Source organism: Arvicanthis niloticus, chromosome 12, assembly GCF_011762505.2.
Source record: "Arvicanthis niloticus isolate mArvNil1 chromosome 12, mArvNil1.pat.X, whole genome shotgun sequence".
NCBI classification, from domain to species: Eukaryota; Metazoa; Chordata; class Mammalia; order Rodentia; family Muridae; genus Arvicanthis; species Arvicanthis niloticus.
In genome coordinates, this window is record NC_047669.1 from 60795637 (window position 1) to 60939815 (window position 144179).

The 144179-nt window shown below is 41.4% G+C and overlaps 2 protein-coding genes and 1 long non-coding RNA gene across 4 annotated transcripts in view; 1 reads left to right on the forward strand and 2 right to left on the reverse strand.

Annotated features, from left to right (window-relative positions):
• The window catches only part of LOC143444079 (uncharacterized), a 12476-nt gene extending 766 nt beyond the window's left edge, over nt 1–11710 (reverse strand). The window contains exons 1-3 of the long non-coding RNA XR_013113623.1: nt 11437–11710; nt 2152–2358; nt 1–1328 (exon numbers count right to left, since the gene is read on the reverse strand). The exon at nt 1–1328 is cut by the window's left edge and continues 766 nt beyond it. This is a non-coding gene — a long non-coding RNA (uncharacterized LOC143444079). The remainder of the gene's footprint in view (nt 1329–2151; nt 2359–11436) is intronic.
• A 31319-nt stretch (nt 11711–43029) lies between these two features.
• Nucleotides 43030–91229, forward strand: Cxadr (CXADR cell adhesion molecule). Of its 2 annotated transcripts, XM_034515173.2 has the most exons (8): nt 43037–43215; nt 65602–65768; nt 69383–69587; nt 73744–73899; nt 74583–74705; nt 75412–75550; nt 76579–76762; nt 91043–91229. In XM_034515173.2, exons 1-8 carry the CDS (start codon nt 43173–43175, stop codon nt 91082–91084), a joined length of 1059 nt encoding a protein of 352 aa, XP_034371064.1. In that variant the 5' UTR covers nt 43037–43172; the 3' UTR covers nt 91085–91229. The 2 variants fall into 2 exon arrangements, with proteins under 2 accessions (XP_034371063.1, XP_034371064.1); XM_034515172.2 differs by lacking the exon at nt 91043–91229 and having other exon boundaries at nt 43030–43215; nt 76579–81170.
• A 436-nt stretch (nt 91230–91665) lies between these two features.
• Nucleotides 91666–107500, reverse strand: Btg3 (BTG anti-proliferation factor 3). Its single transcript, XM_034515862.3, has 5 exons — nt 107364–107500; nt 104069–104247; nt 100273–100410; nt 96305–96512; nt 91666–92341 (listed from the first exon to the last, which is right to left on the reverse strand). The coding sequence occupies exons 2-5, from the start codon at nt 104239–104241 to the stop codon at nt 92102–92104; spliced, it is 759 nt and encodes a 252-aa protein (XP_034371753.1). The 5' UTR covers nt 104242–104247; nt 107364–107500; the 3' UTR covers nt 91666–92101.
• Between the last annotated feature and the right edge of the window lie 36679 nt (nt 107501–144179).

The window sequence follows — 144179 nt, forward strand, 5'->3', positions numbered from 1 at the left end:
CCAGTACCAGGCTCAGCCATCTTGGACTTGAACTTCCAAAACTGTGAGCTAAACAAACCTCTCGTTACTCTCGTTACTTCACCTGTGGTAGTTCATTCTAGTGACCGCAAGCTGGCTACTACAGACATAGAAGTTGATCCAACAACAATAGGGCTGAGGAGAGCTCCTTCAGTAAGGTGTTCCTTGCAAGAATAAAGACTTCAGTTCTTCACATATCCAGAGCCCATTTTTAAAAAATGCATAGGGCGACATGAGCTTGAATCTTAGTGTTGCAAAGGCTGGAAAAAGTAGATCCCTTGCTCACTTGCAGGCTAGCCTAGGCTACTTAAGCAAGAAAGATCCCAGAAAGGGATCTTAATTACAAAAATAAGGTAGGCAGGGAAGAATACCCAGGTTGTCCTCTGGTTTCCATACATACTTGTGCCCCCCCACACAGACACACACACAAACACACTTGCACTGTTAAACATGCACAAAAACATACACAATGCAACAATGACAGGTAGGGAAATACAATAGTAGAGTAAGAGAGGCTGTGCCAGAATAGAAACTGGCCTTCCATGCCAGGAAACCGATACTTTCTGTGCAACAGTGGTTTCCAAGATGTAAACAAAGCACGCTCAGGGTTGTAAAAAAGTATTTCTTACTATTCATATTTTAACAATGGAATATTTTTCTACATATTTCTGCACATATACCATATTGATATTTATATTATTTAAGTATATAGACACAGATGTTCATATGTGTTCTATTAAAAAACAAACAATAGATGTGTTCTGTTAAACTTTAGGATGTGCCTGGAGTGGTAGCATATGCCTGCAATGCCAGTACTTGGGAGGTGGATACAGCATCATCATGAGTTTGCAGTCAGCTTGGACTATAGAGCAAGCCTGATCCACATAGTGAGACCTCATCTCAAAACTGGAGAATATACCGCAGACAGTAGGAGCATCAATCAGGTCTTCACAGAGGTCATCTTGTGAAGAAGAATATTGCGTACGTGTAGTGGTCACAGCAAAGGGTGTGTGAGGAAGTCGGAGGACAACCAGCAGGAGTCAGTTCTCTTCTTCCACACGTGAGCTCTAGGATCTCCATTCCTCAGGCTTGTAGGCAAGAGCCTTCAACCCACTGAGCCACCAACTGGTCCCAAGCCACCGGAGCAAGTCAAGTGGGAACTAATAGAGAATAGTGTTTACCAGGACACAGCCCAGACTAATCAGATCAACTCTGTGAGGTAAAAGGCAGGATCGATATTTTCCTCCTTTCCTGGCTGATTCTCACTTGCCAGGTGCAATTGAACTAGGGTTGTAATTGTTAAATCTGAGCTGGAAAACAAAATGGAATCATCTGTTAACTCAAACTAGTGAAGCTTTTCAAAAGCTACAGATGAATGAAGGCTAAAGATTTAAGGAATTTTTTTTTTTTTTTTTTGAACCTTCAGGATATGAGTAATAGTTGTCTCTTCACTTTTTGTTTTTACTTCCTTGTGAAGCCCAGCAGTCATGTGATCTGTGCCAGGCTCTCGCTGCGGGGGGGAAGTAATGAGTAACTCGCTCATTAAAAGACCTTTTACATAAACCACTTTCTTATCTGCTGGAATTTGAGTGAGCTCCCAGAGCCCGGCTCAGCTTGTATTCCCAAGTTTACACAATAATAAAACCCACACAATAACCCTCTTACTCTTCTTTTACCAGCCCATTATTCAACACTGATTAGCTTTGAAATGCAAATAGTCCTATCAAATAGCAAGCACTGGCCTTCCCAGTGCTGAAGCTGCACTGGAGTGAAAGTCAAAACCACTGCATGTGAAGACAAAGTAGCCTATCCAAAGGACCCTATGAGAGCTCCAATATTTCCAGGATTAGGGGCAGGATATGAAATCTTTGTACTGACTTACAGATAATCTCTGCTACATTCTTATGTTTCCAAACTCCCGGTCTGCTTTGACTTGTGGTTAACTCATTGTTGACCACTGGCTGAACTTTCAAACTCAACGTGTTTGTATCATGGTATGAGAAATACCACTATGAGTTGTTCTGTTTTTTTTTTTTTTTTTCAAACACCGTCTACCTTTGTGTATCTTGCCTGCAATATCACAAAAGTATTTGTGTTTCTTAAGCACAGAGTAGCAACATAGAGCACAAATACCTTTAATATTACCCAATGCACCGTCTTCGAAGTGTAGATAAGCAGGAAGCCCGCATTGACAGGCAGGAGGTGTTAGAACAGCTGGAAGCATAGGATGAAACCCGAGGCTTAAAAGGAGTCACAAGTTGAGCAAGGCCAGTTACCAAATCTTGGACAGATCGCTTAAAGCAACAAAATTCCATGGGGTTGCAGTCAGGTACTCCAGGCCTAAGGAACGTGAAACAAAAAGTCACCACTGGACACCAGTGGTAGAAACAGCATCTGTTTCCATTCTCATTAAAAACACCTTAAAGATGACTGAAAAATATCTGCCTTTAGAAAAGAGACTGGTAAGTACCAAGAGCTGGGAGAGAGGAAAACATAGGGCTTACCACCAAATGAACATAGTACAGTCTAGGGGTCTTGATTGGGTGTGTTTTCTCTGCCAGTTACAGAATCAAAAAAGCAGAAAAAATCTGTAGCAACAGGTAACAGCAGAGAAATATCAAACACAGCAGGCAGGCAGAATCAGCAGTTGAAGAAAAATCTTTACTGGGGGCAAGGAAAGACACACATGCCCATACTGAGAAAAAGACCGTCTGAAAATTAGAAGGGGGAAGTGGTATTGTGTTTTATAAAAAGATAAGGAGGGAAGGAATATGTTTGGTGGATATGTAATCAGGTGTGGGGGAAGGGGGTGCCTCCGCAGGCCCATGCTGAGGCATCCCTTCCCACTGAGGGACCAGTCACAAGACAGTATGGAATAGAGTTTATTCAAGGCATGGGGAGTTGAGAGGGTAGTAGAGATAGAGCAAGGGGGAGAGGGGAAAAGGAGAGGGGTAAAAAGGGAGAGGGGGAGGGGGTAAACAGAGAGGGGGAGGGGGAAAGGGGGGAGAGGGGAAAGGGGGGAGAGAGGGGGAGAGGGAGAGAGAGGGAGATAGAGAGAGGGGGAAAGGGGGAGAGGGGGAGAGAGGGGGAGAGAGGGAGAGGGAGAGAGGGGAGAGATTGAGTAGTAAAGGCTAGCCATGAGCACTTAGAGAAGGGGGGAGGAGGGGGGAATGGGAGAGAGGGGAGAAAGAACCAGAGGATGGAGCGGGAGCAAGAAGGCAAGAGCAAGAGACAGCGGAGGGGGCAAGCAGCCCCTTTTATAGTGAGACAAACATGCTTGGCGGTTGCCAGGTAACTATGGGGCAGAGCTTAGACAAAATGCTAACAGGGGAGGGGGCTTGGAAAATGGAAAAATCCTGTCTCTTCTCCAGGGCTAAGGGGGAAGGGTTGAAATTTCTGAGTGTTTTCGTCCCTATATTTATTTAGGGTTGGTCTGTTTGAATTAAAATAGAATGGTTGCTGGACCCAGAACTGCAGTGTGACATATCCGGATTCTACCTTGAGCTTATTGAACCAGCCCATCACAAAAATCAACAAGACCTTTGTTTTAAGCTGTTAGGCTTTTGTCTCAAGTCAGAAGAGCAAAGAAGTTGGCCATCTTGGGAATCTGCCCCCTTTGTTATCTAGCTGCACCTCTCTCCCTACCTACCGCTTTAGTCAGTCTAACTCCTAGACTCTCAGACACAGAATTCCAGTTTCAGAAGATAAAATGATTTCTGGATGCGGATTACGTGGAATGGCCATGATATTGCAGCGATAAAAACCCATTAAGGAAAAACTCCTGGTCAAGAAAATAGAATTTCTATTACAGTTGAACAGGTCAACACCTGTCCAACGAACCATGACTACGAGGGTCTTTCTTCATTTTTCTCCCATACGAAGGTTGTGCTACAGCAATAGGCTACCTGGGGTCTTTTCCTCAAGTACCAACAAGGTAGTAGCATTTTAGTAATGGGAAGTTAGGAAAGAAAAGCATTCATTGCTCTGCCTGTGGATGAAGAGGCAGGTAAACACAAAACTGGCAAAGTTTGGGGATTGAAATAGCTATAAGACCTACTTCATACATCTAAAGTAGTTGGGCTTAGTAGCCCGGCAATTTATGTGAGTTTGGGGGATTAAACTTGGGTCCTCACACTGACAAGACAAAGCACTTTACTAATGGAGCTACCTCCCCAGCCCCAGGAAGGTGGCTTTATAAATCTAACATGTAGTTTTTAGAACAGCCCCGTTCCCAGCATGGTGTGTATGAAGCTCTTTGGCAGAGACTAGGATGAAGACTGGTGAGTTTCAAAGGGTCTGAGCCAAGCATCAAAAAAGCAAATGGAGAGCTATTTATCTTACTGGTAGGCACAGGTTTTCCAAGGACTTCTGTGAACACAGCAGAGAGTTTATGCCTTCACGGTCATGTATGTCAGTGCCTTGGATTTCACGTGTATGTGAAACCGCTTGTGTGTACAAATTTACCTTAGGGAAGCCAAGTTGTCTTAGTTTCATTTCCTGCTGCTATGATAAAATACTCTGACAGAAGCAGCGTCAGAAAAAAAAGCTCACAGTTCAAGAATATAATCAACCATGGCAGGGAAGTCTGAGCAGGCGGGGCTTGAAAATGAGGCTCCAGTCACAGCCCAATCAGAAAGCAGGAAGCAATGCCAGCATGCCAATACTCAGCATGCCTTCTCTAGTTTACATATCCTGGATCTCTGGCCTAGGGGATGATGGGCCTGCCCACAATTAAGATGAGTCTTCCCACAGCAATTAACTAACCTACATAACCTCCCACAACCTGCCTGAGAGGCCCATTTCCTAGGTGATTCTACGTGTGATTAACATTAACCAGCACCTACATCTAAGATATAACTATGCCCAAAACTAAAAATCTGCATTTTCACAAATCTGCTCCTTGTATTCATTGGGAACTCTATTCTTCTCATAAGTTTTGTTGTTGTTTGTTTGGGTTTTTTTTGTTTGTTTGTTTGTTTTTCAAAATTATTTTGGGAAAGACTAACAAAATTTGTCCATGAACTTCGTGGTCTCATTCTTGAAGCTAAGCTACTTTCTTTTCTACCCACCTGACTGTAATTGTTATCAGACATGACTGGTCCCTTCCAACCTGCAAAGTAATAACCCTGAGGTCACTCTGGCTGAAAACACTCTTCCCGAGCATACACCCCTGCTGTTCTGTAATTAGCCTCTGGTGCAAAGGACAAAGTTCCTTAACTGATCGATGAAGTCAGATGGCAGAGGTTCCAATTCCAACCTTGCCTTTCTCTTGATATATTTACTCCTGACAGTCTCACACATAAATCAAATAAGAATTTTAATCTCAGAAGGCAGTGGTTATAATTGGATGAATTACACATGCTAATTTCATGGTGAAGATTATCCAGAGAGTACTTGTGAACTAAGCAAATAGGAGATCTGATAATATTGGAAGAAAGCACATAGTCGATGTCATTCTGGGCAGCCCCATGCAGTGAGTCACTATTCCATGTTTTAATCTATCGCTGTTGGCCTCTAGCTTTGTAACCTACAATCCAGAAAAAGATGAATGGCAGACACTGCTATGCTTGAAGAACTGTTCAGTAGAGGCCTGAATGTGAACAAACCAGGACATTTCACCCACCTTATTGGTTAAGTAATTCTGTCAAAATAATAATCTTTGCTTTCAAGTATCAATTAAAATTAACCCAAAAGCCAGATATGGTGTCAGAGACAGTAATCTAAACACTTTGTTAGTGGAAGCAGGAGACTTGCATATCTAAAGATAGCCTGGGCTACATAGTAAGACCGTCTCAGAAAAAGAGAAACAAACAAACGTCCTAGTTTTCAGGAAATTTTGTACACTGATAAGGAGGGCTTCAGACATGTCAAACCACTAAAATGTGAGATGCTTAGTCTCAAAGGTGTAAGCAGAGTAAAGCAGGTCTTGCAAAATACAGTCCTTAAAATGTCATTGCCAACCTACCTTTAGAAACTCATGAATTCTTCCTAGGAACTTACTCTACTAATACATGTGCATTATACAACATATGTATGTGAACAAAGATGCTTATTATAGTGAAAGGTGTGTGTGTGTATCTCTGATCATGTTTGTAAGGGTACAGGAAATAAAACTACTCCTATTTATTCATTCATTCATTCATTCATTCATTCTTAGACCAGATCTTATGTAATCCATGATGGCCCTCGATTCAATCCGGACCCAAGGATGGCCTTGAACTCCAAATACTTCTACCTCTGTCTCCTTATTGTGGGGATTACAGGTGTGTGACACCTGTTCCAGGCAGAGGAAATACTTATTTGTGTTGTCTCAAACCATGGAGAATTGAAACACGGAAAGCATTATTTAACGATATTGTGCATTTTCTCAATTGGGATTTTCTGATCTAATCTTACTAGACTATATAAGGGCCATGGCTTGCACAGAATAAAATAGAACACAGTGGCACACACCTATATTCCTAGTATGTAGGAAACAGATGCAAGAGACTGAGACTGGAAACATGCAAAAAAAAAAAGATGCAAGAAACAATGAGACTGAGGCAGGAGGACAATGACATAATAAACACTTGTTTGTTTGGTTTTTTTTTTTTTTTTTTTAAATGTTTTATAAGCTGGTAAAATGGTTCAGTGGGTAAAGGTGCTTACTACCAAGCTTGATGACCTGAGTTTGATCTCTGAAACCCACATGGCAAAAGGAGAGAACCAACTCCCTTAAGTCGCCTTCTGACTACATATGGTACACACACACACACACACACACACAAACACACACACACGAAAACTCAAAACAGCTTTTAAAAGCTGAAAGAGGTTTTGGTGGTTTAAACGGCCCCCATAGGCTCATATGTTTGGATGCTTGGTCTCTAGTCACTAATTGGTGGAACTGTTTCAGGAAGTATTGAAGGTATAATCTTAGACGAGTTGGTTCACTGGTGTTCAAAAGCCCATGCTAGGCCTAGTCTGTGGCTTTCTCAGCCTCCAACTGGTGGATTAGGATAAAAGCACTTATCTATGTCTGCCTGTCTGCCTGCCTGCCTGCCACCACACTCCTGGCCATGATGGTCATGGACCCACCCTCTGGAACTGTAAGTAAACCCCTCATTAAATGCTGTTTTGGTCAGGGTTATTATTGCTGTGATGAAACACCATGACCAAAGCAACTTGGGGAGAAAAGGGCTTATTTCACTCACAGTTCCATATAGCAGATCATCATCAAAATCAGTGAGGGTTGTGGAACTCACACATGGTAGGAACCCGGAGTCAGGAACTGATGTAGAGGCTGTGGAGGGGGCCGGCTTACTGGCTTGCTCTTCATGAATTGCTCAGCCTAGGGGGTGACACCACCCACAATGAGCTGGCTCTGAAACCCATCAATCACTAAGAAATGCTTTACAGGCTGACCCGCAGCCTGATCTTACGGAGGCGTTTCCTCCTCTCAGATGACTACAGTCTGTGTCAAGTTGATGTACATCTAGCCAGCACAAATGCTTTCTTTTGTAAATTGCCTTGGTCATGGTGTCTCTTCACAATCATCCAACGGTAACTAAGATGGAAATAATCACAATCAAAACAGAGAGAAAAATGATAGAAATTAATGTAATTAGAAGCCAGTCCTGGTTATAAGCAACTCTGTTCTGATACACCAGAGGTTGAAACAGGATGATCACATGTTCTGTGCAGTTTATCGTCTTTGACTGTTCTTGGATCATTCCACGGAAGTAAGCTAATAACAGTCGCTTCTGCACACATTCCCACACATGAGTGAGTTTCTTGGAGGGGAGCCTATGGCCCTGTAACTGCAGCCCTTGCCTGCAGCTGGAATCCAACATAAGAAAAAAAACCTTAGCGAGACTCTGAAGCCGAGCCACTCCCAGATTCCTGATTCTTAGAACTACGTCCAACAATAAAGGCTTGTTACATTAAGTGGCTGATATTTCCAGTAATTTGTTTCACCATGATAGATAAATAAAACCATCCTCCAAAAGGGAAATAGAATATGATCCAAAGATAATATATATCAGGACCCAGGAATAATACAGTCAGATGAAATGTTATTCAAAAATAAAAGCAGATATTTTCTTAGGTGAAGAATGTTAGGCACAGCTTGATCCATTAACAAGACCACTGAACTTGTTAAGGAAACCAGCCAATTAAGATAAACATCAATTTAAAAAAAATCATTCAAAAAGAAGACTTAGTGATAAACATTGACTCTTTACAGTTGGAAATCTGGTACTAAACTGCAATGTAAATTGTATTTATTTACTTATTTTTGGCCATGTAAATTTTAATACAGAGAAGAAGACAAGCACTAAAGGCAAGACAACGCATAAGCAACAATAATGTAAATAACAAGGTTAAGGTGTCCTGTAGGAGCACTAAGTCTCTAGATTGTTTCCCAGAGGTATTTTCGTTTATTTCAGCTAAGCTGCAAAGATCTCATTAGACATTAAACAGAAGTTTTATTATTCACTGTAGATGGGAACGTGAACTGGTACAACCAGTATGGAAACCAGTATGGAAATATCTCAAAAGAAAAAAAAAAAAAAAAAAAAAAAAAAAAAAAAAAAAAAACTAAAACCAGAATGTAGGGAAAAAGGATATAACCCTGGTACCCTGCTCTGGCCATATAACCAAGGGAATCTAAGCCAGTATTGTTAGCATTCTGTCTAAACTCCACCCCCACAGTTAAGTGGCAACAGTCAGATATGCTCCTCCCCACAATTGCCTGGCAACAACCAGGTAGGCCTGGCCCACTATAAAAAGGGCTGCTTGCCTCCTCCTGTCTCTCTTGCTCTCTTGATCCCTCTGCCCCCTTACCCCTTCTTTTCTCCCTCTCTCGACACGGGTCATGGCTGGCCTCTACTTCTCTACTCGCTCCCTCTCTCTCTCTGCCTTTCTCTGCCTCTACTACCCTCTTAACTCCCCTCCCCATGCCCTGAATAGTCTATTTTATACTGTATCATCTGTGGCTGGTCCCTCAGGGGGAAGGGATGCCTTGGCATGGGCCTGCTAAGACATCCCCTTCCCCCATACCTCACCACACACCCACAGAACATATTCTCTTTCTCTTTTTATAAACACATCAAATATACCATGGGCAAACTTGAGATTCATGATAGAGCCAGTCTACCTGTCCATCAAACAATAAACGGATAAAGACTTGTGGTACATACACAAAATTGAATTTTATACAGTCAAATATAAAAATAAAACTGTGAGATTTGCAGGAAATGAACGTAACTGAAAAGCATATTAAGTGAAATAAAACAAATTAAGAAAGGCCAAGACTAGAGCTAGAGAGACGGCTGCTGGGCAACTTTTTTTTTTTTTTTTTTTTTTTTTTTTTTTGGTTTTTTGAGACAGGGTTTCTCTGTGTAGCCCTGGCTGTCCTGGACCTCACTCTGTAGACCAGGCTGGCCTCGAACTCAGAAATCCGCCTGCCTCTGCCTCCCAAGTGCTGGGATTAAAGGCGTGCGCCACCACTGGGAGCAACTTTTTAATAAGAGTAACTAACATTTCTCACTTTCCTTCTGTACTCTCCTGTACTGAATGCACGTTTCCCTTAAGGATCCCAAGGTCAGGGTAAGCCTCTGAGGGAAAGGTAGGATAACTCAGTGCTACCCCAGATTTGAGCGTTTGCTCCTTGGGGAAATCCAGCTTCTTCTTCTTTCAAAGTCATTCTGGGGACAGTAAGAAATATTTCCCACCATCCACTCCGAGTTCACTTTTACCTATGCAGTTACTGTTTGCATAACAACAGTGATTTTAAACAATTAGAGAGAACACTGAAAGCACTCACTTCCGATTTCTCTAAAGTGAAGATAACAGTTAAGTTCCGCAAAAGAGTTAAAAGAAAGAAAGACAGCATGCATTAAGTCTGCAGGGCCAAAACAGACTAGAGGTCAGTGTGAGCCTGTTACACAATGGCCACCTGTGTTATTTGTAAAGCTCAGCATATAGCTGGCGTAGTTTCCATGATTCCCTTCCGAGGTACGCTCTTGTTAGGCGTCTTGTGGACAGATTTATGGAGCTGTGGATTATGATGGGTCTGGAGAGAGCTACGGAAGATGGCACAGCACAGAATGACCTGTGCATCAGCACGAGCCGCTTCCTGTTGTTCATGCCTTCTCTGTGGCCCCTGACACTGATATTTGGATTTGGCCCAATCAACTTCCTTTCTAACCTTTGCTATGACATTCGCTCTGGAAAGAGGAGAATTGACAGGATATTTTTGGTAAATCGAACTCTTACAAAATGCTGACATGAAAGACCCAATTAATGAAGGCAGAGCTCAGATGGTTTAAAAATCACATAGATAATCATATCATTACCTTGTGATGTTTTCCCTTTTCATGGGTGGGGGAGGAAGAAAAAGAGGATAAATAACTAGATATCCTCATTGCTGGTTAGCGCCTTGGACCACTCAGACACACTTCCACCTCACTGGTCTTCAGATCATTAAAAACATAGGGACTTAATTCATTACAAATAGCATTTTTTGTATCAAGGCATTCTTACTGTGACAAAGTCACAATACTGTTGTGGTGGCTTGAATGACAATGTTTGAAGGGTTCCCATAGGCTCATATATTTGAACGCCTGATTCCCAGTTAGTAGAACTGTTTGGGAAGAATTGGGAGGTGTGGCCTTGTTGAAGAAGGTGTGTCACTGGGAGGCAGGCTTTGAGATTTGTTTTGTTTTTTTGTTTTTTGTTTTTTGTTTTTTGTTTTTTGTTTTTTGTTTTTTGTTTTTTGTTTTTTGAGACAGGGTTTCTCTGTGTAGCCCTGGCTGTCCTGGAACTCACTCTGTAGACCAGGCTGGCCTGGAACTCAGAAATCCGCCTGCCTCTGCCTCCCAAGTGCTGGGATTAAAGGTGTGTGCGCCACCACTGCCTGGCCGGGCTTTGAGATTTAAAAAGCCCATGCCAAGCCCAAATATCTATCTCTCTGTCTCTCTCTGTCTCTCTCTGTCTCTCTCTGTCTCTGTCTCTCTCTTTTCCCACTTTTCTTCTTCCTTCACTTGCCCCCTTCTTTCTCCCCCTTCTCTGTCTGTCTCTCTTTCTCTCCTTGCCTTTCTTCCACCCCCACTTTCCTCCAGTTTCTACCTTTCAGATCAGATGTAAGCTCTTAGCTACCGCTCTAATACCAAGCCTGACTGCTTCCACAGTCATGACAACCATAGACTCACCCTATGGAACTATAAGTAAGCACCCAACTAAACGCTTTCTTCAATAAGTTGTCATAGTCATGGTGTCTCCTCACAGCAACAAGAATACAAAGTGAGCCCATTTAAAAAACTAAATAAATGTGTCAAAAATTACACACAGTAAAAAATTTAGAGCCAGCAGTTTCCTCAGTCGATAATCTCCTGTTTTCATAGTACCTAAAGGAAAGGATTTGACCACTTGACCTACCTCTCACATGGGCATTCCAGCCCCACACTCAAGGCATGGCATTTTTCTGCTCCTGACAGCAGTCTGTGCTCAGATCCTCACATTTGGTCATAGTGCCCTTTTGTTTCCAGGACACTGATCTCGAGAGCTATTCCCCACAGTCTGAATGTTAGCCCCAAGGGAAGGACCAGCACATTTAAAGTCACAGATCATTCTGTGCCAGCATACACATTACAAAGACAGAGGTACCCTGTTTTTTACTACTCTTTTTCTGACTGCTTTTGATCTGTGTAATGCACAGTGATGGCTGCTTTTGTGCAGCCCTGCAAGCAGAATCATGAGAACCCGCTGAGCACAGCTCCAATTTTCAGTGTTTATATCCGGAGCAGCTGTACAGACATTGCTATTATTAGCACTGTTGGCACCCAGCTCTTTAAACTGTGAAGCAGGGTTCATTCAGAAGGCTCAGTGGGTAAAGAAAGGCACTTGCCACCAAGCCTACTAGCCAGGACTCAGATGGTAGAGGAATTGACCCTGCACGATGTCCTCTGACTTACACATGTGCACTGTCAGGTACATGTCCCCATATACATACATGAAATAGATAAATTCATGTATAAACACATGTAAAAAAGAGTTAATAAAATAGAATTTGAGAAAGAGCCTTGAGTCCAGGTGTTTCTAGGTGGCCACTCTTAGAGGCTGACTTTCTTTTGATCCTCTAGCCACAATTTCCTGAGTGCTGGCATTACAGGTATGAGTTGGTCACCAAGGCATTTTATAAAGTGCTGGGAAGCATTTTATCATCTGAGTTGCATCCCTGGTCCTATGGATTCCTTTGATTATGATTTTTATTATTTTTGCAGTGTTGGGGATTAGTAGCAAGTATTCTACCACTGAAATGGTACACGAGCCACCTTCTGATTATTATTCTGTTGTTTTCAAAGTCTTCAATCCCTGTACTTATGCTGTTATAAAATGGATGAGCCAACCAAATACAGTTTTTCAAATTGCCAATGCATTTTAGCAAAAATGTGCATCTCTGAATAGGTTGCTAGTTTCACTGCTTCAACCTCAGCAACATTTGCGAAGTGAATAACATAGACTGATTGTTTATGATATGGTGTAGACATGAAATGTTCCCCAAAAGGTTAATAGTGTTGAAGATGTGATCTCTGGTTGGTGAACGTAATCGTTGAGAAGTGATTGAGTCATGTGGGGTCTGTCCTAATCAATGGATTCTACATTAATGGATTCAAAGTTTCATGGCATTTGGAGGTGGTGGTACTGGTAAACTTTCAAAGTAGGGTCTCACAGGCAAAACTGAGCCACAAGGTATATATGTGTGAGTTTTCTATCTTGTCCTGGGCCCCTCTGTCTTTATTTGTAATCATGCTCTTCATCACCACAGGGCCACAGAAATGAAGCTGGCCCACCATGGACAAAACCCTCTGAAACAGTGAGCCAACATAAAGCATTAACCCTTTAAGTTGCTTTTCAAGATATTTTGTCACAAAGACAAAACTACTGATAACAAATCTTGCCTCTTCTCTACGTCCCAGATTCTCTGATTTATTAATAAGATGACAAGAGAAGAAGACAGGCTGTCTTAGGGTTTGCATTGCTGTGAAGAGATACCATAATCAAGGCAACTCTTATAAAAAGCAACATTTAATAGGGGCCGACTTACAGGTTCTAAGATTCAGGCCATTATCCTCATGGTGGGAAGCTTGGTGGCATCCAGGCAGGACGATGCTGGAGGAGCTGAGAGTTCTGCATCTTTATCCAAAGGGAGCCAAGAGCAGATTGTGCTTCACACTGGCCAGATATGAGCATATATATATATGAGATCTCAAAGCCCTGTCTCCACAGTGACACACTTCCTCTAAGGTGACCTGTCCTCTGATAAGGTCATACCTAATAGTGCCATTTCCCATGGGTCAAGCATATTCAAACTACCACACAGCCAGTGGGGATATAAAGCCACACAGGGGAGGAAGTGCTAAACTGAATACATCAATGAGGCACTTTATCCAACAAATCCAATTAATGGTACCTGCTCAAATGGGTAGAGTCTACTAAAAAAAAAAAAAAAAAAAAAAAAAAAAAAAAAAAAAAAAAAAAAAAAAAAAAAAAACCAAGAAAACAGAAACAGGTTGGTTTCTTCACATAAATAGTTCAGAAAAAAAATGTTTCAGGGACAAAACTAGCCACATTAACAAAGGCTCATCTTCTGTGTCTGTGCTGACAGCATGGTGCTGTCCCCTCTCACCATTGGTTAAAAAAAAAAAAAAAACCCATCTATGGAGCACCCTGATTTATGTACATCCACGTATCTCTCTACCAGCTCCTGGTGTCTAGGAGCATGTAGACTGAACTTTATGCTGACATCACCAAATTCATAGACATCAACTATTCTTGGGCCCCATTCTCCTCTTGTGGTAGATAATGAACAATGGAATTAAAGTTATTAATCTCAGAAATTGGATTCAGCGGTATTTTTCAAAATGGTAAACAGAAAATAATCCCAGTCCTTCTCCATGAATCAGTACAGTATTGTTTATGGCTCTTCTCATGGTCTCCTAGAGAAGGATTACACATTAGCACAACCTGGCCAATCATAAACGTTCTGTGACATTTTCCCTGACAATGACCACCTACCCCTCCTGGAATGCTGAGATCTCTATAGTCAGTATAGCCTCTTGAAGGTTAATTCTGCTGGTCAACTTGATTGGATTAAAAGTATCTAGAAGATTAGGGAAGCAGATCTCTTGAGTGTGCTTTTGATGAGGGCTCTGACTGGAAGATGGGACTCATCCTCTGATGCTTCTTAGTATGAAGGGATCATTGGGAAGTGGTGAAAGGTAGGGTGTGTGGCCTTGTTGGAGGAAGTGGGTCACAGACATGTGCTATGACTGTATCTTCCTTCCATCAAGTCGTAAAGAACAGCACATTGCATCGCACACTCTTACCGCCAGTGTGTTTCCACTCAAGTGAATCTGTGATCCAAAGTAAATCCTTGATGCTAGAAATCCTGGGATCTTCCTCTCTATATTGGAGCCTAGTTAATGTGTTTTAGGGTTGGGGCAGCGGAAGTCTCTTTGTAATTTTTGTCTTCACCCTGGAAGCTGAGGACTGAACCCAGGGACCTTTGTTTGTCACACGAGAACTCTATCTCTGAGCGAATTCACCAGTTCCTTCACTGAAGTCTAAACCATCTCCTATTCCTCTCCCTGGGGGTCAGACAGAGCTATAGTTAGGATTGCTCTCAGCTTCCTCTGTTCCTGCCCCAGTTTCCCCAAGAGGCCTTTTCCCAAGAAAGTACTTTACTCGTACTTTGAGTTAACATCAATTTCTATTTTCTATTTACTTCTTAATAAAATATATTTTAACTAGCATATTAAAGACTTAAAATTATACACGGTCATGGAATAACATACAATCTTTTCATAGATGCATGCTATGTGTAACATTTCAGTCCATATCTAAGGAACAAAATATTAATGATTTATTTAAAAGGAAAACTTTCTAAATACTTTCTTCTGGCTTGTAGAAATGTACAGTACATTATTGTCCCCTTTATAATCACTTTATCCTACAGAGAAAACCAGAACTTTTTGTCTTTCTCATTACGACTTAATAGCCACCCATTGATCAATTCTCCTCTCTCCCCCCTCTCTCTCTCTCTCTCTCTCTCTCTCTCTCTCTCTCTCTCTCTCTCTCTCTCCTCTCCCCTCCTCCCTCTCTCCTTTGCTCCCTCTCTCCAGACTCAGACTCTGTTAACAAGCAATCTGCTCTCCATTTCTATGAGATCAACTTTCCCAGATGCCACCTATGAGTAAGATCACGAGGTCGTTGTCCTTTTATACCTGGATTGTTTCACTTAACATAATTAATGGTCTTTAGATACATCCACACTGCAAGAGATGATAGAATTTCATTCTTTTATTTTTTTTTTTCCTAGTGGAATAAGATCCCATTGTGTATATGTACCATATTTTCCTCATTTGTTAGTTGATGAATATTTAGATTGTTTCCATGACATCAACTCCTTTGAAGGACCTAAGCTACCACATGGTCACATGCCATTCCTGTGCGCACGTCTCTCCTCATATGACTAAGGTCTAGTCAAGATAGATATCACACACACACACACACACACACACACACACACACACACACACACCTTGTCCTCTAAACCAAAGGCTAAAACACCTTGGACATCAGGTCAGCTTTAAGGAAATGGTGTTAGAACTCGTTAGAGATTGGGCATGTTAAAGTAGTTGGAGAGAATCCACAAACACTGGCAGTTTATCAAGAATAGACATATGGACAAATCTTCCTACTTATCCTTGTTTGGTTTTTCTTTGCCATAATTTCTTTCTTTATTTAAACAAATCAAGAAGTAGAAACAATACCTATCATTTTCTAGTTGATCTGAAACATTCATACATCCCATGTCCAAAAGTGTAACTTTCACAGTCTTTATTTCCTGTTTGTCTATATGGTAACTCAGGCACCATACGAGAAGCATATAGATTATACACTTTACCATCAAAATTCTGCTTTGGCGCAGCAAGGCTTCGTGGAAAATAAAACCAGCTTTCTTGCATCTTTCAGCCTTGTGTTATGACATCTATCCTATCTTAAATGGTTCAAGAGAAAGATGCTATGTATTCAGTGAACACTGACTGCTGCCTATCTAGCCTGTCTGTGTATCTTTAACCCAAAACACTCTGTAAGTAGATCACTAAGGTTCTCTATATAAGTCATAATCCATACACAGAAGATATATAGTGATTCCTCCCCAATCACAAAAGAAGAACATCTGCCTGTTACAACATACAGTCTGTGCTAACCCAGAAATCTAACTCCTAAGCCAAAAAGTCTCCCTCTTCCCCAGCAGCAGGAGCGGTAAACTGTTTCTACTCATTTTATCCTGGTTTTATTTTTTTCAATGTTTTGGTAACATAGTAGCCATTGTGGATACTGTTTTGACAGTTTCTTTCCTTCCTCTTGCAGTCAGTCATCCATACTGCTATGCTAGAAACTGATAGCAGGAAGGAAGAATTCCAGATGCCTGACAAGAATTAGGGGGAAAAACAACTGCGGTATCGTTTTTTACATTGACTGAAGTTGGAGTCACATGATTGCTTTACCTATGTAACAAAAGAAATGTATAATAAAATAGGTTAATATGTTATCATGCTGTTCTTGTAGGAAAATTAGGTGCTTTAGCAGCAACAAATTGAAGCTCATAATTCACCTGATTACCTTTAAATCTGTCTGGACCTAAAGGTCACTTTCTGGGAGAACTCAGCTGAAGTCAAAGCACTATTCCATTGGTTCTGTTATAGATAATCCATTCTTGATATCAATTGGCTTGTCCACACGCAAACTGCCCAATATTAAAATCAGAATTCCTGCTACATAGGCCTAGGTCTATATACGTCTTTGGATATTTTTGTCACTGATTCCTTCTTGGATTGTAAATCAGAAAATACTTTGTATTTTAACTTCCTACTGTCCATAAAACATTAGAGAGAATTCTATTACTCATCCTAATTTAGCCTTTTGTGCTCAGCACAGCTACGTGGAGATGCTCAGACGCCTATGCATTGGAGATGAGAAATTAAACGATGAAAGTTAGCTAACCTGGGTTGCCATGGAGATTAAATCTTTTAACTGATCTTGTTTTATTGACGACCATGACCTACTTGGATAGTGTCTTTCTGTTGCCTAGTTGGTTTTGTCTTGAGAGCCTTTCTTCTTTCTCACTTTCGTGGGGCTTATCCTTCTTAGAACATTAAGAGGAACATTGGTTACCATTAAAGAAACCAGGCTCTGGAAACTGGACGAATGTTGTTTGACAGATGGTTTGTGCAGTTCTGCAGGCAAAACCTAATTGTCCACTTTGAGTTATCATCTGCGTTTCGGTTAGAGTCTCCAATATCTGTCAATTTGACTTTTACACTGTCCATTAAGCGATGTTACTGCATGATAGAGCATCTCTACAGGAAAAATCTCTGCACAGCGTCAGCCTTGTGTTGAGAGCAATGTGGAACATGTCAGTACTATTTGCCCAAGGTCCCTTTCTGTCCTTAAGCAAATAAGAAATGTGAAATGTTATACTAAATAGCTTCTTTAAAGATGTCGCTTAACATATCTAAAGGACATGGTCTGGGAAATGCTTATCATATTAAGAGTTCAGAATATGCCTGGAATGCATTGCCACTTACTCAAGTCAGAATGTTTAGCTTCTACTTGAATACACACAAAAATGCTAAACACTACAACATCCTGAATATTTTTAATTAATGCAATTAAGTCTGTTAAATATACTTTCTCAGTTTGGGGGAGTTTCTACTTTAAGGTTGTTTTCATTTTTAAGTTACTACTGCCTCATACACCATGCAACACTTCCAGTCAACTTTGAGGTTTGATTCACTACAGAGGTTTGATACAGTGCAGAGTCGGACTAATATAGTTTTAGTGATAGCCTGAACATTACTTCCCCATTTTTAGGGAAACAGAAAAATCAGATACCACAAAGAACAAAAGCAATCCCTTTACTTTTCTAAGCAATACTATTTAGATAAAGGTGAGTCTACACTGGACAGACACTGAAGTGTCTTTTACTGAGAGGAGACTTCTTAGTCTTTGTAATACTGTTTTTTTTTTAATGGAGGTTTCTCTGTGTTGCTCAGGTTTGCCTTGAGCAGAACACAAAGCATCCTCCTGTTTCAGTGTCCTGAAAGGAAGAGGGCATATATGTGCAGCCAGTACACTTAGCTTCAAGGGTTTCAGATTAAGCAATACTTAACTGACTGCTAAATCTATGAAGTAGAGACAGGCAAAATGGAGTCCACAGAAAGATGGCATGGGATGAGAGATCCACCTTTACCAGGTGTTTATGTGGTACCTAGTTCTTCAGAGCTTGTTTTACGAGTGGTTATTACTATTACCAACCCGAAATTAAACAAGCATTCATATGAATGGCCACGGTTGTTAGGAGCCGCGGCAAGCGGTGATAACACTCACCATTACAAGATGGTGCGGGCATCTGGTACTCCCACAAGTGAACAACTAAATTGTGCAGGTGCAAAAGGCAAAAGCGCGCCAAGCCACTGCCCATCCCGGGGCGTAATATGGGGTGATGAGTGAACAGCCAATCAGAAGTGAACATGCCACTCTAGGGTGCATATAAGCAGTGCCTTTTCCGGGCTTGGTGTCTTCTGCTTCTGCTGATACAAGAATAAAGCCTCGTTGTAGTAACTACCCGAACACTGCCTCACGTGTCTCTTTCACGGGCGAAGGGGACTCGAAAAGGGGCACGGAACAATCTGGTGCCGAAACCTGGGAATTTCAAGGCACCGCAGAGACCCCCGAGATTTGGGGCGGGTTAAAAGACTACAGGAACAAGGTACGTCTCTTAGAGGTATGTTTGGGGTGGAAGCCTTGGTTGCGAGCGGATTTTCACTCATTGCCACCGCTGTGCTAGTTGGTCTCTTGCTTGTGTTGCTTTCGTTTTTAGCTTATTTGTGTTGTGAGGATCCAGCTCGCAGCACAGCTATTAGGGCAAGTCAAGAGGTTTCAGGAGAGGTCCACCCCAGGGCATCAGAAACAGAGCATGTTAGCTGCCATCAGGCCAAGGAGCCTGGGGAAAAAGACAAGGCCAAGGAGCCTGGAAAGGAGAAGCAGGCAAAAAGGCCTGGGCAGCAGAGACAGGCCAAGGAGCCTGGTCAAAGAAAAGAGTACTCAAAAGGAACAGGGGCCACTGCAGGGCCTATTAAGGTTAAGGACCCTTCACCGGCTGGTGAAGAGAGAGTGGAGGTCAAAAGGACCCCCCTTTACCCCATTAAGGAGCTTGCCACCATAGACCTTAGCAGCTCTGAGGAAGACCTAACGCAAGGAGAGGAAGAGAGCCTAGAGCAGGAGGCAGCCACCTATGCAAAAAATAACCATCCTGAGATAAGACTAAGAAAGACCTTGAGTCCCTTGGCCCTGCCCTTGCCTCCAGCCTATGCCCCAGGCAGTGCCTCTAATTAATTTCTCAGCCCAGGAGATCGGAGACAACTACAGCTGGCATTTCCGGTCTTTGAAGCGGCAGAAGGAGCATGTGTTCATGCCCCAGTAGAGTATAGGCAGGTCAAAGAATTAGCTGAGGCAGTACATGCATATGGAATTGGGGCTAATTTTACTGTATCCCAAGTGGAGAGATTAAGTACAGCTGCTATGACGCCAGGAGACTGGCAGGACACAGTGAAGGCGGTACTTAACAATATGGGCCAATACCTAGAGTGGAAGGCCTTGTGGCACGAGGCACTGCAAGCACAATCCAGGATTAATGCAAACACTGAGGGACAGCAATTATGGACTTTTGACATGCTGGCTGGAGTTGGCGTACACGCGAACAACCAGACCACTCATCCCGGGCAGGTCTACACACAGATAGCATCAGCTGCAATAAAGGCATGGAAGTCTCTCCCTAGGAAGGAAGGCAGTAATTTTTATTTGTCCAAAATAACTCAGGGGGCCAGTGAGTCCTTCTCTGACTTTGTGGCCCACATGACTGAGGCAGCTGGCAGAATCTTTGGGGAACCAGAGCAAGCAATGCCATTAATTGAACAGATGATCTTTGAAAATGCCACAGCTGAATGCCGTGCAGCCATTGCTCCTCGGAGAGCCAAGGGGCTACAAGACTGGTTAAGAGTCTGTCGCGGCTTGGGAGGTCCCCTTACTAATGCCGGACTTGCAGCGGCAAACTTAGAAATGGCTGCAGTCCTCCTTAAAACAGGAGTGGGTGCCTATGTGGTTAATGATAAGGTTACATTCAAACAATACCATGAAACCTCACCTCAAATTGTGGAATGCTTAGTGGTGTCAGAGGTTCTGGAAATCTTTCCAGGTCCCTTAAATATTGTTTCAGATTCCTTCTATGTGGTTAATGCAGTAAAAGCATTAGAAGTTGCTGGGTTAATTAAGACATCTAGCAGACTTATAGAAGTTTTTCAAAAGATTCAGCTTACCCTGGCTAAGTGAAGATTCCCTGTCTTTATAACTCATATTAGGGCTCACTCAGGCTTACCGGGACCTATGTCCTGTGGAAATGACCTGGCAGATCGAGCCATAAAGTTGATTGCAATTGCCCTTTTGGCAAAATTGGATTTGGCTAAAGCCTTTCATAAAAGGTTTCATGTGACAGCTGAGACGCTATGATGCCGATTTAACATCACTAGAAAAGAGGCTAGAGATATCGTGACTCAATGCCAAAACTGCTGTCAATTCCTACCTGTTCCCCATACTGGAATTAACCCTCAGGGAATTAGGCCATTACAGATCTGGCAAATGGATGTTATTCACATCCCATCCTTTGGCAAATTACAATATTTGCATGTCTCCATTGATACCTGTTCTAGAGTTATGTTCGCCTCTCCATTGACCGGAGAAAAGGCAGCCCATGTTATTCAACATTGTCTCGAGGCTTGGAGTGCCTGGGGAAAGCCTAAAAATCCTTAAAACTGACAATGGACCAGCCTACACTTCTCAAAAATTTCAACAATTTTGTCGCCAAATGGAGGTGACACACCTGACGGGTCTTCCTTACAACCCTCAGGGACAGGGCATCATTGAGCATGCTCATCGTACCCTTAAAACTTATTTGATAAAACAAAAAGGAGAAGTTGAGGAAGCTCTGCCCACGGTGCCGCGGGTTACTGTTTCTCTGGCACTTTTTACTCTCAACTTTTTGAATTTGGACTGTCAGGGCAACAGGGCGGCTGATCGCCATTGCCTGGAACCAACTAGGCCAAAAGAAATGATAAAATGGAAAGATGTTTTGACTGGTCAATGGAAAGGCCCGGATCCTATTTTAATAAGATCCCGGGGACCAGTTTGTGTTTTTCCACAGGAAGAAGACATCCCATTTTGGCTGCCAGAGCGACTGACACGGCAACTCACGGTTCCTGAAAATGACCCCCGAAGGATTCATCTGCAGACGCTCTCAGTTCTCACTTGGACTCTCCTAAATTGGGTTCCTAGTATATATAGTGAATTTAGATGGCTATCTTATCTGCTTTTACAAAACCTATGCCCTTGCCTTCTTAAAAGGCGCCGCTTCTGCTAAACAGAATTTCTCCTATACCCTTAACTGTAGTGCCTCACTCCAGTTTGTGTGTATCCTCCATTTCTTTTCATCCTATACAACAACTCCTTTAATGCTTCTACCTATGTAACTTGCTTTATGTCACAGTGCCGGTCTGCTCTTGTCTATAAGCAGGCCCTAATAGCCAGTATACCACTTGGATCCCTATCCCCGTTCAGACATCTGGGACCTTGACTTTATTTTGACAGAAGAGAGATTTTGATATAACGGCAGCCATTGTCACTGCTATTACCATCTCTGCAGCTGCAGCTGCAGCTGCAGCTGTGACAGCCGGCCTAGCCTTGGCTAATCAAGTTACAGCAGCTACTGTTGTTAATCAAATTTCAGAAAAGACTTCTGAGGCTTTGACCACTCTACAGAAAGTGGATGCACACTTGGCATCAGACATTCTGTTGGTCAATCAGAGAGTTGATTTGCTCCAAGCCCATGTAGAACAACTCACAGATGTGGTTCAAATGAGCTGCGTGTCAGCAACCCCACATCTATGTATTATACCTCTGAGATTTATGAACAATACATTTATTCAAAGCCATAATCTTTCTGCTTATTTACAAGGGAATTGGACTGGGGAGCTGGACCAGATGCAGCAGCAATTGCAGATCCGGATCTTGAGCCTTGATGGAACACGAGTGGACCCTGTTGCCCTTGGCAATTTTACTTCTTGAATTTCTTCTGCCTTTTCTTTCTTTAAGGAATGGGTGGGGATAGGTCTGTTTGGTGCAGCCCTATGTTGTGGATTAGTGTTCATGTTATGGTTGGTCTGCAAGCTCAGAGCCCAACAAAAATGTGACAAGGTTGTTATCGCCCAAGCACTTGTAGCCTTGGAGCAAGGATCTTCCCCTGAAATTTGGCTATCTATGCTAAGAAAGTAACTGATGACTAAGACCCTCAGTCGATGCACCCCAAGGGTTCAGCCCCTTGCACTGGGTCGATGAGAGGTCTAAGTCTAGCCAGCCCTTGCCTGAATAACTGTGGTACCTAAATATTTAGAGGTGTTTGCGAGTGGGTACTCGACATGGAATGTTCCACGAGTGTGGATAGATTTCCCGAAAGTATGCCTGATTGCACAAAGGTTTGATGTCAAGAAACCTCCTCCCCTGGTGGCTCCCCAGGGCAGAGGCTCCCTTTCCCCGACAAAAGGCATTGAGGTGGGTATGGGAAGTATTACTCATTGCACGATGACAAGAGAAGAAACCCATTACAATATCTCATTTTGCACAGGGTATCAGGCCTCTGCTTTCCCTCACTGAGTTGGTTCTGCGCTTGATAGGCAAAAGGTTGTTCTATCTTATAAAATGGAAAGGGGGAGATGTTAGTAGCCTCGGCGAGTGGTGATAACATTCGCCATTACAAGATGGCGCGGGCATCTGGTGCTCCCACAAGTAAACAACTAAACTGCGCAGTGCAAAAGGCAAAAGCACACCAAGCCACTGCCCATCCCGGGGCGTAATATGGGGTGATGAGTGAATAGCCAATCAGAAGTGAACATGCCACTCTAGGGTGCATATAAGCAGTGCCTTTTCCGGGCTTGGTGTCTTCCACTTCTGCTGATACAAGAATAAAGCCTCGTTGTAGTAACTACTCGAACACTGCCTCACGTGTCTCTTTCGCGGGTGAAGGGGACTCGAAAAGGGGTGCGGAACACACGGTAGCCAGATACTCCCCTAATGTCCAAAGAAGAGCATTTTTCCAAGTACCCCCAGTGCTCTGTCTCTCTATATCCCCTTCTCTCTAATCTTTGTCACTGATTAGCAGAGCACATGGCTGACATCTTCCTAAGCTTAATAATACGCTCTCCTGAACTGCCTAGGATATGTGGCTCCTACATCTCCCAATCTTGCTCTCTCATCAGTCTTGCTACTGGTTCTTTTGTTCCCCATGAAGGTCCTTCATCTGCCTTTTCACCCCATTGCCAAGAGCGTCTGCCCATGCTCCATGATCACGTTCCTACAGGAAATGCCTGCCAATGTTCCCTGCACTGATTTTAGCTGAAAAGATGCAGTCCCTTTTCTCTAAAACTACAAACAGTGCTAGTTCCACAGGGCAGAGTCTGCAAAAGGCCCTTCAATGACTAATGCTCCATTGTTGCTAAGGAAAAAAAGAGAAAGTAGTCTGTCTGTTACCAGTTCTGTGTTGGAGCAAGAAAAGATGCTTTATTGGAGTTGGCCTAGTTAATGCAAGTCCCCAGGGAAAAGGAGCACTCTTATAAATGGCATTTTGCCATATTCTATATGGAAAAACATAGGCTAAATGGTGTTTGTGAGCTTCCGTAGAAAAGTAACCACATTTGCAGCATGGTTGCTATGGGATGGGGTTGAGATTTACCACTAATACAACATACAAACTAATTCCTCAAAGGAGCGTGATCTAGGTTCCCAAGCCTGGATCTCCAGCCAGTCTGGCTCTTTCTGGTATCTCCAGTTGGATGTCCCCCAGGCACTGAAAACCTAACATTTGCACCCCACGAAACCGGCTCTTCTTGCTCCTCCCTCTGTAGTTAACAGAACCCTTATCCACAGTTGCCTGAATCAAGAAACCTGAGACTGCTCAGATTGTTTCCTGTCCCCCATTGTCTTCATTCAACTGGGCTCAATTTTTTTCTGGTGCTTCCTCCAAAATCCCTCCCCCAACTCCATTTTCTGCCACAATTTCACCAGCTTTTATTGGGATCTTGGCAATAATTTCATTGAACTCTCTTGTTTCTTTGCTCTTTCTTCAGTTGCCTCCCTGGCACTCTCTGGAATGTTCTTTCCAAAACTCAGATAGGATTATGAAAGGCCCCTGTTCTCAAGGAAAGGAGATGTACACATAGGATGGTCCTTTGTACTAAACCAAAAAGCCTGACTTCAGAAGAAAAAGGAGTCTTGCACTTTATGTCACCCTTGAGCACCCAGGCTGCTGTACACCTGAGACTTTGCTGACAGCAATTTTCTGCAAGTGTCTTCAATAAGCCCAGGGAGCAGACAGCGCTAATACATCTCTTAGATGCCCCAGAAAAATCTACCATGAATCCCTTCTCCTTAGAATCCAAGTGACTACAGACAAGTTGTGGATTCAGTTGGGGTTTTGAGATCCTGTTCATTACTTTCCTAATTTGTCTCCTCTCATCTTACTAAATTTGAAATGGTTTTCAATATGTAGTTAAAGCACTTTATAATGCTTCTCTATTCAAATATATCAGAATAATAAATTAGAATACTTAGCATTCAGAACATAATTTTAAGTTGGAGTTTCAAGATTTACATTTAAATTTCCAAAGACTACTTTACTAAAAAAAAAAAAAAAAATCAAAATCGATTCACTTAATTTTCTCTTTGTGTTGAGCGCATATTTACAGCCAACCACTAAATGATGCTGAGGCTATAGCAGTAAGAGAAATCAAACATATTCCCTATACTCGTGGATCCTACATTTGAGAGCAATTATTAATAGATACCAAACAAACAAAGAATTTCCATATCCAGGCATGAAGCTCCAATGGTTGCAATGTTCTCTGACCAGGAAGCTTAATAAACACTTCAAACAATGCTATTTCAACCCATTGAATTCTGGATTCTTTGGAATAGTCTGTATGTCATTATCTATACTCTAAAAACTCTAATTGCAGAATCTGAACTGACCAGGATACTTGTCTTTGTCTCTTTGGGAAGAAATAATCGATCCCAAAATGTGGAGGATGACAGTGTCACTAGCACCCAGAAGGTCAAGTGTCCACAGAAGCCACAGATACAATAGTAAACTGGCTTGGTGACAAGGGAGCACTACACTTGTAAGAGTTAACAATTATGTATCACCACTCCTATCATAAATGCAAGGGAAATCGTTGGAGACCTTGGCAGAGAAGGAAGATGTACTTTTGGCAGCTGCATAATCAGAGGAAGGGGACCTGCTGCGGACTGCATCTCTGACTCCTGAAATGGGTGGTTGGTACTTAACATGACCTCCATTTCCATCCAGATAATATAAAGAAAAATGAGTCATAATTATTGAGTTTTTTGAATTCCTTGGATGAATGATGTTTTACTGTCTGTAAGTGTGAAGCGTTGTTATTATCTATCAGTCAGAAGGCTGCCTCCAGCCAATAAGAAACCAGTAAAATATAGACGAAGATATGTATATTGTTATGATTTTCACTTATTTAGCATTAACCATATTTACTTTATACTTGAATATAAATTTAAGTAAGTGAAAAATCTTTGATCTATTATGCTCAAACCACTAGGCAAACACGAAATCATCTTGATTCAAAATGTCTTGTGTACATGTTACACACTGGGCACTGCTCTGCCACTAAATTCTTTAGTTTTCCTTGTAAAGCTTACTATCGAATTTCTTTTCTCCTAAACAAGAGAATGAAAATCCTCTTGAGAGCCGAGTAGGCAGCTAGCGGCAGGAAGCTTGTCTATCATGAGCATGACCATCACCAGCCCTTCTTCCCTTTGTTTTCTTGATACTCATCCTGACTCAGTGAGGTGAAATCTCAAAGGGATTTTAAATTGCATTTAAAAGACTAAAGATGTTTGTGTTGGGAATCCATTCTAATGCTTTGAATTAATCCCACCCCCAAAATAGGGAATCTCCATGTCCAAAAGCTGGAGGTCCTTGTTCCCAATATTTTTGATTGATCAATAAACAGCCAACAACTAATGGCTAGGCCGGTAGACTGAGGCAGGACCTTTAGATTTGCACGGGCTATTGACTGGGAGAAAGGAAGGAGGAAATCGCCATGATTCTGGGAGAGAGAAGATCAGATATAGAGCTGAAAAATCATCCAAAATGTAGGTAAGAAGGAATGTGGCCCCCCCAAAAGCTGCCCAGAAGCATTTTGGGCAGCAAAGACTAGGGGGCTGCCCCAGAAGGAGCCAGGCCAACAAAGAAAAAATATAAAATTATAGGGCATTAAGTCAGGAGTGCTGGAGGGAAATGTGTGCTAGGCAAAAGGAGGATTAGAACCACCCAACCTTTGAGCTAGTCAAGGCATATTCAAAACTAACTGGTGTGTGTGTAGTACGTGTGTATATGTGTGTTTCATTCACTAATCCAGATAGTTCTTGGGTGGGTGTACAAGTGTGACTCGTTGAGAGCACAAAGTGGTTTGGCTAAACTCACTGCAACAAGTTTAATATTTTTTCAACTATTTATTGGCTGTTTCTTAATTGAAACTTTTTATACTCTATATTTTGGACATCTTTCCTCCTTCCTTCATTTCTTCCCAGATCTTCTCTCTATCTTCTGTCTTAGGGTTACTATTGCTGTGATAAAACACCAAGACCAAAGAAACTTGGGGAGGAAATAGTTCATTCAATCTATGCTTCTACATCACAGATCATCACCAAAAGAAGTCAGAACTGGAACTCAAGCAGGGCAGGAATCTGGAGGCAAGAGCAGATGCAGAGGCCATGAAGGAGTGCTGCTTACTGGCTTGCTCCTTCTGGCTTGCTCAGCCTACTTTCTTATAGAACCAAGGACCACCAGCCCAGGAATAGCACCACCCATAGTAGTCTGGGCCATTCCCCATCAATCACTAAGAAAATGCCCTATACCCCGACTTATAGAGGCATTTTCTCAATTGAGGCTCCCTCCTCTCTGATGACTTACTGATTGATGAGTTGCTGCAAAGAACCTTTCTAAACAGGTCCACCACTCCTCCATTCTTTCTTTTCTACTATCTCTGGTGTATGGTGGGCTACAAGGGAGGTTAAAACATTTAAGACCATCATTAAAAATAGGTTTTGAAAAAAATTAAAGTTACATGCATAAGACCTGCACAAGATCTAAGCAACCAACATTTCAACATGGAGCAGGGAGGAAATCATGTGGCCCTGCCCTGCTTCCTTGTATGGCCTCATGACTCTGTGTTTAGAGGCAGCACCAAATGGTGGAGTAGATTAAAAATTGATACGAAGGTGGGAAGAGATATGTTGGGTGTCTGGGAAGAATCAGGGCAAATATGATCAAGGTACAATGAATACATGTATAAAAATTTCAAAGAATAAATACAATGTTTTTAAAGTGTTTAAAACGAAATAGAATGATGACCAGCAGGGCTGGAAATGAGGGAAGAGGGGGCTGGGCTTGTTTAATAGGCACAGGATTTCAGTTTACAAAGAACTTAACCATCCTCAGGGCACTGAATCGTAAACTTGCAAGAGTAAAGAATCTGTGTTGTGCATATTTATCATCATTGAACAGTAAAGAAAAAAACAAAAAACCACTTAAACCCCTTAAATAATTCATACTAAGTTCCCCAAATGAGTTCAGAAATTTAAAAAAGCATGAAATACAGGTACTAAACATGATATACTCAGTCCCTCTTCACCGTATTTCCAGAACACAGGCACAGTGCCTTTAGACTGGAGACTGAAGATCAGTAATCTTTCAGCAGAATGCTAAAGTAAACAAAAAGTAGGAGAATTTTTTCCCCCCAACACATGGTTTTTCTGTGTAGCCCTGACTGTCTTGGAACTCATTCAGTACATCAGGCTGGCCTCGAACTCAAAATTCACCTGTCTCTGCATACTGAGTACTAGCATTAAAGGCATGTGCCACCACTGCCTGGCAAAAGTGGGTGATGCATATTTAACTTATTGGTTCAGATATTCAAGTTCATGTTTGACTCTATTTGCTTCTAGGGTTGTGGTGGGGTGCAACATCTCAATTATGGAACATGCCACAGAAGCTACTAATTGATGGACAGCAAGCCAAATGGCTGGTGACCATGTACATCCTTTGAAGGGATTCCTCCAGTGACTTGCTTTCTTTTGTAAGTGTCCTACCTCCTAAAGGTTCCACCGCCTATTAATTGTCAGAAACCAGTCATTCAACACATGAAGAGAATATTCCATGCATAAACCATAACAGCAATTATCTTGGGGTCTGTTTTAGTTAGGGTTTTATTGCTGTGAACAGACACCATGACCAAGGCAAGTCTTATAAAGGACTTGATTGGGGCTGGCTTACAGGTTCAGAGGTTCAGTTCATTATCATCAAGGTGGGAACATGACAGCACCCAGGCAGGCATGGTCCAGGAGGAACTGAGAGTTCTTCATCTTTATCTAAAGGCTGCTGCTGGAAGATTCACTTCCAGACAGCTAGTATGAGGATCTTAAAGCCCTCATCCACAGTGCCACACCTACTCCAACAAGGCCACACCTTCTAGTAGTACCCACTCACTGGGCCAAGCAAATACAAACCATCACAGGGTCATTCCTCAAACTTTCCTTTTTCCCTGTGTATCTCTGGCTTGGGACTGACTTGCTAGTATTGGCAATTCTTAGCCTCCAGAGTACTGATGTTATTACCATGGTGTGGTACCGTGTCTAACTAAGTGATTTCAATACACATTTTCTCCCCTCCCCCCACTACTCTGTTTAACCTTTGAGTCAAAAACTATGAAGTTCCCAGAACTTGGAATAATAAGAAAAAAATAGCATGAAATTCTCGAGATCTGAAGAAAAAAAAAGGAAGCAGATTCTTCCTTTTCTTTGAAAAGAAGCAGATTCTTTCTGGGTATGGATATTTTAAAATCCCATTAATAAATCCTGAATTTTGGTCTGTATAAACCTAGTAGTCATGCACATAAATTTTATTAGAAACCTAAGAAATGCTCAGGGTTACCAGTACTAAACTAATTTCTGTCATATACACACACATACACATTCATAAAATGCGTATGTGTATGTATATAGCTTAGGGTTTAATAGTGGTCTTTGAGTGATATTTACATATCAAACCAATGTGCTGGTAATATACAACATACTAGTGACAGGCCTTGATTTCTTGAGAGCAATATTGCATTTTCTAGAAACCATAAATGTCAGCAGTCATGTGTGGTAGAATGTATCTATTTAGATCCTCATATCTGAAACTGGAAAGAAAGGGAATCATTTCAATCAAGTATAAGTTAACCTTGGTTGTACAATTTTAATCACCTGTGGGTGTGTTGACACATCCATTATCACTGAGAAATCCGTGGAAGGATAGATGGTTTATTAACCGCAGAGTAATTTATATCTGTCTAATCACTACCTTCTCTTCATCTTTCTGCTAGCTTAGAGGCTACACAATACAGAATTTTGAGGTATACTCTGTGACAGGGAAACCCATATAATAATTGTGTATCATTTGCTTGTTTGGCTTGAGTATAGCAGACAATGAGTAAGTTGCACATTCCAGAATTAATGAGATTGTTACACTACAGTTTCCAGGAGGCATAATTTCTAAGCTGACAGGCAGAAAGGGAGGTTAAGGTGTCATTAGCAGGATCCACTTACCTGTATAATTTTATTTAATATTTATGTGAAAACCTAGTCACAACCCAGAGTCTAAAAGTAACTTTATATAACTTTCTGAAGAAGAATAATTTCCTAAATAAGATAAAATGCTCCTTTCTTAATTAAATTTAGGTTAGATTTTTTTAAAATGTCCTCAGATTTTTGTATTCTGTAATGTAAAGAAGTATACAACCGATTTCGTAAAATCTATTTTGAGATATTTTGAGGGATTGATACAAGGTCAAATGTAGTATGAGGGTGGCTTCGAACTTGCTATGTAGCTGAGGATAACCTTGAACTCTTGATTCATTGGCCTCCGCCTCCCATATATTGGGGTTATATGTTTGAACATGGGTAACATTTGCATGAAAAAAATTCCAAGGGTTGTCAAGAAGGCTCAGTAGTTAAACACTGGCCATGCGTTTAGAGGATCCAGGTTGATTTTCAGCACCTACACTGAGGCTCACAATCATTAGTAACTCCTGTCCCAGAGGAGCTGAAACTGGCTTCTGGCATTGGAGGGCACCAGGCTCACACGTGATGCAGATATACATGCAGACAGAACAGCCATACACATAAAAATACATAAAAAAATAAAATATACACTTAAAGATATATCAAGGAAAATGATTTGTTGGAATATGTAAAATATTTTATCAACACTACATAGAAAAGGTTCCATTCAAATGATAGGGAGCCTACTATGTACTCAGCTTATATAAATGACGTAAATATAAATTATGTACTCAGTTGATATAAATTAACTTCTAGAAATATTCAGAGTAGGAGACATAATTAAAAGGTATGTAAATACCCATCTCAGTAGTTAAACCATGAGGAATATTTTTTTTTTTAAGTATCAGGAAAGAGAATCAAAGAAGTAAGTGTCCCTTTGAATTAATTTCTAAGATTTACTGCAGTAAGAGACCAACATGCTTCCTACAGAGTAGGTTTAATTTTTACTGGAGGAGATAGACAAGACAACAACATTATAACAAATATGAGCTACTGTCTGAGTCTGAGTAGGGTTATCATTGGTGTGATGTAACACCATGACCAAAGAAACTTGAGGAGGAAAGGGTTTATTTGACTTTAGTTCTACATCATTGTTCATCACTGAAGGAAATCAGGACAGGAACTCAAACAAGACAGGAACCTAGAGGCAGGAGCTGATGCAGAGACCTTGGAGGGATGCTGCTTACTAGCTTGCTCAGTCTGCATTCTTATAGAGCCCAAAACCACCAGCCCAAGGATGGCACCATACACCATGGTCTGGGCTGTCCTCCATCCATCACTGATTAAGAAAATGTCCTACAGGCTGAGGCTTGCCTCTGGCTCAGTCTTATGGAGGCATTTTTCTCAATTGGAGTTCCCTCCTCTCAGATGACACTAGCCTGTGTTAAGCTGATATAAAATTAGTTGGCACAGCTATGGTTAAAGGTCAATCCTAAGAAAAGTTCTCACAGCTGTGAAATGGATTCAAACAGCTTCCACACTTACATATCGTGGCTTAATTTCACAAAATATAAGGTTGTGAGTAAAAATTTCAAATTCAAGTATTATGTATCTACATCTAATAGAAGGTCTGTGTCCTCAGCTAATAGTCGTCTGTAGATGCTTCACATTGTCTCATCATTATACGTGGCCACCTTTTAGGTAAGTTAGGATTCTATACAAATCAGGTTAAACTAGAATAATGGGTGGGAAACTCAGGCTTTGGAGAGACACACACTACTGGCTAACAAAATTTTCCCCAGGGGACCCACAAGGACCCAGGAAGTCACTCCTGGCCTGGAGCACTGAGCAGATTTTGGGCCCCAGCTCTTACCCCAGTAGTTACACCCACTGCACAAAGTTCTGATACAACCAAGATAATAGGAAAGAAGGGCTCCAGTCAGAGACAGTGCAGGTATCACTAAGTAGATCCAGATGGCAAAAGGCAAGCACAAGAACATAAGCATCAGCAACCCAGGAACTAGGCATTATTAGAACCTAGTTCTCCCACACAAGAAAGTCCTGAATTCCCCATATTACTAGGAAAGCAAGATTCAGATTTAAAATCACTTCTAATGATGATGGTAGAGGACTTTAAGAAGTACATAAATAACACTCTCAAAGAATTTGAGGCGAACACAGGTAAACAGGTAGAAACCCTTAAAGTGGAAACACAAAAATCCCTTAAAGAATTACAAGAGAACACAACTAAACAGGTGAAGGAATTGAACAAAAACATCCAGGACATAGAAATGGAAGTAGAAACAATAAAGAAATCACAAATGGAGACTATCCTGGAGATGGAAAACCTAGGAAAGAAATCAGGAGTCATAGACACAAACATCACCAACAGAATACAAGAGATAGAAGAGAATCTCAGGTGCAGAAGATACCATAAAAAATATTGACACAACTGTCAAAGAAAACGCAAAATGCAAAAAGTTCTTAATCAAAAACATCCAGGAAATCCAGGACACAATGAGGAGACCAAACCTAAGGCTAATAGGTATAGATGAGAGTGAAGATTCCAAACTTAAAGGGCCAATAAATATCTTCAACAAAATTATAGAAGAAAACTTCCCTAATCTAAAGAATGAGATGCCTATAAACATACAAGAAGCCTATAGAACACCAAACAGACTAGACCAGAAAATAAATACCTCTTGTCACATAATAATCAAAACACCAAGTGCACAAAACAAAGAAAGAATATTAAATGCAGTCAGGGAAAAAGACCAACTAACATATAAGGCAGACCTAACAGAATTACCCCAGACTTCTCACCAGACACTATAAAAGCTAGAAGATGCTAGACAAATGTCATACAGACCCTAAGAAAACACAAATGCTAGCCCAGGCTACTATACCCAGCAAAACTCTCAATCACCATAGATGGAGAAACCAAGATATTCCATGACAAAACCAAATTTATACAATATCTTTCCACAAACCCAGCATTACAAAGGATAATAGCAAGAAAGCTGCAATACAAGGAAGGAAATTATATCCTAGAAAGAGCAAGAAAGTAATCCTCTTCCAACAAATCCAAAAGAAGATAGCCACACAAAGATAATTTCACCTCTAATAACAAAAATAACAGGAAGCAACAATCACTGCTCCTTAATATCTCTTAACATCAATAGACTCAATTCCCCAATTAAAAGACATAGGCTAATGGACTGGATACATAAACAGGACCCAGCATTTTGCTGCATACAGGAACCCCGCCTCAGTGACAAAGACAGACTCTACCTTAGAGTAAAAGGTTGGAAAACAAATTTTCAATCAACTGGCCCTAAGAAACAAGCTGGAATAGCCATTCTAAAATCTCCAGCCCAAGGACACAAAGGGAGGGACTCAGGGCTCCACCTGTATAGGTAGTTGAGGGTGGCCTTGCCAGGCATCAGAAGAAGTGGACAGCCTTGGTACCTGAAAGTTTGGATTCCTTAGTCTTGGGGAATTTCAAGAGCAGGGAGGTGGGAATGAGAGGATGGTGGGAGCACACCCTCATAGTAACTGGAGGAGGGGGGATGGGGTAAGGAGTTAGGCATCAGTGGAAGTGGACGGCCTTGGTGCCTGAAAATTTTGATTCCCTAGTGTTGGGGAATTTGAGAGCAGGGAGGCAAAAATGGGAGGATGGTGGGAGCAAACCCTCATAGAAACTGCCAGAATATATGGATTAGACATGACAGAGGCAGGCCACCAGAAGACTAGATTCCAGAATTCAAACAAAAAATTATCTTGATACTAAAATTTGTTTTGAGAACTGTATATTGCAGAATACACAGCCTTGGTGTATCTACTCATCAAGTGAGCTGAGCAGACCTGCTTGAACCTCCGATGTCCTGGAATTCCAGCTGCATGCAGTAAAGACACACATGTCAGAGGATTATCAATTTACTCTTCCCCCTGGCCCTCTTCTAATATCTCAACACCCATAATCAGCTTGAAGAAGTTAATGAAGAGTTGGCACCCCTATTCCCTAGGCTTGGAGACTGAGGTGGTTAATATTGGGCTGTCTTTCTAGGGAAAAGTAGTGGTTTTGTTGGAACAGGGAGGATTAGTTAGGATTTATTGCATAGCCCTAACCTATTTGTAGAAATATGTATAATTGTTATTTTTTATGTATAATTGTTATTAAGATGAAGTTATAATTTCTTAAATGGTACAAATTTACTTTGATTTCAAATTTAAGGTTTTCATTGGTATGAGCTTCTTATTGATATAAAAGTGAGGTTAATATTGTTACTCTCATAGGCATTATGCCTATATACCAGATTTAGGAATACAAGGCTAGACCCAGGCCTTCTTTAACTTTTTTAACTGATTCAAGATAGTTAGCCTGTGAGTTAAGGGCCTATAGCAAATTAATGGCTCTGAGTTTATTGTTAGGGTGTTTTCTATATTTTATTTAGAAATAGCTGAGAGGAGTTAACAGATAACAGTTCAGATTGCCTTACATGGATAGTTGGTTTTCAAAACATCAGAAGTCCACAGAATTGACATTACAAACATTTCTGTATTAATGTTCATTTTGATTAGAGACCTGTCTGCTCCTGACAGCTCCCTGTCTTTGATTCTAAGAAGAAATCGAGCATCTTTGGAGTTATTCCAGTTGTGGTGAGACAGCCACCAGGTAAGAATTGCCTTTTTCCATCTATAGACAAATCACTGTCCAGAAAAGGACACACTTGCGGAATAGTTGACTGATTATATCTGCCAAGACAGAGTAATTAGCCCTTAATAATTCTGCATCACTCAGTCTGCCAGATGATTCTAGGCCAGAAGGCTGAAGATCAGATGCTCCAACGTTTTGTAGTATAGGGACTGTCCAGGTGTTCGTCATTCTCTATAACTTGACTAAGTTTTAGAAGCTATGCTTTGTGCTTCCCACAATTTCAGTTAACTCAGTCATTCTGGATTTCTAACGGGGTTGAAGTCTTACAGTCTCATAGCCAATCCTTGCTATTTACTTTGAGAGAAAAGATTTGAGAGGATAGTTTTCAGTTGACATTCATTCTAAAGCCAAGAAAAAAAGCCAGTTCAGAACTAAGTCTTTTAGTTAGGAGGGATGATAGAGGTTCTGTTTAGTCAACAAAATGATGGACTGGGCATTAGGTCTATTTTGCACCTTACTGACACAACTTGGTATAGTTATGCTCTAATTGTATTTTAAGAGAAAAGTTTTATTTTAACAGGAAGGGTGATATGTAGGAGGAGCTAAGGTGGGAGGAGTAACGAGAGAAGGAGCTAGGTGACAAGAGGAGGGGGGAACATGGAGGCGAATGTTCGAATGTCTCTGCCAGTCAAAGATAGTTGATATATCTAGATTGGGTATTGGGTTACACTTTTAATTGTATGGGCATCTTGTTATTGAGCATTACCAAACTTAAAAAGCCTTTGATTAACATTAAAAAATAGTATAAAAGCAAAAAGGAGAAGCAGGGATGGGATAGGGGTTTTCTAGGGAGGAGAAATGGGGAAACAAGATGGCATCTGAAATGTAAATAAAATATCCAATAAAGAAAAAAAAGTTTAAAAAAATAAAAATAAATTATTTTCAGATTCACACATTAAAAAACAAACAAACAAACAAAACCCCCAAAAAACCAAACAACTTTCCCCAGGGAAATACAATACACAAGTCTACTTACCCCAGATGGGGAACTGACACTAGATTAAAATGCAGATACCACCAAGGTGCAGTTTAGTAAACCAAGGAGTGTTAAGAGGGTTACTCACCAGAGTAGAAATGAGGAAAAGACAGCTGCATTACCAAAGCCCACCACAGTGTGGGTGACAACTCACAAAGCCTAGGACCTGGAGCACACTACACACACAACCTGCAGGCAGCTCAACAGGTTAGAGAGTGTCTGTTTGGGGGGGTGGGGGGGAGGGGCCGTAGTTGATCTAAATCTGAGTCTGCCTTGTGGCTTTGCTCCTGAGAGCCTGCAGTTCAGCTCAGCTGAGTCTTGGCAAATTGACTTATCTGAGAAACCTGTTTACAGCTCAGCTTTCTTCGGTTTGAGATTTCTCTGCATTTATTGCTTACTCTGGCAGGAAGGGGCCCAGTGAATCTGATCAGTTTTAGGGACTTCCTGAAGCCATTTTCAGCTGTTAACCTTCTTCTGAATATTTTTATTTGTTTTGTTTGTTTGTTTGTTTGTTTTTTTGAGAGTGGAATGTTTTAATCTGGGAGTAAACTGTTACAGAACCCACTCTTTCTCTCTGCCCCCCACCCCCTGTGATTATACCACGCCTGGAGTACAAATGGACATGTTTGTAGAATTTGTCAGAACTTATCAGAATTTATTGAATAAGTCCATAAGTTACGGTTTTGTGTGTGTGTGTTGTTGTTGTTTGGTTGTTTTGGGCTGCAATTTAGTACTGAATTCTCTTGCTAGTTAGCAACCACAGATTATTTTAATCCAAAGTTAATTACTAATAGTAACTTAGAGCATATATTTCTCTACACACACTTATCAAATCCCACCACACCATTACATAATGATTACAAAAGGGTAACGAAAATATCCTAGAGGTCAGTGACAACTCCTGGTGGCAGAGGCAGAGAGCTGGGGCACACAGAAAACAGCCACAGGGTTCAGCTGAGCTTCCAAGGCTCAGGGCATTGGGAAGAGAATCCAGCAATGCAGTGTTATGAAATAGAATGCAGCTGTGTGGGGCGGGGTGGGGCAAGGGAGTGTCTTTGGCAGGCCCATGCCAAGGTGTGCCTCTGGGATGCAACAGATCTGGTGTGAAAAAGAGGTTTATTGCAGAAAGGGAGAGGAGTCAGGGCCTGGGAAAGGAATGGAGGTAGACAGACAGGAACAGAGCCATGAAGGCAGAGAGAGGGGGCAGAGAGACAAGGGGGTGGGGTGCCAGCAGAGAACAGATCCAGGGGACACAGGGAACACGTGGAGAGAGAGAAAGAAAGCAAGCAGGTCCTTTTATTCACGGTGCATGGCTGTTGCACCCGGAGGCTACCAGGTGATGTCTGCAGGTCAGGTCTTAAGCAATGGCTAAGTCCCTGAGGGCAAGCCATCGGAATCACCGATTTAACAGATAGAAGGTTGGAATTTCACATGTGTCACTGTCATAGTCAGGGTTACTACTGCTGTGAGAAAACACCAAGAGCAAAGCAACCGTGGAGGGAAAGGTTTATTTCAAGCACGCTTCCAAACCACACTGCTCACCATTGAAGGAAATCAGGACGGAAACTCATACAGGAGGAACCTGGAGGCAGGAGCTGAAAAAGAGGCTATGGAGAGGTGCTACTTACTGAATCGCTCCTTCTGGCTTGCTCAGCCTGCTTTCTTATAGAACCCAAGACCACCAGCCTGGGGATGGCACCACCCACAATGGCACAAGGTGTGGTCCAGATCAAAGTTGGATCTTCCTACCTCAAAAGATCTGGATTAAAGGGATATCTTCTGCCCTCTAAGATCTGGATTCGAAGTGGGTCTTCCTCCTTGGAACAAACAAGGGAGTCTCCATCAAATTCCTCCCCTTGGAACTCAGGGAAAAGGAGGAGAAAAGAATGTAAAACCCAGAGGGGATGGAGGACACCAGGAGAATAAAGTCCATTAAACAAACTGAGCAAAGCTCAGATGAACTCAGACTGAGGCAGCAAGCACGGGGTCTGCCTTAGGTCTTCCATATATACTACAGCTTTCAGTGTATATGGGTAGTTTGCAGTGTGTGGACCAGATTCTTGTGCCATCGTCTCTAGGAGTCTTTTCCTTTTGTTGCTTTGCCTTGTTTTGTCTTATTATATTGTCTAATATTGTGTTTTTAAAAAGTGGCTTTTCCCGCTTCAAATGATTTAGTTAAGAAAAACAGCCCTCACAGGTATGTTCAGCCATTTGGTTCATTCCAGATGTAGTCAAGGTAACAAACAAGAATAGCCATCACAAGCCCACCCCTTGTCAACTTGACACACAATGATATCCCCTCATGCCATGTTTAATTTCCAAATGTCAACGATAACCATGTCATAATTACACCTAACATGATAGGACTATCCCGCATACAAATGCAAATGGATTATAAGTTTAGAATAGGTGGCAATGTCCCTTGACAGGCACTCTTTTAGGATCTCCAACTTAAATAGGATATCCACTGATATTCTCTGAGTTGGTGTTATATTACATGGTGAATAAATCATAGAAAGAAAACACAAATATCTGTATAGACACATTAAGAAAATATGACAAAACATGAATGTCAATTATAATCCTTGTTTCTACAACTGGTTACACGCCCTTAGCTGGTATTTATAATTGTTTTCCTCCACTTTCCATTTTGTATTCCCTCCTTGGCACTTTTCCTCAGGAGTGACCTATAGCTTCATTCCTGACATGTTTGTGCTCTTTGTCATCCTGTCTGGATTAGGTTGTCGTAGTTTTTGATTGACTTTAATCACAGGACATGTTAGTACCAAGAGACACTCTAATGGATCATTTATACTCCAGACATATTCTTTCATAATTCTTCTCTAATGTGGAGAAGCAATTTAATTTCCCCCTGGTAATCCAAATCAATCACCCCTCCTAACACTGTTATTCCCCATTTAGCCTGTTGTTGGCTTAAGGGCATCAGAAGCTCAAAGTGGCCTGAGGGAAGTCTGAACTTCTAGTTCAGTGGAATGTTTGGTTTGGGTCCTGGAAGAGTACACCACAATCTGGAACCAAAACTTCTAGGCTAGCAGAAATTAAGGTTATTAGAAGAGGAAAGAGAAATTTTCCTAGCGGGTCACTAGGGTGTTAGTGAGTCGAACTATTCCATTTTCTATTTCTTGATTCTTGGACCTGTGGATCCTGGTGTGATGGTTTGATTTGATTATGCTCAGCCCAGGGAGTGACACTGTTAGAAGGTGTGGCCCTGTTGGAATCTGTGTGTCACTGTGGGTGTGGGCTTTAAGACCCTCATCCTTGTTGAGGACTGCACTGCCCCACACTTCGGGGCTACTATGTTGCTGTCCACACTGCCCCATGCTTTGGGGCTAAGTGCTCTGGTCAAGAGAGAGAGTGGGGATGGAGGGGCAAGAGATGCGAAGAATGGAGACAAGACAGAGTGTGTGGTCAAGTCTCGTTTACTGTCTCTCATTCACTACATCCACACCTCCTATTCACCTCTCATATAGACCTCCTATTACAAGAAAATCCTGGGTATTTATAAGCACAAGCAGGAGAACACAGGTGAAGACATTTTACCACATGCACCATGCAGCTGGGGTCACTAAACAGCAAAACAAGCTACGTGGGATAAACAAGATGTTTGTCAGAGTGTGCTCAGCTGTTGTAGGCTGTTGAAAAACAAGTCTCTATCAGGGTATATGGTTTGAGATGGCTGCAAAGATGATCTAGCTGCTTTCTGCTAAAAGTCGGCTCCCAACACATCCTAGCTTCCTGGAAGGCAGTATTCTGCTAGCAGCCTTCAGAGAAGATGTAGAATTCTACTCTCAGCTCCTCCTGCATCATTCTTGCCTGGATGCTGCCATGTTCCTGACTTGGTGATAGTGGACTGAACCTCTGAACCTGTAAGCCAGCCCCAATTCAAAATTGTCCTTATAAGAGTTGCCTTGGTCATGGTGTCTGTTCACAGCAGTAAAACCCTAACTAAGACACCTGGCTCTTGGAGAAAACATACCATGTATGATTGGGACACTGATTCAAAGTATATACAACCTTTTGGAGAACCTTGTCCCAGCCCTCTAGGATGATGTCACCTAACTAGGGTTGTAATTATATCTTCGAAAGGCCATTTTCCCTTTCGATCATGCCAGCTGCTTCAAGATGGTGGGGAATATAGTAAGACAAGTGGACTCCATGATCACTGAATAAGGCATTCTGTAAATTCATGGATGGTGGTTTTGGCAGAAGCATTATATGCAGGGAAGGCAAATCTATACGCAGAATAAGTACTTACTCCAGTAATGACAAAGCATCATCCTTTCCATGGAGGAAGTGGTCCAACCTACCACCAGGTCAGTGGTGTTATATCTGGGGCTCAGTGTTGGTCTTTGGTGTTGGCAGAAGTGGCACTCAGCAGTAGCTGTAGCCATGTCAGCCTTGGTGAGTAGAAGTCCATGCCATTGATCACATACATAATCGCTGTCTCTGCCATCATGGCACCATTGTTCATGGGCCCATTGGGCAATGACAAGAATGGCTGAGCAAAGAGGCTGTCTACAGAATGGGCTACCCTATCTACTTGCTTCTTGAACTCCTCTTCAGCTGAAGTCACCTTTTGGTGAGCATTTACACAGGACACAAAGTCTCTTTGCCCATTTGGAGAGATCTATCGACATACTTCGTTCCCAGATGTCTTTCTCACCAAATTTCCAATCATGCTCTTTACAAGTCTCTGACATCCAGCCAACCATTGTCTCTGCACTGGCCAGATAAGAGCATTAAAAGGCGATACGGTAGGAACCATCACCCCTGCGTCTTCCAACTGCTTGATGGTGGTGCTAATTTTTGCAGTTTCTCCTGGAATAAAATACTGTTTTCTGATTCACTATTTTCCCTGGCAGAGGCAACTCTAAAGGCTTCCATTTCGCCTTTCCAACCACAATAGCCCTTGTTTCATCAGTCAAAAAAAAAAAAAAAAAAAAAAAGAATTCTGACTTCTGAGTATATTTATTCCAATTATATATTCTGGAGAAATAACCACAGGATGACCCACTGGACCTACTATGAGTCAGACTTCTCCAGAAACTCCATTCATCACTTGATCTTCCTAAGCTCCTACTTTAATTGGAGGGACACAATGTTTTGGGGTGTCTCTTGGAATCAGCATCAGTTGGGAACCAGTATCCAATGGACCCTGTGCTGAGCATTATGTATGGGTCAGGCCATATGGACATTGCTCTGTCTATGCTGTCTGACTACGATCACATTGCTTCTGGAAAGTCAGTGCTGCCCCCTGGCCTCTGCTACCTCAGAAGCCAATTAAACCCACTGCATTTAGTTCATCTAAGTGAGCAGCTGTGTGTCTCAACCCTAAGGCTGACAATGAAGCTCTTCAAATGTGCCGGTGCCCCTCTCACAATTTTGCAGCTAAAAGGATAACTGAAGGACATGTCTCTCGGACCTTCCCACTGTGAAAGGTTAGGTTTTACGTGGTTACCCACTCTAGTATTGCAATTTCCCGGAACTTTACAACCCCTTCATCAACATTAAGCCAACGGATATTGGGCAACCCCAACTCCCTTTTAGAAGACCATCTTTCAACAAATGCTTCAGCCAACTATTCCGATGTTTGACACCCTTGTTAACTGTGCAAGCTTCCATATCAAACTTAGACTCCCCATTCAGTGCACCTGTATCAATAAACTCAGCCTAATCCAGTTTTAAGTTCCTTCTACCATTGTCTCAGCCCCTTAGAATTCATTCCCAGAATTCTACCTGACTGGTTAGCTAACTCATTAAGCTTTTTAGCAGGGTAGCACACCTCCTCATGGACTATTCCTTTTTTTCTCCCCTGTAGGAGCCTGCTTAGCCTTGTCTGGTTATTCTTCTGTCCCAGTTATTGTTCTGTTACTATGACTAGACACCATGGCAAAGGCAACTCTTACAAAATAAGGCATTTAATTGGAGGCTTACCTACAGTCTTAGTCCATAATCATCAGGCAGGGAGCATGCACACAGGCAGGTATGATGCAGAAGTAGCTAAGAGTTAATCTTGATCTGTAAGGAGAGGGGGTTGGGTGGGGGAGAAGAAGCAAAAGAGAGACAGGGTCTTATGGGTTTTTCGAAACCTCAAAGCTCCCCCCCCCCCATACAGCTCCTCCAACAAGGCCACACCTACTCCAAAAGGCTGCAGTCTCCAATCCTTCTAATCCTTCCAAAGAGTGCTACTTCCTGGTGACTAAGCATTTAACTATATGAGTCTGTGGGGACTATTCCTATCCAACTCCCCACACCTGCCTTCTCTCTTTTCTTTGGTTCGATGAGCAATAAAGCATTTCCAATATTCCTTTATCAGCTGCTACTTGCTGAGCAGGCTCTATGTGCTCTGTGGGGGTGCCAGTTTTTTTTTTTAAAAAAGATTTACTCATTTTTTAATATATATATTTGAATACACTGTTGCTGTCTTCAGACACACCAAAATTTGTAATGGATACCAGATTCCACTACAAATGGTTGTGAGCCACCATGTGGTTGCTGGGAATTGAACTCAGGACCTCTGGAAGAGCAGCCATTGCTCTTAACCGCTGAGCCAGCTCTCCAGGCATTTTTCTAATGTATGATTTCACTTTCACTTCTAAATAAATTGCCCACCCAGGCCCCCTAGCTCTTGGCCATTAAGCTGGTTTCTTCTGTTTTCTAGCTTCTAATATGGGGCTCTTGTGAATTTCAACATCTCTATAGTTAAAAAAAAAAAATCTGTAAAGAGCAACCAAGAACAGACAGCAAGGACAAGGGAGACAGCAAGGACAAGGACAGGGATAACTGCAAGGGAGAGCTGCAGGGCAGGATTGCATTGGCTCTTTAAATCCCCGATTTCCAAGACCCACTCCCGTTCATTTAGCCATCCCCAACCAGGCCCACTTTTAAAGTTCTCTCGTCCTTGTGGGCTAATTTCAGGGCTGGGATGACTCATAACCACGAGGAGGAGAAAAGCCCCGAGTATTTGTTAAACCTGTAGCCTCATTTTATAGGTCTAGTGTATACAGGGGCGAAAGAAAAGCCTCTCCCGAGCCTTCTACAGGAACCTAGCCATTCTAACAGAAGGCAAGATACTCCCGGAGCTCTCTGATAGCCCGTGGGAACACGGGGTGCCAGGCGGTCCCCACCCCTGACCACAGGATGCGGTGACTGTTGGCTGGTGGTGTGTGTAAACCTAGCTCAAGGTCTAGGGAGAGGGAGCAATTCTGGCCTGGAGCCGGGCTCTGGGGGAGGGCGTGACTGCGGTTTCAGCACTGAGACTGGCTCGCTGGTTCCCAGTTCACAAAGCAGCGATTTACCCCAGGGAAGAGAGCTCTGGAGAGCTTGGAGGTGGCTCCCAGTGCAAGCAGGTGTACAGCGCAAGACTGCTGCAACTGGAAGGTTCCCCGGGATGGGGGGTAGGGATGGGGGTTAGGACGCGCGCTGATCCCAGTTTCCATGGCAACCCCAGGGCGCCAGCATTGTGGGCTCTCGCTTAGGGGCTCCCGATTGCAGCCGGAAGTGACGCGTTCACCTGCCGAGCTGGGCGGGGCGCAGAGGTGCCTTCGCTGCTGCCACCGCCGGGAGCCAGTCGGGAGTGTACCAGGCTCTGGAAAAACCAGGGCTCCCAGCTGAGAGCCTTTACCTGCAAGCCACGACCCGACAGCTCTCATGGCGCTTCTACTGTGCTTCGTGCTCTTGTGCGGGGTGGCGGGTGAGTTGCAGCACCTCTCGGTCCCAATCCCTTGCGCTCCCAGCTCGCGGCCTCCCGGGAACAATGGGGCGTGGGGGGAGGGGGCGGCTCAATTTGGGGGCGCTGCTGCGGTGGTGGCGGGTGGGTACCCATGCACGGGGTGATCTGCCCGGGCCACGCGCGCCAGCCGGAGGAATGCATCCGTCCCCGGGAGACGCGCAGGGGGCGTGAGGCGTCTGGGAGGCAGCGGAGCGGGGACCCGATCGTCCGGTGGCGGTGGAAGCTCACCGAGCGGCGTGTGGGGCGCGCCTCCAGGGCAGCTTACCCTGGGGACCACTTTGCTTTATCTGCCCTTGTCTGTTTCCCGCGTCTGCCTGGGTGTTGTGTGCTGCCAGCCTTCCTTGATTTCCAAGCTGCGGGCTGCGAGTTTTTAGGTAACCGGGTAGTCCAAGCCGGGGAGGCTGAATTACAAACGCCATTATTTGAGAGAAGACTGAGACGCTCGGTGTCAGTCGTCTTAGCTACCTCTAGGAAAGAAGCACCGAAGCTGCTGGTTTTGAGTCTCAAAGATCGGGCTAGCTCCACCGAGCAGCCTCGAGACGAGGTATTAGGAAACGACGATCTGAAATCAGTGTTGGGGAGGAGTTACCGGGGGTTTGTAATAAGTTGATTTTTTTTTTTTTTTTTTGGTATGATGATTGACGTTCAGGTGGTGAGATCTATGGTGTGAGAAATCCGCCTAGTACATCTCTCAGCTGCAGAGTGTCTTTTTCGGGGAAACAAGGAATTTTTTTTTTTTTTTTTAATGCCTGGACCCCAGAACGCATAAGCATTTTAACACTTAGAAATTAATCTTTTTCTAAGTGTGTTTTTAACAAGTCGGTCTCATTTCTTATGCTAAGCATTTGGAGGAATTTTAAAACCAAACGAGTCATAAAAAAGATTGTACACGTTCAACTCAAGGAGGCACGCACACATAGGGTAAGGGTAACCTCCTAAGATGGTCGGTTAGGGTCCCGCGAGTTGGGAAGGTTGGATCCGTGATACGTGGTGGCATCTACTGGGACATCTCCCTGCTTCCTGCTGAAATGTTAATTCCATTGTTGGAAGCCACAGCTGTGAACATTACTCATGGGATCAACATTCTATTAACAAGTCTAATCTGTGGATCTGAGGCTACCATACCACCTCCACCCTTTTTTTTTTTTTTTTTTTTTTTTTTTTATACAAATTTTTTAGGCTTGGCTGACATTTAGAAAGTAAGTATTCTGGAAAACAGGAAGGGTCGTTGAACCAGTCTACTTGGTGAATCCCACCCTTGTTTGGTAAAACCGAAGTTTCGTACATCCAAAGCAGAAACTGGAGAAATGAAGGATGCAGGAGACTGACCTATCTTCCTCTCTTTTTTTCTTGTGAAACAATGTTTTTTTCTCTTCTGAAATACCTCTCTGGTAGTCACTCTTTCCATTAAGGCTATTTTAATACACTTAGCCATTCAGATCATATAGTGTGCATTAGCGCGCAGCGAACATACCATCGAACAAATGTTGTCATCCAAACAGGACGACTATTTTCACTCCAGTTTTTCTGCTTAAGAACTCAAATTTCCCAGTGGAGCCCCCCTGCCCCCAACAAACCAACCAACAAACAAATAAAATAAATCCAAAGCTCAAAATTCAAAATGCCTCAGAAACCAAACTGATGTATGACTTTGAGTATTTTTGTGGAGCTGGCCCTTGGTGTAGCGGTGAGAAATCGCCACCAGTGCTATAACACAGGTTGACTCCTTCTGTTTGCAAAATAAGGTTTCCTCATTAAACACCGCATTGCTATAGACTGCCTTTGCAAGTTTTAAGGAGTTTTATATTATGTCCTGGATGCTGATGGGACTCTTGGGGTATGGTTATTGCCTCTGTAGTTCACAGTCATAAGATTAGGAGCAACAGTGGAGCTGTAAAATGTAGGTAGTAGTAAAATCAAACCTTTGATTAAACAGTTATTAAGCACAACCCCCTCCGTTCCCCCCACATTGCCAGCCTGTCTGGCCTCCATTTTATGTTGGAACGTGACCTTGAACACGGCTCCGTTTCCCTCTTTCCCTTTCTTGAGCTAGGATTAGGAACTTAGTTCGCCTAGTTTACCGACTGAGCTACACACATCCCCCAGCTGTAAGTGCTACTTTTTCTAATGGCTAGTGTTTTTTTCTTAAGAGTCTCTATGGGCCAAGTCTTGTCTGGAACTCAGATGTGTAGACTGATTTAGCAACAGTGTTCCTTCAGCCTCTCCCTGCTGCTTGCTGGGTTTACAGGTGGACTTCCCACACCTGACTCCACGGGCCGTCTCTACATCCTTTTAAATCTCTCAAGCAACACTCTCCAAGGTGTGGATTAGAGTCATCACTATTGTATGAGTGGAGAAACTGAGGCATGGAGCAGTGTGCAAATTAACGTTCAACAGCTACACTCATTGTGCTGTCACGGTGAGATTATACCTTTGAAACAGCCACTTTTCTTTTTGATTGCCTGTAATTGACATCCTCCGATCTGCCGCCGGTCACCCGCCACTTAGGAAGAACCTGCTGTCGGTTTGACCTTGTGTCAGGTATTGAAGGCTTTTATGACTTAGCCTTTTAATTTCATGGTCTTGGTTGAGTGCTTTTGAGTCACTTTGAGGAGTCCAAAACTTTTCCACACTTAGGACACTGTTGGAAACTAATCTGCCTGAATGAACCCCATGTACCTCAAGTTTTATTCTCAGAGAGAGTCTCAGGTAGACCAAGCTGACCTCTACCTAAGGATGAGCCTTGAATTTCTGATTCTCCTGCTTCTGCTTCCCAAGTAGTGGGATTATAGATATGGATGCACCACCATGCTTGGCCCGCACCAGCCATTAATCCCAGCAATCAGGAAGCAGAGACAGGTGAATCTCTGAGTTCAAGGCCAGCCTGATCTATTTAGTGAGTTTCAGGACAGCCACAGGTATGTAGAAAGACCTCTCAAAAACCAAACCATTGGAACATAGACAACCTACCGGGTCAGTTTCCGAAGATAACTGACTTCTAGCAGCCTCTAGCTGCCAAAGCTCCTTAGCTGGGGTGAGGTTTTATGCAGGTCCTTCCTGTTACTGGCTTTCACTCTTCCAATGTGAATAAAACTTAGAACCAAAATCCAGACTCCCTCACTCACTAGCCATGTGATGGTGGCCAAGCCCTCAGTATACATCAATTTGTTTGTGTGTCCAAAATAGATGTACCAAGGAAGGGATTGAGAAGGTGGTGGTGGTCAAAGGATGCATTGTCTCCATTGGGTCAGAGGAATAAGTTTAAGAGATCTCTTCCTGAACATGTTGACCATAGTTAATAACAGTCTTGAAAACTGCTGATATTTTAACTGTTCTTACCAAAAAAAAAAAAAAAGGTATGAGGTAATTGTCTATTAACTTGGCTTGATACTGTCATTCCAGAGGGCACTGGTATGTGCATTCCTCCACCCGTCCTCCTCTCTTCTCTGCTCCCTCCCATCCACCTCTGGCTCTCTCTCATTAAGTCACTTGCACTATTACGTAGGTAGGCTGATCTGATGGTCATCCTCTTGTCTCCACTTCCTGAATGCTGAGGTGGTGGGATTCTGGAAGTCAGCCTCCACAGCACGAGCTCGTGGTCCTGCCCTAACCTCTCCACCGAAGTCACGGAAGGTAAAGTGTGTCCTTCCCAGCCGGCTGACTTGTCCTTACCCACTTTCTATATCAGCTGTCCCATGGTTTGGCACGTAGTCCCTTTTACCATCCCTGTCCTAAACTGGGGTGACCTCATCTAGCATCACTGGAACCCTCAACTTGTTGATACAACATGAAAATGACTTCCAGTTCAGCTCACTTTGGATTCTGAACCACTACTATTTTCTTTTCTTTCCTTCCTTCCTTTTCTACCTCTCCTTTTCCTTTTTGTTCTTTTTTTTTTAAAAAAAAAATAATTATTTACATTTCAGATGTTATCCCCCTTCTTGGTTTCCCTTCTGTAAACCCCCTATCCCGTGCTCCTTTCTCCCTGCTTCTCTGAGAGGGCTCCCCCACTTCCCCTTCTTTTTCTCACCCCACTCCTGACTCAATTTTTCTTTTATTCTTTCTGACGTCTCTGTTGCTAGGTGGGCTAGCCTGAAATGTATCCTGTAGCCCAGGCTGGCTTTGAACTCATGGTCATCTTTCTGTCTCAGCCCCCCAGGAGCAGGAATTACAGGCATAAGCCACCACACGTGCTTAAGATACTATTTGACTGTCTGACAGGCCTTTGTCATCTGAGTACCTTAGATGTTCCACGTTCCTAAGTAAACGTTCCCATTAATTAATAGATCAAAGATCCATTCATTCAAGTATTTGTGGCTCACTCACTATACACGATGCTGTGTGCTGGGTGCCTCTATAATAATAGTGTATGACATTGCAAACATGTATTCACAAAGATGTGCGAATCTGCAGTAAAGGGGATATGATGTTTCTTGGGAATGGAAAGCTCAGTGGATATAAAAAATGTAACAAATACTGCTTGGAACTTATTGCATATGACTCAGTGACTCATAAGATGGCTCAGGGTGGGGCCTGAGGGTTGTTTTTTTTTTTTTTTAAATGTTAACTAGTGACATATGATGTCACTGCTGACTAGGCTTAGTGGAAAAGATGTAAAGGCTGTTTTGAGAGCTTGGCAGAAAATGGTAGGTTGGTCAAGTTAGCCCCTCACACCCATGACCCTGACTGAGAAGCTGTGAGGGTTGTAAAAGTTCTCGAATGGTAATGGCTTGGTCTGAGCAGGAGTGGTCCCTGGAGACGGGCTGCACAGCAATGCTGGCCTTCCCCTTGGGTCTTCGGCCTCTGTGCTGGGTGATGTGAAAGGTACTGCCTGGTTCCTTGTGGGAGGGGCAGTAGCCGGAGAGCAGCGGTACAGCTTCAGGCTTGATTTTTGTGGTGATGTCACAATCTGTGGGGGGGGATAAAGAAAAGTGCAAAGTTTGTTTGTTTGTTTGTTTGTTTGTTTTTTAAGATTTATTCTGCCGGGCAGTGGTGGCGCACACCTTTAATCCAGCAGAGGCAGACAGATTTCTGAGTTCGAGGTCAGCCTGGTCTACAGAGTGAGTTCCAGGACAGCCAGGGCTACACAGACAAACCCTGTCTCGAAAAACCAAAAAAAAAAAAAAAAAAAAAAAAAAGATGTATTTATTCTATGTATATGAGTCTGTGGCGGTCCATCAGATACACCAGAAGAAGGCAGTCGGATCCTGTTGAGGATGGTTGTGAGCTACCATGTGGTTGTTGGGACTTGAACTCAGGACCTCTGGGAGAGCAGTCAGTGCTCTTAGGTGCAGTTTTAAGGAGGAGGCAATGAACTTTAACAAATTTGTCTTCTACATATTTCATTATTTTGACTTTATGTGGATAAGTTCTTTTTGCCTGTAAGTTATATGTGTATATACCAATGCCTGGTGCCTGGGGTGGCCAAAAGAAAGTGTCAGGTCCCTTAGAACTGGAGTTACTGTGTGCCACTGTGTGGGTTCTTGTTCCCGGAACCCAGATCCTCTGCAAGAGCAAGTGCTCTTACCCTCTGAGCCATCTCTGCAGCCTTTGACCAGTGTCTTAAGCCCATGAGAGGGGATGAAAAACCAAAAACCAAAACCAAAACCCCATGCAGTGGTGAGATTTAAAAATAAATAAATACTAAGTAAATAACTGATCCCAGGAGAGAGGCAAAGACCAGCAATCCTGAAACTGGGGAAGGATGCTGAGGGGTGTCAGCCATGAGTAACAGCTAAGGGGGGCGTGTAAGGCTGAGGGAAGCATCAGTCTGGAATAGGCAGCACGAGATTCGAACATGGAAGCAAGAAGGACCGCTGTGGAGGGCTACACAAGGTGAGGTTGTCCTAAAGCCACACAGAGCAATGATGCCGGCCTACTGCCAGCAAACGATTATGCAACTGGGGTCAGTGGATTCCACCAGGCTGTTATCTGTAGTAGTGAGAGGAAAGCCGGGTTTTAGCATGTCGACTGGGCCTCGGCTTAGTGGAAAATAGAAACTGGACTTTGACCACTGAACCCTAATTCCAAACCAGAAAGAAGCAAGCAGATCTTGCCTTTTCTCGCTCCAGATTGAAAAAAATCTCAAAAACCTCGTTATTCGAACGTTGTTCCTCCGGCAGAGGTACTATTGAATCCTCTGGTTGCTCAGGGATGGCCATCCTATCTCATCTCTAACTTCTGGACCTTATCAGTGTTAAGCAGATTCCTCTGTATGTCTTCAACCCCGTATTTCTCCCTCATTGTTGTCTTTTTTTCCTATCTTAACCAAATCTTTTGAAGCCCACTGCCCACATTTACTGACTCAATTGTCTCTTCCCATGTCACATTCCTTCCTTGAAACTGGCAGTTAGTTACCTCTGACTAAATCACACCTCCAGCCTCTTAAATCCCTTGGCAGTAATACCCTTGTTGGGGCTACAGAGTTCGCTCATTGCCTAAAAGCAGTGGTTGCTCTTTTAGAAGACTCAGGTTCAAGTCCCAGCACCTATATGAGGGCTCACAACAATTTGTAACTCTAGTCTAGGGGAGGGTCTAACACCCTCTTTAGGCGCTAAGGGCACAGGAGGCTTGGGGTGCACAGACATGTAATGCAGGAAAACAGCCACATATATAAAAATGAAAATAAAGAACCTTATTAAACAGCATTCTCCTCTTGAACTGTTTCTTACTTCCCACACTGATAATCAGTCTCTTTCCCATCTCTTTGTTAATGTCTTCCTTCACCTCGGCATGCTGTGCTCAGATTCCTACTCCGACCCTAAGTGCTAATTTCTCGAGCTTTGCGCTTTGAGTGAAATTCCCAGTCGTGTCCGTTCTGCCTCTGGTCTATGTCACTCACAACCTTGTCCCATCGTACCACACCAGTCCCTTGCTGTCTCCACTGAGACTTCACACTTCACGGAACACTATTCCTTCTGACATGAAAGTCTGTTTCTCAGTCACACACACACACACAAAATCTCAGGCAGAACTGTGGGGGATTTGACTTGACTCTCTCAATATGCTCACAACCTGCTCTAAGACATCTAAGACATCTGTGTCTCTCCAGCCATGAGCGGTTCAGGTCTTAATATCAGTACTATGTTAACCTTGTTGACTTAACTCTACATCTGGCCTTGTTCAGGTGAAGTTTTCCTTGTGCCCCAGGCCCAGGTATGCCCTTTAATACCAGGCACACCTTGTGTAATTGGTTTTCTCAGGAGATGGTTCTTTTCTAAGATAAGGAACTGTGTATACCCTCCCGGCTTACACTGACACTGTGCATATTCATTGGATAGCCACATCTAGAAGGGAGAGTGTTTGAAGGTCAGAGATGGTGTGTTGGCTGTCTTGAAAAAGGCTGGGCTGTGTCTAACCAACTGGCCAGCTCTGTGGCAGCTGGGTGCTCAGAAACGGAAGGGGTCTGTTTCCACTCCAGCGCAAACTTTAGTATTCTGTTTCTACTCGTTCTTGTCCTCCACTGGTTTCCACGTTTCCCCAGTCAGCGCCCAAGCCACCAGGTGAGAACCGATCCTTCTGTGAGTCAATCAAGGAACTGTTTCAGCTGGGGATTTTGACTGTTCATTCAGTGGTCAACAAATCACGCATGTGAACTCTGAAATAATTATTGGAGGCAGGCAGGAAACAAGTGGCGTCTAACCAGAATGACCTTAGAGCCTTGGCTTCCTGGTTTTCATCTGACTTACACTCTTTAAGAAAATAAAAATAATAGTGTAAAGCAAGTGGTTCTCAACCTGTGGGTCACAACCCCTGTGGGAGTCACACGTCAGATATCTACATTACGATTCATGACAGTGGCAAACTTGCAGTTATGAAGTAGCAGCTAAATAATTTTGGGGTTGTGGGTCACCATAACATAAGGCACTGTATTAAAGGGTTGCAGCATTAGGAAGGTTGAGAACCAGTGCTCTAAAATGATTGGAAGATGGTTGGTTTTCCCTTTGAGCTGGAGAGGAGCAGAGGCAGGAAAGTGGTTGGCTTGTCAGCATGAGGATCTGAGTTCAGTTACCTAACTTATATAAAAAGTCAGATGTATAAGCACACCATAGCATCAGTAATAGTGTCAGGCCTTGGGGCCTCCCCTTGAGCTGGATCCCAATTTGATTCTGTCATTAGACTTCCTTTCCCTCAGGCCCGTCTCCATTTTTGTCCCTGCAGTTCTTTCAGACAGGAACAATTCTGGGTCAAGAGAGTTTGACTGTGTGATGGCAACCCCATCCCTCCACTTGATGCCCTGTCTTTTACTGGAGGTGGACTCTACAAGTTCCTTCTCTGCACTGTAGGGCATTTCCTCTAAGGTTTCTCCGTTTGAGTCCTGAGAGTTTCTCACCTCCCAGGTCTGTGGTACATTCTAGAGGGGTCCCCCCTTCCCCAACCTCCTACCTCCCGAAGCCCGTTGCAACAAGCAGCTGAAAGAGTCAGATGCAAATATTTGCACCCAACCAATGGACAGAAGCTGCTGTCCCCTGTGGTTGAGTTAGGGAAAAGCTGGAAGAAGCTGAGGAGGAGGATGACCTTGTAGGAGAACCAGCAGTCTCAATTAACCTGGACCCCTGAGATCTCTCAAACACTGGATCGCCAACCAGGCAGCATACACCAGCTGATGTGAGGCCCCCAACACGTATACAGCAGAGGACTGCTGGGTCCCAGGTCTGGATTTAGTCAGAGAAGATGCACCTAACCCTCAAGAGACTTGAGGCCCCAGGGAGTAGGGAGGTCTGGTGGGGTGGGGACATCCTCTTGGAGATGGGGTGGGGGAGCAGGGGGCGGGGGGAGGTATGGGATGGGGAACAGTCAGAGGGTGGACCCAGAAGGGGAATCGGAGCATTGACGAGGCTAGGACTGGGGATCTCTGTAGCTCCTTGGCTGGCCTAGCCTACTTACTTCATGAGTTCCCAGGCCAGAGACTGTCTAAAAAAAAAAAAAAAAAAAAAAGTTAATGTTCATGGTATCTTGTGAATGAGACCTGAGGTTGTCTTTTGATCCACCCCCCCATACATGTATACCTGTGCACACATAGACACATATGAACATGTAGTTCAAAAGATGTTTTATTTTTCCATATTTACTGTGTCTTGGTTTGTATCTCAGTCTGGGTGAGAACTAGGGACCCTTAGGTTTCTCCTTTCCTGAAGATGGGATTACAGGAATCCTACCTCTGGAGTTACTGTTTCCTAGACACTAGAGAATAAAGAGGCGTGACCTTTCCGAGTCCTTTCTTTTCTAAATTTCTAAATTTGGTTTGAAATTACAGCTGGAGGAATGTGAGCAGTGTAGGTGGTCCCCTTGGCACTGCAGCAGGGCGGTGATAGTATTTCTTCAGAAACCTTCTTTGGAGACTTTGTTATTCATATTTTTCTGCAGATTCACTTTTCCTAACCCATTAGCCGACTTCTGGGTAATGGGGGACAAAGTGAAACATGGTTTCCATTTATTTAGTAACAGCAGGTGATTATTTGAGGAGGCCAAGAGGGTAAGAAGGTATCTCCTCCGCTTTCCCACTTGTGCCTCCGGAGCTTTTCTCCACTTTATTGTCTCACCCAGTTGGATTTGGAACAGGGCTTAGCTAGTTTAGAGTCCATAAAGGCCTCACCTAGAGTCAGCAGTGTTCACAGTTGATTGTAATGGACAGGCTGCTCCGAGAAGAAGACGACTGTTTTCTGCTCTGTTGCAGGAAGGTGATAGGAAAAGACAGGAAAACCATGGTGATCTGTCTTTTGAAGGGTGTATTATGTAAGACCCGTGTCAGGATTCAGTGTTTGCTCTTTAGTATTTGAGAAAAAGGCCTGACACAGTTCAATGAACTAACATGTACATTACTACAGAAAAACAATTCTCTTGGAAACAAGTCAGTTTCCTGCATGTGATGTTAGATTACTAGAAGGGAGGACACTGCTGGATACTGTTGCATCTTCGGAAGATACAGGGATACTTTTCCCAATGAGCTTTCTAGGATTCCCGGATTCCTAAAGAACTTTTGACTGCACAGATGAACTTTTCTCAAGGACTCCTAAGGGCTATTTCGAAGCAGTGAGACAAATATGATAAGTTATATCTTTGCCAAAGTCCTTAGATGGGTTACTGCCACCAGTGTTTTCAGACTTACCAGTAAAGAAAGTTCTGAACTTGAAAACCAGGAAAGTTCCTATGTTTTTGGACTAGACATAAACTTTTCACCTTGTTTTGAACAGAGTAGTGTTGCAATAAGAAGCGAGAAGACTTTAACTTGTTCATTGCAAACAGAATCAGTTAAAACCAATCTTGAGTGAGTTAAGTCTGAGATAGGAAAGTGAATATAGCCCATTGGTTTTGGTCTGTCTTTTTTGATGTGGTCTGGTCTTGGTGTGTAGACCATGCTGGAGTTGGAGTTGATCTTCCTGCAGCCCCACCCCATAGTTACAGCCTCTGGAGCTCTGTGTTTGTAGGACAGGCCGCCACTCAGGGTTGTTTCTGAAAAACTATTTTATTTGAATCTATTCTCTTAATAGCTTTGGAATAAGAAGGACCTCCATCATTCAGGAGTGCTGGAATCAAAGCCTGTATCCAGTACACTGTGGCCATGATGATGTCACACAGGGCGGTGCAACAGAAATAAGTGTAAATGCTGCCTACATAGGCCATTAGACACTTTCTTCCAGACGTATCTAAAAAGAAGAGGTTAATTGAGTAACTTTTATTTAACCTGGTTTATCGCAAACACGTTTCCATAAGTGGTCACATTCAACATATTGATTGAGATTAAATATGTTTCATGTAGCCTTTGTCATTTGGTTAGTGTTTCAGTTTTAAGTAGCTCATTTCAGCTTGCACTAGCCACTTGTCCAGTGGCTGGCAATTGCCATACTGGCCACCAGAGATCTAGTATTCAAAGCAATATTTCTGCTATGGTCAGCCCTAGAACAGACACTTCCTATGAAAACACACAGAGGCAGTGTGTCCTCAAAACTAACGGAGTATGGCTTTCTATTATTCTTGGGAGGTTTTACCTTTCGAATAATTTTCCCTGTCACACAGTATTTTTCTGTTGGCAGTGAGCTAAATCAAGTCTCCTGTTTCTTATTTAGTTTCCTTTAACCACAAGAGCAATTGTTACACGTGTACAGAAACGATATCAGTACCCCTTATTTGATAATTATACACATTGCATGTTTTACAGAGAAGATAGAAAAATGTAAGCATAAAAATTAATGTCTTAAACTTGCTCATGGGGGAAATAAATGCAGTCGTGGAAAGGTGCCAAGTAACTGGATACAGTGGCCCTGTTAATGGGTGAGGAGGCGTTCCAGGACATTAGGAAGGCATTCCGACTATATTTAAAGCAGCCGGTTTAGGCATGTGCATCCCGGATGTAAGCGACCTCCTCTGTAGGGCTGAGCATTTTTTTATATAAGGTGAAACACTATTTGCTGATTTTTGAGTGTATCTGTTTGTCCTGTTTCTTGTTTCATTTGAGTCTTTCCTTATTGCTTTTGCCAGGTGGCTTCATTGCAGGCCTGTGGTAATGAAAAGGGAATAGAAGGCAAAGGACGTTTCCTAAGACACAGTGTTAACATAGCATTTCATGAGGGTGATGACAGTATTCTACTTTGACACATGATGCAAAACAACCTATTTGCATGCGTTTTGCCAGAGACATTCAAAATTAGCAGCCATCGGATTACAGACCAGTCAGGAAGATAGTTGCTACTTAGTAGATAGGAAAGGACGGAGGGGTCTTTGTGAGGGCCGTGGGGGAGGGAGGGTCCACTTCAGTGCTGTTTGTATCTGCACGCTCCTTGCCTGCCTCCCTACGACTGTTTACATCTTCCTGAGTCCTGGCTTCTAAATTCTGTATTCAGTATTCATTACAAGCCATCTCAATTCCCATTGAAGTTTGAGGGAAGTAGTGCATCTTGTTGAGTCAGGTGTTGCAGAGCTCTTCTGGAGATAGAAACAAGAAGGCACAGTCTGGGGAGGGGTCAGACATAGGGTTACCGTCTGCTATTCCGAGTGACTTTTATTCTAAGTGAGTGTATGCCGGTTTTGTCACAGAGGAAATACAGGCTAGCAGATACAAGTCTCATTAATTGAATTTCTTACACCGCAGCGTAAAAGCGGAATCATAAATGTCCTATGTAGTTCCATCTTTAAGGGGTTTTATCCTGTGTTTCCAAGGTTTTATTTCTCTGAGGTTTTCATGTGTAAGTGTGAATGTTCTACTGCGTGTATTCGTGTTTTATTCAATTTTTCTTTTTTTCCTGTTGACCTATAGGCATGCTCGACATTTCTCATTTCTAACACCCCTTGCTTGGACAGGATCTCAGTCTGTCTACTGTTTTTGTCCTATTCTTGAAGGTCACGCTCCCTAATATAGCAGTCACTTCTGCTTCTGCTTGGATTCCCCTCCCCTAACTCTCTAATGAGATATGTCCCATTCTGTAGCCAAATAGTGTCACTAAGTTGGAGTTGATCTAGGTCACTTAGTGATCATAAAACCTAGGACATAACACGCCAGTGTCGTTTCCTTTCATAATAAGTTTTGAGTTCTTTCTGTTTAGAAAACATTATTACTAAGTGTTATAGATAAAAAGACCCAGAGAGGTCCACACCCTATTGGGAGGGACTGGTTTGGTATATTTACTTATTATATACTGTGTGGCTAGTCTTGTGTCAACTTGACACACAAACTAGAGTTATCTGAAAGGAGGGACCCTCAGTTGAGAAAATACCTCCGTAAAATTTGACTGTAAGGCCTTTTCTTAATTAGTGATTGATAGGGAAAGAAGAAACCCACTGTGGGTGGTCCCATTCCTGGGCTGGTGGTCCTGGATTCTTCAAGGAAGCAGGCTGAGCAAGCCACAAGGAGGAAGCCAGTAAGCAGCATCCCTCCATTGCCTCTGCATCAGCTCCTGCCTCTAGGATCCTGCCCTATTTGAGTTCCTGTCCTGACTTCCTTCAGTGATGAACAGTGCTGTGGAAGTGTCAGCTGAATAAACCTTTTCTCCCCAGTTTGCTTTTTGGTCATGGTATTTTATCATAGCAATAGAAACCGTAGTACATAGGCACGCACTGCCATGTCTGAATTATGCTCTGGTCGAGATTTAACCCTGGGCTTCCTGCATGCCGGACAATGCCTCTACTAACTAAGCAATAATGGCTGCTGGAGACGGGTTATTAAGGTGGCAGTGTATTCCCTACTGTCTTCTGTTTACTGAAGAGAGAATACTGCTGTATGCTTGGGCTTGTCCTTTAAAATCATTTGAAACAGTGTATCTCTGTGTATTTGTGTGCCTGAGAGTTTGGAAGCAAAGGACACCTGGAGGTGAAGTTATGGGTAAGCTGTCTGACAGATGTTCTGGGAATAGAACTGTGGGCCTTTGGAAGAACACTGTGTTCCTAACCACTGAGCCAACTCTCCAGACCCTGAACTACTCAGGCTTCCGTGCATTATTTCATTTGATCCTATAGCGATGTGTAGGCATCATTACAATTTATTTGTTCATTTTTCCAGTACAAGGTCTTACTGCACAGCCCAGGTTGGCCTTGAACTCTCAGATATAACCTAGGCTAGTCTCAGACACTTGGCGATCTTTCTGCCTCAGCCTCCAGAGTGCTTGGATCTAGTAATGCATCACAGTACCTAGATGGCATTATTACTATTCATTTTCATCTTAAACGTGGAAACGTCATCGCCTACAAAGCACTCATCTACAGCTTTATAAACTGCGAGGTTGAACTCAGATCTGACCTTACAGCCCCAGCTGTTCACTGGGTAAGTTGTTTTCGTAACTTAGGCTGTGAATGTTCTCGACTGTACTTCCTGAGGTAGGGTTGGAGCTGCAGAGCAGCGGATGTACTGGGGAGGGGACAATGGAGGGCGAAGACATCTTTTTGGTTGATGGATGAACTCCAATCTGAAGACGTTTAATTCTGAAATAGAAATTTTAGTTCCACACCTTCAATTTATGCTGGAGCCCAAAGAGGGGCAGCTTGTCTAAAATGACACAGACCTGTCCCTATGTGTAGGTGTGTACCAAATTTGACGACAGATTCTTAGTCTGATACTTCATGCTCTGCTAAAATGAACAGTCCACCCAGACCCTTGAATCATGTGCTCTGCGTGAGGTACTACTAAGAAGTTTGGTGTAGGGGTTGGAGAGATGGCTCAGTAGTTACTGCTGTTGCAGAAATCCCAAGTTCAGATTTTAGCACTCATGTTGTGTGGCTGGCTCATGACTGCCAGGAACTCCAGCTCCCTCTTCTGGCTTTTGTGGGCACTGCACTTAGGTGCAGTGCTTAGTGTAGAAGATGATTTGTACTTGCTTAACCCATCCTTTCCCTACAGGTCACATGGGGTTCTGATCGCGGACTCCCTGCATTTTCCAGTGATTTCAGAGGTGAAACCTCTCATTGGCTACTTGCAGGATGCTCGCAGCCGAGGAGGCCTTGTCCCGTCCCCACCTCCATACAGGTTGACCGTGGCTGAGATGTAGTCAACCAGATTGATCTGATTTTGTCCTATTACAAGTTAAGCTACCTCTTGGTGTCTCTGCTTTGTAAAAGAGGGATACTGTGGATACCTCTGCCATGGAGTTGTTAGTGAGAATTCAGAGTTGATCTCTATAGAGCGTTTTGAAAAGCACAAGGCTGTTAATGAGTACTCTTGCTGTTTGTTAAGATGGTTTCAAGCTGGGTGTTGGACATAGCTATAATCTTAGCACCCAGGAGAGTAAGTTGTGAGGGTCTCAAGGTTGAAGTCCCTTTGAGCTACACAGTGAGACCCTGTCTCAAAGTCACCTTCCTCAGCAAAAGACTGGTTTCCATCCCAGCTTATTTCCCTGGTAACTTGGGATGGGGTTCTCCTTGTGTAGGGCATCAATCCTAGCTATTTATAAAATCCAAAAGTGTCCTTGGGCTGGTTCTTAGTGTTGCTAATTTATCTGACTAGCCTTATCTTCGCAGATGTAAGTGATAACTGAACAACCAAACTATAGCAACCCCACCTCTGCCCATAATTTCTACCTCCCTCCGACTGATTTCCTCCCCACAGCAATACATAACTGGGTAATTGAAGTAATTATATTAACATAATGCAGCTTCTCCCCTGGCTCGCTACCTACCTTCTCCCCTCTTTTTCCTCAAGCGAGGTCTCTGTTTAGTTCAGTATGGCCTGAAATTCCTGCTATGGCCCAGGTTCACCCCAAACTCCCCATCCTCTGTCTGTCTCAGTCTCTCAGTTGCTGGGATTACATGTGTGTGGCATTGTGATCAGCCCGGCCCAGTGCCTCCCTCTACCCCCTTCTCTGACAGAAGCAGGGCGAGTCAGGTGACTTTTTTCTAAGCGTTACTAATCGTAGAGGAATGTTCTGGCAAGAAGGTTGGCACAGGTTAGTGAAACAGGAAGGGATCAATCGAAATAGCATAGATAACAGCACAGGCGTGACTCATCCGTGACGCCGTCACCAGTAGCAAGTGTGTATGTAGTGTCTGTGATTAAACTACAAACTTGGGCTTGTTCTTACCAATCTTTTTCATGTATGGGTTGCTGCTTTGTCTAATTTACTTCTTGAAATTCGGCTAGACTCTTCCCCCACCCCCTTCTTTAAAGTTACTATAAAATCCAATGTAGGTTTTTTTTAAAATTATTTATTATTTTAAAGATTTATTTATTTATTTATTTATTTTATATATGAGTACACCACTGCTTTCTTCAGACACACTAGAAGAGGGCATCAGACCCCATTATAGATGGTTGTGAGCCACCATGTGGTTGCTGGGAATTGAACTCAGGACCTCTTTGTGAGCCACCATGTGGTTGCTGGGAATTGAACTCAGGACTACTGAAGAGTAGTCAGCGCTCTAAACGGCTGCGCCATCTCTCCTGCCCCCAATGTAGTTTTTATAGTATGCTCTAAATGGGAAGTTTAGGTGATGGCTGGCCTTTCACATAAACGTGTTGTGTAGCAATTTTCAAAAGCAGACCCCCAACTTTCCAGAAGTGAAAAGAAAATGCCAGAATTACCAATCTGAAGATCCACAGTCTTTTGGAGATGGGACTGCTGCTCTCCTGAGGAATGCTATCTCCCTGGTGCCACCGCAGGGATAGATTGCCTCACGTTGCACAAACCCTGTTCGGGTTCAAGCAGGTTTCTGATTTTAAGAGAGTTAAGGCCTCGGCAGTGGTGGATGGAGAAAGGAGGACGTGAAGATGCAGTTGGAGTTCTCCCGTACTTTAGGGTATTCTGTGTCAAGGTGGCCTGGTGACTCAGCTCCAGAGAGTCCTGGGAGCAAGAATCTTATCAAAATTATCTGGCCTGGGAGACATTCTGTTAATGACATACGTTCTCCTAAAGACAAGGAAGTTCTGTACACTAACAAGGTGGCCTTGAAAAAAAAAAAGTAAAACAGAATTCTTTTTTTGTTTGTTTTGTTTCGTTTTTGTTTTTTGAGACAGGGTTCTCCATATAGCCTGGGCTGTCCTGGAACTCATAAAACAGAATTCTTGATTGTTACAAAACCTGATTTAAAAAATAGTATTTTCAGCTATAGTGTCAGAGGTTGTAAACAGTTACTAAAACCACATGCATCTCCCACAACACCTCCGTGTAGAGGTGGTAGGATACTTTACGTAACATGTGCAGAGCCCTGCGGTCCATCCCTAACCCAGCCTAAATGGGTGTTAGGGCGCATGCCTGTAGCCCCTGCTCAGCTATCCTCTGTATGTTCCTCTACTCTATATACATTGTTAATAAGGTGACAGTGTTACATAATATCAACTACATTTCAGAAGCGGAAACAGTTGTTTAGTATCGTTTGTAGTGTCTATTCCTCAGGATTTGTAAGTGAATTTACATACAGCCTTAGAAGGATGCCCGACTCATAAGAAAATAATAAAGTTTAATTAAATAAGTTAATTAATAAGTTTAATGAAATAAAATTAATAAAGTTTCTATATCTTCCCGAGCGTAAGTTATTTCCTGCTTAGACAGTCTCTCCCGTAAGTACTGACACGCATTGATGAGGTGTGTGAATTCTGAGTATGTTTAGCTCATCCTTGGGAGATTCGTTGTTCAAAACAGCTCACCCGTTCCATGGATCTTTCTGAGCCTGTTTGTTTCTTCAGGCTGCTGGAATGGGATACCAGAGAGGATGGCTTAAGTAAAGAAACTTGTATGCTCACAAATCTGTGGGCTATGAAAGCCAGGGCCAGGGTGGCCGCCATTGTGGTTTCTGGTGCGAGGCCTCTCTCTGCCTTGTAGGTAGATATCTTATCTCCGTCCGCACCAGATGGAGAGCCCAGATGGCTCTTCTCCAGTGCTCAGCCAGATCTTACCTTAAGGGCAGTGTCTCGAAGTCACAAAAGGGACTTTCCCACATGGATTTTGGGAACTTTCAATCATAGCCTAATTCTCCAGGAGTTTTCAGTACTTAGTATTAGTGTGCTAACACATTGGCTATCTAAGGCTATGTTCCTTTTGAATGCCATGATTTGATTAAATCATTAGGTAAATGAAATGAAACCAAAAGGTGATATTTAGCTATACTATTATTAATGTGAGTGAGATTCAATTTTACCACCTCAAAGGGTTCTTTCGTTCGATTGTTTTTTGTTTTGTTTTGATAGGCGAGTGATTGCTCCACCAGTGAGGTATAATTCCAGCCCTTGGTTTTTGAGACAGACTCTCCCTCCTTATGTGTAGTTCAGGCTTGCCTTAAACCTGCTACAAAGCCTAGACTAGCCTCAACCTTGTGAGCTTCCAAGTGCTGGGATTATAGGCTTGAGCCTTCTTGTTTGGCAAATTTGCTTTTTAAATACCTAATCAATGTTATATGTGGAGTACAATATTACATTGCTTTAATTTGTATTCCTGTAGTTCTAGATTATATTTTTAGATTGAGCGTGAGGTACAAGGAGGTCCCTCATACCTTGGGTTATTGTACACAGCTAAAGCCCTCTCTGTCCCAGCGGTCCCTGGCCAAGGAAGCCATCTGCTAAGACTTGATGGACCTGTAACATATTTCTATCACCCAAAGTCTATGGTTCTGTTTATGATACAGATAGAGGACAAATGCACAATGATGTGTTGGCCGTTGTAGCGTTGGACAGGCTGGCACTAAGAAACCTGCTCCACGCCTCCATCCCTCCCTCCTCTCATCTTGTTCTTCTCACTGGGCTAAATTGTCCCTTTTGTAGAAAGTCAGGTGGTGTGCAATCAAACAGATCATCACCCTTCTCACTGACTTCTTTTCTTAGTACACTTGTTATTCTGTTTTGGTTTGTGACATAAGGTCTCACGATGTCGCTTTGGTGGCCTGACCCGTGTTATATATAGGTCAGGGTTGCCTCCGACTCACAGAGTTTGCATTTCAAATAACCTGGGATTGCAGGTGGGCACCCCCATTCCCGGCCCTGCAAATATACTTTAAAGGTTTTCCTCTCCATGGTAAGCTAATACATCTTTAACTTGGTAGGTGTTATCACGGGAGTAAGGCTGTATTTTGAATCAGGAGCCACTTTCTTTCCCTTGGTGGTCTAGTGACAGTCCCTTAGGTCATTTGGTTAAAGTGGTGTATTATATAAATTCCAGTACAAACTTGCCATTGCTCTCTGTCATTCATGACCACCATGTAAGATACTCAGTTTCTCATTTGCATCCCCTTGTTTGAAGCTCTTCTGTCCCTTTGCAAAGTGGTGATTTCCAACTTCAAGTGTTTATGGTAAATATTTTCTTTCCCATCATAGCTGTCTCCCCACTCCTATTTTCTTAAAAAAAAAAACAAAAAACAAAAAAAACAAACGAACAAACTTTTTTCTCTTAAAACAATTTAAAGCTCTTACCTTTACTTCCCTGAAAAAAAAAAAAAAAACAAGAAATTAAAATACCAATACCAATTTCAATACCAATGAAATTTCCTTAACATTTTCTAACTTTGCATGATCAAAAGGAAAAGCTCACTGAGGACCATCCATATTGAAAAGGTAGCTTGTTCTGGGACAGGGCATAGACATCTATCGGGGGACCGCCTCCCCTTGGAGCGGTAGCTCCTCCCATTTCTCTATGTGCCTTTCTTTGTAGAATCGGATCTCCTGAGGACTTAGTAGGAGGTGACATCAAGGGCTGAGGAATACTCTTTGATGAAGTCTCATCACTTTGATGTTCAGTTAGCCTGAGCAGCAGAGAATCTCCAGAGACCTTATTGATTTAGAAATTGGAGATAAGAAAAGCAAGCAGAAGGTTGGGAGATGTTATTCCAATTAGTGTCCGTGTGGGACGGGCTTCGCTGTTGATATACTCGGTTCTGAGCACTCATAACTGGCCTCTGGAAGGCCTTGTGGCCTGAATTTTTTTGTGCTATGTCTTTTACTAAACCCTGAAAATCAATTTAAATAAAATGATGCTTGATTTAGTTTACGAGTGCTGTTTGAATCTGCAAGTAGTTTTCGAGTTACTTCATCCCTGCAGTTGACGACAGTATGAGCAGTTTACAGAGTCACTGCATGAGTATATCTGTCTTTTGTTTTATACAATTCTGACTGGTGCGTACTTCAGCACTTAAAAAAAAAAATAAAGGATGCCTCTGGAAAGAGCTCTTAGTGTTGCTAGGAGACTCGAGAACTCTTTTTTTGTGAGGGTCTTGAGATTTCAGTTCATTTTTAGTACAACCCAGTGAGGAGCAAACACATCTCCAAAAAAGAAATACATGAAAGTCACTTACGAAGCTGTTTAAAATTCTCTCCTGCAGAATAGCATCTCCTGGCCTGGAATCTGAGGGTGCACATATAAAATCCGGGAGTATTTGCCTCTAGCCTAAGCACATTGTGCACCAGCTAAGGGAAAGACAAGACAGATCACTTGAAGTGTGAGACTTTCTTCAGGCAGGTTTTTTGCATTTTTCTGACAGTTGTGAAGTTGAACAGAATATAATTCAATCTCTGATTCTTTCCAGCAGTTAACAAGGGGCTGTTTTAAGAGACTGAGGTCCTTCCAGGTTCCCTCCCACTTAAAGAAACAAATCATGTCATGGTAGATCAGGATTTCTGCCTTAACGGGGCCTAAAACTCCAAGGCAGCATTGGGAGGAAAGGCAGCCCAGGACTGGGAAAGTGCGGTGGGGTGTGGCTGCTGAGTCAGCAGTGCCGTGGATCTCTAAAGGAAAACAAACACTAAGGCCAGCAGGAGCTAAAGGCATACATGGAAACAGGTACAGTACATCCTAGCCGGAAGAACAGAAGGTGGTGAGGTCGTAGACTTCTGTTCTGCAAAGGAGGTAGGCACAGGACTGAATTTCTGAGAAATTATAACCAGGACCCCAAAGTTCCAATATCTCTTCAGCAAGGACTCTAGAGATGCCAGTGTCAAACCATGTTTTAATAAAATAAATATGTAGACATGAGACAGAGCGAAGGCCAGAAGACATTCAGGACAAGCCTAAGCAGTTGCATGGTCTCAGCCAGTAGATTTAGAGGGGGGGATCGTCAACCTTTGCTGTGTAAATAACCAGCCCCAACTTTAGAGGCTTAACCCAGAAGTCAATGGGTGTTGGGATAGACTAGGCTGAGAAAGGAAGTTCTGGGCTCACCCAGGGTGCTGCAGAAGCTGATCTAGAAGTTGGGTGTTAGTAGTCTACACCCCAGTTATTTCCCACAGAGTTTGTTTGCAAGGCGGTTCCTAAGACGAGAGCGGATTTAGCAGGGCATCTGGCGGCCTCACCTTGGATCTCGCCCAGCGCATTCTTGTTACATTTCACTGGTTCGACTTAAGAATGCAGAGGATTTGTACAACATTTTTTATTCTGTTTGAGGAATGTCCTTAGATACTTTTATAAGCTTAGGATGGTGGCTTCTCCTTAGTTCCTTGTCTTCAACTTCACCAACACTTAATATTTCTGATAGGTAGCATTTTAAGATTACTTCTCACCTCGTAGAAAGGATAATACCTCACATTATTGGAGAAACATCATCAGATAGTCATTGTGGAGAGTGAGGACTTGGGATTGATTGACTCCTAACTAAGGATGAGCACAAGATGAAGGGAGGAGGAAGGTGGACAGAGTGTTAGTGTGGGGAGAGGCAGGTTATGGGTACCGCTCATGATCTCAGTGTCCAGACTTTTGTTGTGTAATTGTCCAACACTGAACATCTGGAAGTATAGGTGGTTCCAGCAATAAAGCAGCTGCTCTTAGTACCAGATGGTGAAGCTTCATACCCGAGACAATGAGAAGCTTGAGTTAATACACAGGGACTCGATTGGAGTTGCCGGTGGCGGCTTATGGCTGTAAAATACCAGCAACTTAGGACCCTGAGGTAAGCAGAACACCCAGAGTTCAAAGTGAGTTTCAGACCAGGCTGGCTCAATGAGTAAAACCCTGACTCAGGAGAAAAGAAAACTAAAGGTACTCACAGAAAACCTAGCAGACGCGACAAACTGGAGCTGGGGAAACTTTGATGATGTTGTAAATAGTTTTAAAGGCGTACCCGATGAATTATAGATGAATCTGTGTTGTAAATCAAGCTGGTGACTAGACTATTCATACTTTGAATCTTGATTTGAAAACCAGCATGGCTTTTGTTTTGTTTGTTTGTTTGTTTGTTTGTTTTGTGGTACCCAGGGAACCAACCCACAGAGCCTTTTAACCGCTAGGCAAGTGCTCTAACACAGTGTTGGCTTCCTGTTTTGAGAAAGGGTCTTGCTATGGAGCTGGGGGTGGGTGCTCAAACTCTCCATCCTCCGGCCTGCTTCGGCCTGCTTCCTTAGTGCCGGGTTTCAGGAATGTGCTCCTCCAGTTGATGGCAAAACTTTCTGTCCCCTCCTGTTTCTGAGACAGTCTTGCTCTGTCTCCTAAGCTAGCCTCTAACTTCTGATCCTCCTGCTTCTGCCTCCCTGGTGCTGTAATTAAAGACGTGAACCACATGCTCAGTGATAAAACCAAACAAAACCACAAACAAACAAAAAGGCAGCTGTTCACGTTCCTCAGATTTAAGTGCAGGGCTGTGCACGAACTGGGCTCCACCTTCAGCTATAGCAAAACGAGTTTTGTAGTCAGGCTTGGTAGTGCACCTTTATAGTCCCAGTACTTGCTCGGCGGAGACAGGATTATCAGTTCCAGGCTTCAGCCCATTAACAGTGCAAACTTTTTTTTTTTTTCTTTTTTTTTTTGCACCTGGGAAGTTTACAGTGCTTTTAAATGGAATTGCTTGGATATTGTAGTATCAATGGAGTCATTGCAAAGCCACCACAGACCTTGAACTCCATTGCATGGAACCCAAACCCCTCATCACTTTGCTCCCATGAATAGCCCCAGGGCCGTGTGCCAGGGCAGTAGCAAAGGCTTAGTCCCATGTACGTGGTCATTTTTTTTTTTTCAGATTTTACCAGCGGTTTGAGAATCACTACACCTGAACAGAAGGTCGAAAAAGCTAAAGGGGAAACTGCGTATCTACCATGCAAGTTTACTCTTGATGCCGAAGACCAGGGACCACTGGACATTGAATGGCTGCTATCCCCGTCTGATAACCAGAAAGAGGATCAAGTGGTGAGTTTTGATCAATGCTGGGCACTCCGTACAAGCCAGTGAGGTTCTCGGGTGCAGGGGCCTAGGAGAAAGTCAGCTGCTCAGGTGTGATGTGAGGAGCACTGTCATCCTGTGTGTTGACACACCCAGAAGATATTGCATCTGTAACAAATGGGAAGGGGCAGTGAGTAGAAGGCTGCTTTAAGGACCCAGGAAAGCCTCTGAAAGTCTGGACATGCATGTGAGGCACCAGAGCAGGGAATTGTGGGTATCTGGAGCAGGCACACAGCAGTGTACATACCATTAGGGACTTTTTGAATGAAGCAAGTTTGTTAAAGAAGATACATGATATAATATACTGTAAGAAAGGTATGCAGTCTTATTGTTAGGACCTAGTTTCCATATTTCTTCAAGTTAAATATCCTGTACGATGAGTTACTTAAGAAGGAAATGAGATCTTTGTTGTTGTTTTTCCCTGACTTTTTATTTAGTTGTGTGCCTATTCACATGCATGTGCCGTAGTTTGATGAGCCAGTGGAGGTAGGGTAGAGGGCAGCTTAGGAAGTTGAGTCTTTCCTTGTGGATCCCAGGAGCTGAAGGCAGGTACTCATTCTTGGTGATAGGTCCCTTTCCCCAGAGCCTGTTCCTCAGAACACACAAAGCCAATAAAGGGTGGGAGCGGGAGACAGCAGCACAGAACGTGAGACCATATTTACTTACAAAGTTAGTATTCACTTTATACGAAACATCATATATCGACGTCATTTGATGTATTTCACTTAACTAAATATTCGAGCAGAGGTAAGGAAGTAAGTGCAGGTTTTCACGGGATATAATGTTGTAAGTACGTAGATACAGTCTTCAGCTGTAAGACCTTGAGCATGGTGGTGTACGCCTGCCATTCCCTCATCAGGAGAGTAAGGCAGAAGAACGCCGAGGTTGAAGACAGCCTGCACCGAATAGTGTCACTCTTTCAAAAAACGGTTTCAAGTTTACTTTATTGTCCAAATAAGAGAGAAGGGGTTATTTTAAAACTGAAAACCAAAGTCTTCCTTTTAAATGGCTGAATTAGTGCATCCCGGAAATGAGTGGTTTTTTTTTTTTTTTTTTTTGAGAAATCCAGATATTTGTGAAGGAGGTAAAGAAGCTGTCAGTGTCATTCTCTGTCAGTGACCTGGGCTATGGATTTCCTCTCTTCTGGTTGGTCTGATTGTGTGATCAGACCTGTTTCCTAAGGAAACAAAACGGAACCAAAAACCAATTCCCCTTCCCCCCCCCCCCCACACACACACACCACAAAAATCCCATAGAGCAGAGTTGCTTCCTTTACTCTCATCAGCCTGACGGGTACCCTGGGCCTCTCCATTCTCCCTTTTACTTCCCCTGTCTCTCACTGTGAAGATGTCCGCACTCTGAACACACATTTCTATGACATCTGGCATTCCCTTTCCTTGTCCTGCTCAGGAGTCTGAGCCTGCGGTTAACATAGAAGAGCATGAGTCCTCAGTCCTTCTGAGCTACAAAGAGAGAGTGAAGTCTGGTGAGGTATATGTAGAGTAGAGACCAGCAAGCATAGTGTGCCCTAGCCATAGCCTGTCTGTTCATGGAGAGAGGGTCTCACGTCTTGCGAGCTAAGGATGTAGCATAGGAATTGTGCTTGCTCTGAAGTATTCATTTCTGGGCTAAAAGCCTGGCTGCAGATTTAATACACAATAAAATCCAATGAAAAGGAAGATGGCAGGTAAGGAGCAATGCTTCCGTAGAATTCTAACTATACCATGTGTGCACTGAACGCCTGTTTGAATCTAGTTAGCCTAATAGATGGTAGCTGAGGACTTTGAAGTCGGAAGACTGGGCTGGAGAAACGTCTACTATTACTCCTGCGTGACCGTTACCATGTACCACTGTTGCTGGTCTTTAGTTAGACAGTCATGCCTGTTTCAGCATGAAGAATATCTTCTGAGAATATTGCCATATGACTTTTACAATCATTTGGGCATCACAGCGTACACACAAACATAAGAGAGCTATGACATAGTCTTATGGTCCAACCATTGTATGTACGCACTCCTGGCTTGATGGAAGCTTCTCTCTGCAGAACACGACTGTATGTTAGGTAAGCTTTAATCAGACTCTGTGAGATGAACGTGGTTAGACTTATGAAAGTGAGGAAACAGGCTCAGACATGTGAAGGAACAAGTCCAACATCACACAGCTAGTAGGTGGGGTTTGAGCCCAGAATTCTACAGTTCTCATACCTCTGCTTTTGTTATCTTTGACACTGGCCTTCCTCGTCTCCCATGTTCCATAAACACATTTCCTCACGTGGCAGAAAAGGGACATATGTCATAACCACGCCTTAGCAGAAGTTAATGAAATACTGCATACCCAAATATCTTGTCAGCTTGGAAATAATGTAGAAACATCAGTCACACATGTGTCAAGTGAAAACAAGTCTGGCTGATATGTAGCTAAGTCTATATAAACTGCTGCAACAAGAGTCAGCACTGTTTTAGGGTAAATGTTACAAGGGGACAGGTACAGACAGTTCCACCATCCTTGCCACATTGCAAAGAAAGATTAGTAAGGACAAGTAAAATCATCGGGTTTTGTACCATTTCATAATCAGTCCTTAGGAAAACACTGTGGTATTTATAATGTCATTCACATTGGACACACTCGTGTCTGGTGAGATGTGTATGCCGAATGAGCTTCTGAGGTACAGTTGTTTGAACATAAGTGAGAAGTTTAATAGACAGGAAGTCAGCATCTTGTTTGCTAAAGTTTGAGAATGTTGATTGATGTTGACGAGTGGGTGTGGCAAGACAGGATCTAGGTAATGGCGCCTTCAGCCGTTTCCTATGTGTACTCAACAAACTTGTTGAATGGGACCCGGTGACGGGCAGTTACCATACACACAAAGGAGGGTGTGTGGACTCAGGGTGGGGTGGACACGCTAGAGGAGTCAAATACAGAAAAGTCCAGAAGTTCCTTCAGATAGCTGATTCTTGGGAGACATTTTCCAGTCATATTGTACATAATTGGCATCCGAGACAAGAAAATTGTGTAGCTTATAGTTGTGTTGGGTTTTTTTGTTTGTGTGTTTGAGTGTTTTCCTCTTTGTTCTCTTGCTTGTTTGTTTGTTTGTTTTGCTCTGTTTTGAGATAGGTTTCTTTGTCTAGTATCAAGAGATATCTTTTTGATAGGTTTCTTTGTCTAGTATCAAGAGATAGCTTTCTTGGATAGGACATATTCTGTGATCCTGTTCCTCTTTGGTTTCCCCATTTGAAATGGAGCAGAGAACTCCAACTGAGCCCCAGTGTCCCTTTTGTTTCTTGTCCTGTGTGTGCTTAGATAGCTGATGTCTTCCCAACACAGGATTTTCCTGCTTTTGCATTTTATATTAACATTGGGGAGAGAAGATATTCTTGTATGTTATTTTCTGCCCATGCTACTCAGATAAGAGAGTTACCTGGAGCTCTTCCAGCTGTGACCCTGTTACTTGTGCCTGGTACCATTCTTTGGCCTTTGAGTCTCAGGATAAGAGCAAGGGATCTTACCGTGAAATGTGAACAATTATGAAATAAGGTGGGTTTTTTGTTTTGTTTTGAAATCTTTTCTTATTTTGCTTTTAGATCATTTTGTATTCTGGAGACAAAATCTATGATAACTACTATCCGGATCTGAAAGGACGGGTACATTTTACGAGTAATGACGTCAAATCTGGTGACGCATCTATAAATGTAACCAATCTGCAGTTGTCCGACATTGGCGCTTACCAGTGCAAAGTGAAGAAGGCTCCTGGGGTTGCAAGTAAGAAATTTCTGCTAACAGTTCTTGGTAAGTTATCGTTCCTATTGTCCACGTGGGGGTTACATGGTGTCAGGGCAAGGGGGCCACAGCATAGAGTGGCAGTCCTCATGGAAGACAAGGCTGGTCTCACCTTAACGTACTTCTGATATCCTTGGACAGCAGAAAACAGCTAGTCTCTCTTTTATTGACCGGGGAAAGGAAGAGGACTGCCTACTTCGTAAAAAGTAGGAAGTAGAATTCTGCTATGGTTTGAGTGTGTTGTGACCCAAAACTCATTGAGGCTTAGGAAGTGGGTGGAGCTTTTAGGTAATTAGATCAGGGAGCTTCCAAGCTTGTGAAGGGATTGATATAATTCCAATGATGCCAGATCAATTACCATTGATTGTGAAACCAAGCAGGTTGTTCCAGTTGACCCCTTCTTTGACCCCTTCAGGGCTTTTTTCTTCAAATGTCAGTTTTGCTTTGGTGAGGAAGTGCTTACTGGAAACCAAGGAGATCCAGTTGACACTATGCTTCTGGACCTCCAGAGTTATAAGGCAAAGACAATTTTCCTTTCAAAATAGTGATCTAGCTTCAGCTTCAGGCGTTTTGTTTTAGCAAGAGAAAACAAAAACAAAGGTGACTAAGCCAGGAGTTAACTGGTGTAACATTTCTTTTTCTCTTCTAAAATTTCCCTGAGAATTAAACCTTTTCATTTCCTTTGACTTCAGCCTATCATGTTGAAACATAAAGATTTAATTATCGTTAAGCCTAAGATCTCATTCAGCTTTAAAATGTTTTTGTGTTTCAGTGCTTTTCTTTCTTAAGGATAGACGAGATAGATTTCTGTAATTAGTTACTCAGAGTACGTATTTACTTGTATTTTTAAAGATTTATTTTAAATTATGTGTATATGGATGTCTGTGTGTGCAATGTATGTGTGTTCTAGTACCCATGTAGGCCAGAGGCATCAGATCCCCATAGGGTTGGAGTTATATGCAGTTAGGAACCATCAGATGTGTGTGCTGGGAATCAAACTTGGGTCGGGGTCATCTGCAAGAGCTTTTAATACATACTCCTATCCACTGAGCCGTCTCTCTAGCCCCCCATCACTGGGATGTTTCAATAGGAGGAGATGTATTGTGGAAGAATGAGTTGGAATGTGGACTCGGGTTATTTACCTTCTTGCTACCGCTGTTTCTGCGCTTCAGCGGAGAGGATTAGACAGTTGCCGGGGTGCCTTGCAGCTTTCTTTGGATAGTTACAGGGGTGATGCTTCAACATCTTAGTAAGCTGTCAGAACTCAATTACCCATCTTTAGAATCCGAAATAATGTGTACAATTAATCTCTTCAAATTGGGAGGCTCTGAAAGGCTATAACTCTTATGTCTAAAGCTTTCTCTAACTCTATGTCTAAAACTCCTTGTGGTAGATTGTACACACATTGTGTGCTATTTGCATGAAGTAAAACACAGCTGTCAGCTCTCTGTATTGCGGTAGTGATTTCTCTGTCTTGTGTGTCTCAGAGTACAGGGAAGACTGACTTTTTGTAGGAAATGTTGGTTACTGAAATTACGTAAGATACTCTTGGGAATTATGAAGTAGGACATGTACCTCATGTCAATCTCTGGATTGGTTTTAGTTTAAGATGAGCAAGTGTACCTGGCCAGGGCCTCCTCTAAAGCATGCCTGTGAGAGGCAACAGGCACTAGGAGCAGTAACTGGGATTTCCTTTGCATTCCATTGGTAACTACAGAGGTTGGCTTGGTTGTTGGTCATCTCACTGACCTAGCACACAAGGGGTCGTGGTCTTAAACTGCTTCCATCTGAACATTCCATCTTAACTTGGTTTTAGTTAAAATTACTTTTTATGATGTGAAAGTGAACCCGAGTCAGGACTCAGAGAAGGGAATATGGTGGCATCATTGGAAACATAGCTATGTTTATATCACGGAAACATGGGCTGACCTTATGTTTGTAAACTGTATAAGCTGGTGACAGTTTCTTTAAACCGTGGTCTGAACCCTTATTCAGATTTATCAGGAAGTTCTGAGTCCAGGTACACGTAGAGTGTTTCTCATTGGTATTCATATGCTTCAATGAGGTGACTGACAGCTGGCTATCAAAATTTAGGAAAAGGTACATTGGGAGCGATGGGATTTGAATAGTTATTCCCAGAATAACTATGGACAGAAAAACACTGATAGCCATGGTATCAGCAAGATTGGCCCTTAAAATCTAGTGTGTGTGTGTGTGTGTGTGTGTGTGTGTGTGTGTGTATAGGATAGTTGAGTCAGAAGTGCGTGTGTGGTTTTGTGTGTGTGTATGTGCACACACACTTTTATTCATAATGGTGAAACAAGGAAAACTCACGTAGGACAGAAAGTGTGAGAACCAACTTAGACTGGGGGAAAGAAATCAATAACCCTGGCATTTATCAGGCTTGGAAGACAGATGGTAAAGCCAGCCACAGACTCATAGGAAGAAGCATTGTTTTTCCCGAGGTCTTAGAGGAAAATGAAAATAATGACTTAGTGTTTGGCCAGCATGGCTCGCAGACCAGCCTGCACTATCCCTTCACTAGGATACTAATTACTCATGGGCCCTCCCCCATGGCAGTCCCCACTTCATGCTCAGTCCCCACTGTCCTCTGTCCCTTCAGGAGTAGCTGCCTGAGAGCCGATCTCTGCTTTTTTGAGAGTCTCCCCAAATCCTTTATGGATGTTTGCCTCTTGTCTAGCGGTGATCATAATTCCCCGTCTCTCCCTTCTGACTTTATAGACTACGCACCTTTTATAAGGGCCTGGTGGGCTTGTGTAGGCAGGTTTTAGAGGTGTCCCCAAACTACAGAGTTCATAGTAGCTGAATGGAGGGACACACTTGGCTTATGCTGCTGCAGTGGGACAGTAATCAGCATTTAACGAAGATGATTACTGATACACACAGTGTGACTTACTCTCAAAAAACTCATGGAATAAAAGAAAAAAAAAAAAAAAAAAAAAAGAGCACCTAACCTTACTATTCAAGTCATGATTCCAGAAAGAGAAAAGATCTAGGACGTTTGATAGAAGTCTGATGAGTCAGTCTGAAGTAAGATGGTCCACAGCCACCAGAGAGAACTTGAGAAAAGTCACCACTCCTGCTTAGTGGGTATCCAGTTAGCCCTGTCTACCCTTAGGTGTCACATCCTCACACTGAGCAGACCATGGATCAAAAAATATTTGGAAACATATGTGTGTATATATAGTGTACAGACTTCATGATTTTCCCCCAGTTATTATAACCACCATATATTATTTATTATTTATATTGTAGTAAGTATTACAAGCAATCTATAGGTAATTTCAAGTCTAACCAGGAATGGTTAAGTGAAATACTGTCATTTTATGTAAGGCAGTTGAGAAGTCCTCATTTTTATATCCCCATAGGGTCTGAAAGCAATTACCTACTAAAGAACCAAACAATGACTATATAAACACATTTGTTAAACCCTCAAGACTAACATATTAATTTTATTTCATAAATGTCATGCCTCAGTAAGGCGCAGAACAGCGTGCAATTAGGCCAGAGTTGGGGTAAGCTGCAGGCAGTGAGGTGAGTTGTTACTCTAAACCATTGCTCAGAGGTCTGGAAGATAACCTCCCATTTACCTTTTATGACTGCTGTCTGAATGGATTTGACTTCATGTAAATACATAATGTTAAATGGTCTACACTGTTCTAAGCGGATCGTCCCGGTGATCAGTGCTCTTAATAAATGCCCTGATTGTCCAGTAACGACACCTAGAGAGACATGACTTGGCCACGTACTCACAGATGGCTGCATTCTCAAGGACAGAGAATAAATAGGTAAGGAATGGAGGGGAGCTTCTGGGAGCATCGTCACCCAGCCGCCACATCATCTCTGCTTTTTGGACATGTGCCTATGGAATGGCAGAGCTGAGCTGCATCTGAGACGCGCCGGACTCTATGCAATGGCTGCTTGTCTAGCTCATTACCTGTCTGTGTCTGACAATGCTGCGTAAACTGGTTTGATGACCTACCATTCCTTGTCCCCTTGTCCATTCTGAGCCCCATACTGGCTGACAAAGGGGCGAGTGGCTACGCACGCATCATACTCTGTGCTTACGGTGCTTATGTAATCCATTAGAAAGACAAATCCCATTCTCTGGGAGAAAGCTGTAATCACTCCCCTTTGCTCTCAGTTAAGCCTTCAGGTACAAGATGCTTCGTGGATGGATCGGAAGAGATCGGAAATGACTTCAAGCTAAAATGTGAACCAAAAGAAGGTTCCCTTCCACTGCAGTATGAATGGCAGAAGTTGTCAGACTCCCAGACAATGCCTACTCCGTGGCTAGCAGGTACTGTTCCTGTTAGGTACCAAAATGGTACCCTTGTGTCACTGATTGAGATTTAAACCCAGCGGTGTTTTGTATGTGTGTGTTATACTTTAAATTCCCTGGCCTATGTAGAATAATCCAAATCACCATGACAATTATTCAGTATCTTATAATCACAACCAAGTGTCCTCAAAGAAGAAATATTTCTTTAAAGGTTTCCCCTTTAGCATAGTGTAATTGGTTACTGTGGTAGATCTTTTTTTAATGTTGAGAACTGTGGACATGAGCGAAAGTATCAGAGTGCAAACATGGTGGTTTTGCCTGGATACTGATGTTCCCGTAACTTACCCATGTAAGTTTAAACCAAACCTATGTGATGCGGCATGAGTTTAAAAGTTACAACTTAGCTAAATGTAGCCATCCATGTGCTTATTATAACTGCTATGCAGTAGACCGCCTTGCTTTAGCTGAGCCTGTGGCTGAAGGACCACAGTGACTGTAAACTTGCTCGTAGGACCAGCAGCCTGGTTGTCTGAATTCTGGAGATGTGAATCTGCCTCTTGCAGTTTGTCTGCACCCAGCATTATCTGTCTTTTAACTGCCATTGCCAGACTTACATAAGAGTTATTAGCTTTATTAAAAACTGGTAGCCATAAACATTGTAAAAACAGATTTGCTTCCCCCCACCCCCTTTTCTTTCATAGAAATGACCTCTCCTGTTATATCTGTGAAAAACGCCAGTTCTGAGTATTCTGGGACATACAGCTGCACAGTCCAAAACAGAGTGGGCTCTGACCAGTGTATGCTGCGACTAGATGTTGTCCCCCGTAAGTACATTCGTTCATATGCTTCGCTTCTGTTAGCGTCTGATAGCCTGGTCCAGTTTACTCTGGGAAGGCATATGACGGACGGCAAGGCTGCTCGCATTGATCAGAACACTGGGTGTTTGCCCATTTTCCTAGTTCATTCAGAAGAGAAAACATGACACTTTTATCAATAAAACCATCATTTTAGTAGCTCAAAGTTGTCAAATCAGCTTTGGTCCACTATTTAGCCATTAAAGTACGAGAAGCTTGTGACATTTCTGTGTGCTAATCAAGACAGGTTGGACTCAGATTCTATCTGTTTTTAAAATTTGGTGATATGTATCATTTAAAAGAAAATAATTTTTTATACATTTTCCTTGCTAGACAAAAGCTTTGATGATCTCTTGTAAAAGTTAATATATGCAATTAAATGTCTGTCTGTCTGTCTGTCTTTCTCGATAGATAGATAGATAGATAGATAGATAGATAGATAGATAGATACATACATACATACATACATACATACACGCACACATATACTACTTTTAGTCCTAAGCCGCATGTGGTGGGTTTTCTTATTCCTAATTCTGTGTACACACACACACACACACACACACACATACACACACACACACACACACACATACCATCACCCCGTACTTTCAGTTCTAAGCCCTGTGTGGTAGGTTTTCTTATTCCTACTAATTCTGTTGCAATCTCCCGCTAGCCTCCAACCGAGCCGGAACCATCGCAGGCGCTGTCATCGGGACGCTGCTGGCCCTTGTGCTCATCGGGGCCATCCTCTTCTGCTGTCATAGAAAACGCAGAGAAGAGAAGTACGAGAAGGAAGTGCATCATGATATCAGGTAAATCAGTGAAACTAGAGGCACTGAGGGAACGCAGGGATTAGGAGAACGGGGTGAACTCTGATTCCTCCCTTCAAGTCCTTGCCAAGCGTTTGTGTTCAGTTCAGATGCATAGGTCTGACCACTTCTGGCTGTGCTGTGAAAACTTCCCGTTTTCTTCTCCTGCTTTTAGAATCACAGCAAATGTTTGTCTCAGAAACACCTGCTGTTTCCTGTGAAAAGACCTGATGGTCATTAAGAGACGTGGGTAGTTTGTGGAACTAGTCATGGGGTTTTAGTTTTTCTTCTTGGACAGTCGCACTGTGTTGCCCAAAATGACCTTAAAGTCAGAAACTTAGTGTTCCAGTCTCCTATGGGGTGGGTTTCAAGTGCACACTGCCACACATGGCTTATTTTCTGAAATATTCTAAAATGGTAGATTTTAACTAGGGTTATACTTAAAAAAAAAAAAAAGAAGATGAAGAACACATGACTTAGATAGCTTAACAACTTGGAAATGTTATTTGTTAGGTCTGGAGATGGGAGATCAGAATGCTTGTTTTTTAAGATGCACCCAAAGTTATTTGGGTTTATATTCTATGTCTGTGTTCGATGAAAATTCTTAGGTACTAATTATAAGGCTTTGAAAACAGAAATTTGTAGTTTTGGGCTGAAGTCTTAGAGGACTTTCACAGCAAAAAGGAATTCTTTCTTTCCTTTTGGGGATAGAACATGTATATGTGTCAGTGCTTTAGGAAGTATTAATATTATAGCTGAACTACATGATCACTGATGTTAGAATATGAAACAGATGTCTTCATTATATATTACTTAACATATCCATTTGTACAACCGCCATAATTCAATCACTGTTCCTTATGGTCTGACCAAGATAATAAATTGGGACAAGTACACAGTTAACGATGTGAAGCCTTCCTCTGCTCAGTGTTTGTATTTTTGTACTTATCCATGCTTTGTAGCTTACATAATTGTAACTTTTCAGAAACTAATATTTATTTTTAGCATGTACTGGGGACTTTGTTTTCCAGGGAAGATGTGCCTCCTCCAAAGAGTCGGACATCCACTGCCAGGAGCTATATTGGCAGCAACCATTCCTCCCTGGGATCCATGTCCCCTTCCAACATGGAGGGGTATTCCAAGGCTCAGTATAACCAGGTTCCCAGCGAAGACTTTGAACGTGCTCCTCAGAGTCCGACTCTGGCACCTGCTAAGGTAGCTGCCCCTAATCTAAGCCGGATGGGAGCGGTCCCCGTGATGATTCCAGCACAGAGCAAGGACGGGTCTATAGTATAGGACTCTGCACCTCTCTTTTCTGCTTTCCATGGCTCGTTTCTTCTCTTGACATATCAAAACTCATTCTGTTCTAAATTTTGTTAACAGTAACCCATATGTGTGTGTGTATGTGTATCTATACATATATATGTCTGTGTATATATACATATATATATATACTCACACACATGTGTGTGTGTGTATATATATGTGAAGAAGTTTATAAGAAACATGCTCCATAAGATTTTTTTTTTTTTTTTGTTAGAGTGAAACCTTAAAGGCTTAAGAGTAATGGCATTAACCATCTGGAGATTTTGGGGTTTCTTACCAAGTTGATTTTAAGAGCATCTACATAATAATGCCATTATTGTATATCTTAAGAAAGATATAGCACTTTGAATATGATATCATGGGTCAAGAAATTTGCGAATTTACATACATACCAAGTTGGTTCTTGAATCATCTGAAAGTGATACTTTGTTGTTTCTACCATTATTTTTAAGATATCTGTCTCATTTATTTATGAACAACAGTATCTCTCAAATTAAAAAAAAAAAAGTCCATGGAAAAACTACTTAATGTATGAAGTTTTTATAGTCTGAGAATTCTTAAGTGTATTTGATTATCTGTAAGAGTAGGAGACATTACAGTTTATTAGAAATAACTAGTTTTATTTCTAAGTCACTCATAAACATCTATGGCATGATTTCTTTTTTTCTTTCTTTCTTTTTTCTTTTGTTGTTGTTTTGAGATAAGGCCTCAGTCCGTTCGTTGCCTAGGCTGGCCTCAAATCATGATCCTTCTGCTTCAGCTTCACAATTGCTAGGCTCACAAGTCTGTATTACTATACTGGCTATAGAACAGTTTAAGTATTTAAACAATACAGAGGGAACAGGAAGTAGTAACCTTTTGTGCACTACAAAAAGAAGCACCTTTCAGCTTCAGAAGCGTTTGCTTCTGCTACACACAGCTGAAACCCTTGATGCAACACGGGTCAGAGTAGGAGGAAGATCAAGGAGGAGTGTCTCTGCTTCAGGGCCTGTGGATGGCTGCAAAAGTCTGACCAGGCAGGATGAGGGGGCCAGATTTGTCAGTCTGCAGCTGAACACTGCCTTTGTACTTTAGGTGATGTTTTTGCAATTGGAAAGGAAGGAAGGGATGGAGGGAGGGACAGAGGGAAGGAAGAAAGGAAGGAAGGAAAGAAAACTGTTCATTCACTTATCTGGCAGTAATGGATGAGAAATCTCAAATTATTGATTTTTTTATATTTTTTTTGTGTTTTTGTTTTGTGGCAGACCATACTGCATATTTTACAGTGTAGAAACATGTAATCTAGGCTTTTGATTTGGAGTACGGTTCCTGGAGGCTGTTTTTCTCTAAGAGTCAGTGAACAAAGATATTTGAGGCAAGTTAAGTGTCTTCCACTAGTCCTGAATTCCAGACTCGGGCAATGTGCTTGATGTCCTGTGGCCAAACCTGCCTCTTGATAGCTGTCAGAGATCAAGGTTGAGTCTTCGTTTTGTGAAAGTGACTTCCTCATAAAAGAAATTTTAAAAGGAGTAAAGGGAATACTCCTATCTGCCAAATGTATTAAATATAGTTTTCGTAGGAAAAAAAGTGAATCTATTGTATATCCCTTAAGATTGTGAGGGAGTGTGTGTAGAATGTAATGAGCCAGCATTTTCTTTATAGTAGATAAGGTCTGTGATAAAAGATTTCTTTACCTGCAAAACCTTTCCCCTAGGGAACTGGTCTCTGTTAATCTCTTCAGGTGCGGTGCTGGTAAATGCTACATCATAAATTAATGTTGGCATGCATTTACAGTTAGGCAGACTACTGTGTATACTTTTTAATGGTGAACTTATACTGAATGTCCATGTAATGGATTCATGTACAGTTTTACATATTTGGAAGCCTTTTTTAAAAGTAGGCTTAAGCCTCATATAAAATTACCTTTTATATTTGTGTTGTTTTCATCTGTGCCTTTTTAGGTAATTTAATTTCTACAATGACTTTCTGGTGCCTATGAGCTAGCTATCACCTGCCTTGAAGGTGCTTAGAGTGAAGGTACTGTTTTCAGAAGCACATCACTGCGGCTTCTTTCTACCCCTAGAGTCTCACTCAGTCTTGCCTTTTCTCCTCTGCTCTTCTTGATGTCACTTAAATGATACCATTGTTTATTAGGATTTAAAAGAAATTCACACCCTCAGCACGCTTTGACTGTGTTTCTAGTTTATAACCATAGCCACGGTCAACTCTCATATGTTTGGCATTTTTCTAAGATATTACAAGAATAAACCGGAGTGTAGATCTTGACGATTTGTAGGTAGTGAAGATTACGCTAGGTAGAAACTACGACAAAAGCAGATGTGCAGAATCTTTTCCTTAGACTTTGTATTTATTTAAAGGCAAACACAACCTAGAGTATCCAACTACTTTTAGTCCAGATCTGTAGCAACTGTAATCTGAGAGAGAAGCTGGTTTAAAAAACACAAGATAACACTGAAAACCAACAGGCCTGAAGGATATAGAACCGGACATTGTTACGTTTTAGGCTTTGGTCTGCAGGCTTCTCATTGTTAAGTCTCAGTTTACCCAAAGGCCAGAGGAGTACTAAGAATTTCCCAGACAGTTCTCTGATTTTGGTTGAACCAGGGAGCAAATATTTGCTCTAGAATCAATACTAGTGATGGTCACCAGCTCACCAACTTTGTTGGTGCATCTTAACGACAGAGCTAGTGTGAGTTCAGGGCCAGCACTGTCTCCAGAGCAGACCTTTCTGATTCCACCCTGTAAGTGAGAAGCTTAACCCTTATTTTAATGTTCCATAGGGTAATCTGGAGAGAAATGACACTACAGATTCCATAGTCTGTGTTCATATTCTGAATATAGACTAGTTTATGGGTATTACTATTGATAATCTTAGTAGTGTTTTCCTGTTAAGAAGCCTCGCCTAATGCTCAAAGTCTGGTATTGATTTTCATGATTTCTCAGTTACATAGACAAATACTTACTTAAATTTGAGTTGTCTACCAAGGGTTTATTAGTATGGAAACACAGACTGAGTGTGTTTAGTAGGGACGATCCATATCGATCATGGAAATGCCTGATTTCTGGTACATGTGACTGCACATCTGTGATCCCAGAACTCAGGGGCACAGGAAGATCATGGATTTGAGGCCAGTAGCCAGTTCAGAGCAGGCCTGAGCTACACCAAGAGACGTAACACCTGGAGACTGAACTCAATGATACAGTATCTTATCTCGAATGGGCAAAAAGACCGAGGTTTGAATCTGAATTCTTTTAAGAAATGAATTTCAGACTGTGCCCTGGGAATTAGATTAAGTGAAGAGGCAAGTAAACTTTATGGTTAGAAAAGAACTCACTGCATGGAGTTGGCTATTCTTTAATGTGTGACTTATTAAATAACTACTGTCTGTGTATACAGCATGTAAATTTGAAGCTATGTGAATGTTCATAGGTTTCTGTTTTTTCTAAAATATTTTCAACCGTGTTTAGAGTGCTCTCAGCTGCCTTATTTCAGTGTGAACAGATAATGTTCCTATTTTATGTGGCGAATGCTTTATTAACTGTGTCACTTACAGAGTAGTGTGTAGAAAACGGCTGGCACAATTTTAAGTGGTTTGCAACATTATATATTATATATGTACATATGTTTATAACATTATTGTGTTTCATAGTATAAATGTTCTGGGCAAGTTTTAGTATTTCAAATGCCTCTGGATATTCCAGCAATAAAGGCAACTTGTTCTGCAGTCAAGTTTGCCTACTTTGACACTAACGTAATCTGTATTTGAGCAAGCAAGAATCCTTTTGAAAATATTACAGAAAGACGGAATAAATAAATTAGTGAATTGTGGTTATTTCTCCTTTAGGAAGGCCAACCATTTTGTACCTTCCAGAACCTGACCCTAATAAGTTCAAGCTTACAAAATTTGTCCCAGTTTATAGAGTCTAGAGGCCATCAGTTTTGGGCTTCGTTGTTTATTCAGACACTAAAACGTCTGCCGAAGGTGAGCTTTGGGATTTCTGCTCATTTGTTTAATGACATAGGTGCTAAGAGGACCACAATTCACCAATGGACTTATTCTTGTTCCTACTTGTGAATTTTGGCAATAAACACAGCTGTATTAAGAATACTAATTTGACACTCACATTTGCAAAGTTATTGGTAGTGTCAGTTTCAGATTTTGTATTTCAGATATCTGGCTTACATATCCAATGATGCAGATTTTAAAGTTTGTAAGAACAATTTTGTTTAAAAACAGAAACTTGCTCTTAGTTTTGTGACCTTGTGTACTTTTGAAATAAAATGAAGAAAGCAGTCCCCTGCCTTGCCGTGTGGCTTTATTTTGCTTTTACAGACACCTACCAAAGCTTCAGTGTGTCTTTCCTTCCTGCTTTCCTGTATCAAGACTCTTTCAACCTCATCCCTTGAACAAGAAGAATAAAGAATGTAATCATCATATATTAGTGAACATACATAATACTGTTTGCCACGCCACACATATGCCAGTGTACAGTGTGGAGATTGAAGCTCCTGGAATTCCAAAATTTCTGAAATCAACTCACATTTTTCATGTGAATTAAAAGTGAGTGTTTATAAATGCATATTAAACACATAAACATGTTTTGGTCCCTTCCTGCTGCTTTAACAGAATCTCTTATTCTTAGTTATTTATAAACAAACTCTAGAAACCTAGAAACCCAAGACCATAGATAGCACCAGAAGAATCTGAGAGTTGTGTCTTCCTAAAGTGGAATGGGGGAAGATAAACTCATTCATGCCTTTCCTAAGAACCATTGATTCCAATTAAGAGGGTGGGATCCCTCATGACGGCCATTTTCCAAAGTGCTGCCACCCTCCACCCCCATCACATTAGCCATTGAGAGCTCATTCAAGATGAGAATTTCAGGAGAGCATAAACATTCCCATCACAGCAACAGTCATCTCATAGTTTAAAGCTGTTTTCTTGGGCTTGAAATGCTGATTTCAAGAAAATGGGGGATTTGCATTTCAGTAAGAGTACACATTGAAGAATAATGTGGTTATTTACCAAGTTGGCTCAGCCTCAGCTTGCCAGCATCTTGACAGTTACTATAGGCAACTGTCCTGTGCACTGTAGAACGGGAGTGGTGTTTCTGGCTTCTACTCATCATTAGATGTCAGTAGTAGCCTTGCCTCTACCCCAGTTGTTAAAATGAAGTGTCTTTAAACACTGCTTATTGCCCCTGCACTGCTTGGGGTAGAAGGTTGATCAGGTCCACTTAAGAACAAACTTGACTCAGAGAAAATGTGAGATTTCCTACTCGGGCTAAGATGAAGAACATAGGACATGAAAGAAGCCATGTGAGAATGCTGGTGATTTCTAGTTGCTTCAGTTCCCTACCTCATGAAGGTTTTAGAAAATTGGCATGACAGTCAGCCTTTATAGTCATCCTTGATATTTGATACTTGATACTCATAACAATACATGGGATTTCAAGTCTGGATTTTAAAGTTCAAATTACAATAGAATGCCAGGTGAAAGTATGGTGCATAATTGAATGCCTTTAACATAGGACATATTTTAACCGGAATAACTGTAAAGACCAGATGATAACTTGGTTAGCTGAGTAAACACTGCAACACTGAATGTAAAGTAACTTATCAGTAAAGTGGTCTACTATGTGTCTAAGCCATAACTGAATATAACTTCAAAACACAGTAATGGCAGCAGGCGCCAGGCCAGCCCCACAAACCAAGCTCAGGGCTTTAAGGTTTTCTGCTATTTCTGAAGTAGAAGCCAAGTTACTAAAGTGACTTTTCAGTGTTGCTAAGTGTTAGAGAACAGCAAGGAAGTCCTGTCCTTGGTTGTGATGATTTAATGAGCTGAGAAATAAATGCTATTCTACATAGGTAGCACATTACCTAATTTTGATATCCTAATACTTTTTAGTGTAAAAATCCAGGGAGACCTGCTGAAGATGCCTAACACAATATTTCTTAGACTTTTAAGTTTTCAAAAACATCTTATAGTGCTGTGTCAGCTGATGTCTGTAAATGATTGGTCTTCTGAAATTGGTTATTTACAAGTGACTTCTTTATGTGTAGTTGGATTTGTTCACTAGGGCTTCTTTCCCTAACAAGCGACCACAGAGGCTGAGGCTTCAGTAACAGAGACTAATGTCTCCAAGTGCTGAGACCAGAGAGCCTCAGTTAAGGCAGTGGCAGGGAGGGCTTCCTTCAGGACCTGTGAGACGGACTGTTTCAAGCATCCATTTTTTTGGCTTTTCCATGGGTCTTTTCTCCCTGTCATCTTCTCATTGTTTTTCTTCTATAAATACCTGTCTCTGCCATATTTGCTCTTTGTTCGAGGACATCGGTCATACTGCATTTACACCCAACGGAGAACTCATCTGACATAACTGTAGTATCTGTTTACAGCAGCTTCCCAATTCATTCAATACGGATTACATGTCCACATAAGAATCTGAGGTGCTGAGGACAACTCAACTCATAATAGCAGTGGGTGCAAACTACCAAACAAAGTCCTAAACAGTCAAAATTTATATGGAATATCTACATAATTTCCTGTTTAATATACGGTGATTTTGTTTTTCAAGACAGGGCTTCCTGCCTTGGCTATATTGGAACAAACGCTAGATCAGGCTAGCCTCACTCAGATTGGCTTGCCTCTGCCTGCCAAGTGCTGGGATTAAAGGCGTGTGCCACTGCCCAGCTTTAATCTACAGTGATTTACCATCAACATGAGTGATACCTTCACTTGCCTCATCCTTTCTCCAATCTTTCACAAAGAAAATGGGATGGTATTACAGTTTAAACATACTCCCCAGGTGGTAGATGAGCTGCCAATCAGCTGGACTTTATGACTCTTGCTGAAAAGATGCCTGACTTTCAGGGAAGCAGAACTAAACAGTGTGTCTTTCTAAGTTAGTAACTGGGTCTGAGTAGCTTTCTTTAGTCTTTTTTTTAAAATTGTATTTCAAACAGTAATAAGGAAGGTAATACAGTGTGAGACACAAGACAAACCCTTGCCAGCATGTTTTTATTCCCAGTTTTGTTTTTTTTTTTTAAAGTATAGGCAAAATAACTGGCAACTGAGTTACACACCTAGAACAATCATTACTATAGGCAAAAATTTGGCAGCAAGGTGGTAGACCATAGTACCTGTAACCATGGCAGACCTTGTAAATGTTAGAAGGAGGCCATAGAACTGTGCTTTGAACACGAGTGGAGGGAATTTCTTTGAACAGGGAACTGGCAATGCTGAAATGCCTGTCTATCTGGAGCATGAGAGAGTGCTGGACCGGAGATAAAAAGGATAAGAGGTGTGTGTTGGTGCTCACACTCCTGTGGAGAAGATGAGGGCTCAAATCCTATAGGGGCTATCAGGAAGCAGGGAAATCTGTGTATGGATGCAGATGTCTGAGTTGGGATTTAGGACTCAGTGCTGTTAGGCAGTGCAAAAGAGGGAAGAAAAAAGCAGATGCCACGGTTCTCAGAGTCACACCTTTATGTCAGAAAGTTCAATCGAGCAGATTCTCAGTGGTCATAGTTGTAGATAATTTGCAGCCGCTCTCATTTTACTCATAGTAAGCCACTGCCAAATACATTTCTAATGTACTTTTCAGTGCACATTAAGTTTCTTCAAGTTGCTGGAATTTCTACAAAGAACAGTTCTATGTAGAAACAAATTAAGTGAATGAAAGAATGAATTATTTTGCCCTTGAAAAGAAACTATGATTAAGTGACATATTAGGTTAGCTATTCCTACATGAATTTTGGCCACTGGTAGTGTGTTCTTTTAATGTTAAATAGGACAGTTTGCCTCTCACATAGTCCCAGAACTGTCAGCAGTAACATTTGTAGGCAACAGTAGGACAGAGAGGAATGGAGACCAGTAACTGTAACCTGTCGTCTGGAAAAGCTGAGACTCTTCTAAGACTCACCAGGCTTTTAACAAGAAAAGTCAAGTACTTCTGTGTTCACAGAAACAATACAAATCAAGATTAAAGTTCACCAAAAGTAAAACAGGTCTTTCCCTGTCAACTAAAATGTCCTCAGCACTTCAGTATGTATTTATATGAGCTTGACTGAAATTTCTTACAATGTTATGAGCAAACAATAAGCCACAGTTAAGTGAAAAAAGTTAAATAGCAATTCAAATTTTACAAGGGAATGCCAATAGACTTAAAATGTAAAAACAAAAAAAGTGAAATGTCTGTGTCAGTTGCAAGAAATGACATCAAACTTTGAGACAGCTTTGAGGTGGTAATTTATGGAATTTTCCCCAACACACATTATTACTTTTGTACATCATGCACTTTAGTACTGAAGCAACAGTTGAAATCTGTCAGGATGTCCAAACCATCAGTGATTTGCTCATGCTGACAATTTAAAATGGACTCCACAACCCTTGACATCAGGAACAGCCTATTTAAATGATTAATCATTAAATTGCTGACAAACTAAAATAGAAATACAGCTCTTTTACAGTTTGCTCTAAGATAGGCTTATGAAAGCCTAGCATTGCCGGGCAGTGGTGGCGCACACCTTTGATCCCAGAACTTGGGAGGCAGAGGCAGGCAGATTTCTGAGTTCGAGGCCATTCTGGTCTACAGAGTGAGTTCCAGGACAGGGCTACACAGAGAAACCCTGTCTCAAAAAAGCCCCCCCTCCCCCCAATGCCCATTATCTCAACTATTAACCAAGAAGGAACATACATATTAGGAGTGAAAACACTGAAGACACTTTTTCCATGTGCTAATCTAAGAGAGGTCCAGAGAAGGAAACGTGGCTTCCTCCCTCCCTCTAACATTTCAGCAGAGGCTGTTATCTGCCACAGGGGTGAAGTGCTTTCCGGGTATCTTACTTTTGTACATATATTTTATTGTAAGGACACCACTTCTAGAACATAAAAAATACTAATCAAGAAATGCTAATTGTATACCACTATGGAACACTTAAAAATTTCCATCACTATAGGAAGTAGACCTTCAGGCTATAATCTCTTTTAACTTTTCATATCAAGGGGACATTACTTGGAATGTCCTTTAAATTACCTTTAGCTTTGACAATAAAAAGATTATCTGATGCCCTCTTGTGGCCAACAACTTTTAGAGGGGTTTTATTTTTTCATTAGAATTTAACCTATTTTTCATTAAAATCTAGCCTAACAGATCTACCGGAAATAACACCTCATTGTTTCTTTAAAAAAAATAAATAAGTAAAATAAAATCACATAGTATTATTAACCGTGCAAGACAATGCATAAACTTGTTACCCAGCTCTTAAGAGTAGGCATCCTAGAGTTAAAATGCTCGAGTTCAAAGTTCTCTATTACAGTACCCAGGGCAGTTTAAATACTCAAGTTTTCTCTTCTGTAAGGTAGACAGTATTAGGACGCACACAGGATTGTCATGGAATGGAAAGTACTCTCAGTACTTAATTCCCAATAGGTCAGGTAAAATAGTTCATGTATATACATACACGTGAACTGTACAAAATAATCTTGATTATTAGGATTTTGGTTTGTTTTAGACAGAGCCTATATAGTACACTGGCCTTGAATTTTCGGTCTTCCTGCCTCAGGCATCCAAGTGCTGAGACTTCCATGTGTATGCCACCCTGGACAGCTAGTGAGCAGGTCCTATTTGTCAGTCCTGTTTTCTGTCCTCACCTTTCAGGCACCTCATGGAAACATGCTGAGCTTTAATGCTTGCCAGACAGCACAGTGTCTTACATTTCTCATTTCCTAATGAGCAAGTTCTGAGCCAGGCCTGGTGGCTCCTGCCTGTAATCCCAGTACCCTGGAGGTAGAGACAGGGGAACTGGGGGTTCAGCATCCTTCTCAGCTATATGGAGAGTGAGGACAGAAACACAGACCTGTGTTAAGAACAAGCAAACAAAACCCTCCATGCCACATTCTTTTCTCACCACATTTCATATGTTGTTTCAGCCCTGTCATGAAATGACATTTTCTCTTCTGAAGACTCAGATTATTCTTTTACTGGCTTTATGCCCTTGAACAACATGGATGAATTATAATCCTTCATGATTGCAAAGGATTGCAAAATGCTTCAACAAAGTATTTTGTATATCAATTCTGTATTTTTACCAGTATGTCCACAGGCCATTTCTCAGCTAAAAATACATGAATTGACCTTAAAATGCTTTTTAAAATGCTTTTACTCTTCCAGTATAAAGGTCACAGAGTTACGGCTTCCAGTTTAGTGCTTTTATGGAATTCTTGAGTGTGTGAGAGAGTGCGTCTCTGATTCTTGTTCTCTCTCAGGCTCTTTCCTTCTCTTTATCTTGTCCAACCCCAATGTGTTAGTTTTTGTCATATGCCATAATATGCCTTTAAAATAAAAAAAAAAAAAAAAAAAAACAGTAAAAAAAGGTTATGAAGTAATGTTTACCAGAAAAATCCAAAGAAGTCAGATGCAGAGTAGAAAAATAATATTGTCTGTACTTAGCCCCTTTTTCTTCTGAATGTAGTCAAAACAGTGTTTTACTCCACACACACCATTTCATGTTTCCACCTATAATATTTTGTCATATTCACTTTTTTCCCATAGCAACATAGCCTTTTTCATACTATCTTGAATAGATGTTTTAAATTGTAATTGCTCATTTGCTATTTTTTTAATCACCCAAAAATATATTAAACTCTTTTATGTAGGTGATAGCCCCATGTAAGTACTTCAATAAATAAATTTCTTGAAGTACAGTTGCTAGGTGAAACCGTACACACTTCAGAAGTATAACTGCCTTCCAAAAGTCTATATTCTTTTAAATCTCTACTTTGACATGTTTTAAACAAGGGACATTACCTTTTAAGTGATGTTTGTTTTGTTAATTGATACATCTCAAAGATGTATCTGTAGGGTATAACATAGGGAACTATGGGATATGCCAATACATTATACAGTGTTTATATGATAATGGGAATTACTAATCCTGACTGCCTAATGGGTTATGCAAATAATTTTGCCCAGTATCTGCAATCTTTCAACATTACTAGTGAAGCCGATACATGTTCTGGCCTCGGGACTACGGAAGTGACACATCAAACAGCTATGTGGGAGAGATTCTCGTGTCCATACACCTCACTGATGTACACGCTGTGAGCTCTACTGATGTGTTTTCAAGTCCTATGAAGTTCTTAAGTTCCTATGACTGTTTGGAACTTTTATGAGAGTTCTTTCTGTAGCTCCTCCATTTTGAAGGTAGAAACAATTAGGAATATATATATATATATATATATATATATATATATATATATATATATATATCTTGCTTTATTCAACAAACATCAAACCACAGCAGTAAGAGCAGCATTACCTGCTACAACTCTGCATGCTTTTGCTAACTATTAAATATTTGTTTCAGTCCTTACGTTAAAGATGGCCTTCTGCTATACACTTGGAAGCAGGTAGCAATTTCTGCAGTGTTTAGAGCGTACAGGTTTTACATGGGAATTGCAGGAGCTTTCCTTGATTTGCCTTGGATAACAAATGTTCAGTGAATGCCCCCAAGTGGTGTATATAAAACAGGGGTAATATTGTATTTTCCAGGGAGCATCCTAGTTACTGCTTCACTAACCAGAGTCTAATGCCAGAGGAAATGTGGGGAAATTTGGCCAAAGTAGTTGTTAACATTGTGTTAAATAGCAAAACAAACAAACAAACAAAAACAAACAAACAAAAAACCCTGATAGTTTTTGTAAAAAAGCAAAAGAATGCCCATCTTAGGCACTGCTGTATTATTTCTCTTATCTGGAGCTTCTTGTCCATTAGGCCATACTGCTATTGGAATCTCATTTACAGTTCAAACAAATAAAATCATTGTCAAGTTGTTAAGTGTTCCTTTTCAGACATAACTGAATAGTCTGTAACAAGGAACAAAGATCAGTGGCTACTACAGAAATTTAATTCATTTTTACTTAACATAATCTCTGCCTCTTCTGTCAAATCTTGGTCTAACCTCACAAGTTCTAGTAGTTGGTAGACTTTACCACAGGTACCAAACAGGATGTAGTGTTGAGGCATCACGGAGCACAGGCTTTTTAAGTCCTGTTGGTTTTTAAGTTAAGGTTTAAGATAACTTGCTGTCACTTGGACATCTTTCTCTTTCCTCAGAGCCCCTATTTAACTGAAATAAAAATGGCACAAATCACGAGATGATTATAAAGAGTAAACAAATTATCACAAAGCTGATGGCTTAGAAGTCAACATAAATGATTTATCTTGGCTTAAAATTCTACTGTACTACAGTCAAAATGTTTTGCTAAAATTAAAAAATACACGACCTAAATATGCATGTCAACATTTGCAGAACTGAACAAAGAATTTATATTTTTCAAACATCCATGTCAAACTTAACCCCTATAATTTACAGTTCTGCTGTTATGTCTACAAATCCAAAATGGGAAATTAAAAAAATTATCTTATTCATTCACTCCTGCTTGAAACTAATAAAGGTTTTCAGCTGAAATTATGCAGCTGCTGTCAGTCATCACGCTTGAGATCACTGTTTAGATCAATCCTGTAAGGAACACATTAACTTAGTCTTAAATTCCATTAACAAGAACCCCATACCTACCAAAACTTAAAGAGCCAATAGCTGAGTGGTAATTTGTTTTCAATAGTTAATAGACTGGAAAGGCTTTACTGCTGAAAGCTTTATTACTGTGTGAACTGAATCTCTAAAACCAGGTAGATGAATAAAGTTCATAGACTTATACAGAAAATGATATAAAATGCAGTTAAATTAAAAATGACCTTGCCAAGAGCTGGAGAGATGGCTTAGTGGTTAACAGCACTTGCTGATCTTGCAGAGGACCCAGGTTTGGTTTCTAGAACATACACATGATGGCTAAGAACTCCAGTTCCAGAGGAACTGATGCCCTCTTCTGGCTTCCGCAGGCATGGCACACATAGACAAACTGCAGGCAAAACACCCATTCACATAAAATAAAAACAAATAATAATAGCTTTCCCCAAGATTCATCATTTAGTTGTCAGAATAAAGGATTTGATTCTATAGTTATGTACTTGTGTGTGCACATACATACATACATACATACATACATACATGCGAATGAAGTCAGAGGCCAGCTTGCTGTAGTAGCCTCTCCTACCACCATTGGATCCTATAGATCATAGCCCAGTTACCTGGTGGCAAGTACCTTTATCCACCGAGCCATCTCATTGACTAGAGATTTGTATTTTGTAGTAATGTGCAAAGCCTTCTAGTTATTTGGTGAGTGCTAAAATTACTGATTCTCTTTCTGGGTGGCTATAATTCTTCAAATTTCCCAAGTTTATATACCTGTAACAGAAGCAAACTAACAGAAGAAATGTCTTTCCAGACAAAAATAACTCCCAACTCTGTAACTGCCCCTAAGTCTGTTATCGCTTTAAAATCCTTCAATCCCTACAAGGGAACAAGCAATGGCCTTAAGACGTGAACATTTTTCGGGGGGCATGATGACACATGCCTGCAGTTCTTGTACAAGTACTGATGTGGATCGTTTGCAGTCAGCAGGTGGGAGACAAGACTCCCATCTCAAAACTTTTGCTTCCTTCTCATTTTAAAATTAAGATGCCAATTACCAATAGGACAATACTCAGGGGAAAAGTTGACATTATGCTTTAGAAATACCCCAAAATTGTTATAGCTTAAGTCAGAACACAATGACATTAGGAGTCTGTTTACAATATGAAGTTGCAAACACCATAAACTACACTATAAAACTGACTTTGTGTTTCATAATCACTGAGCTTCCTCATTCTTGCTATCTTCTGTACTTACATAGTAAATTAAAAAAAAGCTGACAATAGGGTTGGGCATGGTAGCAAACATCTTTAATGTCAGCCCTCAGGAAGCAGAGGGAGGCAGATCTGTAAGTTCAAAGCTAGCCTAGTCTACAGTGAGTTCCAAGTCAGCTTGAGACCTTATCTCAGAAAAACCAAAACAGACTAAATGAAACGGAAGAAACCTGACAACAGGAATGCTTGGAATAGCCAGATCCTTTTTAAATCAGTTACTAGGAACTTGTCACTCTTGGTTAAGCTGAATCAACTGTAAAGGTTAGAGTGATGTGGGAAGACGTATCGCTGATCTTGCTTTTGTAAAGCTTACCTTTGGAATATCCAAACTCATAGATGCCTTTTCCCTTTTCTTTGTAGTTCAAGTATGCTTACAAGACCGATGGCATTACAGTGGTATAACTATGAAGGACTACTGAAGAATCTGAAGTACCATGCTTTTCCTTTTTTAACTCTAGTAAAGACTAATGTTTTTGTTTTGTTTGTGAAAAAAAAAGCACAACACATTTGTTTTGTTTTTAAGCTAGGATATCATCTCACCCAGGCTAGCATCAAATGTAACCCACAGCTGAGGTGAGCCGTGATATCCTGTTGTCTGCCTCAGCCTCACAATGGGATTTCAGGCACTCCCACTATCTCCGGTTTACAAGGCGAGTTAACAGCGGCTATAGTACTTCTGCTCTCTGTAATGGCAGAAGGCAAGTAAGTCAGACACCCTAGAAAATTATTATGGGTCAAAATCCTGGTGACGAAGGTCTCATATATACTGACTTTGATAGCTAAAAGTTGTTTTATTGTATTTATATTTTCAATTAGCTACAGCCAGTAAATTAAAATTTTTTTACATGTATATTTTGATATGTGGCCTTGGGGACCCCGTGTTCAATAAAAAGTTTTTTTTTAAAGGAAGTTTCTATTATTGTTTCCTAAGTATCCCTTCTACCTCCTTTTTTTCTTATATACAGAACAAAACCACACTGTCATGCCTCAAACTACTTTTTATTTGCAACTACATGATTTCACACAATTCTTCTAAATAATGACATAAAATAGATGTCCTTCTGTATAAATAACTTACATACTCTCCATAAAGTAAATGCTCAAAGGTGCTATAAGGAACACATCGCCCACTCCTACAGTGTTTTTGTATCCAACAGAGTCAATGCACAATATATAAATACTCAAGTCCAATATTAAAAACTCAGGCACTTGACTAACTTTAATAAAGTTTCTCAAACTATATCAATATATCTAAAGTGCATATATATATATACTTTAAGAAAGATTATTCTCAATAACTTTTCTATAAAAATAAGTCTGATGGTTTTGCCCATCTAACTTCACTACAAGTATGAACTCTTAGTATATAGGAAGGTATGTCTCCCTTTTCTCAACAGGACATCAACACAATTCAATGAGCTAGTGAGGTGCTAGCATGTGAGGATTAATCCAGTGGTTTCGATCACAATGCATTCCAGGAGGAGGTACCCATGTCACTGGAATTGGACGGAATGGTTTATTCTTCCTTCCTGGATTTGGATAAACAAATGGAACAGGAGGAGGGTAGTGAGTCTGATGGCCACTCCCTCGGTACATTCCTGGCTTCTTTCTGGGCAAAGGGTGCCACATTGGAAGAGGTGGGAATATCAGTTCTGAAATCTGTAGGAAGAGAAAGCATTAAGTAAATTAAGAGGAAAACAATAGTCTACTTTTCAGAAAAGACTAAGTAGTTTCAGGCCACTACTAAACACAAACCTACCACTTACCCAAAGAGTAGGTTTTAGTGACTTCCCTAAGGTTACATTTAAATATGTTAAGAAACAAAAACCCACATCTCATTAATACCTCCCATGTACTTTCTGAATGAAGAAAAAAAAATGAAAACAATCTTCCAGCATCAAAGATGCAAACACAGAATGATAGTTCCTCCTAAGAACATCACAGGTTTTGGTGCATCAGGCATGTTTCTAGAAGCAAGAAGTCACTCAGGGAGCTCTGAAGCACAAATTTTGACACCCCAGCTGTGGTCTACTAAAAAATAATGAAGTCTTAGGAACAGAGGCCAAGCATTTTGACAAAGCTTTCCAGACCATTCTGCTGTAGACTGTTTAGCACTTGGAGACACCAATCTTGAAAGTATGCTGGTAGTCAGGTAGGCGACACCAAGTTCACATTATTTAAATTCTCATCAGCAGTTTTCAAATTCTTTGCTTGGAACACTATACCCTAAGAGTTTCAGATTCTCTGGTTCTAATCTGTCCTTCCAAGTGTGGGATGTTTTCTTTAATAGTTAAGATTCTGTAGAGCATTTAATGCAGATGGTGAAATGACATGAACCAACTTTGTGTCTATTTTGAAAAAGAGGTTCTACATTTGTGCCTGTGAACACACCTATAGACACTGGAACATTTGGCTTTATAGATCCTTATTTTCATTATTCTTAATACACAGGAACAGCATGAAAGCAGAGTAGATGGAGTGTCGGTTTTTCCAAACGGTCACAGCACTTTCTACTGCTTATGAGCTTTAGCTGCCTCTGTTCTTCACTAAAAGTTGAATTGCTAGATGCTTTAGCTCGGAAAAAGTCATGTTTCATTGTTTTAATTTCATTTGTTTCACTGAAGACAAATGAGATCTAACACGTTTCCTATGCTCACTGGCCATTTATAACATTTTAGACAGTATTTATAACTTCTGGCTATTTCTTAATTAGTTTGTGTTTTACTACTGTTGCTACTGCTATTATTGCTGTTGGAATGCTGGGGACAGAGCCGAGAGCCTTGTGCATCTCAGGCCACTACTGTCCCACTGAGCTACAGCCCAGTTCTTTCCAGTTTTTATTTTGAGACAGTCTCACCTGCCCAAGATGGCAGTCAACTGTAAGGTCCTCCTGCTGTTCTACCAGGCCTATTAATAATTATCTGGAGTGTTTTATGTTTTCAAAACAAGTCTGTAACACAGAGGTGTAATGAGAATACACTTTCTGTGACTTAGTCATTCACTTTCTAGTGTTTCCTTTTTGTGATTAAAAATAATTTAGTTTTGATACAAATCAATTTTGGGATCCCTTTGGAGATATTTTCAAGATAATTCTCCACTTTTTTCATACATGTAAGTTTAAAATTCAGTTTTATATGCACAGCTATGATTATCCCAAGTCCATTTCTGGTGCATGCTGTCAGGCAACACTTAGATCCACTTTGGCCTTTTCCCTCATTTTCACACGTATTCAAGACTTTTACCTCAATTGCTCTGGTATTCTCCCGTGGGACTGGTGAGTGGGGCAATTGTGTAAAAGTGAGCTTATTTTGGAATTTCTATTTTTGTTCCAATGATATATTGTGTATCCTTAAACTATTTGTAACCTTGATGCACAGAATAGTTTTATATTCATGTTAACCCTCAAAATTTAGTTTCTTAAAACTTTAAAATCAATGTGTTCCTTAATAGAAATAGCCTCTTGGGATTTTAAGTTCACAGATCAACTTGGGAAAGATTGAGAGCTGACTCTAAGTATTTCTAGAAACACTATAGAATAAAGATCGTCCCCTGGCAGGAGCTATTAATGTTTTTGTCTTTATTTGATATTCCCCCTTTCGATTATTATCATCAAAAGAAACAATTAGAAAATAAATGATTAAATCGCAGAAGGTATATTCTTATTACATCTATGTGTTACAGACTTGTTTCCAGAACACACTTTAAAAACTACTCTTAGTACAAACAAACAAAAAAAAAAAAAAACAGTCAAGATAAACAGGAAGGATAAAGTAGAATTGTATCAACTTTCTATACAGGGCTTAGATATAATCTTTTTTTTTTTTTTTTCTTCTGTGAAATGTTTTATTGCGGAGTAGACTGCCAGGGGAAAATGTTTTCCAAAAAAGCATGTAAGCTACCTTAATTTCCATACTTTTCTTTTATTCTAATGTTCATTTGTGATGGGCAAAGATAAATGTCAATTGATTTAAAAGAAAATGTAAACTGATTTTTAAACTTAAAGGTCAGTTTACTTACAATTAAGACCAGTCACTTGGGAAAGTGACTAAGTAAAAAACAAATTTGAGTTAAAATCATCATATTTACATGATTTCCAGGAAATTCAATAAAGATAATTTGTAATGTATAATTCAACATACAGAAAAAAAAAATGTTCCAAATATTTATGCCATTGACTTGAAAAACAATCTGAAAAGCAACCACTCTTTAAAACAAAGCAAAACAAAAGCCAAACCTGGTGATAACCAGCCATGGAAAGATACAGGAGAGGGAGCTGGAGACAGGGAAAATTGCACAATTCTACTGTATAATACTTCACTATTTTTATTTTCAAGAACTATAAACTATTTTTTATAGTTTTAATAAATGTTTTTTTGAAAGAGTTTTGCTAAATGTTGTCACACATGCCTTTAGTCCCACCACTCAGGAGGGAGAGAGGCAGGTGGATCTCTGTAAGGAAGCCTATGTAAAAATAGACATATACATCTAATATGCAATAATCTTTACAACTATCCTTCGTATCAACCTGAGGAAGGACAATTATGTAATCAAGAGGAAAAAAATTAATTTTAATGGGAAAATGTTCATTATATCATTATATAAATTTGAAAATTTGGCTTTTCATACTCAAAAGCTTCTTTATCATTAAGTACAAGGTTTGTAATCATTTTTTGATCTCACCATAAACTTGGCACATTAAAGTACACCTAGTTCAGACTAATGAATGAAGGCAAACTTTCTAATATACTAAAAATACAAGAGTAAAACAATTGTTTTCTGTTTCAGAATACTGCTAGGGGGCTAGGGAGATGGCGCAGTGGTTAAAAGCACTGGCTGCTCTTCTAGAAGCCCTGAGTTCAACTCCCAGCAACCACACAGTGGCTCACAACCATCTGTAACCAGATTTGATGCCTTCTTCTGATGTGTCTGAAGAGAGCCACAGTGTACTCACATACATAAATTAATTAATTTAAAAAAAAAAAATCAGGCAGATGGCAAACCTGTAAAACATTAAAAAAAAATTGCTAATCAAATTTCTTGAAAGTAATTAAATGTTTTTAATATACAGATATAAAGTAAATGAACTTGTAAGGCTGGCATGTTTGCTATAAGATGCTTCCATGGTCAAAGCAACAAGGGAGACCTTTTGGTTTTTATATAAGAAACTAGCCAAAATGTAATTCAGTAAAATTTTTCTTTAATGCTGAAAAAGGAGAAGAATAATAAGAAAAGTAACCTAAAGATATTAATGAAGTAATAAAAGACTTAAAAAGTTACCGGTGTTTTTGTTTTTTTTTTAAATAAAAAGATTTTTTTCAATAACCAGGAATGTTTATTGTAACTTCTCTTTTTTTGAGGACAGCATATTTCTTTTTAAAATATACTTATCCTAGTCACTGAGGAGAAGAGTACACTTTTGGTAAAAATGACCCAGAATGCCACTTTGCACCTCTCATAAGCAGCTTTCCACTAGTGTCATATAAATGGAAGAGCTGAGGCGGAGAATATTCCTGAGCCTTGGGCAGTGTAACTGACTAGCTGCAGAAGCCGGCCAGAGCACGGACATCCTATGGGATGCCTGTGGTATGCACATGCACAGTGACAGGCCGTGGGAGGTCTTACCTGGTACACGGGGCTGGGCGTTGCAGCCACTGAGCTCGGTTTCACTTCTACTTCCTTGGTTGTGTCTTCATCTGAAGAGGAGGACCCTGAATGATAATCAGAGGTCACCTTATCAAGAGCCCTGCTAACTTTCTTGGAGATTTCATCCTTGTTCTCATCCTCATTTTCAAAGCTGGCAACAATGAATGCATTGTTTTTCTCTCCATACCTAGGTATACATAAAAAACTTGCCAATCATATAAAAAGCAAGAAATGTTCATAAAAACAATTAAACAGGTCTAGTCATGCCAGTGATCCAAGGCAATAAAGGAACCATCCCAGAACTGGACTGTGCACAGTTAATACCAAAGCCCGAGCAGGTGTAATTTTCTTCTGTCTACTCTACTGAAGTGTAAATCAAAGTGGCTACTTTCTTCCCTACTGACATCAAACAAGAAATTGTTTGAAACATCAAAAGGGATCTACCTTTTGATTATATTTACTAGGTATTAATGATATTTTCTTTAAGATTTTTCTAATGTATTTCTAAATGGCCACTGTCCAAAATCAACTAGAAAAAAATCTTATATTTGACAGGGCCTGTGTCTTTTATAGTTATAAAGGATTTCTGACAATTATTAAGATTAAAGGGAAAAATTATGAGGCTGAAGAAAGGTTTGCTTGAATTATATTATATGACTGAGATTTCTAGGAAAACTGATCACCTTTAAAAAACATTTTAAGATCCTAACACTTTGTAGGTTTAAACAGGAAAATCTTGAGTGTTGAAACTAGTGACCAAACGCAAAGCCTCTAATCGCCTTGGGCCTTAGTTTCCTATTCAGTGGAGAGGAATACAGAGGTAATTTTAACTTCAGAGCCACCTCTCCAGCTCAATCTAGCAATTTTTACAATGCCTAGCAGTTTGAATGAGTTATTTATAACAATATAGGTAGCAGTTCTTCATTTTTGCTTACTAATGGAATTAAAATTCAAAGAAAACAGAAAGGCAAGGAACTTCCCGGTAAACAACTTTGCCTTTGTAGAAATAGACATCAAAAACAAAGGTCGGCATATAGTAAGTGATGGGCCTGTATAGTTACTCATATCTCTTTGACAACCAGTTAATCTGCACATCTTTATCTCTGTAGTACTTTGGAATGAGGGCTTCATGCTAAATAAAACCACTGACTGCATTATTGTAATATTAAGAATATATAGTTAACTCCTTATAAGAATTAATAATGGACAACTTTTACACTTTCCATTCTCTATGATGGATTGCTAAATCATCAAGGATAAGCTAGTTACTATGAAACAAATCAATACTTACCGAGTGCTCCTTTAACAGAAAAAAAAGATTGTAGACATTACAAAAGTTGTAAAAGAATACTGACCCAATTAAGTTATCAGCTATTTTTAGACTTTCTCATCATAGGAAAAACATCTATTATTTATTCTGTGTTTTCAAATATTTTATCATGTGAATAACCTACCAAGCTATATGTCATTCTGTTATTCTATATGACAAGGAAGAATGTTTTGTCTAAATACATCTCAATTTTTATTATAGCATCTTGATCAAGTATACCAATGGGTTATTTTTTAAAGTTTATTTTCCATTTTAATTATGCTTATATTTGTGGGTATGAATATACTGAGTAGTGTTGTCTTTGAATGCTAGAAACATTACATCCTCTGGAACATAAGTTATAGGTGGATGGTTGTGAGCTACCCTACATGGGTGCTAGGAACCACATCTAAGTCCTCTGGAGAAGCAGTCTATGCCCTTAACTATTTCTTTAGCCCCAAGCTGCTATTTTCAAAGACGGATATTTTTTCCACTATATATCTACAACATCAGCATTGTTCTAATTTCCAGAATATTTATTTTTCCAGTTTGGGTTCAAAACCGTGTTTCCTTATCTCAGTACTTTCTACTAATTTAAATAAATCATGCAGTTATATTGTTCGTTGGAAGGGTTCTGTTTCAGAGTATACACACTACAATGTTAAGCTAATTTGTATTACCCATTACAAAAAAAAAAGGGGGGGGCAGTAACACACCAGGCATGGTTGTGCATGCCTTTAATTACAGCTTTGAGGCAGTAGAGGCATATTGGTTCCTAAGAGTTTGAGACTATCCTGATCTACATATTATAGATATGGATGTGTGATCTTATTTCAGAAAGAACAACAGCAGCAGCAGCAACAAGAAAACCCAACAAAAACATCTTTACCATGGCCAATTGTGGGAGAAAGTCATGATCATATACAACTCTATTTGTAGGTACTGAGTGGAAACATTTTCATAAACTACTAATGAAACCACAGCAGGCATTAAGAATGAACTACCTAGTTAAGTAGTATACTCATACAACCAAAGCTTTCATCTTTGAGTACCAAAGTTTAAATAACTGAAATAAGCTATGGCTCTGTATTATACAGTAGTACAGACAAGGAAGTTGGTAACGGCTGTATTTGCCTCACAGATCACAGAACTTACAGCGCTTTGAGAAGAGACTGCTCATAGTACAATCAGGTAAGGAGCAGTGAGGACTTGATCATTCCAATGGGAAACCTTTTTAAGACCCTGCAAGAATTGTATCTTAGAGGCAGGTAGATCTCTCTGTTTGAGGCCAGCCTGGTCTACATAGTGAATTTCAGCACAGTCAGGTCAACACAGGCCTTGCCTTTCAGGAAAAAAAAAAAAAAAAAAAAAATGGAGATGGAAGAAGGAGAAGAAGAAATGCATGGGTAGGAGAGATGGCTCATTTGAGTTCAATTCCCAACAGCCATAGGCTTACAATATCTGTAACTTCAGTTCAAAGGTCCTACTGCCCTCTTCTGGCCTTCTCAGGCACCAGGCCTGCAGAGCATTCACAAACAAGACATTCAGGCAAACATGGATGATACACAATGCATCTTGTGTAAGATCTATGTCTACTATTAAGAATGTGTAGTGTAGATCTTCATGGAAAGAAACTCAAAGAAATAATGTCAGCAATTACGACAGTTCAAACAATGGGGTTTATGTCAGTTACACCAAGAACCTTCACCTCAAAGACCCTAAAGTTTGTAACACTTGATATTAGGAATAAATTTTGTAAGATTATTACTAATAAATCTTTAAGTGACCATTTCTATAGTATATAGCTGGATTCATATAAAAAAGGAACTTCCCTGTAATTAAGAGAGGTCAAGAGACTTGCACCCTCAAAACAAAGAGAAACTCTCCATAGGCACTATCATAGGAAAATGTGCCAGTCCATGCTAATAATTTATCCTGTTTCTTCTTTCTGGAGAAACCATCTTCCCTGCCTTGTCACCTAGTAACCTTCACATAGCAGCTCAAGTGACATCTACACAGTCGTCTTTTTCTCTTGTGTCACAACTCTATTTATAAATATATTTAGATATAGATCTACTTTATAGATTCTATTACGGCACAAATAATACCATGCTGTAATTTTCTATTTCTTGTCTCTTGTTACCCTGTGAACTACCTAAAGAATGTTGATCTAATTTTTGAAAATCTACAAATGCCTAGTTTACATAATGCTTTTATTTAGAGTTTAAATAGATTTCACATCTAACTCTTTTAAAGTTGTTTGAGATAAATGCAATTTCTATTATGAGAACAGCATCTTTAAAATGCTACTAAGCTACCTGAAGACAGAACTAAGAGACAGAGATGGAGACCAACTAAAGGTCACATTGCTACTTTATTTGGACCCAGCTTTTCTAATCTGAAGAGAGAATGTGTCACATGAAGGAAGCAGGGAGGCAAAGGATGAGGTGCGTTCTACATTCTACCTCTTCTTGGTGAGTAATAAAATCCTTGGCAAAGTTCTAGGAAACCTGCTTCTGAGTTCTTCATGGTAAGACGGTAATTTCATAAACCTTTCTGAGAACACTGCATAGACACAGGTAGATCACAGGTGATAACATTTAGTAAAATCAGTTCAGCTGCTAACATGAAGACTCACCGGCAGCACACCTCACAAGGATCCACCCAGAGTGTAAGTTCCTTTGGCAAGCCCAGGTCACTGTACAAGATGCAGCTGTTCTCACAGGCTTTCAGGACATCAGGATCAACTCTCTGAAACTTATTGACACGAATGCACCTAGAACAAAACAATTAGATTAATAGCTATAACTGAATCTCAGTCATAAATCTTACCTATCAATATATGTGAAAGTGAAGCAATAACAAAATACCCTGATAGAGAACCTGGGGGTTCTTAGTGTGAACCTCAGGCAAGAAAGGCAATATGAAGGCTGCTCAGGCTAATAAAAACAGAAGATAACCCATGTGAACCCAGAGAAATCACCAGTCTCTTAATTTATCAGAGACCAACAAACTGCACGTGTACATCAAATAAGCATGGGGGGGGGGAATTGGGGGATAGGAGTCTGACCCCGCAGTCTGTACCCTAGACTGACATCAAGCTTGCTATGGATGTTACTGGAACTTGTGATACTCTCGCCTCTGCCTCTCAAGTGCTAGGATTAGAGGTGTAAATTCATACTTGGTTTATTGCAATGCTGGAGATCCAACCCTAAGCTTCCTGTATATTAGGCAAGCATTGCATCAACTGAGCTATAGATATCCCCAGGCCTGACATTACAAAGCTTTGTAGACTAATCGATCAAATCTGTAACTACAAGACTTCAACCAGTATTTCAAGTATTATTGGAATTTTTTGTGACAAGTTTTATTGCCACTCATGTTTTTACATTCCTGGTAATAAAGTTAAATCTTAAGACAGCTTTTACTTCATCTATAATTGTTTCAAAAATAAGGAATTCAAGGACCATACACATTGCATACTCCTGGCTAACATGTAATCCAGAACCATTTCTTCATCTGATGTACCATATGTTTGTTATACAGGGCTTTCTTTCACCTAAGTTGCAAAATAAGAAAGAACATTTAAATTAATAAAGCCTATCACAAGCTAATTTAGGAAATGCCTGTTCAACCAATGGAATGTAGAATATATAGCTAGCAGCTGTAGGCAACACCACACTCACTGTCTAACCTGTTGCCCCCTTATATTATAATCAAAATAAAAATGTATTTTCTCCAAGTGAATAAATAGTAGCATGAATGCAAAAATGCACCTCCAGACATGCACTCTACTTAAGTAGAAAAAGCAGTAGCTACAATGGGAAATATGAAATATATTTACTGCTTTCAATCAAGACTCAACTAAGACAATCTGGCATTATAACTACTTATGGAATTTATTGTCTGGGCTTAAACTGTTTAATTTCTCTTCCATATCTGAAGATATAAATATGGATGTAAAAGTCAACTGGCAATGAAACTATCCATTATAACGTGCTATTTAGCAAGTAGTAGATATACTCAGTGTACAGCAATTGCCTTGAGTTCCTATGTTCCCGGGCTCAATCTCCAAGTATCCAATTCAAGTCCCACACACGGCATGGCACCATCAAAAGCAGTTAAGACTGGCGCTCTTCATGCTTTACACGTTGTATTCTCCATGAGAGTGATGAAGATGCTAAGCTTTAAAATTAGATGCAGCTTAGTTGTTTAGCAAACTTAGATACACCACATATTTTTAAGCTGTTTTTTTTTTAATCCCAATACTGGAACTACTTTTCTATTAACTGTTCTTCAAATGCAAGATTATAAAAGTTGCACAAATACAGTGTATTCTTTACTCAATACTGACAGTTTTTCATTTTTTTGCAGTTATACTGTTAAGAGACTTCTGTGTTCATCCATATTTGTCTGCATTTCTGATTGTTTCCAGATAAGATTCTGAAATTTAATGTTCAAAATATGAGTATTTTCACAGATCTTATATTGCCAAACTGTCTTTTACAAATATCACATTTGCATAAAATGTAGAAAACATTTTAAACTTATATTCATTTTTTCCCACTCTACCATGAAGTCTAATCGTTTTTTAAAAAGCTTCAAAATGACTCAGGGATACTTCTGATCACATGCCCTGTGAGTCTGAGTTGAGGTTTTCTCACATTTTAGAATGAATGGAAATGAAACGGTACTCTCTGACCTTGCTGTATACGTGACAGTGATTCCATTTTTCGTAGCTTGGCACTTCCAAAAGCATTCACCCAACATCAATTAGACATGTGTAAAAGCCTCAATGATTCTAACTGACAAAAGCTCTTTACTATCAGAAATGAAGATGTACAGGGGAAAAAAAGACAAATGAAAAACTAAAAATTACTTGAGCCTAATTAACAACTATATATCTACTTATATTCATAATACTGACCAACTTACTAGGAAATTTTGGGTAAAAATTATGCAAAAATACATAAGTTAACAGTACACTCTACTCAACTGGCTTTAAGCAAATGAGAAACAACAAAATTCTATTTCCACTTCAGTCTTAGATTTCTCAAATAGTCCTGTACTTTTCAATGCTACAACAAAGAACTTTTTACAACAACAACAACAACAACACGAGTAAGTATTGGTTTGTGGAACAAAGAACAGGGATAAGAACATGCTCAAATAAAGGGGAATTTCTGTAGTTGTCACAAACAATGTTTCAGTTTAAATATGGAAGCATGTCTACAACCCCCATTGTGGTATGACAGCTAGTTTTAGGAAATGATCTATTTGCCTTCTCAGCAGATACATCTGTACCAAAATGAGCAAGTCAGGGCATGTTCTTGTACAGCTTAAAGACTCTACTGTTCTTTATTTTCACTTACAAATCAAAATATAAATTAATGGCAAATAAATAATCTTTTCCTTCTCAGTACTAAGACTACGGTGAACACAAGCTCATGGGAATTTGGAGTCATTCAAGACTTGATTTAAAATCCCCAAACCAGTAGTTACCACTTGAGGTGCATAGCTGAGTTATCTTCAACTGGCTTATACCACAAAGGAGATGTAGTACATAAATAAGTGAGATCAACTGTGAAGGCATGTTATGTTATGTTATGTTGTCTAATGATTTTGTTCATTTGTTTTTTGAAGACAAGTCTTTCTACATAGTCCTGGCTGTTGTGGAACTCGCTACGTAAACTAGGCTACCCTCAAAAATGACAGAAATCCATCAGCCTCTGCACCCAGAGTGCTAGAATTAAAGGCAGATGCCACTGTCTGCTGGCCTGGTTATCTTACTTTACCATTTTCTTTTCTTTTTGGTTTTTCGAGACAGTTTCTCTATATGGTCCTGGCTGTCCTGGAACTTGCTCTGAAGACCAGTCCAGCCTCAAACTCAGAGATCTGCCTGCCTGTCTCCTGAGTGTTGGGATTAAGCCCTATGCCACTACTGCCCTCTTCAAATAAATAAATAAATAAATAAATAAATAAATAAATAAACAAACAAACCAACCAACCAACCAACCAACCAACCACAGCATATACTTTACCTTTAGATACAAACAAACCTACTTTCTCTCAACACTCAATTACCATGCTCATTTTGGAAAGATTAGGGTCCTCAAGATTCGTGAAGAACCCTAGCCTTAAGTGCCCATGGGAACAGCAAAATCTACTTAAGCAAGAGCCAAGCCACTCACAAGAAACTAACTGGTGACTCTATAGCTCTGGCCTCCCAAGGCTCAACAGCAGGACTCTATCAACAAATACTCATACTTTAAAATGAGCAAAACCGAAACACCATGAACCCCCAGAGTTTTGGGTTTTTCAGATAAAAATCCTAGTAGGTGATTTCTAAATATCCTTCAGTCCCCTGGCCTTGTAGTCATTTCACAGACTAATCTTCATTTAGTCCGACTCAAGCATCCAATTGAATTCCTTACCTGTAGGCCTGTCCTTTTGATGGTTTTTCTGGATACCAGTGATTTTTATATTTCTCTTGAAGTATTTGAGTCAATTTCTCAGCAAATCTTTCAACTGCTTCTTTTTTCAACTTATCATGCTTTCGAACCAGCCTTGTGAAAAAGAAGACAACAGCAGCAATTTCGTTCTTCATTTTTCCCTGTAAAGATAAATGTTTTCTTAGAAACAAAACAAGAATCAATCCAAACAACAGCAACTACACACACACACACACACACACACACACACACACACACACACACACAGGAAAATAAGGTTCTGCAAAATATGCCCATTTACAGCTTTCCTTTCAATTTTACTGGTCTGTCACTGCAGTAATCCTAACTAATCTTTTTTAGTCCTCAGAAACCTACTAGGAAATACTTCTGGGATTCTTACTACTTGGTTTTAAGCAGTAGTTCAGTGAAGAACACAACATATTGCTTCTGACAACTAACATAAATTCAGATACTAATCAAAAAGAATCTGTAATAAATATTACACCGAGTCAAATTCTAACTAAAACGTAAAGTTCTATGAAAGGACCTGAAATTTAAAACATAACTCCATGTCCTACTCTTGCAGAGGATTTGGAGTTAGTTCCCAAAATCTACATGATAATTAATAACCACCTGTAAACTCTAGTTCCAGAGGGCTCTCTTCTGACCTTTGAGGGTACCAGCACACATGTAGTGGCCATACATACATGCAGGCAAAGCACTCATACACATACAAAAGTAAAAAATAAATCAAGTACTGGAGCTCCATTTTGGAGAGGTTTTGAAGGTCCCCCCCCCCAAAAGGTTAAACAGCTATGGCATTTCCAGTAATTCTATCAGCTATGAGCCCAAGAAATCTAAAATATATGTCCCCATAAATAAAGAAGAAGACAGCACGTCCATGGCAGCATTATTCATGACAAAATAGAAACACTCCAAATATCTCCCAAATGTTGACTGGACAAATAAAGTATGGTTCACATGTACAAAAGAACTGGCAATGACAAGAAATGAAGCACTAACACATGCTACAAGATGGGAGAACTTAAACACAGCAAGCAAATGCAGAGAGGCAACAAACAATATCACACACTGAAATTTCCACCATATATACAACTGTCCAGAACAGGCAAGTCTATACAGGTAGAAAAGAGACTGGGTGGCCTAAAGGCAGGAGGAGCGGAGGAACAAGAGGAAAGATTCCAGTGAATCCAAGGTTTTTTTCCTGCTGTGATAAAACTATTTATTACTCTTGAATACAACTGTTACACATTAAAAGTTTTTCAGCAATGAGCTTTTTGTATAGATCCTTTCAGGTATAGGTATGCTTTCCTAAAAAAAAAAGGCTAAGACAAAGAATAGTGACATTAAAACACATTAAGCAGAACATCAATTTAGGATCACTCACAGAAAAACTATATGAAATAATCAGTTACATTTTGGAGCTGCATCAAAGGACTCTTAAAACAGAAAATCTGACTGATCAATTGATTAAGCCACAAAGGCTGTTCAGCCGTTCTCTTGGGGGAAAAAAAAAAACATATGTATGTATGTTTTGAGATGAGCTCATTCGTTTGGCTGGATGTAACTTGGAGATATTCAGATCCAGCATTTACTAAGTAACGTCATCCTTCTGGGAGCCAATGACAGGCCCTACTGTATTGATTAAAACAGTCAACTAGCTTAACAACAGTCTAGCAGTCTGGTCTTACAAACTAAAAAAAAAAAAAAAAAAGAATGAAACGCCTGGTCTTTAAAGATTTCTTTTCTCAAACTGCTGTTTTAAGTCTCTTGTCTAATGTGAGTTTTACTCTGAGTGCAAATGCAAACAAGGGTCCTCAGAGTGAAAGAAATCCTATACAGTTATCTGAGATTTGTCCGGGCAGCCCTTGTCACTCCGATTCCTGGATGGGAGAATACACAAACCTTCCTCCTGGACTCTTAGAATGCCAAATACACCTTCTACTGCCATCGTCAACCGGTGGATAGAATCCTCCCAGACCAGTGTGTGGGCACATAGAACTTCAGTCTACTACAACTACTGTGTCACCTCCCTGCTCCTGAAAACTGTGGGCAATTTCCGATTTATGAAGTTTCATTTATACTTCACCTATAGCACCTTATGATGGAACGGAAATCCCACTGAAATTGAACACACAACTTGGGTGAGAAAGTTGCTGATGGAACGACGGACGCTCCACTACAGGCAAGATAGAAGCCTCGCACTAGAGAAATGTCCTGATTCCTCGATCATTCTTGTTCACCAATTGGGCCAGTTAATGTGCTACCTAACAGTTGGGGGATTGGCTTTCGTTTGCTCAACTTCATATCAAAAAAAATAAAGGAAGGAAAGGACCACTTAGTGGTTGCTTTTCGGTTTGTAACAGAAGATGAGTCATACGGACTTATTTATTTTTCTCTTTGAAGGAATGATGACTGGAATAGCTGAAAAATTAACCCCCTCTTATCAGTCTTCCAGGAGTACCAAAGGCAAAAGAGGGAGAGCTAAATAAAGCCCAGGGGGTGAACACCACGGGGGACGGGGGGGGGGGCGGCATTAGACCTTAGGCGTCTAATACCACCCCCCCCCAAAGCTCCCATTTTAAACACCGCTTGGTGACGTCACCCCGGGACGTCGTCACCGCGGCGGCTGCTCCTCAAGTTCTACTTTGTTCCACGAGCCCGGCCTTCTAGGAGTTTCTAACTTTGCAGTGTGGTCGCCCCCCCCCCCCAATCACCTCCCCCCCACCCAGTAACGAAAAAAAAAAAAGCTAATCGCAATTTCTAGAAACCACAACTTCTCCAGGTGGAGGCTGCCAAGGTGCAGGGGGCGCCAAGCGTGGTCGCGCCGAGCGGCCCTGACCGCTCGCCCGGGCGGCGTTGGCCAGCGGGATCCAGATGCGGCCGGAACGGGGCCCCGCAGCCCGGCGCGGGTGGAGAGCCCCCACGCGCTCCGAGTGGACGGCCTGCGCGCCGCGTCCAACCTGTGCAAACCGGCTTGCCCCTGCCCGCCCACCGGCCGGCCGGCTGCCCGCGGTCGCCTCCCCGGGGGCGGTAGGCGACGTGGCACGAGCCCGAGGAGGCGTCCCTCCCCACTGAGGACCCGCTGCCACCGCGCATCCCTCGGCCGCTCCGCTTTCGACGTGGCGGCGGGCGCGTCCCGACCTCCCCTCCGCGATGCCGGGGGCCCCGCCGCGTCCCCCTATTCCAGGCCCGCTCTCCTCACCGCCACCGCGTCTTTCCCTCCCCCAGCCCCCCCCCGACCCGCTCTTCTCACCGCCGCCGCTCCGGGGCTGCACCCTCGCCGGCTGCGACCGCGTTCCGTGGCCGGGGAGCCGAGCGCGAGTGGCGCGAGGCTCGTCCGGCGAGCGCAGACTGCTGCGTCGTCGGACCGCCGCCGAGCGCGCGCCGACCAGACTGGCGGGCGGAGGAGCGCGCGGCCGACTGAGCGAGCGCGATCCCGACGCGGCGCACGGGGGGCTCAGGGGCCCGGAAGAAGGGAGGGGCGATGGCTGGGAGGGGCCGGGCGCCGCGCCGAACCAATTCGCGCGCCCTGGGGGCGGGGCTTCCCTCGGGCCCGCCCCCCCCCGAGCTGGTGCGCGTGGCCGGCTCCTGCCTCGGGCCGCGCGCAGAGCCTGGGCTCCGACGGCCGTGCTCGCACGAGGTGGCAGTACCTCCAGCGCGAGCCCCGAGGGCCTTACCTCCCTTGGTGGGGTGGGCCTGACGCTTCCTCTAGGCTCTCCGGCCACTCCTCCTCACGCGGGGCTCTCTCCCTTGGATCAACCCGCCTCTCTGCTGCCTGTGGGCAAGTTTAATCCGGATCTCTCCACCTTGCTTCGGTGGGATCCCTCCCCACTCCTTCCGCGCACGAAGCCGCTGCGGAGGGGAGCTAGGCATTGAGGGCTCGCCAAGTCCTTCTTTGCGACGAAATCACTAGCTGCCTCCCTGTACGTGAGAATGCCTGTGTAAAATTCTTACCTGGACACTTGGCTGGCAGAGCTGGTGTCTCCATCTGAGCGTGGCAGCCTCCTGTTGAGCACGGTGTCTCTGCCAGCACTGGCGGCCCAATGGATGAGTTGTGTGGCCAGGCTTTCTCAGGCCAGGTATTTCTCAGACACTCAAGGACTTCCCAGGAATAAAGCTTATGCCTTGGCTAAACACCTAAGAAAAGGGAACATAAACTTTCCGAAGGAAGGAACTTCTTCCCATCCCTTAGGTGGAACTGGCAGCAAGGTGTTAGGTTTGTGAAAAGCAGCTGTTAAGTCAGATGGGCCAGAAAAAACACACGAGAATTCAAAATGCAAATCACTTAAGAACTTAAGACTATAGCCTTGTGAGCCTCAAAATAATAATTTTTACCAGAAATATACAACCCTCAAACCATTATAAAACTAGTGTACTGTGCCTTTATTTTGTAAGAGGCGTTCCGATTATTGTGGAACTAGAGTCCTCTCTCTCTCTCTCTCTCTCTCTCTCTCTCTCTCTCTCTCTCTCTCTCTCTCTCTCTCTCTTTCTCTCTCTGGTTTTTTGAGACAGGGTTTCTCTGTATAGCCCTGGCTGTCCTGGAACTCACTCTGTAGACCAGGCTGGCCTCGAACTCAGAAATCCACCTACCTCTGCCTCCCAGGTGCTGGGATTAAAGGTGTGTGCCACCACTGCCCGGCTAGAGCCATTTCTCAATTTAAAGAGGGTGCTGTTCTATACATATGTGGGACTGTTCAGAGAGATGTGCTTTCATATAAAACGAATAATCACATTGACATCGTTTTACTGATAAAGGCTTTTAACTCTACAGTTTCATAAAACAGGCAATTACAAACATTTTTAATCGCCAAGAAATCTCAAAATCTCATGACTAATGTTCTATGTAATTTTTTCTTTGTTTGCTTTTTTGAGACAAGGTTTCTCTGTGTAGCCCTGGCTGTCCTGGAACTTACTCGGTTGATCAGTCTGGCCTTGAACTCTTAGAGATCTGCCTGCTTCTGCTTCTCAAGTGCTGGAATTAAAAGCGTGTGCCACCACCACCCTGCGATGGCTCAGTGATTAACTCTGATGGCTCACATGCCCAGTTGGCTCAGTGTAATCTTTATTAATCTGTGGTTATATATAACATTGTGGTTCAGACAGCAGTACCATAGTTTAAAAAACAAACAAAAGGTGAAACCCTGAAATCTCACACATTCGATAGTACTGAACAAATCTGAAACACCTCTGTCCTCTCTCATTTACTTTTCTCCCACACTGTAACTCCCTTTGTGCTTCTCAAAACTTGTCCATGGAGGTTGTCAGGATGGTTCAGTGGTTAAAAGGAATTTTCCCTTTCTGACAGGAGAGGTGGTTCTTGGCTGTTGGCTTTCTTTGGCAAAAGTCACCTATTTTCCAATTCATGAAAGAAACCGAGTTTTCTTAGTGAGTTTAGCCTACATACACACGTACATAGCATGCATGCATACATACATATAAAGAAAGAGGAGGGAGAGAGAGAGGAGCTCTAAGAATGGTTATGGAACATGGAAAATTCAAAACCTGTAAGGCCATCCATCTGAAAACCATCAATAATTGAAATTATCATTTGAGTCTGAAATTTATATCTAGGATTTCTATTTTAAGGTCTTAAGGTACAATTTCTTTTTTTTGATTTTTTTTTTTTTATTATTTTATTGACATTTCAACTGTTGTCCCCCTTCCAAGTCTCCCTTCCTCAAACCCCCTCCCCATTCCCTCTCCCTTTTGCCTCTAAGAGGGTGTTCCCCTGCCCACCCACCCACTCCTGGCTAGCCCCTCCAGCATCCCCCTTGCATGGAGCAACAAGCCTCCACAAGACCAAGGGGCTCCCCTCCCACTGATGTCAGACAAGACCATTCTCTGCTACATATGAGGCTGGAGCCATGAGCCCCTCCATGTGTACTCTTTGGTTGGTGGTTTAGTTCCTGGGAGCTCTGCAGGGTCTGGTTGGTTGTTATTGTTCTTCCTATGGGATTGCAAACCCCTTCTGCCCCTTCAGTTCTCCTAACTCTTCCATTGGGGTCTCTGGGCTCACTACAACGGTTGGCTGTGAGCATCTGCATCTGTCTTAGTCAGGTGCTGGTAGAATCTATCAGGGAACAGCTATACCAAGCTCCCGTCTGTAAGCACTTCTTGGCATCAGCAATAGTGTTGGAGTTTGGTGTGTGCTGATGGGAGGAATCCCAAGGTGGGTGGTCTCTGGATGGCCTTTCCTTCAATCTCTGCTCCATTTTTTTGTCCCTGGGTTTCCTTTACACAGGAACAATTCTGGGTTAAAAATTTTGAGATGGGTGGATGGCCCTGTCCCTTCACTGGAGGCCATGTCTGTCTACTGGAGGTGGTCTCTTCAGGTTCTATCTCTCCACTGTTGGGAATTTCCACTAATGTCATCCTCTACTGGGTCCTGGGAGTTTCTTGAGCCCCTGGCTCTGAAACCTTCTAGTGGTTCCTTCCAACCCCATTTCCCATGCCCCTTTGCTACTTATTTTTATCCATTCTCCTGGACCTCTGGACTTCTCTCCAGTCTCTTCCCATACCTGGTCCTGCCCCTCCTTTTTTTCCTCCCTCCTGTCCCCCACCCAGTTCCCTCCCTCCCTCTGCTTCCTGTGATTATTTTGTTCCCCCTTCTAAGTGGGATTGAAGCATCCACACTTTGGCCTTCCTTCTTGTTAAGCTTCATATGGTTTGTGAGTTGTATTGTGGGTATTCTGGGCTTTAGAGCTAATATCCACTTATCAGTGAGTATATACCATGTATGTCTTTTGGGGTCTGGGTTATCTCACTCAGGATGATATTTTCTAGTTCCATCTATTTGCCTACAAAATTTGTGAAGTTGTCATTTTTAATAGTTGAGTAGTATTTCAATGTGTAAATGAACCACATTTTTTTGTTTGTTTGTTTTTGTATCCTTTCTTCAGTTGAAGGACATCAGAGTTGTTTCCAGCTTCTGGCTATTACAAATAAGGCTGCTATGAACATAGTGGAGCATGTGTCCTTCTTATATGTTGGAGCATCTTTTGGGTATATGCCCAGGAGTGGTATAGCTGGGTCTTTGGGCAGAACTATTTCCAATTTTCTAAGGAACTGCCAGATTAATTTCCAAAGTGGTTGTACCAGCTTGCAAATTCCACTAGGAATGGAGGATTATTTCTGTTTCTCCACATCCTCACCAGCATCTGCTGTCAGGTGAGTTTTTGATCTTAGCCATTCTGACTGGTGTGAGGTGGAATCTCAGGGTCATTTTGCTTTGCATTTCCCCGATGACTAAGGATAGTGAACATTTCTTTAGGTGCTTCTCGGCCATTCGAAATTCCTCAGTTCAGAATTCTTTGTTTAACTCTGTACCCTATTTTTAAATAGAGTTATTTGGTTGTCTGGAGTGTAGCTTCTTGAGTTCTTTGTATATTTCAGATGTTAGCCCTCTATCAGATGTAGGGTTGATACAGATTTTCTCCCAAGATGTTGGTTGCTGTTTTGTCCTATTGACAGTGTCCTTTGCCTTACAGAAGCTTTTTAGTTTCATGAGGTCCCATTTGTCTGTTGTTGCTCTTAGAGCCTGAGCCACTGGTGTTCTGTTCAGAAAATTTTTTCTCTGTGCCAATATGTTTGAAGCTCTTCCCCACTTTCTCTTCTATTAGATTCAGTATATCTGGTTTTATGTGGCGGTCCCTGATCCATTTGCATTCTTCTACATGCAGAACTTCAGTTAGACAGCACAATTTGTTGAAAATGCTTTCTTTTCCTCACTGGATAGTTTTGGCTTCTTTGTCAAAGATCAAGTGTGTGGGTTTATTTCTGGGTCTTCAATTCTATTCTATTGATCTTCCTGCCTGTCTCTGTACCAATACCATGCTTTTTTTTTTTTTTTTTTTTTTTTTTTTTTATCACTATTGCTCTGTAGTACAGCTTGAGGTCAGGGATGGTGATTCCCCCAGAAGTTCTTTTATTGTTGAGAATTGTTATCGCACTCCTGGGTTTTTGGTTATTCCAGATAAATTTGAGAATTGCTCTTTCTATCTCTGTGAAGTATTGAGTTGGAATTTTGATGGGGATTGCATTGAATCTGTAGATTGCTTTTGATGACCATTTTTCTATGTTAATCCTACCAATATATGAGCATGAGAGATCCCTCCATTTTCTGAGTTCGTCATCGATTTCTTTCTTCAGAGACTTGAAATTCTTGTCATATAGTTGTTTCACTTGCTTGGTTAGAGTCACACCAAGCTGTTTTATATTATCTGTTACTATTGTGAGGGATTTTGTTTTTCTAATTTCTTTCTCAGCCCATTTATCCTTTGTGTAAAGGAAGGCTACTGATTTGAGTTAATTTTATATCCAGCCACTTTGCTAAAGTTGTTTATCAGGTGTAGGAGTTCTCTGGTAGAATTTTGGGGTCGCTTATGTATAGTATCATATCATCTTTAAATAGTGATACTTTGCCTTCTTCCTTTCAAATTTGCATCCCTTTGACCCCCTTTTGTTGTCTAGTTGCTCTAGCTAGAACTTCCAGTACTATATTGAGTAGATAGAGAGTAGGCAGCCTTGTCTTGTCCCTCCTTGATTTTAGTGGGATTGCTTCAAGTTTCTCTCCATTTAACTTGATGTTGGCTGTTGGTTTGTTGTATATTGCTTTTATTATGTTTAGGTATCGGCCTTGAATTCCTGGATCTTTACAAGATGTTTAACATGAAAGGGTGTTGTGTTTTGTCAAAGGGCTTCTCAGCATCTAATGAGATGATCATGCAATTTTTTTTTCATTGAGTTTGTTTATATAGTGGATTATGTTGATGGTTTTCTGTATATTGAACCATCCCTGCATCCCTGAGATGAAGCCTACTTGATTGTGGTGAATGATGGTTTTGATTTGTTCAGTTTGTGAGAATTTTATTCAGTATTTTCACATTGGTACTCATAAGTGAGATTGGTCTGAAGTTCCCTTTCTTTGTTGGGTCTTTGTGTGGTTTAGGTCTGAGCGTAACTGTGGCTTCATAGAATGAATTTGGTAGTGTTCCTTCTGTTTCTATTTTGTGGAATAGTTTGAGAAGTATTTTATTAAGTCTTCTTTGAAAGTTTGATTGAATTCTGCACTAAAACCATCTAGCCATTTTTGGTTGGGAGACTTTTAACAACTGCTTCTATTTCCTTAGGGATTATGGGACTGTTTAGTTTATCTGGTGCTAATTTAACTTTGGTATGTGGTATCTAGAAAATCATCTATTTCATTTAGATTGTCCAGTTTTGAGAGTATAGACTTTTGTAGTAGGATTTGATGATTTTTTAAATTTCCTCAGTTTTTGTTGTTATGTCTCCCTTTTCGTTTCTGATTTTGTTAATCTGGATTCTGTCTCTGTGTCCTTTAGTTAGTTTGGCTAAGGGTTTATCTATATTGTTGATTTTTTTTGAAAGAACCAGCTCTTAGTTTTGTTGATTCTTTGTATAGTTCTCTTTGTTTCTATTTGGTTGACTTCAGCCCTGAGTTTGTTTATTTCCTGCTGTCTACTCTTCTTGGGTGTGTTTGTGTCTTTTTGTTCTAGAGCTTTCAGATGAGCTGTTAAGCTGCTAGTGTCTGCTCTCTCTAATTTCTTTATGAAGGAACTCAGTACTGTGAATTTTCTTCTTTCATTGTGTCCGGTAAGTTTTGGTATGCTGTGCCTTCATTTTCACTAAATTCTGGAACGTCTTTAATCCTTTCTTTATTTTTTCCCTAACCAAGTTACCATTGAGTAGAAAGTTATTTGGTTTCCATGAGTATGTGGGCTTTCTGTTGTTATTGAAGTCCATCCTTAGTCAGTCTGATAGAAGGTATGGTATTATTCCATTTTTTTGTATCCTTTGAGACTTGTTTTATGTCCAAATATATGGTCAATTTTGGAAAAGGTACCATGAGGTGCTAAGAAGATATACTCTGTTGTTGTATGGTGAATTGCTCTGTAGCTATCTGTTAAATACACTTCGTTCATAACTTGTCGGTTTCACTGTGTCTCTAGTTTCTGTTTCTATCATCTGTCCATAGTTGAGAGTTTGGTGTTGAAGTCTTCCCCTATTATTGTGTTTTACAAATGTGGGTGACCTTGCATTTGGGGTATAGATTTTCGGATTGAGAGATCATCTTGGTGGATTTTTCCTTTAATGAGTAAAAAGTGTTCTTCCCCATCCCTTTTTATAACATTGGTTGAAAGTCTATTTTATTGGCTATTACAATGGCTGTTTCAGCTTGCTTCTTGGGACCATTCACTTGGAATTTTTTTTCAGCCTTTTATTCGGAGGTAGTGTGTGTTTTTGTTACTGGAGTATGTTTCCAGTATGAAGCAAAATGCTGGGTCCTGTTTACTTATCCAGTATGTTAGCCTGTGTCTTTTTTATTGGGGGAATTGAGTCCATTGATGTTGAGACATATTAAAGATCAATGACTGTTGGTTTATTTTATGTTTGTTGTTAGAGGTGGTATTATGTTTGTGTGGTTCTCTTCTTTTGGGTTTGTTGTGGGATGATTAATTTCTTGGTTTTCCTTGGGTATAGTTTCCCCACTAGGTTTTAAAAAAAGAAAGAAAAGAAAAGAAAAAAACAGCCGGACAGTGGTGGCGCACACCTTTAATCCCAGCACTTGAGAGGCAGAGGCAGGCAGATTTCTGAGTTCGAGGCCAGACTGGCCTACAGAGTCAGTTCCAGGACAGCCAGGGCTACACAGAGAAACCCTGTCTCGAAAAACAAATAAACAACAACAACAAAACAAAAACAAAAAAAGAGAAGAAAATAAAAAGCTAGGTATGATGTTATAATTACAATCCTTGTCTTGGATTTTCCTTCTACTATCCTCTGTGAGGCTGCATTAGTAGAAAGATATTGTTTAAGTTTGGTTTTGTCATGGAATATCTGGATAGTTGTTTTTAATTACTTCACTTGCTTAATTGTGTTTTCCTGTAATTCTTTAAGAGATTTGTGGTTTTCTCTTAAGGGCTTCTACTTGTTCTGTATTTCTTTAAGGAGTTATTTATGGCCCCCTTAAGGTCTTCCATAATCTTCATGAGATGGGATTTTACGTTAGAATCTTGATTTTCAGGTGTGTCGGAATATCCAGGGCTTGCTGTGGTGGGAGAACAGGGTTCTGATGGTGTCAAGTGGCATTGGTTTCTGTAGCTTATGTTCTTGAACTTGCCTCTCACCACTTGGTTATCTGTAGTGTTAACTGGCCTCGCTGCCTCTGACTGGAGCCTGTCTCTCCTGTGAGCCTGGTTATGATGGACCTCCATGAGTCAAGCTGTCTCTGTGTGTGGGTGTGTGTGAGGATGCTAGACCACCTGCTCTTCCCTCCCACACCCCACACCCAATGCAGTTGACAAACAGGGGGATCAAGGCACTTCACCTTTTGCATTTTGGGCCTTCAGCTGACTGAGGCTCAGATCTGTCACTGAGAATAACTACTTTGCTTAATGCAGCTGATTATGAATGTTAGTCACATTTAGAAACTATCCCTCACACCAGCATGTAGACTAGTGTTTGAGCAAACTGAGAACTATATTAGCAAACTGACACATAAAATTAGTAACCAAAACAACTGCTAACTAATAAGGTCTTTTCAAAAACAAGCTGATAAGTAGGCTTAAAAGTATACGTTTTTAAAAAGCCACATATAGCTCTCATATAGGGAAACAAACTGGGCTGGGGAGATAGCTCAGTTGTAAAATGCTCTGTGCACCTGGCACACCCAAATTCTATATCCAGAATCTAGGTTTATGAGAGAGAGAGAGAGAGAGAGAGAGAGAAGAAGAAGAAGAAGAAGAAGAAGAAGAAGAAGAAGAAGAAGAAGAAGAAGAAGAAGAAGAGAAGGAGCTAGATGTGATGCTATAATTATGATCCCAGTGCTGAGGAGGCAGAGACAGGCAGATTTCTGAGGCTCACTGGCTGTTGGATATTGGTTCTGCTGCTTTGATTCAATCAGGAATCTGCATGTCCCCAGTTGGGTTTTGATCAATCAATAAAGATGCCAGTGGGCAATGGCTGGGCATGGGGAGGGGCACTTAGATTTACATGGCTAGGACACAGAGAGGAACAGGAGAGTCTTGGGAATGCAGTAGGAGATGGAAGAGAGCTACAGGAGAGAGAGAGAGAGCCTACAAGCCACGTGAAAATTCCAGCTGGTAGCCATTTGCCACTTACCCAACTGGGCCTGGGGTAGCATGGGAACATTCAGGAGTTTCCAGCTTTTGAGGTAGCCAAGGTATTTTAAAAGTAAGCTAACTTATCTTTCATTCAAGGATCCAAAAATAGCTCCTGGATGGATGTGTGTATGTGTGTATGTTCTGCCAGGAGCCAAAGCAGTGTAGCAAAATATCCCTCTATAGCTGGCCTAACCTATTTGGTCAGTTCCAAAACAATGAGAGACCCTGTTTCATTAAATAAGGTGGACGGTACCTGAGATTGATAGCCAAAATTATCCTTTGTCTTCCACATAGTAAGCATGCCCCTCCCCACCAGTTACACAAATCCACAATGAAAACAAATTCCTTTTTTAAAATTTTTTTCTTTTTTAATTTTTTATACTTTTTAAAAATTGGATATTTTATTTATTTACATTTCAGATGTCATCCCCTTTCTTCATCCCGCCCCAGAAACCTCCAATCTCATCCCCCCTCCTCCTTTTTGCTTTTATACCATTTTAATTACGTGCAAGTATTAAGGTCAGTGCTAGGTTGAGGAACTAGCAATACAATAGATGCAAATAGTCAAGGAACAAGCAAGACAATAAACACAAATAGTCAAAGAACAAGCAAGGCAATAAACAAAGTTCCCTGATCACTCCTGTCTAAGGATCACTATTTCTAAGAGTTTATCAAGATGACCAAAATATCTGAGCCTTCTTCTTCTTCTTTTTTTTTTTTTTTTTTTTTTTTTAATTTGACCTGTTTAAGGCATCTTGTGGTGGTGAGGGTGGACAAGTGCATTGAGTGAGGCACAGGGAATGTATCTCTCTGCAGCTCTGACGAGCCACCACTCTTTAGGCAAGTTATAAAGGAAGTGTTTACTTGACTTACAGTTCCAGAGGGATAAGAGTCTAACATGGCAGCAGGAACAGAAATCCTAGGGCTTGAATCTTAAGTAAAGCAGAGAGAACAAACTGGGAGTAGGGTGAAGCTTTAAGCACTCAAAGCCAGGCCCCAGTAGCATACTTCCTCCATCAAGGCCTGACTTTCGACACCTCCTCAAACTGTGCCATCAACTGGGAACCAAGTGTTCATGAGCCCCAGATCATGAAGGGAGCTGGAGGCCATTCCTCATGTAACCGGTTACATTAGAGGTGTGGGAGGGAAGCTTGGATGTCTGTTTTTAGACGCAATCTTCTCTGTAACCAAAGATTTGCAACAGTGTTGGGGACAGTGCAGCAGTTAAGAGCAAAAGCTGAGCTAATCAAAGACTAACTGCCTCTTCTAAGGTAGAGATATGTATGCTATCGGTTTCAGTGTGTCCCCTCCAAAACTCAGATGTTTCCAACATGATAGTATTGAGAGGTGGGGGCCTTCTACAGGTGGTTAGGCTATTGAGAAGGCTTGCTTTCTAAATGCAAGCAGTGCTGAGTCAAAAGACGGATCTTACTTTAAAGAGAATTAGAGTTTAATTCTTGAGCCAAATATGAGTGACCCCACACCAGGAACACAGATTCAAGTTTGTGGTGGCTTGAATGGAAAGGGTCCCCATTGGCTCATACATTTGAGTTCATTGTCACCAGTGGGATGTTTGAGAAGGATTAGGAGATGTAGTCTTGTTGGAGTAGGTGTGGCTTTATGGGAGAAGGTATGTTACTGTGAGTGGGCGTTGAGTTTCTAAAGCCCATGCTAGGCCAAGTCTCTCTGTTCTTGTCTGGTGCCTGTGGATGAGGATGTAAGGCTACTGCTCCAACTCCTTGCCTATCTGTTTCCCTCCATGAGGATCATGGACCAATCCTCCAAAAACAGTAAGCAAGTCCTCAATTAAGTACTTTCTTTTGTAAGAGTTGTCTCAGTCATGGTGTCTCTTCATAGCAATAGGACAGTAACTAAGACAAGGTTATCCCAATGTTTCCATGTAGAAACAACTTCATGAAGTTTTTATAGTTTTTACAGAAAGTCATAAATAAACACATTTTCCAAGATACACTAGTGGAAACATTGGTAGGTGAGTTTCAGCAAAGAGAACAATCTCAGCTCTAAGTCTCAGATGCTATCTGATGGCATTCTTAGCTTTTGGGTTGGTAGGTTGGTAGTCATCTGTTCATTTAATACATTCAAAAAAGTTTCACCCGATAGCTGAAAGGATGTTAGGTCAGGAAGGCAAAGATGAGATATGAAAGGCTATTAAGGGGACTGCAGATTGTGCAAGATAGTTTGGCTCAGAATCTGCTTTCTACAATCAAGAAGTTCTAATCAGTCAGTCAGCTTTGCAGAGTCTTTACTACATAGGCTCGACCCTTCCCCCTGGATCTTCAGATCACAGTAGATAAATGACTTAATGGAGTTTGTCTCCTTTAATGTTTTGTGTCTCAGAGGGAGGGCACTGCTTTCTTAGGTGCCATATTGGATGCAGAGAAGAGCCCTCACCAGACAACTCCTCCTGCTGATGTCTTGATCTTGATCTTTTCTGACTCTAAAACTGAGATAAATAAATTTCAATTTTTTATAAGTTACTCAGTCTCTGAGATTTTGCCAAAGCAGCACAAGGAGATACATGCAAACACTCTATTTCACATTTTATAGGTTGAATTATTCATTAAAGGCCACATAAAAATGTAAAGGCTCATAATGGTAGTAAGGGTATATTAGTGTGTCTGGATGGGTTTAGGCTTCCAACTGAAAGGAGGTTTTGCAGACTTGTGAGGACATCTTTGCAAGCCCTCCTTGGTACCAGCAGGTAGCCAGGAGAGGCCATAAACATGAGCAAATTGCTTTCCAGGCAGAGTCACCCCTTTAATGCAGGCAATATCAGTTGCACCACAGAGATGGCTAGAATTAATGAAATTCACACAGCAAGTCCTGACACTTGACGGCCTAATTAGAATGATTATGGGTAGGTTTTTCAGAAGTGCTTTGTCAGCAGATGAGCCAATGAGATGTTCCCATAATGAGCATGTTCCCACCCCACCCCCGATCCAGCAGGAGCTTAAGGCACGGACTAAAGTTAGCACATTTATAATTGTTTGTGATGTGGTTAGCAAAAATATTTTCTAATGGCGTGCTCATGGGAGTGCTTTAGAAGGTAATTGCAGCAGGACAGGGGTTTCTCTGAAATTGCAGGAGCCTTTCTACTCTCTGTTGTATATGTGTGTGCGCTTTATTTCTAAGGGTAATGGAAAAGGAATTTCTACCAGAGATCTCTGGTCAGCGTCTTTACACTATTCTAAAGTGTGCACAGATCTCCTCCTGCTTTTTCCCCAGCAGAACTTGGGTGAAGGTAGTGAGCTAGCTAGGACAGAGCAGTGGAAGGAGAAAGTAGCTGAAGAACTCAGCCCGGCATTTTGTTTGTTCTGTTTTTAATGCATGCATGTAAAAACTGAACTTGTACGGCACCAAGGAAGTAAAATGAATAGTAAATGCTATTTATCAGGTCCTCAACATAAATTTTACATAAAAAGTGCCCCACCCATCCTGACACATTAGAAGGTCAGAGTGGCAGCAGTTGAGGAAATACCGTTTCCTGTGTCTTTAATGTGGCTCTGGGCCATATGTGCTTTTTCAACTGTGCAATCTTAATTGGAAGACACGTTAAAAAAAAAAAAAGTGCTAACTATGTTTGTTTTTGTCCCAGTAAGACTTATTTAATTGTATTATTTTTAAAAATTTCAATAAGCATATAAATAATTTAAAATACATTTTGCTTTGGGCCTTTGAGATGACTCAGTAGGTAAATGTGCATGCTCCCAAGTCTCATGACCATGACCTGGATTCAGTCCCCAGAACTCACGTGGTGAAGGGGAGAACCCTCTAACCTCCATATTTAGGTGTGGAATGTGTACACACACTCGAACACACAAACACACACAGAGAACATGAATATGAAAAGAGAAGTACTGTTTTGTTGAAGCCGGGCATAGCAGCATACGTCTGTGAGCTTAGCAGCTGTGAGGCAGCGCGGCTCTAATGAGGCCAGCCTTAAGGCTATGTAGTAAGACTATCCCCTCCCACACACACACACACACACATGCACACATTTCCAGTCACAAGTCATCAATAACACAATACACTCTTTAGAACACTTTCACGAAGGAGTCAGCTGGGAGGAGCCAATTTCTCTGAACTGCTCACCTCATGACTTTTAAAGAACTCCACCATTAACAACTGTAGTTCCAGATAATCCTCTGAAATCCAGACTGTATCATGCAATTTGATGAATATTCTTCTCCTCAAGGCTGTCTGACAGGCCCTTCCTACATAACAAGTTCCAAGTTGAACCTGTGGCTGTCACTGTCCCCTCACCTCCACTGAACTCCTCCTTGGCATTCTTTGTTACCTCAGTGTAACTCTTCTACCCATGGCTCAGGCCCAAAACCTTGGTGCTAACAGTGACTCCTCTCTTTCTGTAACACCCCACAACCCCCTCACCCCCCATCATCATGTCTCTTAGCTTATCATTTTGTTTTTAAGTTTGGACCCACTAAATATGCTTCAACTTAACTCAGTCTCCACTGTGATTTATTGTTGCATAAACTATCATGGCATCTGTCTAGCTGGACCATTTTAATGGTCATTCAAAATGGTCTCTTTATAACATAAGTCTAAGAATCCCATACTTCTGCTCCTAACACCTGTTGGTTCCATATATCGCTCCAATAAAGACAAAGGCTTTATAGTGTTTCACAGCATCCCATGGTAGTATCCTCCTCATTTGTCTTTGCGTCCTGCCCCATACCTTCCTCTTCTCTTTCCTGATCTCTTACCATGCTCCTCCTACATTTCAGTCTAGTGTCATAGTCTGTATGGCTTTGCTGTGGCTGTCACAACAAATGATCACAGATTGCTCCCGCTGTGCAACTTAAAACAACATACACCTATCGTCCAGAAGTTCTGGGCTGGAAGTTGGAGCTGGCTTAGGTAAATTCTCTGCTTGCTGGCAAAATTCAGAGCCTTAAATTGGTACAAACAAGGTCTCTATTTCCTCGCTGGCTGTTGTGTAGAGTCTGTCTTTATATCCTACAGGACGCTCCGAAGTTTTACTGGTGGGTCTCTAGGTTTTCAAGTTAGCAGGAGCATCGTGAGGGATCCTCCTTATACATACACTCTCAGGATTTCCTTTCATGTTAAATAATTTTTGCTGTAGTAAGAGAATTCTTCCTGTTTTTAAGGGCTCATGTGAATAGATTAGGCCCATCTAGATAATCTGGAATTATTTTTTATTTTGAGAGTTGAAACAATTCTATCTCCAAGGTTCTTTTGCTATGTAATACAACACATTCATATGTTCCAAGGAGTACCACCTTACTGAGGTCCAGGTATGATTTAAGTATGTTCCTTAAGGTCCATGTGCTGAACTGTGATCTCCATTATGAGGAATTAAAAAGCTGAACTGGCCTGGGTGTGTTAGCCCATGTTTTCAACCTCAGCCAGCATTTGGAAGGCAGAGACAGGAAGATAACTGTGAGTTCAAAGCCACCCAACAACACAAGTTCCAGTCCCGACAAGGCCATATAGCGAGGTCCTATATCGAACTAACCAATAAAGGTGTAAAAATGGGGCCTTTGGGTGATGCTTAGGAATAGCTTAGTTCACCAGAATGGGGCCCCCTGATTGGATTATGGTAGCTTTGTAAGAAGAGAGAATGATCAGGGGACACACACACGTACATGTGCTCTCTGGTTAATGTTATGTGATGACACACATTACTCTGAACTGCATCAAGCAAGCTACAGTCATCTGTGGGAATCTGACCTTTCAGGACAGTAATCTAAAGAACATTGCTTCTTTATGAAGTAATACAGCTTCAGATATTTTGTTCCAGTAGCGCAAAACCGAATAACACAGTCATGAACATATTTGGGGAATCAAGCTTCACTACGATAGACAATCTTTTAGCCGAGCAGATTTCTACTTAAGATCCATCACTCAGGGTCCTTCTACCCGAAATGTTCTTCCTTTGGGTCCTTCCTTCACGTTTCTGGTTCCTTGTGGTCACATTTTTTTCTGCTCTCTGTCTTGTCTTTGAAGGAAGCGTTCTCCAGTCACCCTTCCTTCACTTTAATCTTTTTCTTCCTTTTATTTCATTTTGTCTTCCTATCTGTCCCTCATTACTAAGTAGCATGAGAGCAGAGACTGTAATGTGTTCACTGTTGGATTCCTAGTACCTAGTACAGTCCATGATAAGTGGTAAAATGCCCAATACATATTTGTTGAATGACTGCAAAGTATCCTTAAAGAAAAAAAAGTGTGTCCTGAGAACACACTTATTGATTAGGTCTGACAAAAGTGGCTAACTCTGAATTGACCACAGAGAATCACTTTAAAGAGATTGTATTCACAAGAATATCACTCATCTGTGAAATGCCCACGAAAGGCATCAGTAGCAGTTTTAAAGTATCTCCTGGTCTGTCACAAGCCAACAAGCAGCCTGGCAATAGTGTACTGGAGATCTACATAAAACTTGTGCTAGAGCAGTACAGCCTCAAAGTTCTTATTCTTTTTTAAAAACTGCACCCTGTAGGATATTGGTTCTGTTGCTCAAAACTTAGGCTCTCCTTGGAGTAAAAGGGAATGAGAACCTGAAGGGTCTGCTTGTGTCTGATCGGAACTTAGCTCAGAAACTCCTGTGACAAGCTAGCTCTGTCTGACGAATATTTTGCCTCTTGACATCACTGTAATAGGTTTCTGTCAGTACCTTTGGTACTTGCAGCTGACCGGTCAGTTAGCACTTTGTCCAGTGCACTTGGTCCTCAGAGTTTTCTCCCTTCCTTCCTGACTATCATTTTTGATAATGCGCTGTCTGTTTTACAGGGACCTTCCTCTCATCCTCTCATCAGTGCAAGTATTACTATTCCCAGACTGAAACACATTGCTTTAAAACTAAAACTGGAGACTATATAACTATGAAAAAAAAATCTGTTGTATCTAGATGGAAAACTTGTTTTCATCTTGGAGTGTGCTTGGTGGATCAGAACCCTGGGTTAGGGGGTGAGTTATCATATAGATTTCTAATTACTGAATCAGAATTGGAATGGGATGCAGGCTTGGGAATTTTATATTTTTTTTCCCAGCAAATATCTCAGGTTACACCTTTCAAAGGCTGAGAACTTCTTTTTGGCACATAAATATGGAGGCTTAAATTTAAGGAGCTATTATAGGGACGGCAGGTAAAGCAGTCTGCTGTCAAGCCTGACCACCTGAGTTAGATCCTTGAAATGTGCACTGTAAAAATGAGAGCCAGATGTTTATTACTTATAAGAAGCACTTGAGAACCGTCTGTTATATTGGCGCATGCCTCCCTTTAACTGAAACTCTATTGTCTGCAATCAAATGGATAAAAAATTGAACTTCAAGGATTTCAACTGACAAAATTGCCCTTGTCACCAATCCCAGTGGTATAGGAAAACTCTAGACCAAGGTCTCCAACTTCATTCTGTAGTAGTTCTACTAGTCCATGAGATAATTGTCCTCCATGAGAGTCAGGGAGAGGTGTTCTGATAACCGGGTAAGCGTAGTTCAGTGTGTGTCGGTTCTATACAAACTCCCACACTGTAGGGAGGTCAGAGCATTTGAGAGATTGATGATGAAAGACAAGCCCGAGAAATGGATGGTGATCAAACTGTGAGTGGCTCCAATATCAGAGTAAAGGGGTGGACATGAGCTAGCTACTAAAGCCTTTGGGATGACATAAAAGGCATGGGTTACGGGACACTAGATTGCAGCTTCTTTAGGGCAGGCTGACATGAGAGACGGATGACAATCAGGAGACCCAAGAGGAGAAAAAAGCTCCATGATCTGTAAACACAAAACAAGACCTGGACTGATGAAAATGTGTGTGTGTGTGTGTGTGTGTGTGTGTGTGTGTGTACCTGTGCCTGTGTGTGTGCATGTATCTGTGTGTATATGTGTGTATACAAACTCAAAGTTTGGATCAATAAAATATGTAAGTCACATAGTTCTATCCAAGCTCCATGGCTTCTCCTCCTTTTAGATAAGTAACTTTCTAGTCGCATTATTTTTGAAAGCAGCAATTTGCCTTTTCTCACACATCAATGCATAATTAGATGTTTCCAAACTTTTTGTGTATTTTTTTTCCTGTTTTAATAAAAAGAAAAATCAAACTTATATGTTAGGAGATTATAAAAAATACTGTTTCTAAATACCAATTTATTTACTGTACCTTGAAAGAGAATTATCTGCTTTTTGTCAGACTTTATGCCAGGTCCTGGGTTCTTAGAATTACATGATTTTGTGTCAAGATGCTGCAGAGACAGAGAACCTGTAAGATTGGTAGAAATGTATACAAATCACTTGTTTCACAAGTTGGCTTGTTCAGCTTCAGGATGGGCCAGGAAACTGAGTTCTAGGGCAGCCACTGGGATGGATCTTGTTTGTATCCAAACTTTTGGTTTCCAGGAGAGCCCATAGTTGGTGTGGTGGTTTGAATGTGTTTGGCCCATGGGACATGACACTATTAGGAAGTGTGGCCTCACTAGAGAAAGTGTGTTACTATAGAACCAGAGCTTTGAGATGTCATATATATGCTCAAATCTGGCCACGATGATAAATAACATCCTCCTGGCTGCCTTTGAATGAAGATGTAGAATTCTAGGCTCCTCTAGCACCAAGTCTGTTTGCATGATGCCATGCTTTCCACCATGATGATAATGGACAGAACCTCTGAAACTGTAAGCCAGCCCCAATTAAACCTTTGCCTTTATAACAGTTGTCTTGGTCATGGTGTCTCTTCACTGAAATAAAACCTTAACTAAAACAGTGGGTCTCTATTATGTTGCCACTGGGAAGACCTGATCTGATGGTCTTGTTAGAGTTGGAAGTCTGGAAAAAAAAAAAAAAAAAGAAAAGAAAAAAGTCCCAGTTTAGACACTGTCAGAAAGGGAGGATTCCTTCTTAGTCAGATGAAGGTAAGTGCTTTTCTCTTCTCCAGGCCTCAGCTACCTAGATAAGCCATACTCACATTTGAACTTTATTAACTCTAGATTCAAATGTTAGCCTCATCCAAGCTACCCACACGGGAATACCCATAGCAGTACTTGACTAGCTCTAAGAGCCCAGTTGAGTGCATGCATACATTTAGTCATCACAGTTTCTATCTTCAAGGAGTTTGTAACCCACTAGAGTACACCGTGGTTTGTTTGTTTGTTTGTTTGTTTGTTTTTTGAGCACACAGTTAAAGATGTTAAACCCAACTACTGAGACCAGAAGATGTATGTTGAGCTATTAGAGATTAGATAGCCAGGAAAAGAAAGAAAAAGTCCTGCGACAAGTTCCCAGAGCTGGTAGCAATACCTAAAAATGAACACTTGAGGTGGAAACGGCAACTTAGTTATAATGAACCTTCATTTCCCTGTTGAGTAGATGGGTGGCCTCTCCAGGAGAACACTTTGGGACAGGAGGGCTGTCTACAAAGGGAAGTAAGTCACCGTTGCCTCTGCACTGGTTAGTCCTGTAAGCAGTTCTGAGCAGGAGATACGGCACCACATTTGCATCTGAGTTAAAGTTTCAACACACATTCAACTAAATTTGTTAAATCTATAGCTTATTAGCGATGAACATGTCTAAACACTTCCTTCTGGCTTATCCCAGCTCTTTGCCATTCAATTTAGAATATCTTAGATTTTTTCCCCCTCATTTTGCCCCAATACAGTTATTTTTAAAATGTAATGATATAAATAGAAGATTGACTAAGGTGAAAGTGAAAGGGGAAGTTGATATAGTGGCAAGAAAAACACTGTTTTTAGTAAAACATGGATGTGCCATTTTCTTTATGGATATTAGGTCTCTGACCAGTATGAGAATACCCAGGATTTCTCCAAATTCCTCTACATGGGAAGGAAACAGGCATTTGAAGACAGAATATCGTCACAGTGAGGAGTGAGAGTCAAGGGAGAAATCAAAACTGCCCAAAATATGTTGGATGCTTCTTAGTGGAGAGTACATCTAACTGAAAATTTCTACGATTCATGATTAGCCTGTATTCCTAAGAACAAAACTGTTTATTTTTATTACTTAATTTTTTTTAAAAAATTGCGGGGCGGTGGTGGCACATGCCTTTAATCCCAGCACTTGGGAGGCAGAGGCAGGAGGATTTCTGAGTTCGAGGCCAGCCTGGTCTACAGAGTGAGTTCCAGGACAGCCAGGACTACACAGAGAAACCCTGTCTCGAAAAAACCAAAAAAAAAAAAAAAAAAAAGTGTGTGAATATTTTGGCTGAATGTAGGTAAGTATAACACGTACGTGTCTGGTGCCCACTGAGGTCCAGAGAAGGTGTCAGACCGTCTGGAACTGGAGTTATAGATATTTAGAAACCACCATTTGGCTGCTGGGAACTGAACTTGGATCCTCTTGAAGAACAACAAGTGTTCTCAGCATTCCTAATACCTGAACCATCTCTCTACCCCTAGTTTTTGAATTCTTACATTTGAAAAATGTGTGACATGAAAAAGTTAAACCCGCATACAAATAAAGAACACATATCTACCATACCTTTTCCCTTTTTAAAAAATTGGTTATTTTATGTATTCATGTTTCAAATGTTATCCCCCTTCCCGGTCTCCCCTCTGCAACCCCCCTTTTCCCCCTGCTTATGAGGGTGCTCCCACTCCCACCTCACCACTCCAGCATCCCCCTATGCTGGGGCATCTAGCCTCCTCAGGACCAAGGGCTGCCATACCTTCTTAATGTCTTTTTCTTTCATTGCTACTATTGGAAGCAAACCTGAGAAATTGTTCCATGACACATCCACATACTTCAAAATTTATCCCCCAAATATAAACTTTAAAAATACCCCAGTCTAATGCCATTTATTCCTAAAAAAATTAAAAAATATTTTGTTTATGCAATTTTGATATATGTGTATGCAGCCCATTGAAACACACATAATTGCCCCCAAAACTCCTGCATACAGTTGATTAATTGAGCAATTCAAGGTTCTGTATAGCACTAAATATCCCATCTTTAAAGTCTTGAGACAAGCTTGCTCCTACTGTGATCCTCATAGTATTACTGACTTCTGGTCTTGTTGAAGAAGTTGCATCTGCTCTCATCTAAAATGTCCATGTTCTGAGTGTGTTATCCTGGCATGAGCTAAACTTTGAATTAGATGACACCATAGGTGCATAAAAATCAGAGATCCTCTTCAGATCAGTGCCAATCTGAGCACAGGAAAATGGAAGAGCAGATTTGAAATGCAGGATGTACATTAAGAGGATGATGGAGTAGAGACGAAGAGGGTGTACAGGTTCATCTCTACCTGAAACCAGGCAAAGAAATGAATGGAATCTGTGAAAACAGAGGTATAATGTGACAGAAATTTCTACGCGTGGAGGGTATTAAATGATTGTTCAAGGATTTCAATGGGCCCAAAGAAGAACACAGGTCCGGGACCTCAGAGCTAAACGGACTGAAGGGCTTTGTTAACTTGTGACAGTTTGTGTGGGCGTAGTGACCTTCCCGTTCTTTTTTACTGTGATATGAGTTTAATCTTTTCTGCTTAGTGGAATCCCAAGGGAACGACAATGAAGGCAGTCTTGTGCTTTTTTGGCAGATCAGCTCTTCATGTAGAAAGAGTTTCAGAAAAGCCCCTCTCCATGTCGTGGGAGAAAAAAGAGGTTAGAAAAACCCAGCCTCTAAGACAGCGAAGTTAAGACCTTTGATTTCTCCCGATTTGAAGTTTCTAACTTATTAAACTGTCATGCCCTGAGGCGCCGCCCCCCCAACCACCCCCCACCACCACCACCCCTCGCCTTAACAGACAGAGTAAGTGTCATAATTTGTGATCACTTAGCATTGTAGGTTCTTTTACATGAATTTAGAACTTACATGATCCTTTTTTTTTTTTTTTTTTAAAGCGTAGTGTTAAGTCTCACTCAGTGCCCGAGGCTCCTCTCAGAGCTTCTTACCCTGCCCCTTACCTTTAACCTCTCCAACTCAGGAGCTGGCCTACTGCTTCCCTTCCCCCAGATTCTCTTTCCTATAACTCAGCCATGTTGGTAGTAATGCTTAGTTCTGTTCCAAAGCACTCTCTTGGCTTCTGGCTGCTCCGCTTCTGGATTTCTCTCCATCTGTTTGCCCGCATCTCTGCTCTCCCGTTGCTTCTCGTCCCATGGCCCTGTTTAGTCAGCCGACGGTCATGTTCAGTCTGGACTCTTCCATAGTTGCTCTTCTCTGCCTCACCTCTATAATAAACCTTCTCAACCACACCGAGGAGCAGTTATGTCCTCATTCGTCATTCAGATAGGTTGTGACATTATTGTAGAATCACGTCAAGGCCAATGGTGGGAGTCTAGTACAACATAGTTTTATAATTTGTTGCTTTCATAGTGCTAGACCATAACATTAAAAAGTTGGACTGGAAATGTCTCACTCCGTCCCGATCTCATATCCTTACTGTTTTGTTTTGTTGTTTTATGACCTTTTGCTTCTTGTGGCTCAGTGCATGCGTTCCTTTTAAGAAATCTTTCAAAGTGTCAAATAAAAGTACATCCGGGCTACCGGTTGTTTTTACCTAAGTGTAGGGTAACATAGACACCAAACTCTGTAATCTTTTCAAGCGAAGCTGTTTTATAAATTTAAATAAAACATTTTCAGGATCCCTTTGAAAACCTATTGTATCCTAGTGATCGGTGCAGACCCCAGCAACTGTTCCTTCTTACTGAAACCCACTGAAGCTGTCAAGGCAGATTTAATGATTTTCACTTTATGTCTCTTTATGCCCTTTTTTTAGTTTCCACATTTCTACAAATTGTCAGTGTGCACACCCTTCCACATCCTTGGCATCTAAGATCTGCATACGCTGTGGACGTTGGCTCACCGGGCTTCGTCTCCCTTAGTGTAGTGTACCGGTTACCCTTGCTCCCCGGAACAATGAGGGCATGAACCAGTTCATCCTGCGCATGAACCTCTGCATTCTACAAGCTTCAGCAGAAAGCCAAGGAGTGTGTGTGTGAGAACTTAGACCCGATAACTGACCCATTTCCTTCTGTAGTCTGAGTACCACAAAGGGAACGAGTCAGAGAAGGTGGCCGGTGGACCAAATTCACACCCTTCTTCAAGAGCATGAAGGCATTTGCAGTCTGTAGTCAGGATTGGATGAAATATATGCAGAATGCCAAGATTAAGGGCCCAGTGGGGGAAAACTTCAGAGACCACAATGTGAGTTAACATTCTTTTTGGAAAGATCAAGGAGAGGAAGAGCTATTAAAAGAACCGATAAGGGTGATACTCGGAATAACAGAGTTGCGTATTGACAGGGAGGCTATGCAGGATTTTCGGCAGTCTTTAAGATACACAATGCAAGCTGGCAGTTCAGGCAGTCATTAGAGTTTAGCTTGTACTTAAGGCGGAGGGAGGGGGGCCTCTAATCCCAGCAGTTGGAGGTGGAAACTGCAGTTCAAGTTCAACTACATAGCCAATTGGAGGCCAGCCTGGGATATGTGGTATGTTGTCTTTTAAAAAACAAACAAACAAACAAACAAACAAAACCCAACAGCAATAACAGAAAACCGAGAAGGAGTGTGGGGGTATAGAGGTATGGGGGTAGATTATGGTTTTTGAAGGATTTGCAGACTGGAGAGCAGATTCTGGCTCAACATATAGGCTAGATAGTCTCAAGGATTATACGGGTTTGTTTGTTTGTTTGTTTGTTTTTAAAAGGTATGCTAAAGGTAATTTTGTAGCACATATTTTAAGTGATTCCTGCCCCCCCACACACACACAGCTTGAAGCATACACTTTAGAGTGGCTTCATGTGAACTGAGTGGTAAAGATTATCAAGTCATTTACAACACTGGCATGTTCTAGAATAACAAAGGAAGAAAGAACATCTCCCAAAGTCTTGAATCTTGTAGCCTGCTGTTCAGAGAAGACCTGAGACTGGTCTTGGGTGAACAAAGTAAGAAACAGCAGCCCATCGAGACACAGCTGTTTTCAAAGATTGCATCATGGTTCCTGTTGCTTACAGTCTTGGATTTTGGGTTATGCACTAAAAGGTGTCTTAACCAGCACTCTTTCTGGATTACAATCACTATAAACTAAGTAGCCCTTTCATTAAGTACAGAACAGGGCTTGTAAAGGTAAGGAAAGGAGTGATTGCAGTTGTTATTAGAGAAAGGGCAATTGGGGTTTGAACTAGTTATTTATTTTTAAATCATAGACCGTTTTTCAGTTTACTTGTACATCTTACATTATTCTAACATTCTCAGAAAATGAGTGGAGATAAATAATGTAGATGTTACATGAATATGAGATAACAAACATTATATTTTGGAGACATATTTTTAAAAAAGACCAACAACAGAAGACTCCATAACCAATGGTAGAGACTGTTAAATTCCTTTTCCATGGGTCCTGCTTGTGAAGAGTATTTTAGAATATCAGTTCTTTGGACACAGACACAGTGATATTATGGTATTGGATTTTATAGACGTGAACACATGGGATTTATGAAAGCTCAAATTGTAGTAATACTGACATAGTAATAAACAGAAACTGTGGCAGATTTTGGTTTTTGGAGACTGGGTTTCTCTGTGTAATAGCCCTGGCTGTGCTGGAACTCACTCTGTAGACCAGGCTGGCCCCAAATTCACAGAGATTTTCCTGCTTCTGCCTCCAGAGCGCTAGGATTAAAGGCACAGATCGACACACTGGGCATGTGGCAGATATTTTCAAACAGGGCTGAGGGGACTTCAGCAATGAAAGCACTTGCCCTGCAAGCAACAGCACTGGAGTCTGCATCCTCCAAACCCACCCGAAACACTGTTTGGGTGTAGAGGCTTGCTGGTAATTCTAGCCTGGAAAGGCTGAGCACAATGGGTTTCACTGAGAGACTCTGCTTCAAAAAGAACAAAGTGGAGCATGATAGCAGAAGATTCCCTGCATCAGCCTCAGGCCTTCAGATACCATGGGGTATGTTCATCTGCACACACAATGCATCCATAAATGTGAATATGGTACACACATGCACCCATGTGCATAGGAAAAGAAAAAAAAAGGGGGGGGAACCCACAGCCATTTTGTAAGCTTATTTTGACACTACCAATGCTAAAATACAGAGCTATGAAGTCACTAGTTCAAACATTACTTCTTGGTTATTAACAGACCCAGGGCAGCAGTTCATATCAGCAAATTCTTAGCTCAGGATATCTTCTAAAGCTTCTATTAATAGGTGTTAAGTTAGTTTTTCTTTATGCTATTAAAATACAAGTATAACTATTAAATATTTGCAAGGTACATTTTAAAAAAACAGGGTATTTTCCTTGTATTGATCAGTAAATTTTCTATTTACCACTATATTAATTTTCTTATTACAGATGAAGTTTTTCCTGTCTACCATTTATACTGTTAGAATCTGACTCCGCTCCTTTTCATTCTACTTGGTCTCCAAAGGGGCAAGTCACTCAGGCATTTCTCAAGTTCATGAAAACTTCTAATTTACTTAAAAATATTTTGAATCTAAAAGGTATTTAACATAACATTTACTCTAAAAATATATTATTTTAATAAATATATTTATTTCATTCCCTAGAAACTACTTTCTAGCTCTAGTTTTACACACACACACACACACACCTTTCTCTACCTTTTTCTGTTTTTTTTTTTTAATTGGTTTTGTCTAGTTTAGATCTTTTCTACCTTTTCAAATCAGCTTGTCACTTCTGTAAAGTAGTCTGCTGGTTTGTTTTTTTTGTTGTTGTTGTTGTTTTTGTTTTGTTTTTAAATTGGGAAATCTTGAATCTATAGATCAAATTGGAGAAAAATGGCATCTTAACAACAAGTAATCTTTAAACATGGAAGATCGTGTATGTTTCTTTATGAAGTATTGTTTATTCTTCAAAATATCTGATCAATATTTTGCAGTTCTCAAAGTTCTCAGTGTTGCATTTCATATTTTTGATGCTAATATAAACAAACATTTAGTGTTTCTTTTCAGTTTCTTATTCATAGCTAATAACTTAAAAATAGTGTCTCTGTTTCTTGTCTCTGTCTCTCTTTCTGTGTCTCTGTCTATCTCTTTTTGTCTCTGTCTCTCTCTGTCTCTGTGTATGTGTGTGTGTGTGTAGTGATGGTAGGAACCCATTACCTCACGTATTAAGTGCTATACTCCTAATCCAGTGACTAGTCTTTTATATCATCATAATAGACTGGTATTTAACTAAACTTTCTTTTAGTGCTAGTGCCATAGTTGCAAATTCTTTCACATAGATAATCATCCTTTCTATGCATAAAGAGAGACTTAAATCTTCTTTACCATTCTGTTTGCTTATAATTTATTTCTTTTGCCTTGATTAGAGATAGGTAGCATGGGTATCTGGGATGATTAACTTTGTGTCAATTTAATTGGGCCACAAGAACAATTATTTAATTGAACAATGTGTGTGTTCTGTTTTTGGATGAGATTAGCAATTGCATCAATGGAGAGAGGACAGTAGATGGGTCTTTTGGATGTGGGAGGGCATCTAATCTGTTGAGGGCTCAAAGAAAACACAAAGCAAGGAAGGAAGGCTTCACTCCCATTCCTCCTGCCCAGCTGCTTGAACTGGAACATCTTATCTCTTCTTTTGTACTGGAATTTACATAATCAGTTGGTTCTCAGCCTTCAGACTGAGTATTCAGACTCAGGCTCTGGCTGTTTGGTCCTCCAGCCTGAAGATGATGGGATTTTTTCAGCATTTATAATCCTAAGAGCCAATTCTTTGCTCTGTATGCATGTATACATATGGATGTATATTTATATCCTATTATACCTGTTTCACTGGAGAATTGTTAGTGATATGAAAGAGCTGGGTTGAATTCAGTCTTTTACCATTTACTTCCTGTAGCATATTTTCATATATGCCTCTTCTCAAGTTGAGAATATATCTCAATATATCTCTATTTCTCCGAGGTAATATGCAATTGGGCCAATTGTGTATTGCAAACTATAAAAGTAGTTGACAGGTTGGAATGACTATAGACAATTAAAATATACGTTAGTTTCTTCAGTCTATTCAATCATTTTTACACTTTTACTTTTTCTCATAGTATATGTGTATACACACGAGCACACACATGCATGCTTACCCACAGGAGATATGCTACACAGGCACCTGTATGCCAGAAAATTGTGTGTGAGTCAAATAACAATCTGGGGGAGCTGATTCTCTTCTTACACTATGTGGGGCAAACGGAATTGAATTTAGGCTATCAGGCATGGTTATCCAGGGGGCCATCTCACTGGTCCAGTTTCTTCTATTTTGGTGTAAATTATAATGAAATATCTACCAATAATTCTTAACTGAGTCAATTAGAACTCCTCTTCTTTGAATAGAATCTCAACCTACACTGCCCCAAGGAATCAAGCTTATTTGGTCCTATAACTGAAAGTCAGTCTGGGGTGACTGGAATGATGCCATTAGGGCCAATTTCTTTTTCCCGGTCTCTATTCTTCACCTTTGGCCTACCATTGTCCTTGGATAGTGTGCTGGCTGGTTTGAGGACAACTTGACATAAGCTAGAGTCATTTTAGAAGAGGAAATCTTAATGGTGAACATGTCCCCACCAGATTAGCCTATGGGCAAGTCTGTGGTACATTTTCTTGATTGATGATTGATGTGGAAAAGCTCTGCTCACTGAGGGTGGTACCACCCTTGGACTGATAATCTTGGGTGTTATAACATAGCAGGCTGAGCAAGGCAGTAAACAACACTCCTGCTTGGGCTCTAGGGTATTGCCTTGAGTGGCTGTCCTGGCTTCCTTTGATGATGGACAGTTATCTGAAAGTGTAATTGTGTGTTTTTCACAGCCTTAGAAAGCTAACTAAGAAAGATAACACCTGCTTTTGTAATAATAACAGCGGCCTTATTTTTTTTACATCTTTTAAACTGCAAGTCCAACAGAAAAGAGTATCTCCTTTTGTCTTGGAAGTCTAAGTAAAAGTCTTGCTGATTTTATTCACCTAAGTTGAATCAGGCCTAAGTTGCATATCCTGATGTAAGTCACTATGGCCTTGGAAGTGTGACGGGTTAATTGGTGAGGACTGTATCCGGTGTACTGCACGGAGTTAGGATGGGACCAGGGCTCACTAAGTCATATGGTATGAGTGACTGGGGAGGATACTAATGCCCCAAAGAGAACTAGAGGCGTGATCGCCAAACCTGGAGGGGACACATTCTGAGTTCCCAGAATCAGTAACTGATTCTTGTATTAACATTTGTTCAGCACAAGGTGTGAATAAAAACACTTTATGTCTCCTTACTCATTTCTCCTCCAAATTGTTTCCTGACACAAGAAAGGGCTATAAGAATTCTCAAGTTCAGAAATGTAGAAACTGAGGTTCAGGGGTGTCATGAAGCCACAGACTCACTCAGCTAGGTTGTTTGAGGGGCCAGTCAATTAAAACTCCTGCCTAGTATTGTCCCCAGTAAGTAGGCAAAATAGCAAGTAACCTGACTATGGTCAAACAATAAAATGTTGGACAGTCAGATACAGCAAAAGAAATGTATCTTGTCAATATACTCATGGGGAATACATGGCTATAGCTATATCTTTTTCTACTTTTATTTTAAATAGATTTTATTATGTTAATTGCTATTTTTAGAGAAGTTTTAGATTTATAGAACAAAGGAGCAAAAAAAAAAAAATGCACAGCTCTTGTATGTCCCCCTATCATGCTAAATTTTCATCTTGGCATCCTTCCTAGGATATTATTATTACAAATAAGGAAGTTGAATTAATGCACCACACACCATCATCCCTGGATTTCCACAGTTTACGTTAGAGTCCATTCCTGGTATTGTTTGTCATATGGGTCTTAGCAAATGCCAACCTATCTGAGGAATATATTTTCCTAACTGAGAGTTTTGCTGTTCCAAAGAAAGTTGGACACAGAAAGGAAAAGGAGAAAGTCTGTTGTGCTGGCAATTAGCAGACTGTCTCTTTCATCCAACAAAGCATGCCAAAGTAATGTAGTGACTTAAAGTAATGGCAACATTTAATTTGCTGATAAGTCTATATTTTGGCAGAGATCCGCAGTCTCCACTGCCATGGCTCAGGCTGAAGGCTAAAATCATTTGAAGTCTCACTTGAATATCTAGGGGTTCATTTTGTCTAAACCAGAGCCTCTGCTGGGACAGTGGCTGGAACGCCTCCATGTGGCTCTCTGTAGCTTCTTGGCTTCCCTACAAGGCAGTGGGTGAATTTGGAAACTCATATGTTATCACTAGTGCTGTAGACATCATCCTTCTGTAGTTTCGAGACTTAGAACCCAGCAGTCAACAAGAGGATGCTAATGAATGTCTTATTGGAAGAAGAACATGTGGGTTGTGTTGTCTTGGTTCTGGTACATTTGGGATAATTTCATTACCTCTCATGTGCTGATGTTGGAGTATAAGTTATTTCACTTCTACAAATATTGGCGTCCCTTCCATCCTTTATTTTTCTTTCTTCCTATCATTCTTTTTATTATTTTTTGAAACTATATTCAGTTGGTGTCATACTTGAGATCGTTATTCCACAGTCTCTCTAATACTGGACTATTATAAAAGAAAGAGGAGGAGAAGGAGGAGGAGGAGGAGGAGGAGAAGAGGAAGAGGAAGAAGAAGAAAAGGAAGAAGAAGAGGAAGAAGAAGAGGAAGAAGAAGAGGAGGAGGAAGAAGAGGAGGAGGAGGAGGAAGAAGAAGAGGAGGAGGAGGAGGAGGAGGAAGAGGAGGAGGAAGAGAAGGAGGAGGAGCCACATTGGTTGATTATTTAAAATATCTCAGCCCTCCCATTACAGCTCAAATTCATTCAGACCTCTTTGATTCATGCTTATTGAAGTACCTGTTCTCTCCAATTTTGTCTCCTTTTTTTCTCCCTTCCTTTTGCTATGAAAGCTATACAAGCATGGCATCTTGTTTTATTCTTCCAGGTCTTCGTGCAAACATTCCCTCCCTTTTCTAAGGTGGTATTTCTTTAGTAAATTGAACAGACTGGACCCCGATCATTCTTCAGTTCTCAGAGGGCCTTTAAATAACTAATCAGCTAACATGATAGATCCCCATTATTTTTTTTCCTTATTTGTTGTTTATTTCTTCATCTGAAATGAAAACGCATCTCTTCAGAAACCTCTCCAGTGCCATCACCATTTTATTCGTTGCTTGTATGGTGTTTCATCATACGCTAATGAGGTAGAAACTATTATCCTTCCCATTTCACTGATGGGAACTGAAGTCCAAGATGGATAGATGATACAACCCTGGCAGTTGGATTCCATAAGCAGTACTTTTATTTATCATGGGGGCAAAAGTGGAATGCTGCAGTAATTAAGTTTGTCACAGTTAGTCAGGAAAGAACTTCATAGACGCCAGGCCCTTTAGCAGGAGTTTGAATGCTAGAAATAGTCTTCTTGAATAATAATAATGGGAAAAAGACAATGTAGGCGGTGAGAGCAGTATGAATGTCATGAGAGTTGGGAAAGCACTGGTACATTCTGGTGATGTGTAATGTAGAACGGGGTGCGGGGGAGTTGGAACTGGAAAGTCAGGTTGCATCACTCAGTAGGTAACTAGAAGATAACTTTTTGTTTTGTTAAGAGGAGACTCTCTGTGTTTTAGGGAAATAAAGCTGTCCAAGACAAGTGCAAGGAATCAGCTATTGGTATTGAACACATCACATAGGTACTTAGGGTCTTGCTTTATTTGTAAAACGAGCACACAAATAATTCCATGGTCATAATTTTTTTAAAATAAGGGTTAAATTATGTGATGCATATGAAGATAGTCTGGAAAGTTGAGCGCTATACAATTACTGGGATTTTCAACAACAGGTTTACTGCATGGTTCTGGGGTAGGGATATTATAGAAGGAAGTGGGCAACCAGAACAGGTGGGAAATGGCAGAACCTGATAAGCAAGGGTCAAAGCCTGAAGACGGAGATAGCTCCACTCTAGGAAGACAAGCAGTGCTCTCTCTCTCTCATGGGCACATTCTAGCTTCAACTTTTTGTTTGTTTGTTCATTTGTTTGTTTGTTTTGGGTATTTAACTTGAAGCATCAAGCCCAAGCCAGTAAACTAGAAAGGGGCCATTGATAAAAGGGACATGGTAAGTGGAGGATGCTAGGAAGTTAGAGGTAAAATGAAAGCAGAGAGGTAGAATTTGGGGGGTGGGGTGGGTGCAGAAAAGCTTAAGCAGGAAGGGGTATAGGATTATGGAAGAATCAGAAGGTGAAAGAGAAAACTAGCCTCAGAGAAGAGACTATGATAAGTTACATGGAAGCCTGCAGTCTCACAACTGTCATTAAAAAAAAAAAATGGAGGATGTCTTAGTTAGGGTTTTACTGCTGTGAATAGACACCAGGACTAAGGCAACTCTAATAAGGACAACATTTAATTGGGGCTGGCTTACAGGTTCAGAGGTTCAGTCCATTATCACCAAGGTGGGAACATGGCAGTGTCCAGTCAAGCACCGTGCTGAAGGAGCTGAGAGTTCTACATCATCTGAAGACCACGAGGAGAAGACTGGCTTCCAGACAGCTAGGGCAAGGGTCGTAAAGCCCACAGTGATAAGACTTTCTCCATCAAGGCCATCATTATTCTAACAAGGCCATACCTCCAAATAGTGCCACTCCCTGGGCCAAGCATATTCAAACCACCACAGAGGGTCAGCAGAACACATGTGAAATGGAGGAAGGGTGAGGAGTACTCGAGGTTAAAGGATTAAACTGGGATGGGGTGGTGGAAAGGGAGGGTAGTAGGTGGAAAGTGGGAACCTGGGACAGACCAAAGTAAGGATATGACCTAAGTAAGGGCCATAGAATCTCAGGCTCATCCAATGAGAATCTGCAGGTTCATAACAGGGCCAGTGATTTTCATATGCACAAAGCCCAAGAAGTGCTGCTCGTAGGTCTTCCCTTGGACATTTTCTCTAATGCTTTTAAACTCTATTTTTAACCCCATCCCCCACCTTCTCTTCGTTCTTGATCTCATCCAAATTTTCAAGTAGGCATCCTAAGTAACACAGACCTGTTGATTGGACCATGGGGTCTTTCTGTCTTTACACAATGTCCCCATTTTCAAGAGGCCTTTGGGACATCTTCTCTGGGTTTTGAATCTGCAATATATTAGTTCCTCTTTTGTTACTTGGTAAAACAACATAACCAAGAGTTATGTTTATAGAAAAAAGAATTTACTTTGGCTTATGGTTGCAGAGGGAGAGTCCGGAGTAGAGTGGCAAGATATGGAATGGCAGCGGGTGGCTGAAGAAAGAAGCTCAGATGTCATATTTCAAGTGCATTCAGAAGGCAGGGAGTTCAGGAAGTAGAGCAAAGCCACAAACTCTAGAAGCCCCGCCCCTCGTGACGTACTTTCTCACCAAAAGCCAGAGAGACCAAATTCCCATGGGGGAAGTCTCTTACCCTGGCATGACATCTAAAGAAACGCAGTCCCCTCCCTCACCCCAAGCTTTCCTTTCTTCTCCATCTCAGTGGAGCATCTGAGGAGCCCTGAATTAACACTTTTGTTGCTAACATTGTCTTTCTTCTGAAATTTAACCTTCCAATGACAAAGCATATGATCTTTCTTGGTTGTATCTTTAAATGTCCTTTGCATTTCTGTTAATTTAACAAACAGCAGTGGACAGGTAGTCAGATTAAACAGATGATTGATGGAAGTGCATGGTGGCTACACACACACACACACACCACACTCATACACACACTCACACATACACACACACAGACCACTCATACACACATACTCACACATATATACACACCACACTCATACACACATACTCACACATACACACACATACCCCCCCCACACACATCAGATATATAAAAGTGAATTGTGAGCCACATACACTAAGAACTTTACTAGTATAGTCCCATTTAAACTTGCCTGCAAGGGTTGGGTATAGCTGGATCAAGGCCTTGGGCTGCTCCTCAATAACAAGCCAACCAACCTCACCTTCTTTAGATAACTGTACCTTATAATCATATTTTTTAGGCTTTAAAAAATATCCTTACAAATTTTGTATGTTGGGAGGTCGTTTCCTGAGTTCAGTCATCTCAGGAACAAGTTCCATCTTGTTGGCAGGATCGGCTCGAACCTGAGTTCACATTCCCACGCCCTGGAATCCAACTCCTGTCCTGCTTCTTCAGATGTTTCACGTTTGTTTGTTTGTTAACCCGTTAGGGATGTAAAGAGGAAAGATGCTGTTATCCCGTTATCTGAACTAAGGCACGCAAGTCGTAAATGTCTTGCCTGTCTCGATTTAATTGACTATGTGCAGCTTGCAGGCTCCTTTGTTCTCTTATCATTCTAAATTCCGGACCAGAGTCCAGGAGGGGACCAGGCTGCAAAAGCTGACTCAGGGACCCTAAAACCAGGTGACCTGGATAAGACCCAGTCACCAATGTTAACTCCCTTGCTTCACCCCTTGTGTCAAAATATGATCGGTCAATGTGACAGCCCACCCCAATCCCCCCTTGCTTTGTGTTCCCATCCTATAAAAATGTATAATCTCCCTTTGGGAACGTTCAGATCCTGAACTGGCCACCTCCCTATCAGCGCAGAAAAGAAAGCTTTTATTTTAAACCTTCCGTTATCTGAAGCGAGTAAGTTTTCTCAGCTCCCACCCCAACCCGATATTTACATGTATACAATGAAATATGGTCATACCTACTACCCTCAATTGGTCCCAGTGCCCCAGATTTCCCTTAATATTGAGAGGGAGTTGGAACTGGAAAGTCAGGTTGCATCACTCAGTAGGTAACTAGAAGATAACTTTTTGTTTTGTTAAGAGGAGACTGTGTTTTAGGGAAATAAAGCTGTCCAAGACAAGTGCGAGGAATCAGTTATTGGTATTGAACACATCACATAGGTACTTAGGGTCTTGCTTTATTTGTAAAAGGAGCACACAAATAATTCCATGGTCATATTTTTTTTTTTTTAATTTTTTTTTGGGATAGGGATATTATATAAGGAAATGGGCAACCAGAACAGGTGGGAAATGGCAGAGCCTGATAAGCAAGGGTCAAAGCCTGAAGTTGGAATAGTAGCAGAATAAGGAAGAAAATAAAACAGAAGTGTCTAAGGACGAGGCATATGGGAGGAGTTGTCTGCTAGAAGGTTCTGTGGGCTTATTCAGCATCAGTTCGGCCCTCAGACTCCGAGAAGCCAAGTAACATTAGCCCCATCGTGTTAATGCTGAAGTTAGCCCCGCTGGTCACCATGTGCTATTCACCAGCGACTCTTAGCTCAAAGTTCCCAGCAGAAAGAGGGTTTTGTTTTGTTTTAAACAAAACAAAAAACCCATGTCTTTGTTGCCTGAAAAGTATTCCTAGGTAGTGTTTACTGTCTGCACGGAAGGACGTTCTCCCAACGTTGCCACCCATCTGAAACGGCAAGTTTGTTAGTCATCAACGCTCTGCATCACTCACTGTGATTGGCTGAATGCTTATGTTATTTCAACATATCATTTAACAACTTATTGTTTTCCTGCTCTGAGTGAGATTGAACGTCTTTTAAAATGCTTAACATTGTATGTGATGGAACCAAGCGGTGAATTCCGACAAAATGACACTGTGCAACAAGGTCTCTCGTGGGAGGTTTATTGGGGGGGGGGGGGGAAGGGTAGGGGTCCAGAGGCTGCTTCTGGGTAGAGGAAGGGAAGAAGGGGAGGGGGGAGGAAAAACACCGCGGCTTTTTATGGGGCTGTTGTAGGAAGACAATGGGAATGCATTGCCTCTAAGCAGCTAGTCATGAGGTGTCTGTCTTCTTGTCTCCAGGTCCCTGGGGGCTGGTCATGTAGGTGCTTGATAGCTAACAATATGTCCTTTCCTGTGAAGGATGGCCATCCCTATTGCCTATCTTTGTGTGTGTGTGTGTGTGTGTGTGTGTGTGTGTGTGTGTGTGCCTATTTTCCAATTAAAAATCCTGATACTGTAAAGAAATAAGTGACATTTTTTCCCTTGTTTATTGGAGTTTATCAGTCTTTTGTTTTGCTACTGGTATTTTATGTAATATTTTGTATTTTTCTTATTTAGGGATAAATTTTAAAATGTTTGTTTATTCTAGAAGTTCCATCATTTGTATACATAATGTTTATGTTTAAGTTTTGGTCCGTTTGGAATCCTGGTCTGCTAGTTTAGGGCACCACACGGGATCACTCCAGTGTCCCTAATGTGGCTCCCTTTTCTCCACCATTTCGATTCGTGCCTCTCATAAGCACGTCCCCAGAAGTCATCATCGTGTAAACGTGTTCCATTTCTGCAAACCCGGGTTTCCATTCTCTTGCTTCTCTCAGTCTCTAGGTTTATGCTCTCCTCGTTTACTATCAGTTCACAAAATTTTCTTAAAGACCTCTCTCTCAGGGTCTGCCCTTTAGTCTCCTATTGTCTTTTCCCGGGGCAGAGTTGCATGACTTTCATTGACCCTAGGTGTCAGGGTTTGAATACGATTGGCCCAGGGAATGGCACTATTTGGAGGCGTGGCCTTGTTGGAGTAGGTGCATCACTGCGGGCATGGGTTTTAAGACCCTCATCCTAGCAGTCTTCAGATGAAGATGTAGAACTCTCGGCTCTGCCTGCACCATGCCTGCCTGGATGCTGCCATGTTTCTGCCTTGATGATAATGGACTGAACCTCTGAACCTGTAAGCCAGCCCCAATTAAATGTCGTCCTTATAAGAGTTGCCTTGGTCATGGTGTCTGTTCACAGCAGTAAAATCCTAAGACACCAGGGATACTTTTTTTTTTCTTTATGAGCCCTAGAGGCTTTGTATGCTCTGAGCTTAATATATGTACAGTCTCTCACAGCCCTGCTCCTAGCTGTTAATTTACTACATTTTTTTTACTACTTTTTTGACACCACCTTTGGCTCTGCCACTTCCCCAGCCCCTGCCCCAGCCTATGTATCCATACTGACCACCTTCAATTCTAGACACATTCTCAAGCTCCAGCCCCCCCCATAAGAAACAAAACAAAACAAAATGAAAGATAACAAATTCCCATTCTGTGTTAGCTTTGAGGTTTATGACATGGGCTGTTCTCTGGATGTGGTTTGACAGTTTATACTGTAATGGAGGCCAGAAGTCAAGAGTTAGTATCAGTGGGCTGCAGTCAAAAAAAAAAAAAAAAAAAAAAAAAAAAAAAAAAAAAAAAAAAGAAAAGTCAGCTTTCTCTAGAGGCTGTTAGGAAGAGTCTGTTCCTGCTGCTGCTCTCAGCTGCTGGCAGCTGCCAGTACTGCGCGGCTTATGGCCACGTTACTCCAATCACCAAGGGCAACATGTTCCTGTCTCTTTTCATTTTATCTTCCTGGTGCCGCCTCCACATGTGTCAGAACTCTCTTGCCTTTTACTTATGAGAATCCACGTGTCTCCATTAAGGTCTCCCTAGTTAATCCAGGAGAGTCACTTCAGTTTAAGAGCCCCCGTCTAATGAGGTATGTAAAGATGACAAAGGCTTCTGGGATTAGGACATGGCCTGCTATCTTTTGGCACAGCAGTTTTCACCTTCACATTGAAGAAAAAAAATATCAAAGAGATTCAGAGCTTTCCTGGAAGTCATGAGCAGCTGAAAGGCCTGATTAATGAATTTGAAAAGAGCAGTACCAAGTTTTGAGGGTGTTTGTCTTAGTTAGGGATCTCCTGGCTGTGAACAGACACCATGACCAAGGCAAGTCTTATGAAGGACAACATTTAATTGTGGCTGGCTTACAGGTTCAGAGGTTCAGTCCATTATCATCAAGGTGGGAGTATGGCAGCATCTAGGCAGGCATGGTGCAGGCAGAGCTGAGAGTTCTACATCCTCATCTGAAGGCTGTTAGTGAAGGTTGAGGGTGTTTAAGCCCATCCCCACAGTGACACGCCTACTCCAACAAGGCTATATCTCTTAATAATGCCACTCCCTGGGCCAAGCACCTTCAAACCAACACAATGTTTAAGTATAAATGGCTCGAAATGGTCCTCTGGAAGAATACATGTACATGGTAACTCCCAGGCTTGGGATGATGAGCAGGAAGGGGATGTCATTTCAGTGGGTTTTATGGGAAAGAGTCAGAGAAGATGCACTCCAGTTGAGTTACGCAACCAAAGTAGCATTATCCTAGGTGAAAACTTACCTTGGTGGGACAGTTATGATAAAGTAGTTATGAAAGTAGTCTTTGATGACTATCGATCTACCTGCAACTCTTATGTCCTTCAAACTACTCATTGTAGCAAGAGCCATTCCTCATGGTTTCCGTGTTACCATCCTTGATAAGGTATTATATTTTACAGTTCATGCATGATGAATGAATTTCGGCTGATTTGGATAAGTGACTAAAATTCACATGTGTAGTGCCTGGACTATGCACTTCAGACATTTTAATGAAATGGAATTAATTGAATAATGATTGCATGAGTACAGTGATCTACGGAAGGGTATACAGTCTGGCGTCCCTAGGACGCTATCCCTGGGGATTGTTTTGCCTTTTAACCTGTCACAGGATTTATGCTTTCTTGTATAGTCAACTAGTCATTCACAGCCACAGCAACTTAAAACCAATTTCTGTCCTTATATCTCATCTAAAAGGGCAAGACTTTAAAATACAGTAAGTTCTTAACAGTAAATTCTAAAACATGAGTCTTTTAATATAGAGAAAAAGTTTAGTGTTGAATAGGATAGACAAAAATTATAGGTTAAAAAAAAAATAGACCGTAATTGCTCCTGAGGCAGGGGCTATTGATTTTTTTTTTTTCTCTATTATCTCATCAAAGAGAAAATGAAGGGAAGGGAGAAGAATACAAGTTCGAAGGGCCTGGAACTCAGCTAGCAGGCAGGAACGTCAAGGGAAAAGTTCTGGCTGATTAAAACCATTTAATGGAAAGAGCTTGTCTTGGTGCAGGGATCACTCTTCTCCGTTTGAGTTCATACTCTGGAGTTTTCACCTCTTCTGAGAGGTCATCCCGTGCCGTCTCGAAGAAGAAGTACTT

Coding starts and splice junctions, on each gene's coding strand:
- Cxadr (XM_034515172.2), top strand. CDS start 43,173: ATGGCGCTTCTACTGTGCTTCGTGCTCTTGTGCGGGGTGGCGG. Junction 69,588..73,743: donor ATTTCTGCTAACAGTTCTTG/GTAAGTTATCGT, acceptor CTTTGCTCTCAG/TTAAGCCTTCAGGTACAAGA. Junction 74,706..75,411: donor GCGACTAGATGTTGTCCCCC/GTAAGTACATTC, acceptor ATCTCCCGCTAG/CCTCCAACCGAGCCGGAACC.
- Btg3 (XM_034515862.3), bottom strand. CDS start 104,241: ATGAAGAACGAAATTGCTGCTGTTGTCTTCTTTTTCACAAGGCTGGTT. Junction 100,411..104,068: donor TCAAAAGGACAGGCCTACAG/GTAAGGAATTCA, acceptor GTTTTGTTCTAG/GTGCATTCGTGTCAATAAGT. Junction 92,342..96,304: donor CGCCCAGCCCCGTGTACCAG/GTAAGACCTCCC, acceptor CTCTTCCTACAG/ATTTCAGAACTGATATTCCC.